General features: G+C 39.4%; 3 protein-coding genes across 3 annotated transcripts in view; 1 reads left to right on the forward strand and 2 right to left on the reverse strand.

The window, feature by feature from the left end:
- Positions 1-11,322: 11,322 nt before the first annotated feature.
- Positions 11,323-67,950, reverse strand: LOC114654771 (fructose-1,6-bisphosphatase isozyme 2). The gene is made up of 7 exons (XM_028805547.2): positions 67,687-67,950; positions 56,237-56,399; positions 54,371-54,463; positions 50,501-50,641; positions 43,712-43,849; positions 15,947-16,066; positions 11,323-11,751 (listed from the first exon to the last, which is right to left on the reverse strand). Exons 1-7 carry the CDS (start codon positions 67,854-67,856, stop codon positions 11,557-11,559), a joined length of 1,020 nt encoding a protein of 339 aa, XP_028661380.1. The 5' UTR covers positions 67,857-67,950; the 3' UTR covers positions 11,323-11,556.
- A 6,846-nt stretch (positions 67,951-74,796) lies between these two features.
- LOC114654773 (fructose-1,6-bisphosphatase 1-like) lies at positions 74,797-94,659 on the reverse strand. Its single transcript, XM_028805549.2, has 7 exons — positions 94,379-94,659; positions 87,495-87,657; positions 86,209-86,301; positions 84,685-84,825; positions 79,914-80,051; positions 77,241-77,360; positions 74,797-75,199 (listed from the first exon to the last, which is right to left on the reverse strand). The coding sequence occupies exons 1-7, from the start codon at positions 94,546-94,548 to the stop codon at positions 75,008-75,010; spliced, it is 1,017 nt and encodes a 338-aa protein (XP_028661382.1). The 5' UTR covers positions 94,549-94,659; the 3' UTR covers positions 74,797-75,007.
- A 36,893-nt stretch (positions 94,660-131,552) lies between these two features.
- Positions 131,553-144,179, forward strand: part of kank1a (KN motif and ankyrin repeat domains 1a) — a 196,545-nt gene continuing 183,918 nt past the window's right edge. The window contains 1 exon segment of the mRNA XM_051929544.1: positions 131,553-131,783. The gene's annotated coding sequence lies outside the window, so the exon portion shown is untranslated.

The raw sequence follows: 144,179 nt of genomic DNA on the forward strand, positions 1-144,179 counted from the left end.
GACCCTGAGCAAGTCACTTCACTCGCCTGTGCTGGAAAAAAAAAAATGTAATCAGTTGTATCTCAGATGTTGTCAATCTCTTTGTATAAATACGTCGGCCAAATAAAATAGATGTAAAAAGGCAATTATCTGGATACTTTTCATGTTACAATATTAGTTATATACGCACTCTACGAAAGAAAGCAAACGATAACATGATTTATTTAAATTTGGTGCAGTTTTATATAGGGCCCTTCCTGTATCTGTCGTGCTCTCCCCCAGAATGCCCTCGACCCCCACACGTCCTATCTCCACATGAGTGCTGGTCAAAGCGCATTTGGAGTCGTACACTCTTAAAAATGATTATTTAATGGCACTACATGGTTCTTTACTGGGTTGTGTGGTTCCCTGTTGAATTTTTGGTTGACAGAGCATTATTTTATCAGCAGAAGTTAGAGCACGGAGTGTACCGTATAGTTATATTTTCCAGGTGTCACGCACGTATGGGCCACTGCCGTTTGCAGGTATAGGCTGCTCGGGCAAGGGCCAGTGGCACTCTCTAGACGTGATGACACATTGCTGCAGCCTACTGTAGAGATTCCTGCCTTTGTTTTGTTTAGACAAATTTGTCCTGACCGGACAGGAGCACAATGAAATGTCAATGTTGCACGCCTCGGCATCACCTGCGTTGTTGGCAAAATGCACAGCACAATCTGTGTGTTGTTTCATACATTAGTGCAGGCAGCGTGCCAGGCATCTCGTGTGACATGCGGCCTCTTTGCTACCTGTGCACCGTGCGCGCCACAGTAAGGCAAAGCCGCTTCAATTTCTAGAGTCAGGAGTCACCCCCTGGTGTTCTCATGTGACGCGCAGCTTGCCAGACGAGCTCACAGCTAGGTTCCAGTGCCACCCTCCCGTCCCCTTCTCCGGTGCCGCAGGGTGAGTTACGGCCGACCCTGGTGCAGTCCAGACTCCAGTGAGGGACTGAGTCCAGGCAGCATCCTCCTGTCATCGTCGGTGCCCACTTGGCATGTTCCTCATGTTGGGAGATGCTAAAGTGAGAGAAGGAGCCTGAGGAGAGGCAGTCTTGGGGGCATGAGCGCTGGCACTGCAGTAGGGACACTGGCTACTACACCACCAGGGATGTTTAAACAATACGTACATTCCCCGAGGACATTAGGGAGGGACACCTGTAGCACTATAAGCTATTTACACGAAAAGTGGTTCTGTTTTGTTATTTTATGGTTCTGTGTAAGTTTTGTATGTTTTGGTAATACACAATTTACATGCAGTAGTTCTATTATCATTATTTTATTATTATATTTACCTTTATTATTATTATAATTTTTTTTATATTTTATTAATTTTTATTGTAATCATTCCATACAAATGGATCAATTTATAACCAAACAAATTAAAAACAAATCAAACCCCACCCCTGAGAAGGAGAGCTTAACTAAAGGAGAATTGCTTAGGGCTTTTTAATAAGACAACATTAAGCAAAGGAAAGGGAGAAATAAATATATATGTAAATAAGAGATGGAGAAGGGAGTTAAATGCGGTAATGGTTATTTCTCTTATTCTAAAATAGTATTGATCAGATCCTGCCAGGTTTTGAAAAAATTTTGTACAGATCCTCTAACTGAGAATTTGATTTTTTCCAATTTCAAACAATATAAAACATCGGTTTCCCACTGACTTATCAGGGGAGAGTTAGGATTCTTCCAATTTAACAGAATGAGTCTGTTAAATTAACCTTTATTAATTTTTAACAAAATAAGTGATTAACCTGCGTTAGTAGCATATTGTGTGTGTCTGTGTCTGTGAAGGGTGGCGCACCAAATACGTTAGAAATGGCCCTGCATATAAAGTGGGTTCTTTGTGCTTTGAAATCGTTCTTGACATGTGGACAAGTCAGATATGTTTATTGTATAGTAGTACTAGGGTGTTGTACCGTGTTGGCCATTGTATGAATGTAGAGAAAAGCCAAGCAAAATGACACCTTTTATTGGCTAACTAAAAAGATTACAATATGCAAGCTTTCGAGGCAACTCAGGCCCCTTCTTCAGGCAAGATGTAAAGTAGGATACTAACAGATCAAGAAAACTTGAACTTAATCTGTGTTATTGCAGATAGCAAGAGCCCATCTAAAGTCATAAACCCATTAGTATTTCACAAATCTGTTATCAATTTATGGAACCAGTTATGGATCTTAATAAATAAAGGTTCTTCCTGGAACCTTCATTTGATGGTCGTTTTGGGAACTAAAAATTGTTCCCCTTATGGCATTGCTCAGATGAATCAGTTTTGGCACCTTTATTTTTAAGAGTGTGCCTTCTTAGAATAGCAAACTGTCTGTCAAGATGAGGAACGAAGGAGTGCTACAAGTGGGGACATCCTTTTTCTAATTGTTCTAATGTCAGTGATAGTTTTAGTCATCGTTTTCATAAAAATGAAAACAATGCTTTTTAGAGGTTATCTTCTATTCAGTAATATAGTGGGCACTGGACGTTAAGAAAAAGTAACAGAACTCAATGTAACAAAGAATAATGTAAAATAATGTAATGTAACATAACACATTTGCCTCTGGGATCACCAATGTCTACCTAACCTAACGAAAAACCAACATGACATAACAAAACAAATTAATATAAGCATAACACATAAATAAATAAATAAAATTCTATCTATCTATCTATCTATCTATCTATCTATCTATCTATCTATCTATCTATCTATCTATCTATCTATCTATCTATCATAATGTAACATAACAAAGCCATGAGTCATAACATTACCCATCAAATTTCTACTCCCCCATGATTTCATAACAGCAAAATCTAACTCCCGCCAAATGTAGTTCAGCGCTGCGTATTAAAGTCTAATATATCTTTACAATGTGAGAAGGCGACAAGGCAGACTGTAGAAGCGCCATGAGGATGGGGTCTGGCTGGCATTTGAGCCCAACACCTAGAAGGCAGCAGTGATGACCACTTCACCATTGTTGTACTCCCACCTAACACAAATAAATAAAATACACCTTCATGTGTTCAAGGCACTGGAAAAAGAGCTTTGCTGCAATTAATAAGTGAGTCTTTTTTATACTGGACAGTGCAAAACATAATGCATGCATTTCATAAACTGCAAGTCAAACCTAATGTGCGTTTGTAAAACCCAAACTGCTAAACCATATCAGACAGTAGTGACAGGAATGACTGTCTTCATCTAGGTTTTCATGTGCAATTTGTTGCTCCAGTAGACTGTTCTTTTTTGATTTCCATTTTTTCTTGATAGGGTAGGAAAAAAGCATTAGAACTTACAGGAATTAAATTGGTTGGTCAGGATAGAAGACAAAGGATAGAGAAGAGGTTAGGAGCACACGCTGATACAGCGTATTGCCGCACCCACCACATGACAAACTAACTCATGATCACAGGTTAGGGCCCGAGTGCAGCCATGCAAGGGGGTGACGCATCAGAACCAGTTCAGATGGAATGGAACAGTGTGAGGTTTTTTTTTAATGGTGGCTGGAGTGCCAATTCTGCCACCAACACCCATGTTTTTCCCCTGTAGAGTGCAGTCAAATGGATACGCTAGTACATCATGACCCCATACTGGTCCATAGTCTGCAATGTAGTCATAGCGATCCCAGTTTGATTTTGGCTTATGATTGTGTTTGCCACAATGTATTAAATTACTTTAAAATCAGTCCTTTGAACCCAGGAGGATTGTGTCTTTGTTTACATTGTTCTTTCATTCTTTACACAGTAGTTGAGTGCACTTGTTTTCTTATATCACAGAGAAAGATCAGATCTGGTAATAAGAGGAAAAACAACATCTGGAGAAGCCCCTGTCTGCCCACTCACCTTTTCACTTGAAACCCGACCATTTTTGTTCTTCTTGTATAATGAGATATCAGAACTCAAGAACTCATACCTGCATCAACTGATTTCATATTTCAAAATGTAAGAGTCTAAGACCTTATTCTGCACACAGCAAATGAGTTCCAAATTCACAAAATGCGTTTCCAAATCTGATGACTTTCCTGTCGGTTTTGGACCCCCTTCTTATGTTTTATGCTGTTGATTGCATTTTTTTTTCTAATGGCTACATGACAAACTAACAAATTCTGATAATCTCTTTCTCATTCACACAGCATGTATGAAGATGTCCAAATGTGAAGCCCCTTTGGTTGGTTGGTGCCCTAGTTATGTTTAAAGTTGAAATCATCCATCTGACTTGCATATAATCAGTAACTAGCCATTTTATTTGTTAATGGTTAAGAGAGAAAAACAAGCGCAGCACTTTTTTTTTCATTTTCATATTTATAGTGCAATTTGAGAGCAAACTGTTGTGTATGGGGAAGCTTGTCAAATGTGATGTCTGTCTTGTGTGAGAAACCTGCACCAACAATGGCAACGATGGCTGACAATGTAAGGTAATAATTATTGTGAAAAAAGTTAAATGGTATTTTTTAAGATGACATGAAACGCCATGTGTACAACAGACGTGTAACCTGAAAAATGAGCAGATCAGACATTCCAACAGTCACCCTGTCATTTTAAATGTCGATTTTTTTAAAATATTGGAACATGTGTTCCATTCATCTGGGAACTGTTTCAGTGCCGAGATGAACAATATGAATTTAGAAAACTAACGTGTTGAAAACGAGCTGGTTTTATTAAACGCAAAGGCGTACCTGCCTGATCACTCATCTACTTCCTGCGTACCCTACTTTAAGGACGGCCCCATGATTTGCGCGGCCTCGGCACCAGTTTATTCGCCGTTCACGCTCACGTGCTCAACTCCGCCTCTGTAAGCTTGCGCCTTTAAACACGTGGAAAATGCGTGTGCGCGCGCGAACATCTCCATCGCTAAGAGGGGATCAGATCATAGGAACAAATCTTTAACTGGCCATGGCATGGTTGCAATGATCCCTAGAAACGTCCGAGCTCAGGTGCGTCGTTAAACTTCATTGATTTCTGAATCTCATTGAAATCTTCACTAGTTTGGAACGGAAAGTCGAATTGATTTATCCAGCATTCCGCCAGCCTGTAATAGGTGAAAACAAACAGTTAATGGATTAGTAGCAGAACTAGAAATGTCACTTTTACATATTACAGAAACATTCTTACTTGCATGTGGTTAAAAAAGTAACTGTGTAATGATGGTACTACAGACACATATGCTCATGACTGCATGAACCAAATGGTGTTAATACCAAAAATACTTTATGTTTTCTGTAGTGCTTAAATCATGAAATAAGTGACATTCTAGAGGAGTGACTGTGTAATTAAGCTTTAATTCTGTACTTCCTTTAGACTTACAGTATTTGTACACTTCTGACTAAAAGATGATGCAATAGCACCGAAATGTAACATATGATGTCTTAACCAACAATGAGTCAGAAAGGCTGACTTACAAATTTCATTCAGTATTCTAAAGGTTTACCCCAGTCCAATATAAGTCAGGTTTACAGGAAGTCAAAGACTTTCTAACAATATTGGTTACTAGACAAGAATCCTGCAGTGTCAGTTTATCCCAGGGAACACACAAATACACATATATAACCTATGCAGGACCAATTTAGCCTGACTTGGATTAATTAAATTTGAATGAATGAACGGCTGTTTGTAATGTAATCGTTGTGTCGAGTGACTACCAGAAGCAGCAGACAAACTTGTGCAGAGCAGGGGTTGTCGGATTGGATGGAGTGGCACAGATTCTGAGCACTTACCTGCCAGCATTTTGGAGGCACTAAAATTCATTTTCCTCAGTGCACAGCCACCTGCAAGTCTTGAGAAAGACCCTGGCATGGTTTGGTTCACAGGTTTGAGGAAGTGAGATAGATGGTTTTGGTTTTAACCCCAAGTGAGTGGTGTGAGACAAAACCACTGGTGTGAATGAGTGGGCAGTAGCAAGTCAGATGAGAGTGTGTGGAGTTACTTGGAAGAAGCTGTGGGAGATATGGACAGTAGTAGTGGAATCAGAAGGCAGCCAGGGAAGGAGACGTAGGTTTAAGCGCTATGTGAGTTATGAATCCATTCCCCCATTTCCCACCACCCCAGATAATTACGGTACATATAGGAACTGTGCTTCAGGCCAGGATCTACACTTTAGCAGGCATTCAAAAGTGTTACATGTTACACAGTTCAAACGTTATAGCCTTAAAACCAGTAGCAGTCTTTATTGAAAAGTATCAGTGTAAAGCATGTCTTGAGGATGTTCTCCATTTACAAACAGTCACACGCAAGGAGGTGGTGAGCACTTCTTGAGGTTTTTATGTTCAGCTACTCAGAGACTATGCAGAATCACAAGGAATGTTTCCTATCCCCCTCCGATAAGAACTGTATGAGCCAAAAGAATCCCAAACTGTCTAATCTGTTGTGGCCCAGTTTTGTTCATCACCATTCCTGGCTGATGTAATTTTCTGCTCCATGCTAAATAAGACTGGTCAGAGGTACTCTTTGTCGAGCACAGTGAAAAAATCTTCACCATGACTTTCCACAAACCTTTTGACACTGTTCTGAAGAAGTGCTGGCACAGATTAATTTCTTTAATTACTTTTTCTGTAAAAGGCTTGGCATGAGTCTTCCTCTTTAGCTCCACAATGATTGTTATCCCCATACCCAATGTGTTATTAGCCAGGCAGATGTAATTCTTACACATAATGCATTATTGCCTTTTGTGCCAGCAGGATTGGGGATCCCTCATCTCTACAGTCTGTTACTGTTTTGTGGACACAATTTCTACTGCAGCATTGTGCACCCCTCAGATATTCTCTACATACAAAGGTCACACTCGCCACCTGCACACCCACCTTTACATTTATTATGCATCCACTTCCTCCATCCATTGGACTGAGTTTCTCCCACCACCTTTACCAGAATTTCCACATGGTTATGCACCTGTCTCTTCCGCCCTTCTTTCCCCTGCACTTTCATCACATTTATCTTTACTGTTTTTACCTAGAAGCCCTTCACTTTCAAATTAGCTTTACACTTTAGTGTCTTCTTAAATTCTTCTTCACCTTTTTACCATCAATATGATTTCACTGGTAAACACACATTTCTCTATCATTATTGCTAAAAGCAGTAGACTCGGAATGCATCACAAGTGTAGCCAACGTTCACTTCAAAACTCTCACTGTCCCCATCTGCTGTCCTGGTCAAAGTTCTTGATTCCTCATATGTTGATATCAGAGGAGACACTAACTGTTCATCCACCCCAAGTATTCTCAATCCCCCAACTCACCTCCTCCTGGGGCATCTTCTCAAATGCCTTCTGCATATCTACAAATGCGTAATGTGGCCTCTTTTTCCTTTCACATCATGCTTTTTCTGCATTGCCTAACAAAGATCACATCTGTTGTTCCCTTCCCAAGCATGAAACCAAATTGTATTTTCACCAAGTTTTACTTAATACCCATGTCTCTTATCCATGTCCATTAATTCACCTTTTTCTGTTATAGTGCTCTCAGGTGTCTCTGACAATTCAAGCTGTTTTAAGAATATGGCAGGAAGAATTGCTGGGTGGCAGTCTAGTCCAAGTCAAGTCAAATTTATTTATACAGCACTTCTACAACAATTAAAAGTTGACAAAAGTGCTTTACAACAATAAAAGTAACAACAGATAAGGGGAAAAAACGAGTAAAAACATAATACATTAGAATAAAATGTTAAAAGCAATATACAGCTAAGAGCAACACCTGACAGTTACCAACCTTAAACATACATGTATATTTAGAGAATAAAATAAGAGTTAAACTACAAAATTAAACTAAACTGTCAGTGCGACCTAAAATCAAGTTTTTAATTGTGACCTTAAATAATCAGTCATGGGAGCTGGTCTTATTTCAAGTGACGCGCCATTCCAGAGCCAATGACCCACTACAGCGAAAGCGCGCTCATCCCTCAGCATGAAGTGTGTGTCTGGACAGACACTAGTAACTGATTAGAGGATCTGAGAGTCCTGCTGGATGAGATGGGGGAAGAGGAGACCAGCAGGGTAGGTGGGAGCAGACCCATGTAAGGTATTGGACACAAACAGTACAACCTTAAAATCCATCCTGTATTTCACAAGAAGCCAATGAAGAGAAGCTAACGTGGGTCAAGTGTCATGTCTTTTTTTAGTAAAGTGTAAGACTCTGGCAGCAGAATTTTTAATTAGTTTTAGTTGGAACATGGGTGAGTGACAGTCAACAGTGTAAAGGAAACTGTAGTATTACAGAATTAGAGTAAAGTAAACAGGATAAAACAAAAGAATAAAAGTAAAAAATAAAGTTTTTGTTGATCATTAAGACAGAAATGGTTTAACTTTAGTGAAGGCCCTAAGCTGGGAAAAAAAGAACTGCTTTTGAAATTTATGTTTAAATCAAATTTGAAATCGGAGCCAAAGATTGTGCCAAGGTTTCCATCACAAGGTCTACAACCTCCACATACACATGTACTTTGCGTTCATCCAGAATGAGTGTGTCTGTCTTTTGTAAACTTCAGACACCATATAAACCGCACATCTACAGTAATGAACCTGGAAACCCCTGGATCTGTGAGGTAGTGACACTAAGCACTGCACCTCCTTGCCAACCATCAAGCCCATACAAAACACGTTGAGGGACAAAAATCAGCGAACCATAAAAGCTGTTTGCAACGCAAGTGTTACTATACTTCTTTTATTTGAATCCATTTATGGATTTTAGGCGAGTGGTTGTTTTTGTAGTTGTTTGTTATTTTTTGGGCTTTTGCAAAAATCTAAATTACTACAGTTACCATATAAACATCTATCTGTCTAGCTGTCTGTCTGCCTGTCTCTCTCTCTCTCACTAATGTCAGGATTTATGTTATATAGTGCCTTACATTATTTGTCTGTTTTGTCTAATGCCAGTCTCTACTTTATATAGTGCCTTAATCTGTCAATCTGTCTGTCTATCAATATATCTATCGATCTATCACTAGATCGATAGCACTAAGTTGTGCTTTGGTTAAAAAGCTTAAATAAGGAGTACTTGATGTGTTGCAGTATATTAATCTATCTATTAATTCAAATCAAAATATCAATATTTTGAATATTACTGTTACTTTATTGGAGTGCTAGACATGAGAGAAGTATTACACTCCATTGATGAAAACTGCTGTTGACGTTATTAATTGCCATTCATACACAGTGACTGTTAGTGCTGCCATAAATTTCCAAATGCTTTTCGTACAAATTCCCTTTGGCCACTGTGTTTGTGGAGTCAGCATTTTCTCTCTGTTTCCTCTCATATGTTTCCTTTGTGTACTCTGGTTTCCTCCCCACTAAATTGTCTTTATGTGAGTGTGTCCTGTGATGCACTGGGGTCTTATCTAAACCTGGGTGTGCCAATGCTGCCAACATAACATCTGTCACCACCCTTGCATTAGCAGAATAGGAGTTCAGAAAGTGAATGGAGTGACTGGCGTTAGTTAAGTAGTTTCTGTCAATGCTGATAACCTCTGGTAATTAATCTGATAATCACCCATTCGAAAATATCAATTGATTTCAGACATTTCTGACATTTCACTGTCATCCTGTGCTCATTAATAAAGATCAGTACAGTGTCCAAGTGACGTTCTGTTAACAATGACTTGTTTTTGCAATTGGCCCTACTTTGACAATGATTGTGTGTACAGTTTGTGATTTTCTGCTGGGTGGTACAGTTCCACACAGTAAAAAAAAGATTTAGAGGGCTAAAAGAAATGGCTACAGTGGACAACAATAACTCCTGCAAAATGTAAGCTTGTGAGCTGCAGGTTACTTAACAACTCTGCCCATCCTCCACCCCCTATTTAAAGTTTCACCGGAGATGGGCACATTCTTGTGTGAACTGGTCTTAACCAGTTTTGGTCTGAGGAGAGAATGTCCTTTATGAATAAACTGCCTGTTGTGTGTTTACAAGCTACATGTTTGTGTGTAGGATTTCCTACACAACAAATAAAGTCAAACTCAGGAGGATGCTTATCTGAAAATGTGTGTATGTGTGTGCACCAGTGGGTTTTATTTATTGGCCTCACAAGAAAACTCAATTTATATAGAAATAAAGAAATAAAACATTTCAGAACTGTGTTTTCAAATCCTGCAGTGGGTGATTGCCTGTGCAACAATACATATAGATCACCCCTGATTTGTGTATATTTGGTTAACACATATAAGAAAATGATTGGGAGTAGGAAACAAGTTTTTAATCAGTCTGGCAAGCACCTAACCTCCTTTTTGTATAGCGCCTTTCTTTGTTATGTAGCACATTTGGGAAACAGAGGAAGAAACTAAATGAAGCGAAAGTCGCAGACCTAACAGAACTACACAGGAGATTTGACATGTCATAGTTAGTCTAAGAGGGTTTGATGCTGAACTTTTCAGTTTGTACTTGGTTGTTACACAATGGTTTAAGGAACCGTCATACAACATTACATAGCATAATATTCTCAGACCTGAGCAGTAGGAGCCTAGTCTTACATCATTGGGGGCAAGGCAGGAGGAGCCAGGGGGCCAGCTGTCCCAGACTTTTGTGTGAGTGTTGTTTGATTGGATGTTCAGAATGTGATCCTTCAAAGATGGCCCCACCTGCTTATCCATCCATCAGTTTTTAAAACCGCTTGATAAAATTAAGATCACAGGGAGGACAGAATCTATCTTATCTTGAGTGCAGGCATGGCAGAAAAATAATTCTGGATGGAAAGTGTCAGGACTTTGAGTGACCTGTTTTGTTTATGCAACATTTGATTAGTTTTGAATGTTGTTGTTTATGAGTACTAATATGTTGTTTGCAGAAATGTCTGCATTGCAGGCCATTTGTATTCTGGCAGGTGTCTTGTCATATTATCCCTATTTATGATGGAGTCATCATTTTTAGGAAGAAAAAAAAACCTGACTGATTATTGTAGCCTAAACATACAGTAAAAATCAGGGTTGCTGCCCTCTTTTTGGGTGGTCTCTGTTTATAATATTTCATAACTTTTGTGTGGAATTTTTCAACGTGTCACTTCTGAGGTATGTGTCCACTCTTCACTCACCATATTCTGGGTCACATCTGTTGAGTACTGCAGTGAGCAGAACCTTAAGAAGAATGTATAATATTTACTAACATGTTTGTCTTCACAGTGTGTGGTTAGGAGAATAATTCACTGTATTTTTTAAATTAGGTGCAAATGATGCTGCTCTGTAACTTAACTGTCCCACATGATGATGCTGCACACCCCTGACAATGTCTGATAATTCTGACATGTGTTCCACTTGATAATTTCTTGTATAAGCTTATTCCACCATAGTGCTCCACTGCAGATCACATATTGAAGAAGGCCTAAAGATTACAAAGACTAATCGGCATACCTTCAGTAACTTTCAAGAAGTTCAGGTTTCTATTTGACATTTTATATGAACAACAAACTAAATAGCATTATGGCTTATAACAAAAAATAGAGTTTATTAAGAATTCCTCAGACAATGTATTCAGCACAAACACTTTCTGAAGGATATTATTATCAAAGAATAGGGGAGAACTGCTTAATAGGGTAGCAGTCTCTATTGACCCTCTACAGTGACAGAGGATTGCCAGCCACATCAGCCGCTTTTCTGGTGCTTTTGTACAAAGCTGAGATATTCCTCCACATCATCTTTGGAGCCCAATACTAGTGGAACTCTCTGGTGGATCGACTCAGGTTTCACATCCAGCACACACTGTGTCCCTGTTGTTGCCATTCCTCCAGCCTGCTCCACAAGAAACGCAATAGGGTTGCATTCATACAGGAGCCTAAGCTGCAAAACAAAAAAAGAAAGAAAGAAAATCAGTCCTAGACAACCTATAGTTTGTATAATGCCGTTAATCGCTCACACCATCACAAGTTTACAGTATGGTACAAATTATAAAATTAATCATTACATGCTACTGTACATCAACACAACTAAATAGAAAAACAACAAAAATATAGATTCAGATATTCTAGGTGGTGTTTGGAAGTGTATTTCACTAACAATTATCATCAAGCGAAGCTTTACAAGTCAGGTACAGCTAACTACGGTAGGTAGGTATGTAGGTAGACAGACAGACAGACAGTAATATCTCTATCTATCTATCTAAACGGGGATATTTGCCTTTTTACAGAAGCTCTTTAAATAAATCAATAAATAAGTAAGTAAGTAAATAAATATACTGTACACTCACACACTTTGGCCTGAACAAAAAAAGAATATTAAAAAGAAAGAAAACTTCTGTCTTGCCTGTCACAGTCACAGTGAGGGATTATGCAGGTGTATTGCTGTTAGTATAAAGGAGTGCCCATAGTGTTTCCTAACACACAGTTTTCTGTTCCAACCCAAATTCTTAATGAAGAGACAACTATTGGTACTGAAGCACTTATTGCTCCACCAACATTTTTATGCTTCAGTTTAGTTGTCTTGTTTATTAAAATTCCCCACCCTTAATTGCTTATTTTAATCTTATAAAGCTGCTTTCACTGTTTAATTGCTCCTTATTAGCAATAAGATGCAAATAACTTGTTTCTTGTTTCTGTTTGCACCTGTCTGTATTCATCATGATCAATCTGATTTAGTAAAATATACATCCATCCATCTGTCTTCATAACCCACTTATCCTGGGCAAGGTGGACCTTATCCGAACAATCATAGAACACAAGGCAGAAACAACACCTGGATAAGACGCCAATCCATCACAGAGTGAACACACATTAGAGCCAGATTAACAATGCCAATCCATCTAACTCTACATGTGTTTCACCTTTGGGATGAAACCAGAACACCCAGCAGAAACCCATGTAGTTACAGGGAGAATATGCAGACTCTGCACAGGCAACACCCAGTAGGTGAACTCCAGCCTCTTTACTATGTGGCAGCAGTGTCACCACTGTGCCGCACATTTATTTACAATTTATCTCTATTATAAAGAAAATCTTGGAAGGAGACAAGACGTGATTTTCTCAGAGAGACACTTATATGTCCCACGAGATGAGTCCATGCCTGGGGCCGGAAATAAAGGACAAAGAGTAGATGACAAAGTAGAACGTTGTAAAGAATTCAAAAATGTTGGAGTGGTACACATGCAGAGCAGGTTAGAGATAATGGAAGTACGAAAATTCTAAAGTCTCAAAAAAAGTATAGTAAAGATTGCATTAGCGCAAACAAACGTAAATGATTACTCGACGAAATAATGGAACAGTGAAAAGAGATCGAATATATATTTTGTATTTAAACTTTAAGTCAAAGACTTGTAGATCATCTAATTTGTGTTGCCAGTGAGAATTAAAAGATTCCAAAAACGTTGGCGCGGTATGAACTCCTGTGAGACAGAGTCTTTTAACATGAGATTCTTTCAAGTCATGCCATACTTGCAACTATTTTCAAACAAGACCACGGTCAATTAACCTCAGTCGTGTGAATGCTTTTGGCAGACATACTTTCTGAGCTCTCAGCTCTTATAAATTTTATCAGGACGATAATTTTATGTGCTCTAGGTGACACGTCAACAAATACCCGAAGAAGAAAGAGCATGGACAAACATTCAAAAAAGTCGTTTTATGTATTAGAGAGAAAGAAATGATATTCACTCACAGGCAGTTATACTTTGTGTTGTCATGATGGAAGTCCAAACAAGGAATCAAAATTCAATGCTATCTTGAAGAAAAGTTAATTCCAAATAATGTTTTTACTAAAGTTTTAAAGTAAAAGTGAAAATAATGCATAAGTAACAATTCCCATGAAAATAACAATCTCTTTAAATTGCATATCTGGCTAACCAAACCCGTGGGTGGGTGAACGAAGCGAGCAGGGAGCGGAGCCCCCTAGTTCTAAAGTAAACGACAGAGTTACTAATAGACTTAAGGCTACAAATCATTTGGCTGATATCCTTGGAAAAAAAATCTACGATATAAGAATGATCTAACGTGGCAGATTGAAAACACTAACAAACCATATAATAAATTGGCATGGATTGATTTCAAATTAAGCAATCGGGTTCAACAAAAATATGCAACGACTGTGACCCTCCAGGACTAACAATGCAAACCCCTGCTCTATAAAACCAATGCATATCAGTGATTAATTCTGCAAGATCATAGAGATTTTACATTTTAAAAGGTTTGTGCTGTTGTTGTTGCACAACTTTCCATGAACTAACTGCATCAGTCAAAACATATCTAGTACTGGATATAAGCAATAAAGCATCATGGATTAGTTTATGTTGCCATCTCCCCCATATAATCTTGCTTTTACTTCACCTCTGGCTTTACCTTCTTTGCTTTTTTTGTTATTCCACTGTCCATTATTCCTTGTATTGGCATTCTATTGGTTCATGGCTCTTAGGTGCTGAGGTCAATCAAGCTGCAGTCACCAGAGCAGAAAATAAGAGTCGGAGCGACTGCAGCTTATTGTTGTGGCATTGGTTTGCTGTCTTTTGTAAAGTGCTTGTTATCATTTGATTAGAGTTCCATGGATATGTAATTTGTATTGGTCTTGTGTGAGATTTTTGAACACTTCACTGAGCTGAAGGTCTCGGCTCCCAAATAACTCAGTATCTTGATTAATTAAAGTAATTGCGCTATGTTATTTTTGATTTATGTGTCTTCTTCAGTATTTTGATTACTGTATATGGATTTTATGCTTGTTAATTTATCATTTTTGTGTATGGTTAATTAGTTTGCAACCTTGTTTTAGTTTTGAATTCATTATTGTTGCTTTTTTGTTTTTCTTTTTTCATTTTATTAGCTCTGTTCTTAGTTATTTTTGTTTAGCCTTTATTGTTCTTGCCTTGTTTAATTCAATTATTCTTTCAGTAAAAGAAGGACATTTATAATTGTTGAAATTTGTAGGGAGGGTTTTATTAGATTTTGTCCTTCTTGTTTTAGAAAAACAAAACACCCCAAGTACAGTATATTCAGCAACAATTAACATTTTATAGTTGCTCACAACTATTTATGAACACAGCCTACAGCAAAATCTCATATTGGCTGTTGAGTATATTAAAAGGTTTCACCAACAATGTAAAATTCAAAAAGAAATAAAACTGTAGATGTAAAAGCAAACTTAATGATCCTATATAGGTTTATCTACAGAAGGACACACAAAAGTGACGAGTAACTCCAGAGCTGTGGCCTCCAAATGAGTGCCTTGAATATTTAAGGCTAACCACATCAGCTAATTCGCACATGACACAATAACGCAAAGTTACTTTATATATCCAAGTGGTAGTTCAGTAATAATCATAAGGTGTATGCACAAGCATTTACAAAATGAGGCCTGGGTGAGCCATTAAGGCTTGCACCTAACTTTAGGCAAATTCATCCATATTCTTACATAAATATATCAAGCCAATTAGCTCAACACACATAACTTTGAGAAGCAACAGGAAAGTGGAGCACCTGGAGAAAAATCATACAGGATCAATGACAATGTGCAAACTACACACAGTAAGTACCTAGTCTGGGAATTAAACCTGGGTCTCTTGAACCATTTTATACCAGAACTAACTCCTTTACAACCTTGTCACTTCCAGCTTGATTCATCTGTGTATTAATGTCAAACAGATCCATCCAAACAATTTTTAGACCCACTCTATCCAGTTGAGGGTTTTAAGGTGCAGAACAAGGCACAAATGTAGCCTGGGTGGGGTGCAGCTCAATTGCAGGGCACACACATATGCACCTGTATTTATCAATCAAATTATCTCACATGTCTTTTGAGATGTAGCTGGTTTTGGGGGTGGGGGGGGGGGAGCACACCGAGAAAGCCCCAAGCAGATATCTGAAAAGAGCATGCAGACTAAATACAGAGAGTGAGCAGACCACAATTTAAATACAGACTTGTAGAGCTGGGAGATAGAAGTGTTAACTGCTGTGCTGTTATGTCACAATAGGTCAGAATATTTAAGTTGAAATACTTCTCAGACCTTTTATTTATATGGTCAGCAGAGTGACAAACACATAGTGAAATTTCAGCCTACCTTTCCTTTTGGACTTTTTGAATTAGCTGGGTACAAAAAGATCCCACCATAGGCCAGGGTCCGATGCACATCAGCTACCATGGAGCCTACATATCTTGAACTGTATGGAGCACTTCCATCCTGAAAATAAATAGATTTACAGTTGGTAGTTCATTATACAAGTCATTTTGTATTTGCTTCCACATGAAACAAGCATTTGTTGAGCATAGTATTAGTCAAAATCTATAACCGAATGACTTTAATTTATGAAGAAATCTTTGAAATGAGTGAAAATCTGAAAATAATAACATAGATTGGATGAAATTTAGTGAACATAAAGTAATAACTACGAGAGACCTAAAAATCCTGGAATTGTTTAAAAAAAAACTTTGTTATACAACTCACAGTAATTAAGTTTTAGTTACTGTCAAAATACTTTCTTTGAGTTACAAATGCAAAATAGTCCAGTGCTTCTTCCATTCCTAGAAACATTTCCTGTACTCATCTTTTATTACTGTGTCTAGAACATCCTGTAATTTTTTTCCTGGATTTCTTTTATGGTAACAAATAGTCTTTCCTTTAGTCTTAATTTTAATTTTGGGAATATAAAAGTCACAGAGAGTGAGATTTGGTCAATTTGAAATTGCAAAGCAACAACCACTTTGTTTTTGGCTAAAAACTCTTTGGCTGACAAAGCGGTGTGTGCAGGTGCTCAGTCGTGGTCTAAAATGCTGTGCACCACGGAGATGCTTCAGCATTTCAGTCTAATGCTGTTGATTAGCAGTCTTTCCACGAGGAACCGCTTTACTAACAAATTCATCCATTTGCAAAATTGCAGTCATCACTGTTCTGATTTTTGATATGATCATGCACAATATCACATGGTGCCACTCAGCAGACTAATTAACAAGACTGTAGGCATAGAAGTCCCAGTCGCTAACTACACCCTTACTTCAGTGCTATTGACTGATTCTGGGAATTCTTGGGTTTGCCCTTGTATATTTAAGAAATAAGTCCCTATATAAATCATAGTGTAAAGGTATTGAAACCCACATTAACACCTTTCTCAATAAATTACAACTGCTGCAGCCTGACATGTACCTTATTCGCGACCTGAAAAAAAACTGAGGCTCATCAAAAATTCAAGATATTATCACTACTTTACAAAGTGGAAAAGCTGTGGGTCCAGATGGTTATCAATGGTGCATCTTTTAGGCCAGTCTCATACTGAATAATGATGTCAAGATATTAGCAAAAGATTAAGCATTTGCAAATTAGAAAACACTTCATTTAAAAACATTACGAGATCAAACAAGGTTCATTAAAGGTAGAAAACTATTATCGTACAGTTCACCAATTGTTTCATGTGTTATACACTCTACTGAGCAAGTAAGGTTCTGGAAGTCTTATTGTTTCTAGATGTACAAAAAGTATTCAGTAGAGCAGAATGGAGATATCTCTTTACCACAATGTGCATATCTAGGTTTGGACCAGTTATTTTTGCTTGAATCAAATTATTTTACTCTAGTCCAGAAGCATCTGTATGGATGAACAATATAAATTCAGAATACTGTACTTCATATCAGAATAATGAATCCAACAAGGCTGTCCGCTATCACCAAAGCTCTTTGCTATTGTAATTAAACTACTGGCCATTTGTCTCCAGAAACACATGGAACTTATAAGGCAAGTAACAGAACAAAAAATATTGCTTTTCATTACTGACCCAAATTTATCTTATTAAATGTACTGGGTGAATTTTACAAGATATTTGGGTTTAAAAGTAATTTTGCTTTTTTTTTTTTTTTTTTTTTAATCTTGCTTTTTCAGTTAACTCACTAATGTACCATATTAGTGTTGTGCCTTCGAAAACTAGCTGAAAGAAAGAAAACAAGACATAGTCAAGAAAGAAAGCTAGGGTCATAACTGTGAGAACCAAAAGAATGAAAAAGTTAAAACCAAAAATTAAAGTTGAAAATACAAAGTGAGGGATCGAAACCAGGGAGATTTTTTTTTAAGGCAATTCATAAACAACGGCTAATGTTAATAACATTCTTGAATGAGTAAAGGAGGTTAATTAGTCAGTCATTTTCCAACCCGCCATATTCTAACACAGGGTCACTGGAGTCTGCTGAAGCCAATCCCAGCCAGCACAGGGCACAAGGCAGGAACCAATCCCGGGCAGGGCGTTAGCCCACCGCAGGGAGGTTAATTACTAACCTTTTAACTCATTGCTGTACCTGTGTTATAACATAAAGGGTCACCTTTGAGGACATGACCCCTAAAAACCAGGAGCTGAGTCCTTACAATGAGTTCACAAAATGGCATCATGCCAAACCAAAACAAAACAACATAAGAAATGGTACAAAGTAAAATTACAAAACGCTTGATTTCTGGAGAGGGTAACTGAGAGTACCTCAATTAACTACTGCATAGCTTCTATTTAATTTGTAAAGTTTTTTTCAGGCAGAGCATTATTGTGGATTGTATACTAAATGACTCGTTACATTTGTGAAGCAATTGTATGTTTGTTTTGTTTTTTTGGTTGCCATTTTGGCTTTCAGGTGATATTGTAAGAAGAACTACTTTTCCTCAGTGCAGTTCCCAGTATTAAACCTTGTTCATTCATAGATCTAGTGCTCCCTGCTAGACACAGGCAGAATTTTTTTCTATAATACTTAATTGCGCAACAACAAAATGAATTCCAAGAAGTCCTACCTAAACATTACAATGTACTGAAGAACCAGACAACTAGATCTAGGCCAAAGGTAAAGAACTCTGGCATAAAGATATCTTTATAATTTCCCTCAGGTGAGTGCAGATCCATTAGTTGCTTGTCATGTGTGGCCAGATGAGATTCTCAGAACGAGAATACATCTCTGGGAACAACTCATTAAATTCTTGGTTATGCCCACATGGGTTCTTTCAAAAATGTTACCCCCTTCCTCCAATCCATGCACTGTAAATGTTCAGGTTACAAGCAAATGAAGTAAACTGTTGATGGTTGCCTTAACAAATTAAATAATGTTTGCCAACACTAATATAAAAATATAAAAATGGATAGCTTAAGAATAACATTCAATTCAGTATTGTGGCCTGCATACATTCTGGAGTGGCATGTTTGGCATTTACAATTTGATGGTAATGTTAGCTTACTTTAATTTTTTGTTTAGAAGTGCAATCGAACTTGGATGATGTGGAGCCTCATCCATAGTTCTTCCGGTATCAGTGTCATCAGGTAAATTAACTGTTATGGGTGTACTGACTACAGAAATCTGAATCATCTGTGGCTTTTTGTTATCAACAGCATAAAGGCCTTGATTAATGAAATTCTCTTCACCTCCTTTTAAGTGAGTGTGATGGCACATCATTTAGCTTGAAAGTACATCTTTTCATAGATGTAACAGCTAATTCTTCCAATTTCACACTAACTGTATTGTGTAAACTATGAACAAAAAAGACCACAAACAGCCAGCGGCAATGAATTGTTCATTTGACCCATTTGCTCAGTGATGTCTTAGAATGACGAGAGTGTAATCTGGTTTTGCAGAATAGTGTGCCCTTGCAACAAGTAAGGTTTATTTTTAACGTATATAAGGTGTTCTCCACATACATTGCACACATTTACTGTATATATTTGACAGGGATGTTTTTGGGAGACTACCATAGAGGGTTATCCATTGTAACAACAGGCTTGCTATTGATCAGATGGCGTTGATGAAAGCACCGTTGCTCTTTGCTGTTTAAATCACCTCACACACCTTGAGGTGTTCCTTTATAAGGTTTAGAAATTCTAATCTCAGTGAACCATCTAATTGTTTCCTACTATATTTAATCCAAATTCATTCACGGTTGTCTCCACCTGCTCTGCGAAACTGTTTGGCTACAAACCCCGAGGGCCATGTACCAGGTGAAGCCCCACCACATTTTCTGAACTAAATAGAAAATAATTAACAAAATTGCTAAAGGGAACAGGAATGCAACAAAGAAGGTAAAAAAGGCCAAACCAGCAATAGAGTCACAAAGAACATATGACAATAGGCAGTGCTTGGACTAGGATTTGACCTTAGAACTTTGAAGTTCTAGAGTTGCATCAGAGCGCTCCACCAGGTATGAATGTACGGGGAATTTCAATTGATTTAAACTTGCTGGACAATTATATGCATTTTGACAAACCTGGAAAGACGTATTTTATAATTTTGTACTGAGACATGGGCATTTAGATTTTTTTTATATCGAAGGACCAGTGTGTTTCCCTTTAGTGGTGGGTTTCTGTCATTAAGGAAATGCATTATTAAAAGTAATGTAGCATGAAGTGGGCTTTGTATCTGTTGATTATTTTTGACAAAACTTACTAATTACCTACACTTTCTACCACACCCGCTGGAATACCTGTGTATAAAAAAGGACTTCCATCTGGCTTAAGAGTTAGAATGAATAAACTTCCCATTACTGTATTCTCCATACAACGGTCATTACCAGTGGTTTTGCATACTTACAAACTTTTTTTTATCAATGCTACATTAAATGGGGACACCATCAGTCGCTTTCTCTCCCATCACTTTACTTTATTATGTACTAGGGGGCTCCGCCCCCTGCTCGCTTCGCTCGCCAACCCCTGGTGTTGGGAATGACAAAGAGCGTGATGTATGAATGAGATATAGAATAGTGTGAAGGTGTAGATGATGCAAATAGAAAGCAAACAATAAAGTGTGTGGCACAGTGTAAAGGTTTATTGGAAAATTTCTTTGTACACGCCGTTTAAGTGTAAAAGGTAATTCCAGGTCAGAACTTGTAATGTCAATGAAGATGGTTATTGTTGTGATCAGAGTCAAGTTTGTCAGAGCTTAGAAAGAGTTGTGTCTCTCCAGGAAAGTAATGGAATGACTTGGGTATTTATGTTTTCCACATTAATATTTTTTGGACATAATATAGTGCGTTGTGTTAAAAGGGGCATTTGGTCTAATGAGATTGCTGTTCCAAATCTGTCTGTAACTAAGTCGTCGCAGATAAAGGCTTGAGGAATTGTAATAATATGTGGGTGAAGTCCATCTGTATTGGTGAGTGTACCATCTCCCAGTTGTAATAAGCAATTGTTATGATCTGGTTCTGGACATCGTATCTTTTTTACTAACTGTATCTTTTGAAAGCAATGCCAATTGTCTGCGTATTTTAAGGTGCACTGAACAATAGCTGAGCGCATGGCATGTGGAAGAATAGCTAAGCACTGTCTAAAATGTCCTCCTAATAAAAGTACCTTTCCTCCAAAGTGAATATTATTATTCATAAACGTTTGTAGAAGTTTATGAATGGTGTTGAGTAAGTGACTGGATGCCATTGTACATTCATCAATAATTAACATTTTTGCAAGACGGATGTCACGTGCAGTGCCACCGTTAATGTTCATAGTGGATACCGATTTGTAGGATCTAATGCAGTTGATAAAGATTTCACTTTCAGGTACATCGTTAGTTAGAAGCTTCTGTAGATATTCAGGATATGAATGTAAAGGAGGCAGTCTAATTTGACCCTTTTGACAACAACGTGTAAATGTATTACTTGTATTGCCAGTTGTTTCTTCAGGGAAGTGAATTGAATGACAATGATTGCAAATGACATTCATTAATCCGAATGAATTTTCTTGGTGTATGTTTTGCTTGTGCCGTTTGAGAGGCGCGTTGTTGCATGTGTAGTATTTGGGACGTGTTGTTTTGGAGCTGTAATCGATTTGCCTGTGCTGTGTGAGAAGCCCGTTGTAGCCTTCCTTGCCGTTAACGTATGTCTGAGACGGGAGGTGTTTCGTTTTGAATCCGTGCCTGTTGCGATGCAGCACTTTGATTGATAGATTGCGTCATGTGGATCTAGGATGTAGATTTGTGCATATTTGCGTTGTTGATTTGTTTCAGGGTGCACTGTTCCAATGCGATGCAGTATTTGTGCACATATGGGAAAGCAGTATGGGCCATTGCCTTTTGGTGGCCTGATATTTACTCCGGTAGATGCAAAAGCAAATGAACTATTGTAGGATCTAATGCAGTTCATAAAGTTTTTACTTTTAGGTACATCGTTAGTTAGAAGCTTTAGTTGAGCTTTGCGTTTTTGGAGCCGAGACATTTTTTCTTTTAGAAATATGGATAAGTAATAAGGAGTATTGCACTCACTGTTAATATGGAGCCTTTTCTGCGGTTGAACGGTTAATAGTGTCTTATTGTAATGAGATCCACCTATGCTGCATAGTGTGAATTGTGTTTGGTACCGTTATCCGAGCGGTATCGTTTTGTACCTGTGATCGTGAATTCATGACTTGTTTGTTCTTGAGCGTGAGAAATATGGATAAGTAATAAGGAGGATCGCACTCACTGTTAATATGGAGCCTTTTCTGCGGTTGAACGGTTAATAGTGCCTCATTGTAATGAGATCTACCTATGCTGCATATTGTGAACGTGTTGAGATGACGTATGTTTAATACGGACGGTTCATTTAGAAATGGGGCTTTGTGTGTCATTTGTTATTTATGTTACTGTGGTCGTGGGTCTGAATCGTCGTTTTTGTGTACGTTTCGTGTGCTATGTCCGTAGTCTGTCCCGTTTCGTGTCCAATGGGCTTTGTGTGGCGCTCGTGGCTTCTTTTTTTTTGTGTGCTTGTGGCTTGTTGAATCCTCCTCTTTGTGTGCGTTCCGTTTCGTGTGCAATGGGATTAAATCCTCCTCTTTGGGATTAATAAAGTATCTATCTATCTATCTATCTATCTATCTATCTATCTATCTATCTATCTATCTATCTATCTATCTATCTATCTATCTATCTATCTATCTATCTATCTATCTATCTATCTATCTATCTATCTATCTATCTATCTATCTATCTATCTTTGTCTGTGTCCCGTCCGTTGCTTGTGTGTGTGTGTGTGGGGGGGGGGGGGGGTTTGCGTGCCCTTTTTTTTGTGTGCCAGGGGCTTGTTGAATCATCCTCTTTGTGTGTGTCCCGTCCGTTGCTTGTGTGTGTGTGTGGGGGGGGGGGGGGGTTGGTGTTTTGCTCGTGCGGCGCTGTGTGCGTCGCCTGCGTTTCACTCCTTTTTTCTGTGGTCTTGTCCGCCTCTCGCGGCGCCTCATTTCTTGGGGCGCCTGCGCAGTACGTTTTTTTGCGGCTACGGCCCATGGCCGGATGTCCCTGCGTCCATCCGGTTTAGCATTCTCGGTTAGTAATATGGATTACGAGACTAGGCCAAGACTCTAAACTGGTAGCAGCAATGGCCTAAAAAAGCATTTGCATGGAACGTTCTGTCTGTCTTCCCATACTGGGGTAAGAATACAAACAGAATGTAAAGTTATATAACACGATGTGTGGAGTACAAGTCTAAAGAGGTTATGCTCAAGCTTTATAACGCACTGGTGAGGCCTCCTCTGGAGTACTGTGTGCAGTTTTGGTCTCTAGGCTACAAAAAGGACATAGCAGTGCTAGAAAAAGCCAGGGAAGAGCGAGTAGGGCTGATTCCAGGGCTACAGGGGATAAATTGTGAAGAAAGATTAAAAGAGCTGAGCCTTTACAGGTTAAACAAAAGAAGATTAAGAGGAGACATGATTGAAGTGTTTAAAATTATGAAGTGAATTAGTACATTGGATCAGTTGGAAACTTGTTAAGAGTAAGTTTTGCACAAACATTAGGAAGTTTTTCTTTTCACAGAGAACCATAGACACATGGAATAAGCATTCAAGTAGTGGGGTAGACAGTGGGACTTTAGGGACTTTCAAAACTATAGATAGATAGATAGATAGATAGATAGATAGATAGATAGATAGATAGATAGATAGATAGATAGATAGATAGATACCTATAGTCTATATATAGACTTGATGGTTTTTTTTTTGAAGAATTAAGTCAATTGTACTGGTGAGTTTTTTTGGGAGGAATGGCCTGTTCTCATATAGAGTCTTATAATGTTCTAATTAGTTTATTTTGCAGACCAAGTAACAAATCAATAGTGACCTTTCGTCTCTTTGGCTAGTCTGACCAGAAACCCACGTGAATGCACTGACATTGGGAGGTACAGTGCCTCAACCTGGAGCTCTGAATAGTCCAAGAGCATGTGAATAAAACATTATACACAGGACAGCTTTACCACAAATGCCTAAATGTTCTGGCCTAAAAATGGGATTTGACGTTTTCACCAGATGAATGGACACTAACATTAGACATGCTAACTGCCTGGCTCAGGGACATCAGTGCTTGGTGTTTTCCTTATGCTGATAAGTCAGTTACTCCTTGTTGGATTTCTCAACAAAATGGAGTCTTGTGCTGTGGATCCTGCCAGAAAGTCTCCTCATCCTGTAATATTGTGTTTATGGAATTAAGCTTCACATCTCCAATGCACTGAGAAATTCATCCTTTCATCCATGAGACATCGCCATGCCCATCTTGAAAATGCTCTACTATGGCTGGTTCAATTTTTTTTCTGGTTGATAGCCATTTAAATGTTTCACCTGCACAAACCAGTGATGACTTATATCAAACTTAAAACCCACACTTTAACTAAATGCCAAGATAGCTCAACTGTATGTCCAATGTTTGCGTGAAGCCTCAAAATGAATTGTTTTATCTCTGCATACTTCAAAATGTGTGCTGATTTTATTAAAATATAAATTAAGCACACATGACATTTTACATGACGAAGAGAGCAACTTCACACTTTAATAACAATCGTGCAGTGTATTTGATGCTTATTGTGGTAGATAGTGATGTTGTCCGAATAATATTGAAATCTAATCGGTAGCTTGCAATGGGTCTTCAATAATAAATCTACGTCAACAGTGCACATCTTTTTAAATTGTTTATGCTCGTTCTTCACGCACTGATGCATATTTCTGAAGAATGAGAGTTGACACGCCAGGCACCTAATTAAAAATTAAACAAAGCAAGAAATGTATTCCTTTGTGTTCTAATGCCAGTACAGTGTGTCAACAAGTCAAAATCTATTTGAAAGCAGAAATCAACACTGCTGCCAGTGTATCACCGGGCACAATCACTGACATCCCTACTTTCACTCAACCCAGCAGCACAGATGTCATTCATCACCAAGGCTATGCAGGTACATTTTAGGTAACTATTTTGGTGGAGACACAGTGTATATGTAGGCAGCCTAGAAAGCTACCTGAAGTGTGCGCCCATCTGACAGGTCCAGACTCATCTGATTTCAAAACTCTATCCTAATATCTAGGCAGTATGGTGGCACAGTAGATGGCATTGCCTCAATAGTGATCCAACATCCATGGTTTGATAGCCCTGCCTGAACATTACCTTTGTGAGGTTTACATGTTCTCCCTGTGTCAGTGTGGGTTTGATTCTGAGGTCTGCAGAGACATGCTCATTAGCTTTAACTCCAATACCAAATTGTCCTTGTATCGGTTGTGTGTATAAATGAACCCTGTGATGAACTGGTACCCTGTCCAGGTTTATTTCCAGCCTTGTGCCCAGTGCTACCATGAATAGCGATGACTGCCTACAACCCTGCACTGTATTAAGCAGGTTTGCGAATGCTTTTGTCACTTTTTAAAACTGTCTCCTAGGATATCGAGCAGCCTCTGCTGTTAACAACAATATGAGAAGAATTTTGTATGCACAGATCGTGGACCCTGAGTGCCCTCTAGTGACAGAAATGGATTCCCTTCAAGAAGCCAAGCAGGATGAACCCTCTGTAACCTTTTAGCTCTGACCAAAGTGAATTGCTGGAATGTGACAAGAGCAATTTACACAGCAAGCAAATGTTAAATCAACAAGGTATTTAATGGAATGTTCAAAATATGGGCGAGAAAAAAAAAAATGAGTTTGTAAAAATAAAAATGCTGTGATAGACAGACAAGCACCGTTTCAGATTTAGGAATGCATAAAGACAAGCTTCTTGATGAAGCAAAGCGACTGGAGTGTAGCAGAAAGCAGCCAGCTGGGCCAAGGTGTTCCTACTGTACCAGTTACTGAAACAGGCTTTTATAGGAGATAATCAATTCATTAGTGACCTGTCCTAATTATCTTAGCAATTCAGAGCGCCTTTCACAAGGCAAAGCAGTGGCCTTTGTATGTCATTTAGAGAAGATCTCATTTTTATTAGGCTTTCCTCATTTCACTAAACATCCACTTTCTAAGCCTGCTCATTCCATTAGAGGGTGGCAGGGAGCCAACAGTAGTTACTGCAGTCCATTACGAGAAACCAAACAAGTGAAAAATATTTATTATTACAGTTTTCCTTAGCTAATGATTTTAACAGTGTTTTAACAAATGAGAGGAATCAATTTAGTCCTTCAAGACTATTTGGTTAGCTAGCTAGACTATCTCATTATCTCATCTGGAAACATTTGAAAAGCTGTCAAAGGTTTCACTTTCTTTACATGATTCAGAAGTTTGCATAGTCCCATTAAGTTTTGAGTGAAAAATTGCTTTCTGGATTTGATCTTAAATGTGCTTCCATCCTAACTGAGAAAACAATGCATGTAATGCACTGGAGACTTTCATATAGAAGGTGGTCCACTGCCTTTACTTCATCAGATACCTAAGAAACCTCTGGGTGTCTCCATCTATGCCCACCTCCCTCTACAGGCACATAGTGAAGTCCATCCTCACTGACTGCATAACATCCTGGTATGACACCTGCTCAGCTCACGACTGCAAGGCATCCCAGCAGCTGGTGAAGGCAGCACAGAATATTACTGGCACACATAACACACACTGCATTAGAAACTCAAAGAGTACCATTAAAGATCTCAGCTATCCTGGAGAGTCACAGGATAATCAACACTGGCACCACAAGATTCAGGGACAAAATTCACACTGGCAAGGAAAGTTTTCTTTCACACTGGCAACTGCATGAGAGGTCTGATTCCTGCTTGCAGCTATGCTGAAGGCCTGTGCGTTGGAGCTGGGCAGTCCTCTACAGCGCATCTTCAACCTGAGCCTGGAACAGGGGAGAGTCCCGAGGCTTTGGAAAACATCTTGCATCACCCCATTCCCAAAGGTATCACGTCCTAGTGAGCTGAACGACCTCCGGCCTGTTGCTCTGACGTCACATGTGATGAAGACCACGGAGCGGCTGCTACTTCACCACCTGAGGCTACAGGTCCGCCACGCCCTCGACCCTCTGCAGTTCGCATACCAGGAGAAGGTGGGAGCGGAGGATGCCATCATCTATATGCTACACCGATCCCTCTCCCACTTGGACAGAGGCAGTGGTGCTGTAAGAATTATGTTTCTGGACTTCTCTAGCGCCTTCAACACCATCCAATCTCTGCTCCTTAGGGACAAGCTGACAGAGATGGGAGTAGATTCATACCTAGTGGCATGGATCGTGGACTATCTTACAGACAGACCTCAGTATGTGTGTCTCGGGAACTGCAGGTCTGACATTGTGGTCAGCAACACAGGAGCGCCGCAGGGGACTGTACTTTCTCCGGTCCTGTTCAGCTTATATACATTGGACTTCCAATACAACTCAGAGTCCTGCCACGTGCAAAAGTTCGCTGACGACACTGCTATCGTGGGCTGCATCAGGAGTGGGCAGGAGGAGGAGTATAGGAACCTAATCAAGGACTTTGTTAAATGGTGCGACTCAAACCACTTACACCTGAACACCAGCAAAACCAAGGAGCTGATGGTGGATTTTAGGAGGCCCAGGCCTCTCATGGACCCTGTGATCATCAAAGGTGACTGTGGGCAGAGGGTACAGACCTATAAATACCTGGGAGTGCAGCTGGATGATAAATTGGACTGGACTGCCAATACTGATGCTCTGTGTAAGAAAGGACAGAGCCGACTATATTTCCTTAGAAGGCTGGCGTCCTTCAATATCTGCAATAAGATGCTGCAGATGTTCTATCAGACGGTTGTGGCGAGCGCCTTCTTCTATGCGGTGGTGTGCTGGGGAGGCAGCATAGAGAAGAGAGATGCCTCACGCCTGGTCAAACTGGTAAGGAAGGCAGGCTGTATTGTAGGCATGGAGCTGGACAGTTTGACATCTGTGGCGGAGCGATGGGCACTCAGCAGGCTACTATCAATCAGAGAGAATCGACTGCATCCACTGAACAGTATCATCTCCAGACAGAGGAGCAGCTTCAGGGACAGACTGCTGTCACTGTTCTGCTCCACTGACAGACTGAGGAGATCGTTCCTCTCCCACATTATGCGACTCTTCAATTCCACCCAGGGGGGGTAAACGTTAATATTATACAAAGTTATTGTCTGTATGTTATACCTGCATTGTTATCACTCTTTAATTTAATATTGTTCTTTATCAGTATGCTCCGGCCGGAGTATGTGAATTTCAACTTGGGATTAATAAAGTCTGTCTGTCCGTCCGTCGCTGCTATATTTAATGTATGCTATTGCATTCAGTGTCTACGTTTATTGTGTTCTTTGTTCTGTGCTTGCAGTCATTTTTCTTTGTTGGTGTTATGCTACTATCACTAGGCTTTGAGAGACATGCAATTCACATTGTATTGTGTACACATGACAAGAAACCTGAACTTTACCTGCAAATTCTTGCTCCTGGTATACCACAAAAGGATTTGGGCCAGTAATTCACACAGGAGTGAGACATGGGGATAGCATTGTGCTTCTGTCCCTCTGAGTTGCATAGCTGCAGTGCATTACAAAGGAACCTAAGCTTTAAGATTGAAATTGATAATCCAAATGACAAGCAAAGAATACATAAGTGCAGCTACTGTTGTCATGTGTCATTTCCAAGGCCACCAAGCAATTCAATCTGGCGGTCATTTCGTTAAATTAATTTCTGTTACCTGCTGCATCCTGGTTTGGCTGGCATTTATATTCAGTTTAAGGAAGAGCATAATGAAATGCTGTCAGAAAAAATATTCATATAGAAAACCGCTTAGCTAATCTGTCCCTGCTGTTGCCCATGATCCTTGAGAATAGACAAAGACAGTGCCTTAGTGACCTGTCAATGAATACTGTATCTTCCAGGCTTCAAGAAAAAGCTTGCAGATTATAAGACTGTTTCAATATTTCAGTAAAAGAAGCACAGGCAGGTTAAGTGTGTCAGAGTGAGCCAGAGCTGATGTTCTGATTTAAATTCTATACTTTAACTTCATGAATAACTAAGTGCAGCGATTTGGTATAATGCCAAGTTTTGACCTTGTGATTGTTATGATTATTTTTTATTCTCAGGTATTCATTTTTCCGTTTTTTTTTCCTATGTGACTGTCAGATTGTATTTGAAATGCATAAGGCTGAACACAAGCATGAATGTCAAACACAGGCAGGCATGAGTTTTCTAATATACAGTGGTGTGAAAAACTATTTGCCCCCTTCCTGATTTCTTATTCTTTTGCATGTTTGTCACACAAAATGTTTCTGATCATCAAACACATTTAACCATTAGTCAAATATAACACAAGTAAACACAAAATGCAGTTTGTAAATGGTGTTTTTTATTATTTAGGGAGAAAAAAAAATCCAAACCTACATGGCCCTGTGTGAAAAAGTAATTGCCCCCTGAACCTAATAACTGGTTGTGCCACCCTTAGCAGCAATAACTGCAATCAAGCGTTTGCGATAACTTGCAATGAGTCTTTTACAGCGCTCTGGAGGAATTTTGGCCCACTCATCTTTGCAAAATTGTTGTAATTCAGCTTTATTTGAGGGTTTTCTAGCATGAACCGCCTTTTTAAGGTCATGCCATAGCATCTCAATTGGATTCAGGTCAGGACTTTGGCTAGGCCACTCCAAAGTCTTCATTTTGTTTTTCTTCAGCCATTCAGAGGTGGATTTGCTGGTGTGTTTTGGGTCATTGTCCTGTTGCAGGACCCAAGATCGCTTCAGCTTGAGTTGACGAACAGATGGCCGGACATTCTCCTTCAGGATTTTTTGGTAGACAGTAGAATTCATGGTTCCATCTATCACAGCAAGCCTTCCAGGTCCTGAAGCAGCAAAACAACCCCAGACCATCACACTACCACCACCATATTTTACTGTTGGTATGATATTCTTTTTCTGAAATGCTGTGTTCCTTTTACGCCAGATGTAACGGGACATTTGCCTTCCAAAAAGTTCAACTTTTGACTCATCAGCCCACAAGGTATTTTCCCAAAAGTCTTGGCAATCATTGAGATGTTTCTTAGCAAAATTGAGACGAGCTCTAATGTTCTTTTTGCTTAACAGTGGTTTGCGTCTTGGAAATCTGCCATGCAGGCCGTTTTTGCCCAGTCTCTTTCTTATGGTGGAGTCGTGAACACTGACCTTAATTTAGGCAAGTGAGGCCTGCAGTTCTTTAGACATTGTCCTGGGGTCTTTTGTGACCTCTCGGATGAGTCGTCTCTGCACTCTTGGGGTAATTTTGGTCGGCCGGCCACTCCTGGGAAGGTTCACCACTGTTCCATGTTTTTGCCATTTGTGGATAATGGCTCTCACTGTGGTTCGCTGGAGTCCCAAAGCTTTAGAAATGGCTTTATAACCTTTACCAGACTGATAGATCTCAATTACTTCTGTTCTCATTTGTTCCTGAATTTCTTTGGATCTTGGCATGATGTCTAGCTTTTGAGGTGCTTTTGGTCTACTTCTCTGTGTCAGGCAGCTCCTATTTAAGTGATTTCTTGATTGAAACAGGTGTGGCAGTAATCAGGCCTGGGGGTGGCTACGGAAATTGAACTCAGGTGTGATACACCACAGTTAGGTTATTGTTTAACAAGGGGGCAATTACTTTTTCACACAGGGCCATGTAGGTTTGGATTTTTTTTCTCCCTAAATAATAAAAACCATCATTTAAAAACTGCATTTTGTGTTTACTTGTGTTATATTTGACTAATGGTTAAATGTGTTTGATGATCAGAAACATTTTGTGTGACAAACATGCAAAAGAATAAGAAATCAGGAAGGGGGCAAATAGTTTTTCACACCACTGTAAAAGGCTACCCAAATAAATAATTTATAGCCTACAGGAATTTTTGTGCATTGCTTCTTCAAAAGAGGAAAAGGAAAAAAAAAAAAGAGTAATATTCTCATGCTATAAATTGTGCCTTCATTTTTCAGACCAAGGATTATAAGAATCAAAAACAAAGATTAGATTGGTTTTGGATAAAAAAAAAAAAAAAAAAACTGCATAAGACAGAGTTTCAAAAGCAGTGTATGAATTTAGAAAGGACTGACGTGTACTTTCTACCAAATACCAAGCCGGCTTAGTCCTGCTGAGAACTATGGGGGTTCAGAATCAGACTCGGGTTACATTCAATGGCCATTTTACAGCTGCTAATTACCCTAAAAGCCATGTCACAGTAGATGACTTTTCCAGCAATTTTGAATAATAACCTTCATTTACATAATCTTAGGGAGTCAGAGTCAGTCGGTGGCACGCAGTTGTGTAACGTGACATAACCAGCGACTCCCTCCAACTAGTCCAAAACTTACTCTGACAAGATCAAGCAGGTTTGGATTTGTCCTCAGTCACAGGAGCGGGCACTTTGTGCGTAGGAGCGGACAACCAATGAATACTCATCGGGAAGTACAATACATATCATGCAGCGGTAAGGAATACGGAACATGAAAGTTTTGGACTTCACAAACAGAAGACAAGCTTGTCTGTCCAATATCTCGTGTTTTACGTACCACAGCAGGATGGGGAAAAAAGGGAAGAGATTGGAGGTGAAGTCACCATACCTGTTAACTCTTTGTGCAGCGTCTTCTATGTCAGACAGCAACTTATTGGGTGTCACAAAAAAACGGGTGAGCACAACTGAGCTGGAAGTCACTAAATGTGACATACCCTGAGATTTTCACTTTTGTAAATTGACACGGCCTTTCAATGAGATCAGCCATCAGTCTGCAAGTCTGACGTCCCCAGTGACTAAAAGGTGCATATTTCAACATGAGCTTTAGGGTCAGCTTTTTAACCCCAGAGTTAGTGATAATCACTCAAACTCCACCATAATTTAATAATTTACCATTTTCAAACTCCACCCAATTAATTTGCAATCTCCCAGAGATTCAACATGTGCTGGCAACATCAGACACAAGACAGAAACCACAGTAAAACAGGATGCCAGTTCAATGACAGGGTATTATTATAATAATAATTATTATTATTATTATTATTATTAATAGCATCTATATAGCACTTTTCTCCCTACTCAAAGCACTTCACATAGACAGACTAGAACTATTTCAATAATCAATGACAATCAATAAAACAACTTGGAGTATGCAACAGCAGCCATTATTGTACCAGTACACTCCCCATACATTACCTATTAGGTGGTGAAGAGATGAGAGAGAGACAATTTAAATGATCAGGGATCTTTAATGACCACAGAGAGTCAGGACCTTGGTTATACATCTCCTCCAAAAGACGGCACCATATTTACAGCACAGTGTCCCCGTCACTGTGGCAGTGGGATTCACAATCACACCATAGGGTATGCAACCCCTGCAGCTATCACCAACACCTTTTTCAGTAGCAACCCAAGCTTTTCCTAGATGGTCTCCAATCCTACTAACATGCTTAGTGTTAGGTGGATGACCTGTTCTGAAGAACAGATGTTATGGCTGCTTGAGTGATCATCTATGTAGTTACAATGAGAATGTGAAAACTGTAGACTGTGACCAGGCCGAGATTCAAACTCAATCTCATGTGGATGTGAGGCAGCTATGCTAACTATTGGGCTACCATATTGCATTTGTATTGTATGTGTTACTTATTCTAGTATGATGGTATTATACAAGCAGCATATACGTCTTATTATTATGCATATAACAAATACTTAGTTTTGTTTCCATGATTTGAGACATACGTTATCAAGACCTTTTAAGCCTATATTTTATGATTGCAAGAAGATGGACCCCATGCTCTCATCTCTGGACACAAAGCAGGAAATACCCCTGCCAGTCCATCACGAGATCCACCCATGCACACACGTGTTACTCGCTCACAGTTAAGCCCATTTATGAATGAACCCAACATGCACTTCTTTGGGATTTTGGAGGAAATCTATGCGAACACAGGTGAGCAATTCAATTCCAAACAGACAGTGTATGGACTGGCATGCTGCATGTATGCAATATACAGTGTCTACAAAAAGTATTCACCACCTTGGGAGTTTTCACATTTTATTGTTATATAACACTGAATCCCACCCAGTGGTTTTAATTATTTTCTTCCCCCAACAGAAAAAGACTCTTTAATGTCAAAGTGAAGACAGATCTCTGCAAAGTGGTTAATATTAATTACAAAAATAAAACACAAAATAATTGATTACATCAGTATTCACCTAAATCATCACTGGTGCAGCCAATTGGTTTTAGAAGTCACAAAATGAGTTTGATGGAGATCACCTTTCTGGATTTTTCAATTGATTTACGTGTAAATGCACCTTATCTGGAAGGTCCAACTTGTCATGAGTCAATATAGTGCCTTAACCTACACAATGAAGACAAAAAATACTCCAAGAAAGTTGGTGAAGAAATGATTGAAAACCACAAGTCAAAGGATGGCGATAAGAAGATATCCAAGTCACTGAGTATCCCTCAGAGTCCAGTTAAATCAATCCTGAAGAACTGAAGAGTATGGCGCAGCTGAAAATCTGCCTACAGCAGGCCATCTGCAAAAACTAAATGTTCAAGCAATAATCATTTTATGGCTTTCTCTTTTTGTTTGATATTAAACATCACATAACTCTCACACTACTTATAGCTACTGCTTGTTAGCTGAAATGGATTTTGGCTAAGCCCCTGAAAGGAATTCGTACTAGATTAGGATACCATGTTGATGCTTGCTAGAGTCTGATTCAGTTTTATCCTGCTGTTAGTCTTTGATTATCAGTCTGTTATACTTGAAGCTGAAAGGGCTTAGTAATCTGACACTGGTGAAATTAAATCAATGCCAGTCCTCACTTCTGAAGGATAAGGTTGAAAAGTCAATTGTTTCTATTGATAAACAATTATATGTAATAAATACTTTGATGAACAGGTTTCCATTGGTGTGACTCTCATCCCAGCATTAAAGCAACCTTCTATCCATTTACTGAACCACTTAATCCAATTCTAGGGCTTTTGTATATCTCGGTGGATTAAGTGTTATTCAGGAATCATTCCTGGATCAAGAACTAGTCAATAACAGGATGTTATTCGTGGACATCAGGCTGATTTATAGTTGACAACTAACTGGACACAGCTGACTTTGTGTTATGGAAGGAAACTAGAGTGCCTGAAGACAAACCCTTGTACTGTATATACAAAGAGAGTGTGGGAATATCACAGTGACTGGGCTGGAGTCATGAGACAGCAGTGTTAATCGTTGTACCGCTACATCACAATCATCAATGCAGCCAGTGCAAAAGCAAGAAGATACAAGAAGCTCTTAGCACAGTCCATTATGTATATAAACACTAGCCATCCACCATGGCTCCACCAGTGTAGTAGTGAAACAGGACAGCGAGGAGGGCCCTGCCCAGCTCCCCACTCCTGACGTCATGCCTTCCTCCTCCCCTTAGGCTGCAGCCTTTGTCTCGGATTAGTGTGAATATATCACACCTGCAAGCAAACTATGATTCTTAGCACAATGAGAGAGGTCGCAAAATCAACTGGAATGTTCACGGAAGTTATCGTTAAAAACCCGATCAAAATCCATTAAGTAGTTCTCTCGTTAGCTAGCTAAGCGGAGGTAAGAAATGCCCTGAGGCTGGCGCGTGAGTAAGGAGGGCCTGCCTCCACTTCCCTCGGCCCGCTGCATGTCTCTCAGATTCATGCAAATAAATCGGTACTGCAAGCGAACTATGATACATAGCGCAATGAGAGAAGTCACACAATCAACCAGAATTTTCAGGCAAATTATGGAGAAAAATCCTGATCTAAATCCATTAAGTAGTTCTCTCGTGAAAAGTAGACAGACAGACAGACGTTGGATTTTATACAGTATATACTGTATAGAGAGATGTGTATGATGTTCTGTTTTCACGCTCCATTGTGTCCATATTAAGTTAGCAATATCCTGTCCTCATATGTTGCCTCTGACTCATTCAAGGACAAATCATTGCGCATAACAACATTCCTAAATAGTCCATTTTTCTAATCTCAATCTGACTAAATATGCTGCATTGAAAATCTCATTGTACTTTGTAAAAGTACTTTGGAAAGAGGCACTTAAAAATTTGCTTTTGAAAGGGTTCACAGGTCACAGTCAAGAGCTGATGTCAGCATAAGATTCTTTGAGGAAGGGTGCTGAATTGAATTTCAATAGTTACTCAGCTATGGGGAGCTCGTAATGCAACACAAAACCTTGTTAATCCAGGTGGTATTGCAGAACCGTCAGAGCCCGAATACCTGTGTCTATGTTTTAGGACAAAATGCACACCAGCAGTGCTAAAGCAACTTTAAGTATAAAATATGGCACTGTCTTCTTTTTGTTTGCAGGAAGCATTATTTTACTTGTGTTCTCATAAGAGTCGTTGAAGAATACGTGCATGAAATCACAGAGGAAAGAAAAAAAAGAGCATCTAATGAAGCAATTCAAATGCAATGAAAGTAGACACAATGAATAAAAAGGCTTCTCGGTGCAGGAAAGAAACCCAGACACCACAGGCTGTAAAACCAGAGCTGTCAAACTCAGATTTGAATTAAAATGGAGGACTTGAAAAAGAGTTGGCAGCATCTGCTGCTGCATAAGAAAAAGAAGGAACTGCAGGCAAAACAGTATAAAGCATGGGGCACGACATGTTGTATTGTTTCTGCATTTTAGTTCAAAGTCTTTTTTTGTCCTAATTATTACACCATCATTGTTATGGTAGATGTAAAAACTACTGAGTCTGTTAACATGACAGAGGGTGTTTTTAATTATTTGATTCCTCCTCCTCCTCTTTCTTCTTCTTCTTCTTTATCCTTAGCTAGAGTCTGGCCAAGTTTGGCCTTAAAGCCAGTATGCTGCTGAAGGTGCAATTTACATGCAGACTTCTTGAATCACTTTCATCATGGAAGGGCAGCCTTGCGCTGTTTGTTTTGCTCTTCTAGGCTGAGTCCATGGTTGCGTAGGTTGTCCTTGGTGTGTTTGTTCCAGGTTTGCTTTGCTAATCTTCCATTATACCGACTGTTTCCTCCAAAGTAGTCTGTGGAAATTGATGTTTGCCCATTCTGCAAACATAGCCAAACCAGCATAGCTGCCACTCTTATATTTGGAAAGGTCATAATTTGGTCATTACCTCACCTTGTGTTTACCATGTCTGTAATTCCTCAGGTAGCATACGGTCAATGGTAAAAAAAAAAAAAAAAATCAATAATAATAAAATCCATAAGCAGTGGCAAACCGCCTACATCAGGGCCACTGAATTCACCAGACCCATAAGCATAAACCAACAGAATATCCCAGAAGGACCTGGGTGGCCAGTTCATTTAACTCACCTAAATTAACTTTCAATGATGTTTTTTTTAAATAATCTTGTTGTATGTTGTGGTCTCTACGGTGCCCAACAACACCCCAGACACAATGGCACAGACAAGTTACAGGTTCATAATTTATTAGTTTTTTTTTTTATAACATAAGTACCTTTCCAAAGGCTTCTTTTCCAGTTGACCAGAACAAACAAATCCTTTCCTTTTCCTTCTTTCTCCTTTTACTCTTTACATATTCACTCTTCCTAGACAAGTGTTGCTGTTCTCCACTTCCAACTTGCTCGGCCAAGAAGAGGGCTCTCTCTTTTAACGCCCAACCTGAGAGCACTTTTAGTGCTCAATCTGTCTTAATAATATTTCTTTTCATTTTTATAGCGCTTTTCTCACTACTCCAAGTGCTCTTCGTGCAGGGAGGTTCCGGTAAGCAAACCTACAATCTCCTTACTGCAAAGCAGCAGAACTACCACTGTGCCACCTACATGGATAACTTTTCCAGGAAGGAGCTCCGGATCCAGTAAAAAGCAGTTAATTCCCAAAAATTCCCGTTGACGGCTGTCACAGAAATTTACAGGGCAAGCCTATGGGATCACAACTCCCATGCTGCCCTGCAGGCATCAATACCAGGGCCCGCCAGAAGGGATGCTGCCACTCAGTGTATGGAGGGAATGATCTGCCCACTGTCCTGTATTTCTGGCCTCCTGACCAGGAAAGTGCCTGCCAACCACCCAGGTTGGTTTGCTTCTCCACCCAACGATTCCCTCTGTGGTTGTAGTTCACCTGCTCTGATGCTCCTGCTGCCGTAGTGTCCTTCCATGCCCACTTCCTGGCACAGAGGGAGGAAGATTTCAGCTCGCTTCCTGACCATCACTTATTTTGTCTTCCAGGCCATTTAAGGGAATAGGGTCCATCCTGGTCAGGACACCTGTCGGTCCGTCACTATGTAAATTATGTAATGCACTATTTAAAAACATTAGAAAGTCAACTTCTCTGTGCAATTTTTTTAAACTATCGGTCATGGGCGGGCGGCACGGTGGCACAGTGGGTAGCGCTGCTGCCCCGCAGTTGGGAGACCTGGGGACCTGGGTTCGCTTCCCGGGTCCTCCCTGCGTGGAGTTTGCATGTTCTCCCCGTGTCTGTGTGGGTTTCCTCCGGGCGCTCCGGTTTCCTCCCACAGTCCAAAGACATGCAGGTTAGGTGGATTGGCGATTCTACATTGGCCCTAGTGTGTGCTTGGTGTGTGGGTGTGTTTGTGTGTGTCCTGCGGTGGGTTGGCACCCTGCCCGGGATTGGTTCCTGCCTTGTGCCCTGTGTTGGCTGGGATTGGCTCCAGCAGACCCCCCGTGACCCTGTGTTTGGATTCAGCGGGTTGGAAAATGGATGGATGGATGGTCATGGGCAACATGCAGTATACTTATTTAGCCATGTGAATGGATTATTAAATCGATCTACTTCAATTTTAAACAAACATGCAACTTTAGTAAATAGAGTGTTAGCTGTGCACTTGTAATGCATAACATTTTTTTCATATGAACAGGTAAATATATTGCATAATTGTAAATAGCACTTGAAGTAACATAACTAAAATCTGATGGGGTTGGTCATTGCACATCTGGTCTGGCCCAGACTCTTATGTATTGTTGGTATTGAATTGTCTTAATTATTTATAGGTGTTTAGATAGTCCATTTGGATTTGGCTTCCAGTGCTTCATATTCCTTTTCATCCACTACAAAAAAAAGGTATGAATAATTGATGCTAATAATTATGAAGGCATTTGTTGTTACTATTGTTCAACGTTGTAATTGTCATTGTTATTATTTATTTATTTTGTAAATGTTCATTTTTCTTCTGTTAATTTATGGCTACTTTTGTATTTAATGTTTCTATATTTGTGAATATATTTGTGACATCTCTTAGTACAGTACTTGTTGTGTTTTACTTTACTATTAGTATCTCTTTGCAATCTTTATATTTTCTTAAGAGTTTATTTTTTGAAAAGGATGGGCAGCTATTGTGGTTGTCTTTCCTGCCATTTTTCTGTCCATCCAATGCTCTAAGTACACCTCTTCATATGTTCTGGAATAGTCCCCCAATATTTATTTTCTTGTCCACTTATTTTTCTTTTCCTCTCGCCGGGTACTACTGCCATAACATCAGCAATTGCCTCTTGATGGAAATGCACAGATTTCCTCTTCCCTTTACCTTGTGGAAATCTTGATTCTTTAATTTAGTTTTCAATGATCTTTCAGCCAACAATTCATTCTGGCCCCAAAACTGAGAGTTGGCAGACTTTGGTGCAGCTGGCCAGGAGCAGGATGGTCCACAGTCGGCATTGTGATCTTGATCTTTGATTTTCCATTTTCCACTTTACTGTGTTCATTCTTTTTACTCGCATATCTTTCTCCCCAGCCCCCCAACAGGGCCTGACATATGCATTGCATGCCTTTCCTCAGATTGTTCAGGCATTTCTGTCTCTGAAACCCATCATGATATCCTTTAGTAGGTTGGACTGAGATGAATGGAGTTGAGTTGAGTTGAGTTGAGTTGAGTTGAGTTGAGTTGAGTTGGATTGGATTGGGGTAGGGGACTGTGTCACTGGGAGACGGGCTTTTTATTTGTACAACAATAGACTGCTGCATTTCGTTCTTCACGGGTGCTTGATTTTAAAAAAGTCACAAAAATAGATAAATCAGGGCTGTGACCTGAGTTTATATTAAAATAAATTTAGCTGATCTAAAAAAGTTTAGCCAGGGCAGGCTAAGAACACCGAATTTCTAAAATGACTTAGAGGTTGTGGTGAATGAATTTATGAACACATTACCACATTGATGAGTGTACTCCTGTAACATAATAATATATACCTGTACAGAAAGAAATTATAAATTTCACTATTATGTCAATTAAATCCACTTTTTTCATAAGTGATTTTCTTACAAGCAGTTTAGTGTGCAAACAAGTAACTAAACTACAGCTGTCTAAAGCATTACATTTTCAAAAGCTTAACTAATTATTGTTAGGCTCCAGCCCCACTATCCTGAATTGGAATACATGAAAGTGATGACTTGAGGTCATTCTGTGCACTGGGGTTACGGTAATCATAATGTAAGCTATGGCAGGTATGAGACCAAGTTAACATACAGTATATAAGCTGTCCTTCTATCTCATCACAGGCATCTTACTGAGGTGATCAACACATTAGGGCGCCACTGTCTAGTTGTTGAAACAGCTTCTCTATGGTGTCGGTGACAAGGCAGTTTTTGGTAAGGATGAGGCTTGCCAGAAGATACGCGAGGTGGAGCAGGACAACAGTGTATTATTGTAAAGCTGGCCATGTGCTTGTCAGGCTGCCTTTCTGAGATTATATGTAACATGAGCTGAAAGGGCAAATTTATCATGCAAATATGAGCATTTTTATTCTTGCTTTTATAACAAAAGCTGAAACTAGTAATGCAGGCTTTTCTTTCTAGCCAACTTTTGATGCATTAGCAAAATCAGAAATAATCTGCAGCAGTGTTATCTAGAGGGCTAGTAGCTAATATGCTCTTTATTTTATGATGCTTTATTATACAGACATCTCTGGTGAGATCCTGCCTTTTACTCCAAGGTATCATGACCCACTCCCTAGAATCATGAAATGCAGTAAGTTCCTCTGTGCCCTCTTTTATTCAGAGAAAAAGCTTTCGTCTCTTGATTCATTTGTGATTTCAGCAGATGTCAAATTAATCTCTATTTCAAAAACTGCCATATAGCAAACACCATCTGAAAGTGCTTTGTGAGTACAGGACATCAGGATATTTTTTTAAGAATGGAATTTAAAGTTTGGGCTCAGACAGTTAGTTTGTTAGTATGGTAAATATCATCCAGTGGTTTTAAAGTGGGCAACTTTAACATCTGATACATTAGCGAGCAGGGCACACTGCTTTTCTGAGATTTCACTTTGAGACCAGACATTTCAAACAGTGTCAAAGGTTACAGTACATTTAGATTAAAATATAAAAGAACAACAACAACTGAGAACAGCTAGATAATGTTCATGTAGCAATGGAAAGCCCAGCAGTGTTTTTTGAAAAACATCAAAAATCTTCACATTCATTGAAATTTCAGGTTGTTTTGGTGTAAAGGCTATAATGGAAACCTATCCAGTCAGACCTATATACTGTATATATATATATATATATATATATATATATATATATATATATTTATATATAATCTTCATTTGGATCTTGATCTTTGTTTGTCCGTGAATTCCACGCATGCGTAGACCACCTTCCAGTTTAGTACGTTGTTGTTACTCATGGATGTCAACAATGTGCCAGAATAACGAAAGGGGTGGTGGACAGTGTTACGCTGGTTAGCTCCTGAGGCCTGGTTAGAGAATGAGATTGCCGAAGATAAAATGTACATGCCTACGTAACATATGAATGAAAGAAAGACAGTGGGTAAAATGAATGACAATGTAACAGCACGTTCCGGAAATTATTATTGTTACGTTGTAGCCGGCGAGTGCTGCGCGTCTCACAGTTGTACCGTGGCTTGCTCACATGTCAGTGAAGTGATCCCTATTTATGCTTTAAAGAGCCTGGATACCTATGTGTCCCCCTTTTATAACCATTGCTCCGTGTATATTGCCTTACTCTTTGGATTGCCACAAAGCAACCTGCAAGATTGGAGAAAGGTTGAGAAGAGATCGTGAGAGGAAACGACAGCGTCGTGAAAACGAGACGGACTGTGAACGGAGAGAAGCAGAAATGCTCCTACACCACCACATAATTACTATTCGGACAGTGATTCCGAGTAGGCCGTTTCTATCGAATCAATGTCCAAGGGTTTTCTTTTGTAATTTTGCTTCCCTTATAAAAAAATCATAATGCTGTGTGACGAAGGGCGCAGTTCACAACTGGCAGCCGCGTTTAAACAGGGAGCCCTTCACAGACAACTTTAACACGCGCAACGTAGTTGGGCGCACATGGCTAGTATATATATATATATATATATATATATATATATATATATATATATATATATATATATATATATATATATATATATAATATACATCTTTTATAGGATATTATATCCAACAGAATTTAAGGGAAAACCAAAAAGGGTGATTTTTAGGAGAAAATGACTAAGAACAAACACTTTGCCTTGGCTTAAATTTGCACACCCTTTCTAATGGGGGCTTATGGTACTTTTGATTTTCATTGTAGGAACTGTTCAAAAGAACTGGAGTTTTTTTGTGTAGGCCTTCACCATTTTGTCAAGTGCTATTCCCACATCTATCTACAATATAATAAAACACTAAGATCTGTGTGTCCAGTCCTTCTGAGCAATCTGATTGGTTAGTTTGGCTTTGGTGTGATTAGTCAGTTTGGCTATGGTGATGTGACGAAAGAGGAGTGTGAGACACACGAGGAGAAGTCAAGGTACATGAGACATGCTGAGAGAGTCACCTTCAAAGACGGCAAGTATAAAACTGGACAGGAGGTGAGAAAATAATGTGAGAGTCTGAGAAGCAGGCTTTATGGGAACTAGCTCGAAAAAGTTTAAGAGCCACTTAAGAGACGTGTGAAAATACAGAGGCAAGGTGCTGAAGGAACATGTAGGGCAAGAGCTAGCAAATATTTTTAAATTATTCTATTACCTGTCTTGCGACAGGTACCATGGCTAGTTACATTTAAACAATAAACTATCACAAAAATCTGCAGGAATAAATCAATTGGAAGTCAGTGCCATTGGCTGGTTGCTTGGCCAGTTTGGCTCCTTAGCACAGCCTCCCCTTGCATGTGTCCTTCTAGTTGTCACAGGTTCAACTATCAACTGATTTGTGTTGGTGGAACAGTGGAACTTTCCAGATAAATTTGTCTATACTGTAGTGGTGTTCATTGTCTGTGCCCGTAATATTCAAAAAACTGCTTTATTTCTTCATCAGTGTGCCTGATCTTTGATAGACACACTAGGGTTTGTCTGTTCTAGTCAAATGTGTCTTTAAATCTGATCTAAATCAACCTTGGTCTCTAGAGGTTTAGTATTCCCACTAGTATTAATAAGGCCAGTTCCAGAGGCTCAACCGAACATGCATAGTATTCTTGTCGGCATAATAGCAGGCGTGTTGGTAAATGTTGTATTTCTTGAAGCCAGAATAAAATAGAGAGTAACTCAATCCTGGTTATTATAAGGAGGTTAGAAAATGGGTGGATACACGAGGTACTGTATATAATATAATATGTCACACTATTAGGAAAAACTGACCTTTTGAAATAAATATTACTATCTAGATTCCACCTTACCATACTCACAATGCTGGGAGGGTATATCCATTGTAGCTATTAATACATGTACCAGCCATCCATTTTCTGCCACTTTTCTGGGTTTAGGTCATATGGGCAGCAGTCTAAGCAATAACACCAAAATATCCATTTCCTTGCCACCTCCTCCAAATCCTCTGCGAGACAGAAACACCTCCCCAGGGTGGCGTACTGGAGGCATCCTAATCAGATGCTCGAGCCACATCAACCGGCTCCTTTCAATGCAGAAGAGCTCTACTTTTAGCTCCTGCCAAATGTCTGCGCTCCTCAACCTGTCTTTAAGGCTGAGCCCAGACACCCTGTGAAGGAAACTCATTTCTGCCACTTGTGTCCACAGTCTAGTTCTATTGGTCAGTACCCACGGCTTGTGACCACAGGTGAGGATAGGAATGGAGATCGACTGATAAATCGAGAGCTTCACCTTTTTGCTTGGCTCTCTCTTCATCACTATGGCCCAGTACAACATCTATGTCACTATGGACACTGCTCCGATCTAGCTGGTTTCCTGTTCCCTTCTTCCCTCACTTGTGAACCTTATTGTGGAAGAGGGGTTTGTGTGTTCTAGTGGTCCTAGGAGGCAATTGAGGTTCAGGTACTCCTTATGAAAAGTCAAATCAAAGACCTAGTAACCTTGCCTGTACAAAGGGAAACCAGGTCAGTGCACTTGAGCCAGAGCTCATCGGCGAGCACATGGTGGTCAAGCTATTACCTATAGGGCCCAAAGGAGTAACATGGATCCATCCTCAAGTAGGCCCACCACCTGCATGAGGAGCCATAAGGTGCATTGTGCTCTGGGAGACAGTAGAAGGCAGAACCGATCCCTGGCTATCGAAACTGACTCTAGGGACATGGAATACACTTGTACATATTCTATAAATCACAGTGATGTGCACTCAGTTCTGAAAATCATAACAGATAGATGGATAAACAGATAAACAAGCCATATTTGAAGGAGTGTCATATACTGAAACTTGAAATCCCCCGCCCTCAGACTCGAATTTGAAAAGCAATAGCACACATTGCAGACTGTCAATAACATAATTTTTGTTTATGCCGTTCATTAAAACACAGCCAACAAAGCAGCAGATGACAGTAAACTTTTCAGTACCTCTGGGAATTTCTTCTTCTGCAAGTATTCTGTTACGGCAGGATCAAAATACTTGGCATAGCCTTCATTGGTACTGTAGATCTTTCCCTTCTTCTTAAGTTTCATGTCTTTTTCGACTAAGATGAACTCACCGACAGCCTAAACATAAACAAAAGAATAAAAGTGTTTAATGTGAAAGAGAAACAAAGCTTGTGCAAATAAATGAAGTTCAAAAAAGGCTACACACTAGACAAGGAGGAATTGGATAACATAACCTTTTTAAGAGAGAATAGGCATGGCTGAAGTGGTCCTTTTACTGATTCTAGGCTTTCTTATCATGTATGAAAAAGCATATTGGCAATGTGGGGACCAGTGTCACCTGCCATTGTCATTTTGCAAGTTGGTAGTTATTTTCCTTCCCCTGCAAGCACACAGTGAATATTACATAATAAATCTAAGTGATATAATGTAATCAGTCTTTTCTCTTTGTCTGATAGGAAATTTCGGCTTGTACTTGCATAATTATTATGCATGACAACTAGATAACGGCATTCCTTCTTACATAATTCTTAATCTCTTGGTACATATTGTCTCTCATTTCTCTTATACTAAAACTACATTCCAAAATCCATAATTTAAGGCCAAAAATGGTTAATGTATTGAACACATTGTTTAGTTGCGTTATTCAGGCAGCAGATTAGATAACTTTAATCCATTCCATAGTTATGTATTTTTATGATTTAAATAAGCTGCTCGTCAGTGTATAGATTGTACTGAACTTGTTTAATCTGCATTTCACAATATTTTTACTTTACTTTTTATTACTTTTATTATCTCCCATTGCATTAGCTAACACTGCCCAGACATAATTGACACATTTCAAATGTCAGTTTTTCCATTCACATATTCATTTTCCACGTGTGCCCTATCAACTACAGAAAAGTGAAATACCAGTGCCTGCTCTGGCAGCATTGAACAAAGGCAGAACCAGCCCAGTATGAGAAGCCAATTGATGAAATGGCACAATCGTGCACACTCCCATATGTTAACGGCAAAGTGAATGTATTATTGTTATATTGTTATTTTACAGCACTGCTGACATTACTGCTGCATGTATGAGACTGCTAATATACAGGGAGATTCTAATGTGCGGGGCCCCGAGTTATGATGTGTTACTCATGTCATAATGAAGCGATAGAAACTAAATAAATACAGTGCATACCTTGATAGATGTGTAAACGATCCAAACACATTCAGTTTTAGAAATGGTCCCTGTACTAAATTTAGAGGGGAACTGCCAATGCATTAACTTTGTGAACACAGGAGCTCATTGTAGGTGCCAGTCCGGTAGACAGAAGTCGAAGTTCTGCAGAAGAGCGCCATGCCTCACTTGCTCGTACATTTAACCTGGAATACTGTGATCTTCATTTCATTTGGATTGCTTCATTATTAAGACAGTAATATATCATAATGTGGGGCTCTGCCCATTAGAAGCACCCTGTATAATATTGGTTTTGCCTGCCAGCAGTGGTGGACAATTTGCTGTTTACTGCGGAGCTGCTCAGTCAAGGGAGAGTAGCAGAGTCTGAACTTTTACATTTAAACAGTTCTGTAAATGCACAATGTATAAATAACAAGTCCTGCAAAGGGCTTATTTATTACTAACAGATTCATCTACTTTTCTAAAGCTGTGTCTACTGTATCAGAAAGATATTCACTGTTTCAATGAACTTCAAATAGTATATTGCAATGTCATCATTAATAAAAAGAATCATAACCAAATTTTACTGCATGATACATAGTTTTAGAAGCAGTGCACTAATTTAGAAAGGACTGACATGTGTGCTTTCTACCAAATACCAAGCCTACTTAGTCCAGCTGAAAGGTATGGGGGTCCAGAATCAGCCAAGGGGCACATCCACCCAGCCATTTTAGAGTTGCTGTTTACCCTAAAGGTCATATCACATTTGACAGCTTTTCCAGTGATTTTCAGTCACAGCCTTCATTCACAAAATCATAGTGCGTCGGAGGCAGTCACTTGTGAAGTCAGTTGTGTAATGTGACATGCCCAGTAACTCACTCCAGTCATTCCACAGCTCACGGCGACAAATCAAGCAGGTTGAAACAGGTTTGATTTTGTCTTTAGTCAAGTTAAGCTCTGTGTGTCTGAGATTTGACCCATTCATTGATTGCAATAATGAGGAATAAAGAATGATGGGGTTTTCGATTTCACAAATAGAAGAGGATCTTGTCTGTCTGATGTTTTCTGTTTTGCACAGCACAAGTGGATAAAAAAAACAACAAAAGAGCAAGATTGAAGCTGAACTTACTATACCTGTTAACCCTCCGTCCAGTGCTAACTCTGTCAGGCAGCACATTATTGGCTGTCACAAAAAGAAGCGAGCACGATTGTGCTGGAAGATTGGCACGCCGTCGCTAAGTGTGACATGGCAAGTGATTGTCAGTCGTGTAAACTGACATGGTCCAGTGATGACTTCAGTCAGCAACGATGACACACCCAACAACTAGAAGACACATAATGTGACGTCAGCCTAACAGATGTCTTTGGGTGGTGGAAAGAAAAATGATACCCAGTGAAAACACAACACGACTCTGGGAGAACTCCACATATGGTGCCCTCCACCTGGAATTAAAAACTAGTAATCCAGAGATGTGAGGCAGCCAGATGCTGCAAAGAAGGTTGCCAACATTAGCTTCTTTAAGATGCTATTTTGTGTTGAGTGAAATAAAATCAGAAACCTACGAATCACCCTGTAAAATGTTTAAAAGCTGCTTCAAAACAAAAAGTGAATATAATTCGAGATCTACAGAGACACTTAATAAAACTAAACAAAAGAAAAAGATAAACAATGAAACCTACAGGGGATAAAAAGAAACAACATTGTGTCTGTATATATAACTATAATACTATCTGACACTGTATTTTTTTTTTATTTTACAAATCCTGAAATTTTCTAATGTAACTAAAATATTTTTGGTGAAAAATAACATCATGCCGGTATTAAGACACATTCTTTTGTAAACCGTTTGAGATTTGCAAAAGTCTTCTTTTGCAAAGGTCCTGCTTACTTGTCTGAACTTATCATGACTTACAAACCAGAGCATACATTAAGATCTCAAGATGCCGGTCTGCTTATGATTCCAAGGATTAATAAAATAACAGTGGGAGGTCAAGCTTTTAGTTACAGGGCCCCTAAACTGTGGAATGGTCTGCCTGCTACTATAAGAGATGCCCCTTCAGTCTCAGCTTTTAAATCCCGGCTGAAGACTTCAATTTAGCACACCATGACTAGAGCTGCTTATTAACTGTACAGACTGCATCTCTGCTGTTACTCATTAGCACTAAAACATAAGTAACATCCATCCATCCATCCATTTTCTAACCCACTGAATCCGAACACAGGGTCACGGGGGTCTGCTGGAGCCAATCCCAGCCAACACAGGGCACAAGACAGGAAACAACCCTGGGCAGGGTGCCAACCCACCGCAGACATAAGTAACATGATAGTTACAATTTGTTATTAACCCTCACCTATTCTGTTTCTCTTCTCGGTACTCAAATGTGGCACTTGGTGCCACGGCCCACCTGCCAAGTTGTTTTGCCTGCCTAAGGTAAAGTCATCCCTGATGGAGGATCGCAGGAATCGTGGGGTAGAGGGGTCCTTTCATTGGATTGGCTGGCCCAGCGCTGACTCAGCTGTGGAATGGCCAAATGGGGGAGGCAGCTTGATGGCTGAGGTCTCCAGGATTCTAAACAAATCCAAATCATATTATGTGATATCATCTACTGTTATATTCTGCTCCGTACTTGTAAAATTTTTATTTTTATACTGTATTGAGGATTTGTTGTGTTCTGTGTATTGTATTGTATTGTATTGATCCCCTTCTTTTTAACACCCACTGCACGCCCATCCTACCTGGAAAGGGGTCTCTTTTTGAACTGCCTTTGCCAAGGTTTCTTCCATTTTTTTTCCCTAATAGGGTTTTTTTTGGGAGTTTTTCCTTGTCTTCTTAGAGAGTCAAGGCTGGGGTGCTGTCAAGAGGCAGGGCCTGTTAAAGCCCATTGTGGCACTTCTTGTGTGATTTTGGGCTATACAAAAATAAATTGTGTTGTATTGTATTGTTCAGTTATTTCTTGATTGCCATTGCCTGTCAAGCTAAGAAATTTTAAACATCCAAACCATATAACGATCAGTTCAATAAAGTTTACTATTATAATGTAGACATATGAATGAGTCAAGTCCTAAATGGCAACTCATAAAAGCTGCTAATTCAACGGCTTGTGTGTTTTCTGCTGATTACGAACTACTGTATTAACAACAAAAAAAACTCAACAAGAGCCCTTGGCTAAAACTGACTGCGGACAGTGAAACCTCACACTATCATACTGGATGTCTGACAAGCACTAATTGGCTAAAGTTATTAATTGCATGTTGCACTAAAAAGACAGCAAAGTTTATTGCATTCTGAAATTAAAGCTTACATCCTAATGTGCTGCTCAGTAAAATATGTCGTGTTTTACTTTATGGAATGAGATTATTGATCAATGATCTTTCTACACCAATGGTTCTTAAAATGAATTTATCCCATTTTGAGATAAAACTCTTCAAATGATTCTTTTTATTGTTTGTAGACAATCTTCAACAAGGTGATTGTCTTAAGAATAAAACTTTCATATGATTAGACAAAGTACATTTAGTGGCCAATGACTAGGAACACCTGCCTTCTGCCATTTAGGAAGCCATTTTTCCCCAGAACAGCATGAATTCTTAGAGACATGGATTTAGATGTTGGAAGCATAATACAATGCCAGCAGATTTATTGTCCACAGTCATACTGCAAACTTTGCTTTCCACCTCATTCCAGAGGTGCCCGATTGAATTAAGATCTGGGGAATATGCAAACCATTGGAATGAACTGACATCAATGTCATGTTCGTTGGACTAGCTTGACGTGATATTTGCTTTGTGATATGATAAATGATCCCACTAGAAGTATTCATGCTGTGAAAGAGTGGGCTAATACCATTAAGGGAGACACCTGCTCATCAAAAAAATGGTTAGGCAGGTGGTGTCTTTCAGATCACTCCAGTTTGATATTAAGAGACCTAATGAGTGCCAAGACAGCATTACACTATCACCACCACTCTGTACTTTCGACGCTAAGCAGAATGGATTCATTCTGTTTGTACCAAATTCTGATCCTGTCATCCCAATAGAAATTCAAATGTAAATCCACCTATTCTAGTCTTCAGTTGACCAGTTTTGGTGATCATATGTTCACTGTGGCCTCATCTTTCTCTTCATAACTGATCGAAGTGTAACCATGAAAGTGTTCTTTTGTTGTAGAATTTAATTTCACAGTCTAACATGTTAAGTGTTCTGTGGTAAACTACTGTGATTTGAGCATTTGAGGCCTTCTGGTTACACTGAACAGATCTGGTTATTTTGCTCTGACCTCTCTTACAGTATGTCTTTGCTCATAGACTGGGCGGTCTCGTGGCCTGGAACCCCTGCAGATTTTATTTTTTTCTCCAGCTGTCTGGAGTTTTTTTTTTTTCTTTTTTCTGTCCCCCCTGGCCATTGGACCTTACTCTTTTTCTATGTTAACTAATGTTGTCTTATTTTAATTCCTTATTTTGTCTTTTACTTTTCTTTTCTTCATTATGTAAAGCACTGTGAGCTACTTTTTTGTATGAAAATGTGCTATATAAATAAATGCTGTTGTTGTTGACACCAAAGTGCATCAAAATCCCAGAAAAGGGCAGCAGTTTCTGAGATGCTAGAATCACCGCGTCAGGTACCAAGCATGCCAGACCATACCAGACTATGCATTTTGTTCATTCTAATTTCTGTTAAAACTACAGTTAAACTTCTTGACCATGTCTGCATGCTACGTATATATTTTGAGCTGCAGTCACAGGGTTACAATAACAAGAAGGATTATCTAATAAACTGACCAGTAAGTGTATGTTATTTCACTAAAGAAATATCAATATATGAATAGGAAACATTTTAACTTTATGCACTAATCCTAATCCAGACCTAAATTAATGAAAATACAACATGTTTTTTGTAGGTTGTGGTGGAAAACCGTGGCCCTTGCCCAACCAGGACGCCTGTGAACCAGAAGGACCGGGGAAAAAGCAGACACAGGACAGTACCTCCCTCAGGCCGCTAGATGGCAGTCCCCCTGGATGGCTGTGGCACCAAGGATTCCCGCAGGGCACGCTGGGAGTTGGAGTTCGCTGCAGCCCTGTTGATTTCCGTCGGGGCCACCAGGGGGCGCTGCGGAGACTGGGGAGCCCTATTATGTCAGACTATTGCCACACCTGGGAGTACTTCTGGAACATGCTAATGGGCCACCTGGAGCCCTCCTGGGTGTGGCTTAAAAGGAGCAAGCTGCCACTACTCCGAGAGCCAGAGTCAGGAGGAAGGGTGACGAAGATTGCCTAGAGGAGTGGAGGCGAAATAAGAGAGAAAGGAGAAGAGGAAAGAAGAAAGTGTGCTTTTGTGTTCTTGTGTTTGAACTATGCGGTGCAGGTGGGAAATGAGGGAAAGTGTTTCCCACAGGAAAAAATAAAAAGCATGTGTGCTGAACTTGTGTCGAGTTTGGCTGGCAGGAGTGCATGACCTCTGCAGGCCACAAGGTAAACAGAAATGTGACAGTTGTATTTGCTTGCTTTTTATATGAGAATTATGTAAGTATGTTTGTACCAGGTCACCACAGGTGGATCAGTTGGTGGAAATTGTATGGAACTATAAATGAGTGTAAGTTGCAATTACTCACTGGATCCAACATAAAGCAGTTGACTCCTTGTCCAGTGCTCAGCGCAACTAATGTGGCACTGCCATACAGGGCATAGCCAGCAGCCACGATGTTTCTTCCAGGCTGTAGGGCGTCTTTCTCTGAGGCCTCATCTTCTGTCACCTGAGGAGAGATCAGGCTGTTTAGTCACAATATCTAGCCTCTTATTTCATGACTTTAAGTCTAAACCTGCAATCAGAGCAGGTCTGAACTTAACTTATTGACAACTGCAACCGTGTTATTGTCAGCAGCAGCTCTCTGTTATACATACTAGTAGTTCTTATGGGGGATTGATATATTTTTTGTGATTCTGTAAAATTTTAATTTCTCCTTGGGGACAAATAGAGTATATTCTAAACTAAACTAACCTTATTTACCCATTTGTTGAACCTGTTGGATCATCAATCATTTCAGTTGGTCTGTCTATATATGAAATCAAAGAATCAATCAATCAGCAGAGACAGTGCTATAACTAGGTCTTCCTCTCCATCACATTTCACACTCATTTGTGTAAACTGTTTACAAAGTGCTCAGTTTGTGCACACATGTTAAGAATTTACATATGAAGTACAAGAAAAATAAAAGAATTTACCCTGGTTCAGAAATTATTATTGGATGAGGAATTTGAACAGTAAAATGTAACTTAACAAATGTTATATTTTTTCTGCCTATTGGTATATACGTAGGGGTTTTGTACTATATACTGTGTGTGTGTATATATTATATAATATATGTTTATATGTTTTAGGCAAGCAGAAAATGTTTCACTTCAGTTGGCCCAGGCATTTTATAATGAGACAAACTAACTTGGAAAAGTTTTATTTCTTCAAATAGGCTAGACTCTTTGTAATTTTTTAAGCTTAATGAACAGCATTGTATCCTCAGTCAGTGTAAAGATAAGACAGCTTCCAGTTAATGCAAATTAGAATTCAGGCTGCAATATACAAGTACAGTATGTCTGGTACCCCTTCCAGGGTTGCTGCTTACTTTGCTATGGAGATAATCTCATTCACACTGTAAGCTTTATTTGTTATGAGTGGGTTCAAAACATAGAGGGCTCAATTTCCTCAGCTTTTAAAAAATCCATCCATCCATCCATTTTCCAACCCGCTGAATCCAAACACAGGGTCACGGGGGGTCTGCTGGAGCCAATCCCAGCCAACACAGGGCACAAGGCAGGAACCAATCCTGGGTAGGTTGCCAACCCACCGCAGGACACACACAAACACACCCACACACCAAGCACACACTAGGGCCAATTTAGAATCGCCAATCCACCTAACCTGCATGTCTTTGGACTGTGGGAGGAAACCGGAGTGCCCGGAGGAAACCCACGCAGACACAGGGAGAACATGCAAACTCCACGCAGGGAGGACCCGGGAAGCGAACCCAGGTCCCCAGGTCTCCCAACTGCGAGGCAGCAGCGCTCCCCACTGCACCACCGTGCCGCCCCTTTAAAAAAATTTTTTTTTTTAATCTCCCTACAGACCGATTTGTCATTTTCTAGAAAATTGGCTTTGGTGAGGCGGAGCATTGCTTGGCAATGGCAGCAAGGGGTAGATGGCAGAAACCATCTCCGGATGTGGAGCTGGTGCATCAAAGGGCACACTTAGCCTGTTCACTGGGTACTCACTCATACTAGTCGGTCGATGCACGCTCGGGGTAACATGCAAACACAATGCAGACCCTAAACCCCAATGAGCTGTGAGGAAGGAACGCAAACTGTGCCGCCTACATACTTAAAAGGGCCTGAATGTTCTTCAGATGCCATAGGGGAACCATTTTTGTTTCCCAAAAGACCCATCCACATGAAAGTTCCAAAAAAGAACATTTTATTTATATAAAAACCTGTAATGGGCACCATACAGTAAATAACCATTAATAGCTGGTAACAGATTTGTGAAATGCCAATGGCTCATGATTTTAAAAGGACTCATGCTGCATACAATAACACAGGCTAAGTTCAATTTTCTTAACTTGTTAGTGTCCTGCTAGTAGTCTAACAAAACATTAAAAATTTGTTTTTTTTTTCATTTTGTACATTTTAGGAAACATTTCAAAACACAGAGAATCAACTTCATAAGCATAGAACTATGTTCAGAATGAGATGAGAACTCTACGGGGAACCACACAACCCAACAAATAACTGTAAAATGGCATTAAATAACCAGTATCTTTAAGAGTGCATGGAGGAATGTTATGGACCAAATAAGTTAAATAAATAATTATGCAAATAATTTTTTTGTGAAAGGTGGCAAAAATAAATAAGAACATATTGGTAGGTGAGCATTAATAATTGCTGTTAATGTGACATGAATTTGTTTTTTTTTTTCTGCTTATATCTTCATGTATTTAATTGTTTCTTCATTTATTTATTTCAGTGGCACCACGCACAGCATGAAATGCGTCTTGAAATGAAAACTGTGATTTTTCACCTGTCAAAGTCGAGAGGGTGGGCTCCGGTGAGTACCTTTTTGTGTACTGGTGAATCGTCGGTAGTGTACATGTAAATCTTTGCCCTTCAAGTGCCACATTTATGGGCATACAGTTTAGATATGGACTCCAAGAGAGGATGATAAATTCAGAACTTCTTGAATTAAAGTAGAGTTTCACCAGAAAATGGATGTATGTACTTATAAAGCGACTTTGGATCCTACTCGCCATCAGAGGTATAGTGCCATTTCTTAATTCTTAACACACACCTCAGTTGTGGACAATGAAAATGAAGCTCAGAGGTTGGCCTCAGTCAGTGTATGAGATACTAGAATACCAAGGGAGATGAGTTAAAAGGACTCGAGCACTGAACCTTCTCTTCTTGTTTCTTCAGTATCTTCACCATGCACTGACGCTGCTATACGTCTTTTTAAGCTGTCGATTGCTTGAAGCTATCCTAAGGAATTGTTGAAATGCGGCCAATAGAAAGATGAATGCACCTGAGGACAATACAAGTCCATGGCTGTTCTGCCCTGCACATCGTACACCTCACACGCTTCAGGAGAACTGGTTGGGGATTCCTAATTATTCAGAGTTTATGCTTTAAAATGAATCGAAGTGTCTGGGAAGTACGGACCAAAGGCCGGTCCAACCTAGTTAATGTAGTGCGAGCTCCCGATTCGTTGTGACCAAAGTACGTGCAGCTCTCCGTTTTGAGTCTTATATAACCTATTGTAACGGCCGGCATTGTCACTCTGGGGGTGGGCGTGTTCAGGACAGGTGATTGACAGCAGGGTATTCAGAGGTGTGCAGAGCCCCTGGACTTTCTCGTTACAGCTTTCTAGTCAGAGGAGGCCAGTGGAGACTCCCTTTGCATTATAAATGCAGTCTTGCAGATTATAACTGGGGAAAGGGACACGACAGGAACACCTTGAGATGTCTAGTGAAGTGACTTATTTTTACAGAGCGTTTCATTCTGCAAGACGACTGTTGTAAATTATTTGTTGTGGAATAAACGTGCCAGTTATTGGGCTTAATTTCCATTCCATGCGTGTCTCGGTCTTTCCATCTCGGTTTTCGTTACAATATGCAGAAGATATGCATTCTTGAACCCGCGTCGGCTGTATTATATTTCACCTTATTCATGTGAAATGTAAGCTTGTTTAAGCAAGGCCAAGCGAAATCAACCGACTCCCAGAAATGAAAAGACTCTGATCATGGAATTCAATCCCCAAACCTGCCGAAACAAAGCCACGCACTACACAAGTATTTGACAGTTATATTATTAGTCGTAGTGAAATGAAAACAATACAGTAGATGTTATCTGATCCGCATCTCAAGAAACTGTAGACAGGCTAAGTTATGCCCCAGAGTCATTACTAATTAAACGACGTGGCCATCATCAGACGAAGCGCTTACCTTCCTGTAAATGGCGAAGATCGTCCCAATTGGGGCCAGGCAGTCGATATTGGAGGAGCCGTCCAGCGGGTCGAAGCAGACGATGTATTTACCCTGCAGGAGAGAAGGAAAGGAACTCATTAGCGGTTAACCTGCTGCAGAGGAAGCTTTCAAAAGTGTGGCTTAACTTGTTACATTATTATGTTCAAACTAATTAGTAATCGATTAAAATGTGAAAACGTGCTTAAGAGCTAAATATTTAATGCAGATTTCAATCAATATTGCTATTTTTACACCGCGCTTTGCAAAGCCCAACAGAATAAAAAGCAACACGCCACAATAGGGGTCCCCCCTGACAGTTCGACTTAGTATGTATTTAAAGTGAAGGTAGGTGGTCTTGTCCCATCTTAAGAGCACCCGAGCGACTGAACAAGACGCCCGACGTGTGTGTGCTTGTGAATGTGCTGAGCGTCTTGGAAAGCAACTTGGCAATGAAAGATACTGTGTCGATGGATTTAAGAACATATAATTTACTGTATAAAGAACATAGTGCTAATGGGGCAAGTTGCAATTATAGTAAAGGCTTGACGATGTAAGTTTTGCTGATTTCTTTTTTGATATTATATAGCCAGTAGACCGAAAAACAAAATTCATTCTTTAAAAACTGACATAACGTCGCAATAATTGCACGTTGAGTTTACTTCTTAAATCCAAAGCTACATATCCTGTAAACGTCTGAGTATAAAGGAATCTATTATTTTCTTAGAATGTAACATGTCATCTTTTCACTTTCTTTATTGTTCAAATGGTCCACCCGCCACAGGTAAAGCACAGAGCGCACTGCTACATTATTTAATCACTTGTGTGGGAGTTATGTATCAAGCAGTCTTTTATTATATTCAGAACCTACTGCGCATGCGTCACAGTGGGTCCCGCCGCCTCGCTCATCCTACGTCCTGAGTTTGAATCCCGCACCCAGCCGTGTTGTCCCTGTGGAGTCTGTACGTTCTCCTCGTGTTTACCTCCTACACCTCTAAAAAATTGCAGGTGAAATAACTGCCATTTGTATAGTTTTGAGTTTGAGTGTCTGAGGTTCTTTCCTGTTATTTGTATTGTCAGAAATGGGCTTCGGCCCCCGGTTTCTCAGCATTGGATTTGGTACACTTTTTTTCCAAGATTTTCTGTGGGAATATGCACATTAAGTTAACTGATGACCACCCTGTGTGTGCCGACTAGAATTGGCCCTGCCTTGCACCCAGGTGCTGCCAAGAAGCGGTCCAGCACTCTGAAAATTGATAAATCATTCATTATAAACTGTTCAAAACAAAATGCTTGAATTAGGTGGAAGTGCGTTTCAGGATAACACCTCCGAAAACTTTCATGTTGTCTGAGGACAAAAGTCAAACGTTACGCAGAGGCTAGAATCCGCGAAAGAAACTGGGAATCGACCGAGAACAAACGATTTGTAAGCAATTGGGAATTGAAAATATTATGGTGTAATAAATAAAACACTGCCTGTTTCGGACTATAATGCTCCACTGAGGGTCGCCAGCGATTTGGAGTCAAATTACACAATATGTTTTCACAGTAAGCGGTTAACACCACTTATTCTGCCAAATACTTCTTAGGACGGAGCTCATTTAGATCATCTGCTGCACTAGCTAATAGTCTCAACGTAAAAAGTAAAGGCAAAAGCGCCAACTGTAACGTGTTATAACCGTCCCCCTCGTATTTTTTTTTTAATTTTTATTATTCTTTTAATTTGGTCAGTTCTGGTTTTATAAGAGAGACTTTTAAAGCAGGTGAATAATTGGACGGCACTGACAATAACGTTCGTTGTATGATATTACAGCACCACCTGCTGGCCAATTTTTTCAATTGTCTTACTCTTTTCTCTTTGGGGGTGATGATCGCCTCTTCATTCTCCTCCGTGACGAGAACACAAGTGCTGTAAGATGACTGGAGCATGTTAATGACCATTTCATTGGATAGGACATCCAGTTTTTTCACCTGATCCCCTGTAACATTTACAGTCCCAGCAATCCCATACCTAAAGGAGGCAAACAAAAAAATTAATTCAAGCAAACCAAGCTTTCTTTCGTTAATTTGTTTGCATTTGTCATTATTATGATAAAGAATAATCATCATGTTTTCCTTGACTTGACTCCTCTTTCTTTTATTCTTAGTGCTTCAGTGGATTAGTGTTAGTAAATATTTCTGTAAACAGTTTACTCAAACCTGTTGTTCTGGGTGATGTGAGGCCAATCAGTTAATGGTTTTTAATGAGGAAAAAGTCTTAAACATTATTTCTCAAGTATATATCAACTGGATTGTGTAACTACAGGGGGATAACACTGCTCTTGGTGCCAGGTAAGGTACTTGCTAGGGCCATCCTCAATAGGATCCGTGACCACTTGTTCACCTACCAGTGACTGGAGCAGTCTGGTTTTACGTATAAGAAGTCCACCATCAACCGCATCCTGGCACTGAGGGTTCTCATGGAGCACAAATGTAAATATCAGTAGAGTTTCTTTTCAGCCTTTGTCGATTTTCATCAAGTGTTTGACTCAGTTGATCAAGCTGCCCTGTGGGACATCCTGACATTTTGTGGAATTCCCCCAAAGTTGCTGAATATCATGGCCGGCCTGTACACTGGTACTGTGAGTGCTATGCAGAGTGGAGGCAGAACCTCTGTGTTTTTCCCAGTTGATTCTGGGGTTCGTCATTGGCGTGTTCTTGCTCCTCCTACCCTGTTCAATGCTTGCATGGACTTAATTTTGTTCAAGGTCGTGGGGTCCAGCAGTTGTGGGGCATCTGTTGGTGAAGAGAGATCCACTGATCTTGACGTTGCCAATGATGCTGTGATCTTTGTGGAGTCAATGGAGCCTCTGATTGGGGCTCTCGAAAGACTGAGTCAAGAGTCTGAGTATCTGGGCTTGCAAGTTCCCTGGATAAAAATCAATATCCAGGCCCTTAATGATCTATTGGGCACAGCCATAAGCAGTATGTCTGTCTGTGGAGAGAATATTGTCCTCATCAAGAGGTTTACTTATCTCGGCAGCGACATTCATGTCTCTGGTGACTGTTCCATGAAGTAGATGGATTAGGAGAACATGGGGGGTCATGAGGTAACTGCAAAAGTGTTTGTGGCGCTCCCGATATCTTTGCAAAAGGACAAAGGTCCAAGTCTGTAGAGTCCTGGTGCTTCCTGTTTTACTATATGGTTGCTAGACATGGATGCTATCCAGTGACCTGAGAACAAATACTGGACTCCTTCGGTACTGTGTCTCTTCGGCAGGGCCGGATTTATATGAAAAGAGGCCCTAGGCTATTCCACTTATGAGGCCCTTTCACCTTCCATTTTTAAGTTTGTAAATTACATGAGAGATAATAAAATTTTGCTAACAATTTGAATGTAGGCCCCTCTTGATCTTGAGGCCCTAGGCTGAAGCCTAGTTAGCCTATAGGAAAATCCGACCCTGCTCTTCGGTGAATCCTTGGGTTCCGCTGGTTTGACTTTGTTTCGAACGAGTGGTTGCTCACAGAGTCCCAAATGAGACACGTTACCTGCATTGTGAGGGAGTGTCAGTTATAGCACTATGGCCATGTGGTGCCATTCCTCAAGGGTGATGTGGCATGCAGAAGACCCAAGTGGTTGGACCAGGCTAAGGAGACACCCACATAACACCTGACCTAACCTAAGCACTTTGAGCTACATTATTTGTATGAAAATGTGCTATATAAATAAATGTTGTTGTTGTTGTAACCTGACCTGAACCTCCTTTTACTTGTACTCCACACATGGTGCTATATAAACTAACATTTTATTAGCCTTCTTGATCACTTTGCTATCATTAACTGATGGAATTCTGCTGGTTCAACTTTATTGATTATATAAGAACGTTGAATACTGGACCTGAATTAGGCCAGTATGTAACCTTCTCTGTTCAAGAATAAAAGAGTCCAGTTGCCTTATTCTGTCTGAGCAGGACATGCTTTTTAGTTATTCAATGGCTTTCTAGCATGTCTTGATTAAAGAGTAATCTGGCCATCCTTCCAACATAACTCAAAGGAGTCCAGTTACAGTGAGACAAGGGGTCTATATTAATGCTAATATTACATGACTACAGTAACTAAGGCTTTTTTAAAACTCATTGGATGCAAATGAACTTGTCGCTTACTCCTGCATATATTATAGTTTTTACTTTGTAGTCAGTTTGTTTTGTTTTTTGTTGATTTATTTTCTCCATGATTGCCTACTCTCATCCTGTTTCTTACAACAGTCACCACCTTCAGCTTTAAACAGTGTTGGTTCAACACAATACTTTTATTCACATAACTGGAGAGCACACTTGTGTGCCTTTGTACTATTCTAAATTGAGCTATAATTCTGATCATTTTGCAGAACACAATAAAGTTATCAGTTGTTCAAATATTTTAGTCCAGTTTAACTATGTTATGCGAGTCCCTGCCCTAGGCAAATGTATTGCAATCTGAATTAGAAAAACGTCAGTACCAACTATACTCTTAAAAATAATGGTTCTTCAATAATAGCCCTTTATGGTTCTTTTGCTGGGTTTTGTGGTTCCTCATAGAACCATTACTTGACAAAACACCATTTTGTAAATTATCTGTAGCTCTCAAACCATTTGAACTATTGACCTGAAATTTGGTACATATATACTACGTGACGTCTACTATCTGCTTTCAGTGTGGTGATTGACCTCCAAAGTTATTCCTCTTTTTATTTTTATTTTATTTTATTGTAGAATCAACTCTCGGCAGCGGTCAGCAGGGCGGCCGTGGGATGCATGCGTATGGGCGCCGTTCTCATCCTTACCACCTTCGCCGTCACTTCCCGTACCTCTTCATATCTTAAATCATTCTTGAGGCAAATTGAAAACTTAAGTGTCAACTTAAGTGAAAAATTAAAGAAGACATACTAAGTAATTGCATTGCAAACACTGACTTAATCAGTTTTAACACGAAAAGATGCAGATGAATGAAGAGAAGAAGCGAGCCACTAGGGTGGAGAAAAGAAGAACTGCTCACGAAGCAGCAAGCGCATCAACCTCTGAGCAAACGAATGCTAAACATACAGAGAAAGAGGATGAAAACTATAAATGCTCAAGTCAAGTGTATTCACTGCACGTTATCGTGCAGTGTGCCGTTACTTTTTTGAATATAATTGTTCTGTAATGGAGACAGAAATATGGAGAAGAGGAGTATGATTCGTTTAAAATAAGCCACACACCAGGCCAGGACCATTACTGTCCAGCCCAAGCCAGTCTGTCCTCCAACCACTACCTTCAGGCTATGGCCTACACAGGCCCAAAAATAGAGACCTGGCCTTAGATGTTCAGAATTTGCATTACAGTTCCAAAGTTAACAAAAATGTTTTGCATGGGAGAAAAACCATAAAAGCTCTTCCTTGTAATGTATAGACTAGTGCGTCTTAACCACTGAGTCAGCTAACAAGTCGATGTCTTTGGATCGCCAGACCAAGTGTTAAAAAAAAAACATTTCAGCAGCTAAGTAGATCGGTCATGCTGGCCTCCTCGCCGTCCATTTGCTACACACAAACCATACTATATGTTATCATCACACTCATTATACCATTGTGTACCACATTGCTGCATTTTAAATTTTTTCATTGAAAAATGTTTCTTGGGGCTGTCGTTGGCCAAAGGCAGATAAAACTGAGTTCCAAACTGAAATCTTTATACAAATAAAGATTTTTGTAACCAAACAAAAAAATATCATAAAATACTCAATAGGGCAAAACTAGCAATAATATATAAAAAACTTGAAAAGTATTAATTCATAAAAGAGAAAATGAATTCAGTATAAGATTGGGGAAAAAAATCCGTGGCTGTAATATAACAGTAATATTTTATATTAATATTGTTTTTATAATTAAATGTTTACATTGTGCAGTTTTTAACATACTTTAATACTTCTGATGTTCTTTAATTGTATGATGTCCAGTCAAAAGTGCCTGCTAGTTTCAAATGTGCTTCAGGTTTTTGGGATTCAAATTAACCACCTAACAAAACAAGGAATCAAAAAGTCTAAATATTATTAAGAAGTTGCAGAGGAAGCAGCAGAATGTGTATTGCTATGTTAAGTTATTTGAACAAAGTGGAAGTCCTTAGCTGATGAGATAAACAAGTTGTGTTTGCACTCAACTGTTACTTAGTAAGCACAAAATATGACTCTGATCAAGATTGTACCACTAATTACAGTGTTCTCACATAATAAGCAGATGACCACTGTACGAGGTGAGACACAAAAATAACCGGACTGGGCTTGGGGCTTTCCTGGAAAACCGTCTGGAGGTCGGCCGGATGTGAATCATAGAATTGTATCCCTTCCTACACACACTCTCAAACCGCCGACCGGCTAGGTATATCCTGTGAATAGCCCAGTCAGTATTTGCACAACAATCGCTACACGAGTTGCCATGACAATGTCAGGTGAAAAAATCGGACAGCGAATCAACATCAAATTTATCACGAATTTTCTCTTTTTCTGTAAAGCAGTTTTTGATTGACAAAAACATTCCTGTCCTCGATCATCCTCCCTATTCTCCTGATTTAGCTCCCCGTGATTTTTACTTGTTCCCGAAAATCAAAAGTGACCTGAAGGGAACACATTTTTCTTCAATGGATGAAGTGAAGAGCCTCAAGCAAGAAGACTTCCAGCAGTGTTTTAATCAATGGAAGACACGTATGGAGCGGTGTAGAGATCGAGAGGGGCAGTATATAGAAGGTGACAATGTTTAGAATGCTGTAATTCATCAATAAATATATATTTTTTACCAATCCAGTTATTTTTGTGTCTCGCCTCGTATTAAAATGTGCTTAATGTGCCAACAAAGTAACAGCATTAGTTCATTGCCATTCTGCAGTGATCCTGTTCATCCAGTTGCTTATGTCACGCAGTGTGGCTTTGTCCAACTTGAATCCAACATGGCCTCGGAGACATACCTATTTTTTCAAGACTGAGAGCTTGATTTATTTACTGAATAATAATAGCAAGGGAATAACATTACTGTAATAGTAAACAAACCGATATGCAACATAACAGATTACAAAAAAATGGCTATTAACTTTTAAGTGGCCCTAACTTTCACAGGTATCCTGACTATCTGGCAAAACAACTGGCCTGCCTTATTTTCTTGTTCTCTCTTCTTCTCATGTGCAGGTTGCATTACTTCCATGGTTGTTCCTGGTTGATCTGTCCTGGCCACTTGTCACTAGGTTATCAGCAGCTTCTGTCTGGTAGTCCCTGGTGCCACTTGGTTGTTTAGCCTCCAATATGTGCTAAGATCCCCAAATAATAGTTAGTGTCTATCAGAGCTGTGTGGTATACCGATACTAAAAAAGTACCAAACTACTACAATTTTAAAATGGCACTCTACTAGCATTTTGAACAAACTCGGTAATTTTACTACATCAAAAATGTGACTACATTTGCTTTAAAAAAGACAAGGAGAGCATAAACATGGCAGCCAAAGTGGGATATGGCAATATTTTGCTATTAAAGCAAATGGAAAAGCTGAACCCGAAGATACTGCAGCACTAGTTTTATTGTCTCACCAAAGGCGGCAAAGCATCAGATCTTGCTAAGCATTTATCTTTTGCTCAACCCAGTGTCTTACAGAGGCTCAGAACCTGACATGTATTTACAGTAAAAATGAGGAAAGTTCACATTTATCTGTTTCAGTGGGTTAACAAGTGCAGCATTCTCAAAAAGTGCGAGTTCACAAAGACCGCTTTCCCAAGATTGTTTGATGAACAGACACACACACAGAACAAGTTCAAGCCTAATTATTGTGATTCTGCAGAGTGTGGTGCAAAGTGTCATATTACACTAAAATAGCGTTAATCTGCAATGGAGTTTAATTGATGCGCATGTCACTAATATATTTTTAGCCCCCAAGGACATTTTGAAGTGTGTTTTCTTCCAGGTTAAAGTTTCAAGTGTCAGGAAAGACTTTTTCTTTGAAACATTTTATATGTTTTAATATTTCAGATACTGAATATATTACAGTGCCGGGCTGGTAATCCAGAGGGCCGTGTAGCTGCGTAGTTGCTTTCTAAAAGAGAGGTGGGTTATGCAAATGAAGCATCGCTGTTCACTCTGGGGGGCACAGAGGAAAAAAGTGGAAGGAGCACAAGAGTCCATGGTCTTTTGGTGGAAGGTGCACAGCAGTCGGAAAACGTTTGACGGAGAGAATAAGAATTTGCTAAAATGCAAAACTGGCATAGCAAGAGCAGAAGAGTGTGGTGTGCGATAACAACATGTGCAAGTACAAGAGAAGAGAAAATGAGAAGGAGCAACATGCTTCAGGGCCTTGCCACAATGAAGTGGGAGATGAACTTACAGGAGAGTCAGTCAGGTTGGGAAGCAATTAAAAAGAAAAAGATGTTCTTATGGTCTTAACACAGGAGAGTTTTAGGGGATAGGGGAGTTATCTGTTATTTACTACAGCATCATTTTGGTATTGGTACAGAAGTCGACATTTTATATCAGTCCAACACTGCTGCCTATTCAGCTTCCAGTTCTTGAGCTCTGAGTTTAAATTCTGGCTCCATCATCCCTGAGTACCAGCTTATTCACGCCAATTACTGGGGATCTTCCTAAAAAATTCCAATACAGAGTACTCCAAAGCAAACTTCCAGCAACCTTCATTCCATTAATTAAGTTGTAATAAAGTGGAGTGTGTGGCCGCCTGCTGTTCATGCCAAGGATCTACTAATTCAGGGTATCCACAATGACAGTTCTGGAGGAGCGCAGTGGCTTTCGTTCCAGCCAGTGTCCTAATTAGAACTCAGTCCTTGCTGATAATGAAAGCTGGTGTTTAACTCTATGCCTTGTTAGTGCCGTCATTCATCAAAGACAACTTTTAGTCCTTTGTAGATCAGAGGTCCTCAATTACAGTCCCGGAGGTCCGCTATGGCTGCAGATTTTCACTTTAATCAATTTCTTAATTAGAACCCTGTATTTACTACTAAAGCAATACGTTTTACTTTTAGTTCTTTTTCCTGTTACTATTCAGAACCCTTAATTGCCTATTTTAGATTTCAGCAGCTGCATTTACGTTTTAATTGTTGCCTGTTTTCTTAATCAGACATTAGCTAATAATGAAATGCAGATAATCAAAAATCCAGCAGCTCTCCAGCTCACGTGCTTTCCATGAAGTATCTGTGATAAAAAATGTTTAGAAATGAATGAGATGGGAATTGGAAGCACCATTAAGTTTAAATCTATTCTGGTCCACAAAACACATAGATAATGTTCTCACAGAAGGAAACTCTACAGTGCAATTAAACTTACTCTTGGATGAATGCAAGCACTAACAAGCTAAATAGTGTAATACCAAGTTTCATTATCAGCATTAGACTGCTTTCTAATTAGGCAACTAGTTGGAATAAAACCCTGCAGCCACTGCGGCCCTCCAGGGGCCTCATGCATAACGCCGGGCGTAGAATTCACACTATAACATGACGTAAGCACAAAAGCCGAAATGTGCTTAAGCACAGAAAAATCCAAATGCAGGAATCTGTGCGTACGCAAACTTCCACATTCTTCCGCTACATAAATCTCGATCAGCGTGAAAAGTAACGCTCGTGCACACGCCTGCTGCCCAACCCCAACTCCTCCCAGAATTACGCCTCTTTGAATATGCAAAGCAATATAAATAGCCCTTAAGCTCAGCGTTCTGTGAAAAGGCAATGGCAAAAGCAAGAGGGAAAATGGAAGAATTTCAGCGAATACCAAGTGGAGGCAAGGAAAAATGTACTATTTGTTGGTTTAAACAGTGATATAAACAACAAAAGGAAGTTAATCGACTGACATAGCGTGTCGGAGAAACTCGAAAGCTCAAGTTCACAAAGTCGCACAGTGCCCGAAATAAAAAAGAAGTCAGATATCAAAGTCGCCGTGAAAAGGCGAGACATAGCCCACCATCTGAGTGTCATATGAAAGCTTATTAGGGTACAGAGAAAAAAAAGGCACACACTGGGGAAAAAGCACGAAATGTCAACTTCAATCTCGAAATTTCCACTTTAATCACGTAGTTTATTTTGTCATTAAAGTAGAACATCATAAACTTTATCTTAAAATCGTTTACTTAACCAGTTTCTCAAATCACATCGTAATTAAAGTAGCACGTTAAATGCTTTGTCTTGTATGTGTTCTTCTATGTGCTCTATGTATGTGAATCACTATGTGCTTCTTAAACCGGCTTTCTCTTCCTCCGACAGGACACAGAATCCATTACATTCGTGATATTACAACTCTCTGAATAATTAAAATACTGAGATGTATACGCGATATCATTTTCATGATGATAGGAGTTAAAGCACGTTATTAAACATGGGAACATAGTGGCGCAGTGATTGTGCGCGACCTTTGATGAAATAATTTATTGCAGCAGTACTCAGGGACAGCTCTAGGCTTGTGGCGGTCCTGGGCAGAGAAAGAATCAGTGGCCCTTTTGCCCGCCAATGTCAATATGGTATGTTATGCACAGCGGATGGCCATGTCCGTTGCGGACACTGCATAGCGGCCTAGTGCTCATGACACGAGCGTTTAACTTTTGCCAAAATTTTCCGCTGCGTTTTTAGCTGTGTCGTTATTTTCTCTTTCTGTTTTATATTCAATATATATTGGTGTGGCGGCCCCTGGGATTTGGCGGCCCTGTGCAGGTGCACAGTTTGCACATGCCTAAGACCGCCCCTGCAGTACTGTCTCTTTCAAACGTACTAACCTCCAATTCCTGTCCTTCCTTTTCTTTCTCCAAGTAATCGATTGCCACACAATCGGCTCTGTAATAGACGTTAAGCCATCTGTAAGCTTATAACGCCGATTCTTCAAAACTTTTAAGGAACATTGAAATATCTTCGTAGTACATGTTTAATTATTCTATCGTTCACGCCTGTCCCAGTGAAGCATACAGTGCTTTTATCTGTATAATATAATAAACATATTTTGCTGGATTTCATCTTAAAAATGATATCGTCATCATATGTAAATACACGCTTTATAAAGTGGCTCAGGTTGTGCATTATTATAACTGTAGTGCAGGTTTACAGTGAGATGATTGTACTTATAAGTCCAAACAGTTCTACAAGGAGCAGTTGATGGACTGATTGAATGCGTTTAGAGCTCTTGGGATGAAACTCTTTCTGAACCGAGAGGTCCATACAGGAAAGGTTTGAAGCGTTTGCCGTGTGAGAAGCAGTTCAAATAGGAAGCATGGCTGAGGCAGCGTGTGCTTGTTGTTGTATACCGATAATTCTCTTTCAAATCAGCTGCTCTGAGTGGTGCAGTGAGAGTAATATGGAAGAAGACGATCTGCTGTGGCAACCCCTAACGGGAGCAGTTGAAAGAAGAAGGTGCAGTGAGAGTAACAACGTTAAAGCAGTTATGGTATTTGGAATAGTTTGACCATTCCGTGGACCATTATATTGTTACTGGTTAATTACAATCAGATGCATTAAACTAATAAACAATATGCGGTTAATTTCAGTGTATTTATAAAGCCGCGTCTGGGACGTGGATCTGAAAAAGAATGATAAACCACACAGGAACAGTAGCAGTACTTTGACGCTGGGTGCCACCAGTCTGCAAAACCGAGCAGAGAACTTGCGTACGACAGGGTATGAGGTACCATGGAAATGTGGCTTTACGCCAAGTTTAGGTTTTATACATCGCTATTTGAACGTGGAAACGTTCTTACGCAACATTTCTGTGCGTACGCACTGTTTATACATGAGGCCCCAGGACTGTGATTGAGGACCCCTGTACTAACTAGTGAAAACCAAAGCCAAATGTGTCTCCTTGCCGTGTGTCACCATATCGGCCAGTTCCCAGTAATCTTTCTTCAAGTCCATGATCTATGGCCTACCCCATTTGAAGTGTGCCTGTCTGCTGATCAAGCTGATAACTGAAAAGCTCCATGGTTTTAATGAAAACACACCAAAGTAAATGGTGCAGCAGCCAGCCGTAGGAGTCTCCTGTCCATTTACTAGGCTTCTGGAAAGTGATGTTGTGGCACTGCACCATTCAGGGCAGTTACAAGTAGTGTCCAAGGCAAGGCAAAGTTCACACTTTTGTGGTATGCCTTCATTCGGGTCAGTTACCAGAGACCACCATTTCCTAGCTTGATATCTCATTGTTGCATACTAAAGAGTTATTTCCTCCTGGTATGCCTGGTCTGCTGTACGTTTTCTTGTTCTTGCACTGCATTGTCACAACGTACTTACACTTAAAGTGACTTGATAACTATTCTATGGGTACAACATAACACACTTAAGATATGCATGATTCTGCTTGACATTTTTTCTTTTAGGTGTAAATTATTAGAAAACATTGCATAATAAATCCAAAGGCTTCTGTAAACATTAATTTAAGTCAAGCAGATATAAAAACAGATGGCAAGCTGTGCAAGCTTTAGGGACACCTGTCTCTACTATTACAATCTGAGATGGCCTGCACAAGTCTACTGTTGCAGGATTTTTAAATAACTAATCAAAATTAGAAATTAACAATTTATTTTACGTATGGCTTAGCTCATCAGCTTGAGCTTGTACTTGAACTTAGGATGGAAAAGTAGGTGAGGATCTATCTTGGCAATCAAACTGCGGAAATGCGCAATGCATCCCACATTTTAAATTCACTCGTCTAATGAACATCAGCAACTGTCACAGTAATCACTGTGGGCCTCGAGTGGAATTTCTGAGGGGACAGCTACCTCATTGTTCAAGGAAATTGCCAGAGTGTTATAATTTGTGGGCGAGGTGAATAACATTAATGTGCCAGATGCATCACATTTCACTGTACGGCAAATAAATGTCAGCAAGCAAATTGCAGTTCGAATACTTATAAAGATCTCTCCAGATATCACACTCAGTCTCTAGGAATTATTATTATGCTAGCTAAAGCAGAAATGCAAAATAGTTTAACATAACATTTTCTAAGCTGCTCCATTCAATTCAGCGTGACGGGGCCTGGCAGCGGAGAGCAGCCCCAGATGGGGAGCTGGTCCATTGTAGCGCCTTTCATCTCCAGAGCCTCTTTAGCATCTCCAGTTTAACTAACATGCATATCTTTGGCAGGAGAAAGTCAGAACACCCAAAGAAAAAGCCAATGCAGCTACAAAGAGAACATGCAAACTGGCGTTCAAGCCCTGGACACTTTGTCCATGAGAAAGCAGCACAAAGCACTGCACCATCATGCAGCCTAATGCAAAACTATTTTTAGAGAAACCTCCATATATTTCCAATTATTCATACACTCATTGCTTGTGTGATAAGACAACAACTTACAAGTGTGCCAGGCCGGCTTTCCTGACTGCTGAAGAAATGGCCTTGATTGCTGTCAGCATGGAGTTGATCAGCTGTGTTAGCTCCCCTGTTCCCTTTGCTTTCCTCCCCTGTTCCATGACAAAGCGGGTCAGGGTGATCACATCTGTGTCAAACGGGGACTGATCAGACATTTTGAAGGTACGCTTATTTCCTCTTTCAGCAGGGAGAAGTCAAACTGCAAGCAGCGAGGATGGTAGCTCTGGTTCAATGGCACTACAGCCTCACTTAACTAAGTACTACTGGGGCACTAGGCCAAGATATTTTTAAAACCCGAAAGCTGCTTGAGTTAAGTCACTGAAATGCTTTTGCTGTCAGTAACCTGACACCTGTTAAGTCTGTGTAGCTTAGCTTTCTTAGATGGTTGCCAGCAATGAACATATAATCCACACTAATCGATGAGTATTGAATTATTTATTATTATTTACCAAAATTTGTAGACTTTCGCAGAGCCTAATGTTCTCCCTGCTATCATGGCACAGCCGAGAGGAGTACGTTATTATTTTGATCAGATATCCTGTTTCCTCTTTTACATTTGGCTTTCTCTTGTGCCCATGACCTTCATATAAATGACTTGCATGAAATGGAGGCTCATCTAATGGGAAAGGTCAAGAAGAACATGAGCTGACTGAAAGGTTACGCTATTTATACCTGGATAACCAGACCACTGAATACAAGGAATAACTACTGTGTTTACATAAACATGTCTACTTTGTAATGAAATAGCTATTACTTGGTTATGAAGAAAAATGAATAGAAAAGGATTTCCAAGTCAGATAGAATAAACGAGTACACAAGATTCCTGATTCGGGAGTTTTTTTATTAGACAAGGAATATGCAGTACGTGCAGAACTGACAAAAGGCTTAGACACCCAAGGCGTTATTTCTAAAGCTAATTTTCTGGGCAGTAAGTGTGTATTTGTGTGTAAAACAGTGAATACCTTTAAATAAATTCAAATAAACACTGATACAATAATAAAGAACAAGGATTTTATGTGTTTTTCAAAAAACCATACAGCATCAATATCCCAGGAGATGATTAGTACAATACAGGTCTATGATTTTTATAGATTGATAGTCTGTCAAAGTGTATCAGCTTAGCCATTCATAAACCTCTCCTCGATTCACTCCAGTCATTCCACTTATTTGTTAAATTCCGCCAACAGCACCCCTGATTCAAATTATGAAGTCCTGATTAGCTGAACCAGGTGGGCTAGTGGGGCCGTCTAACAAATAATTGGGTGTATTGGATGGTAACCGTAAATGCCGGGTTGCCTTGAGAAGACGTTTGGAAATGGCTTGGGAAAAGCTTTGACAAGGCTATAATCGGCCAGCAGTAGCACACCAAAGTGGACTTTCAAGATGTGGTGTTCAAACTGTTGTCAAGTATGTTAGCATTTCACAGGGTTTTGGGTCCAAACTGGGTGTGACATAGTCTTTAACACAATTTCAATTTGCCCTAGAATGGAGGAGACTTCTCCAGAAGACTACTGAGATGCCACTTTCTGTCTTCACTCATCAGCCCTAACTGTTCTGCTTCTTTCAATACGAATTCCATCACCACAGGAGGTCTAATGTCACACTAGACCAGACATTTAACCACAAAGAATCTTCTCCCATAAGAAAGCCTTGCTACTCTTTACTGTCGCTAGCAACACTTATGTGCATTGATTACTACATTTTGAGTTCATTCCACTCTTGAACATTAAACAGGGTAACCTTTGGTGCCCCAACCCTTTATATGTTTCTGTTCTTCATTTCACACTGCCTTAAAGAAAACTGAAGAAACTGGGAAAAGAGAAGACAGGAAACACAGTAGAAGACACTAAAAGTTGTGTGCATCTGATTAACAGGGCTGAAAAGTCGCTGAAGGGACTGAAGAAACCCCAGTGAAGTGGTGAGAAATGTCTAGTGCAGACCTCTGAAGCCCTGTGATTCAATCTTCTCAAATTGCATGCTTATGTCACATTATTTACACATCAGAAACTCTGAAAATTGGCTGGATGTGACCAGCACCACTACACAACAGAGTCGTAGTCCAAGAGACAGTCCTTCTACATGACATGCCCACTTGTGATGCCCTGGTTGCCCAAAACAGGCATTATCCAGTTGATTCTGGGACATTGATAGTTATGTACCAAGGATTTACTGACCAATGGGGACACATAGCGACAAGCAGTTGGTGCATCAAAGTGCTTAGTGCTTTTATTTTCAAATAAAGTGTTGTGCAGTCTTCAATAAATAAATACTCCTCAATAAAAACAAGTGCTTTGTGGAGGTTAAAATGCAAATAAATATTTTTTAAAATAGGTTAAAATCAGGTTAAAAGCAGTCAGGATCTGTCCTTGTAAAGAATCACGAGCCTCAGTGCATTCATCCAAAAACAATGTCTCCTCTGCTCACCCTTTAAGGTCACCTCAGCAAGACGAGATGTCCCTTGATAGGCAGAGTCAACTCTTGAACTTGATCGTGTCCTTGCTGCCATCCCTCAGCCTCTGTGAAGACCCCTTAAACCCTGCTTCTTCTCCAAACACCATCCTTTAGCCTTCAGTTGAAGCCCACTCAGAGCTGTTGGTTGCTTCCGCTACTGTGGACGATTAGTAGGAGCAACCTTACCCCAAAGAGCCACTTCTCTGCTCAACCTGCCTCCTCCATATAGCAGCAATGGTTCAACCACAATCCTCCTGATTTCTTCGGTCTCTTTTCCTTTTTCTCAATCTCATTCTTGACCATGGGGCTCCTTTATTCTCCTGTGGATGCTGTGTGCTGATTGCAGTCCCATGAGTGCCATGGTGGAACAGCAGACCTAGCTAAACAATCTGCTAGCCTCCACACTGAACACTCCCATGGCTACACCCATGATGCACAAGATGCACTAAAGATGAACTAAAAACCTGCACATGATCATGGATCCTTAACATGCATCATCACACCACTAAAACTACATGCCTTCTTGATAGTCATCATTACTCAGGAGTAATATAATCCTCCCACATCCCTAATCTTAACCATAGTTTAAGTACTTTTTTATGAGAATGAAACACAAGGTACACCTTCTATGATGCAAATGATGAACACCACTGACATGTAATAGAAAGGTCGCTAAACATCATCGGATGTGTTCAATTTGGTTGGCTCCTCAATGGAGTGGTGTGCCGGAGGTCTGCAGCCAGACTCAATTGCATCTGACACAAAATCACATGCTTCGAATGGGCAAAGAAATCTTCAAAAAAATGGTGTTGTAGCGCATGTTGCAGTTAATAAATCATTCTTAAAGAAAGATAAGCAGAAGAGACAACATTATGCAAAGCACCATTAAGCATGGAGAAATAATCAGTGGCAGAAAGTCTTATGGGGTTATAAGTCCACGGTTTTGGTTCACAAAGATGCCAGTATGTCTGAAGAAGAATTGAGAAGTACACTGTATGGTCAAAGTATCTGGACACTCCTCCAATTTATTGAGTTCAACTGTTTCAGCCGCACTCATTGTTAACAGGTGCATAAAATTAAGCAGATAGCCACGTAACTCCATTGACAAACACTGGAAGAAGAAGGGGTCATGCTGAAAAGCTCAGTGACTTTAAATGTGGCACTGTCATATGATGCCACCTTTGCCACAGGTCAGTACGTGAAATTTCTGCTCTACTAAATCTTTTTTGTTAACTGTAAGCGTGATTATTGTGAAGTGGGAGCATCTAGGAGCAACAACAGCTCAGCTACGAAGTGGTGGAGCACTCCAAAATCTTGTGGAAAGCCTTCTGAGAAAAGTGGAGGCATTTACAGGGGCAGGGTAGGCACCTCCATATGAATGCCCATGGTTTTGGAATGGAATGTCCCAAAAACTTATATACTGTAGGTGTAATGGTCAGGTGTCCGCAGAGCATCTATGAACTGGTTAAGGAATGTGGAAGGAAGTCAAAGATTCAGCCATACTAACTGTCTGAGCAGAGATTATTAATAAAATAATGAAATTTCATTTAGGTAAAGAATGTGACTGGCTGAAATTAAACCAGGAGTCAAGGCAGCAATGTTGTATGTTGGCTGTAACATTTATAAATATTAGTTTCAATTAATTCTACCACATCATATGTAAAAGCAAATACATAAAGTGTTCTTTGATATTCTGAATTTTGGTGATGGGGTTCTGAAAATTTAATCTACTACTGATCTGACAATCTTCATCCCACTATTGTGTCACAAAAAAGATTGCTTTAGTTATATGTTCTGTTCTTTAGAAAAAAATGAAATGTCTTGCGTGACATTTCAGCCTCCCTTAATGCACAGGTTATCAAAATGGACTTGTTGCCTGCACATTCTCTTACTCTTACTGATCTGGGAACATCTCAGTGAGGCTGTAGTGACATTATGGTCATTGATTAAAGGACCAAAACAATAGCTGAAGTAACATTGCCCTGTATACTAAGTTTGAACACTTGTTCTAGATGTTTAATTTGTTGTTACGAATAATTATTTTTGTTCAAAACAGAGACTCAGGTATGCTGGACAGCTGAGGAGGGAGGTAGAGGTGTGAACAAACTGGCCAGTCATGTTGCTGAAGAAGACTTGGTGTTGTTTTGGAAGACCCAACTGTTGATCCTGTATATGGCTCATTCATCCATTAGCTTTCCAGAAGAAGTGGATACACAGAATTACCTCATTTTCTGTTAAGGTTTTGCTACATTTTTAAACTGTACTTAAGTGGGCATGATTGTTTGATAATATGCACTCATTAAGATAAGCATCAATCAATCAATCATCTGATTCGAAGGGTCCGCTAATTCATATATCATCTGTCTGGACTGCTCTTTTCTTTAACAGACCTGAATGGTTAGTGAAGTCACTTCAATTGATGTCATTTTTATTTTGCTTATCCTGATGAAAGACAATGTAGCAATATGCTGAGCTGGATAGTCTAAACTAGGGGTCTCCAACTCCAGTCCTGGACAGCTACTGTGGCTGCAAGTTTTCATTCTCTTTTCTTAATTAGTGACCAGTTTTTGATGCTGATTAACTATTTCCCTTTATTTTAATTGACTCTTCTTGAGACTCTGACTGCTGAATTGATTCTTTTTTCCTTAAATGGCACGTAAACATAAATTTGATGTGAAGTGAGCCAACAGATGACCAACTACGTTGGGGCCTCAAACTCCAACCAACTTCAGTTCATTCAGTTTCTTAATTTGAAGCCAATTCTCTTTGCTAATTAAACCCTGTGCAAGCTTTCGAGGCAACTCAGGCCCCTTCTTCAGGCAAGATGTAAACTTGCCTGAAGAAGGGGCCTGAGTTGCCTCGAAAGCTTGCATATTGTAATCTTTCTAGTTAGCCAATAAAAGGTGTCATTTTGCTTGGCTTTTCTCTACATTCATAATGGCTAACACGGTACAACACCCTAGTACTACTAATTAAACCCGTTATTTAATTCCATGGTGCTCATTCTGCTATGACAGACATTTCCAAAACTGTGATTTTCTTTTTTAAGAGAAATGTCAAAATGTTTTGTGGACCTGAGCAGATCAGCATTACTAAGGCCTTCACCTTTCTGTATTTTCAGTTATTGTGTGATGGACGCTGGTTGTTGTTTATGTGTTGGTACATTTTGTGTCTTAATATTGTTTGGTTGCTAATTAAGGAAAAAATAAATAATTAAGGGGCCTGAGTCTTCAGTTGTGCATCAATTAAAATTAAGGCAAAGAGTTAATTAGCAGCAAAATCTGCTCACTAATTAAGAAAAGGGTTAGAATGAAAACCGGCAGCCACAGTAGCTCTCCAGGACTGGAGTTGGAGACCCCTGGTCTAGGCCATCCTATCCTCAGAATCTTCTTACAGCCTATCTCGGAGAACTCTCAGATGCTCCGAGGGAAGTCAAGACATATAATCATTTCTGCGTTTTCTGAGTCTGCCCCTCTTTTTCCTCCCAGTGGGCTGTGCCTTTGACACGTCCTGACCAAACCATCTTGACCGTTTCCACTTGATAAAGAGAAATAGTCTTACTTGGTAGTAATCACCCCTAAGGACTGTGACCTTGACATGGGGAGGTAAGCCTAAATGCCTTTTTGACTCTAATAGTTTTGATGTTTGGAAATACGTGTTCCTAATAGGGTTACCCATGACATGGAGCCACCATGTAGACTCGCCATCGATGAGCTGTAGGACGAGAATCAGTTCAAATACCAGTCAGTCAGCCAAGAGTCAGACTGGGCCTACTTGATTTTTAAGCAGTTATTTACCTGATTTTTATTTCCTTTCTACTAAATTATATTATCTAAAGAAGTTGGAATACTAAATGGAGTAGCCTTTTTATGAAGTACAATTTTTCTAAAACTCAAAGATTATCTCTTCATCAAGTTGAAAAGCTTGGTAGCCTGGAAGACTAAAGCAGCTGTTTCTCTGGATCCAGAAAATCAAATTCAGTTGCTTGAGGCTTCAGTAGCAGATCAGTGGGGAGCTTTACGTCCTGTAGACTCTTTGGAAGTAGCCGTGGTGAAGGATTAAATATCTTGGCTGACAAGGCATCCATTCCTGGAGATGTGGAATGAACATAGGTGGGTGAATATGAACCTCTTTCTTGATTATTGATTACATTCTCTATTATTACTGAGCATCCTTAAAATTTTCCATTCAATTACGTTTTCTAAAGTACTTGCCTTTGAATGTCACTGTGTAATTTACTCCACGTATCTCTTTGCAGTTTGTCTTGGGTGCTTTTCATAAACAAAAATTGTTTTGTTGTATTCTAAGGAAAAATACACATTTTATTTAAATACACCCTAGCAAAAAATTGATCTTAAAATATTTTGGATTTGAAGGGAGCAAAGTGATTAACTTCAAAAATACAGTAATCTCTCCGTTCTAGTATAAAAGGCAATGCACCAAATATTCATTGAGCAACAAAGTTTTCTTAATAGAACTGAATTGTAAAGTTTGTCTTTACAATTGTACAGCATATCAAGAAGTGAAATACAGTAGATGTGATTTTAGTGGACCATTATAATTTATGCAAAATTTCAAACCTAAGGTTTAATGCAGTGCTGAAATTTAACATTTAATGCAGTAATGCGGGTCTGTTGCAGCCAGTTTGGGATATAAAAATTAACTTTTTATTAAAGTAATGTTTGTTCACAAATTGGATGGAGAGTTAAGAGTTGTTCATGTTTGGTCAGCACTCCAAAGTCTCCACACCCTAATCCCCCCCCCCAGCCCCCCGTTTCTTTGGTGTGTTTAATGCAGGTCTCCGTCTCCACAGCCCATCTTTCCAGTCCTCATTTGTTTGTCTGCAATTGCTGGTTTATTTGCTTGCATGCTTTTTGAATATGCTGATGTATTCCTGCACATCGTCGGGTGACCCCAGAACCACAGGCACTCGCTGGTGAATTGATTCTGGCTGGATGTCGAGCACGTTTTCACTTCCTGTTGTGGCCATTCCTCCAGCTTGTTCCATAATGTAGGCCATGGGATTACACTCATACAGGAGTCTCAACTTTGAGAGAAAACAGATAAATATACATAATTATGTGACAGTTTTTCACTAGTTTAGACGAGTCATTCATATACCAGCATCAAGAAAATGTCTGAAGCATACCACAAAATATATTTAAGCAAGCTGTTTGACCCATGGTAATTTATAGTTTGGTACAAATGCCAAGAAGCTATACTACAGCTCCATGTCAGGTTCCATTCTTCACACTAACAAATAACAAAATTAACAAATATTTTTAGATTATGCTTTACTGCATTCTTCATTACCAGCTGCATAAAAAAAATCTGTCAATCACTGAGTGCTAGCTATACGTTTATGGAGAAATGCTGAATGTTCTCACAGCACCACTGCCTGGTAATGTTTGGGATTCTGAGCACAAAATACTGCAGTATCACAGAAAAAGGGCCAAATGGAAAGTGTAGAAAGTGTTGGTCTTCCGCAGTTTGGGCTTACCAGAAAGGTCTTCACTAACCACCATGGCCTAAGGAGAGCTAACCTGCTTCCCTGGATTCTGTGAATGGACACTCTGCCTCCTGCTCTAGCTCCAAGGTATCTGGCAGAAACTGGCTGTTTATATTCATTCTTCGCATTATTTTCAGGGTCAAGGATCATGTTGGATGACTAAAAATGGATGTAATACAAGTGCCTTCTCATCGGTCTATGGTGGATTCACTGCATTTAAGTGGTACATTTGATTAAATGCAAGTTTAAAACATACAGTATTTTCACTGTTGCCTCTCAAATATAATTCTGTTTTTATTCTTTTTTCTTCTTAAGTCTATAGCTGGTTGTTTCAACCATTTTTTTCCCCTTTTCAAAAGGACAGTGGGAAATATTTAGGATCAATATAAGGTTTAATGCAAGTAGAGTTTATGGAGAATATACTCACTCAGAGCTTTCACTTGTGCAAGAAGTGTTAAATATAATTACACTGTTTGTTTTAGTCACATTGAACAAGACTTTATGAATGTAAAGATTATAAAAGTGTCCATTATATTGTCATTTTTCTCAGTTATTATTGGGCATTTGTCTAATGGTATGTGTAGCATACATTAAGCCTCTCTTGTTTAGTTTTAATAATGCATTCTCCTATATAATAGACATATACTGGTAAATTCTTTGTTCCACAAAATATCCCGACTAAAGGGTGCTTATTCATATGAACTCACTCGGGCGAAGGAAAAAGTTGAATCCAGGGAACTTGTATGCCTAACTGTTTTTTCCTACACTCTTAAGATTGTCGACCCTGAGGAAGAACTCTGACCCCAGGTTGTTTCTCCAATCCTTGCAATGCAGATAAATTACTCACAAATAAATTGCTAAATAGCTCATGGGTTTATCTGCTTTGTCTTTCAAAACAATAATATCTGATTAATATTAACTGGTTGGGATTTAACAAAAATACTGTGACTGTTAGAGGCTTTGAGTAAAAACCTCAAATGTTAAACTGCTAACTCAACAGCTACGTCACTGAGCAAATCCTCCCGCCCACGAGATAATGAAAAGAGAATCACCATTTCCCAAAACAGTCTGTAAAACACTTTAATGTTAATGTATGTAATTAACCAAATGCCAAAAAGTAACACTAATGCAGTTCTTTATTGCAACAGTTATTAAAAATGAAAAGGAATCCCACAATAAATTACGTTTAAAGAACTGGAGTTCAATGAAGAGATTTCATATGAAAGAAAGCATTATAACATGAAAACTATTTACAATTTCCCAACAAATTCTTTTCCAAAATAATTTTTTCAGTTAAGAGATTCAAGAAGCTGGATCCTGTTCAAAATCAGTAAGCAAGGCAAGAGTCAGCCCTGGCTGGAATGTTAGTTCATTACAGGGGCACAAACAAACATACCAGGCCAGTTTAGAGAGGTAAATCAGTCCGACTGCCATGGTTTTGTATTGTGTGGACCAAAGCAAAAACTTTAGAAGTGAACTCTGCAAGAACTCCAAGTGAACCCCAACCCAAAATTGAATTTAAAACCCAAAGTGCTATTAGGTAGCAAAGAATTAAAAATAATTAAATGAAAACCCTCACCTTTCCTTTAGGACTTTTTGCATTGGCAGGGTATAAAAAGATACCTCCATAGACTAATGTTCGATGGACGTCAGCAACCATGGATCCTACATACCTTCCACCATAGGGTGAAGAGCCATCCTGATAAAATAATGGAATAGTATAAAAGTATATTCATTGTCATGTACCATGTACAATCTACCTATAGGTTCTGAAAATGTGTAAAATTATGAAGACACTTAATCAAGTTCTGGGTGCTAGAGCCAATAACAAAAGCAATGGATGGAAGACAGGAAAGAAATCTCATACTTCTTGCAGGCCAGCACTTTATCAAACACATTTTTTTCTGATGTGAAAGAAAACCAGAGAAGCTATTTAGACAGAATAACCATTATAATGAGTGAAAACTAAACCACAATCAGCGGAGCTGTAAGGTGGACCTACAAATAAACCGTGTCATGCCTCATATAATCTCATTCTTCCATTCAACCACTCACTCATTTACTGAACCCGACTACACCAGTTTTACGGTTTTGTGGCACCAGAGAGAATTCTTAAGGCATAATACAGGAATCGCTGCAGAAAAACGCACATGTCCAAAGGTCACTCATATCTGTATATAAGGACTCTACTTTTCTACTATTTATCTGTTTTATGTAAGTGCGTATGGATTTATTTTTGTATGTAATTATTATTCTCGTTTTTTATTTCTTCTAACTATTTTGTTGCCATCTTGCAAAGCACTTTGACTTTTAGCCTCTGATAATGTGCTATTTAAATAAATGTTGCTATTGTTAGAGGCTAATTAATTAACACATTCTGGATGCCTTTTAGTATGGGAGGTATTTTCTGCAAAAAAAAAAATTCATCTCTCTTTTGCAATTTCATTTTCAAAGTCTACATGCAAAAATGCTGCAAGAAATTAAAAATAAAATAACAGCTTATACAAATTCATTTTCAGTTTGAATAGCAATGAAGCTGCAAGAAAGTAAAACACTGTAAGGCACTGGTGTCACCTGCCGCTCATTGACTGCTCATTTATCAGTTATCAACATGCAAGTAGCATCGGCGGGGCTTTGCACCTCAATTTCCCACAATTCTTTGTCCTACGGACAGTTTGATTGATAGACTACTTCTCATTTTGACTCACGTTATTTTGATACTTTCACCTTCATACTGCGAGCTACACAGCAAAACCATTACACAAAATCCAAAGACCATGCATAATTGTAGTTCTGAAGTAATTAAGTGTTCTATTTAATTACAATATTTAACATGACAGAAATTAGCCTCAATTATGTCATAATTTACATTTATTTACACTGTAGTGAAAATGGGATGCTTTGTATTTTTGTAGTATTATAATTTACCCCTCTACAGCAAAGTTCCCCAACCCTTTTTCTGTGGTGCCACACTTTCTATAACCCAAAACATCCAAAGCACACCACTATTTTACTCACCACAAACTCTTTATATCTCATATATGTACTCAACTGTCCAAAGGGGCAGAACTACTAGAGAAATCAGTAAAAAATAAAAAAGCAGCTCAAAGATCAGCGTTCACAGACACAGCCAGCACTTAGTGAACACTTTTGTGGCCTCTCCCAGCTGCTTCATCCCTCTGCCCACCTTGGTCTGCTTCAGAGGAAACTTGTACAGTATGCCCACTATCCACTGGCCCTGTGACACTTGCTGGAAGCCACACACTCAAGCAGATGGATTCTAGCAGCCAGGAGACACCTCCAATGCACTGTAAGTGCTGTGTCTGCAACATAGTGATTGCGGAGCTGCTTTTATGCCAGCTTCTCCAGGTAGTCCTTTCCCCCTCAGAAAGGTCTCGACCTCCTGTGGAACGTGTCCCTCTCAGGTTCAGACCCAAGTGCGCTACAGTGTTATTTCCATGGTGCACCACAGTACTGTGGCTCACTGGTTGAAAAACACTGCTCTACAGTTTTCACCTCCTCCTCCATCCCACTTCCCTGTAGCTGATCGATAACTTGATTGGAAACTTTATTGTTACAACATTTTAAAATAAGGTGATACGGCAGGGATTTTATTCACTATGAAAACCTTCCATAAACTGTATTTTTTGTTTAATTAATGCTTCTTTTTCCATCACTTGTAAGATCTTTTTTAATCCACCTCATTAGGAAATCTGAGCAATGAATATGAACTTTATTATCTATCAATTAATTGCATGTTTATAAACAAAAATAATTAAATTTTAAAAAATTGGCACACATTTTCTGACCATTCTAGAAAGTATTGAACATTAATTCAAAAAATATAATTCCAAAATTTGCTTGAATAGGTGCAAAAATATTTTTGAATTGTACTATTTTTATATTGTTGTTTCATATTATACTTGCATGTGTATGTGATCAGATAATTGCTTCTATGAAAGGCACTGTTATTATATTAGTAAAACAGAGTATCTTCACTCTGTTAATCTGAGACTGGATTTAACAATTGTGTCACATAATAGGGATTATTTCATTAAGAGACTCACCACTCTGGTAACTGGGATTATGTGAAAACATTCAAATAATTTAAAAACTGGAAGAAAACAAATATATCCAGCAGGGCTGGATCTGAAAAGATTAATTAAATACAAGTTACTAATTCTGTAACAAAAACTTTAACAGAAAAACAACACAAAACAGTTTTGTCTCATTTCCTTATTAGTCACAGTACCTCAGGAAACTTCTTCTTTTGCAAATACTCCGTTACGGCTGGATCAAAGTATTTGGCATAACCTTCATTAAGACTGTAAATATTTCCTTTCTTCTTGATTCTCACATTTCTGTCCACAAGAATGAACTCTCCAATAGCCTAAAGAAAAAAAAAATCGAATTCATTTATAGAACATGATATATTCATTACAGTGTCATAGAGAGACGAGGCCTCCTGCCAGGGCTTGGCCCAATACCAAAATCGGATCAGGAACACATGCCAGTCCATTACAGGGCATGTTTGTGCACACATTTATACCAAGTCAACAACTAAATGTTATATGCACGTCTGGTGGAAGGCACAGAACTGGCAGAATACTCAAAGAAAAATGAGGAGAATGTTCATACTTGACACAATGACTGGGACAGAAATTGGAGTTTCAGGAATTCAGTCCAGGATGCAAGCGTTGGGACAGAAAGTCATTGTACCATCCCTAAATAACTCATCTTTACATAATTACTACAGAGTAAACAAATTAATACATACAGTACAGTAATCCCTCCTCCATCGCGGGGGTTGCGTTCCAGAGCCACCCGCAAAATAAGAAAATCCGCGAAGTAGAAACCATATGTTTATATGGTTATTTTTATATTGTCATGCTTGGGTCACAGATTTGCGCAGAAACACAGGAGGTTGTAGAGAGACAGGAACGTTATTCAAACACTGCAAACAAACATTTGTCTCTTTTTCAAAAGTTTAAACTGCGCTCCATGACAAGACAGAGATGACAGTTCTGTCTCACAATTAAAAGAATGCAAACATATCTTCCTCTTCAAAGGAGTGCGCGTCAGGAGCACAGACTGTCATAAAGACAGAGGAAAGCAAACAAATCAATAGGGCTGTTTGGCTTTTAAGTATGCGAAGCACCGCGGCACAAAGCTGTTGAAGGCGGCAGCTCACACCCCCTCCGTCAAGAGCACAGAAAGAGAAAGAGAGACAGGGAAAAACAAGCAAGCAAAAATCAATACGTGCCCTTCGAGCTTTAAAGTATGCGAAGCACCGTGCAGCATGTCGCTTCAGGAAGCAGCTGCACAGAAGGTAGCAACGTGAAGATAATCTTTCAGCATATTTAGACGAGCGTCCGTATCGTCTAGGTGTGCGAACAGCCCCCCTGCTCAATCCCCCTACGTCAGTATCACAGAAAGTCAGCGCAAGAGTGAGAGAAAAGTAAGTTGGGTAGCTTCTCAGCCATCTGCCAATAGCGTCCCTTGTATGAAATCAACTGGGCAAACCAACTGAGGAAGCATGTACCAGAAATTAAAAGACCCATTGTCCGCAGAAATCCGCGATATATATTTAAATATGCTTACATATAAAATCTGCGATGGAGTGAAGCCGCGAAAGGCGAAGCGCGATATAGCGAGGGATTACTGTATATACAATTATTGGAAAAGGAAATTCTAAACTGAACTGTGCATCATTATTCATAAAAAGAAATACATTTACATCTAATTTATCTTAACGTTAGCAAAATATTATTCTAACCGAGTGAACATTTACACAGCAATGGCCATAGTTTGTTTTAAATGCAGAATTCACTGCGTTATCTTTTACATAGTAGATATTTACGAGTATGCATGCATACACTAATGGCAGTACATTAGGTTCTTCTTAATCTAACATAGCATAAACAAACATTTGGCTGCATCTCCCCAATAATTTGGATAAAGTCATTATATATAGTGACTTATACACACACATACACAAGTAATACATTACTTATTTTACTGACATTTGATTTAAAGTAAAAAAAAAAAAAAAAAAATAGTAAACACCACTTTGACAGCAAAGAAATTAAAACAAATGTAATTTTTAAGAAAATATTAATGTATAGTTATGATATATTTCATGAATTTAGAAAAAAAAAAAAGCGCGTAAATGTAGCATTTGCAAACATTTGGTCACCCTTTGAGTTGTGAGGTCTTTTTAGGTCGTAAGTCAAATACAGTCTTTAGGAATTTTCAGTTGATTCTTTAACTCTTCAAACAGTATGCCACACTCAACAACCATGGGATCTTCTAAGCTGGGAATCTTAAAAATTAAACTAATTGATGCCTAGTAAGCAGGAAAAGGACATCAAAAGATATCAAGGCACTACCAGCTACCAATTTCCACAGTTTGAAATGCCATTAAAAAAAATGACGGTTTAGGGAAACTGTGGAGGTCAAGACAAGATCAAGAAAATGGACAGAGCAGCAGGAAGGCAAAGTAAACCCCCCTCAGGACTGTAATGGACCTGCTCATAAAGGAGAGGTGGTGCACTGCTCTACTGTACAGCATTACTGTCATGGACAGTGCCTTCATGGAGGAGCCATCAGATGGAAACATTAAAGTCGATCACATCATCACAAAACACAACATCTGTGTAAGATACAGGCATTTCAGAACCAAGTGCTGTGCACAGATGAAGTGAAAATCAAAGTCTTTGGCCACCTCCACAAAAGGTTTGTTTGAAGAAAAAAAAAGGAACACCTTGACAACTCTTAAGTACGAGGTGGACTTATTACACTTTAGCATTTTGTGGCAGCTAATGGCAAAGGAAACATTGTGCAAATACAACAAAGAATGGATTTCACTAAATATCAACAAATCCTTGAGGACAATGTCAGACAGTCACAAAACTGAAGCTGAAAAAAAAAATGATGGGTTCTAATACAAGACAACAATCAAAAACATATTTCAAAATCTGCTAAAAATACATCAACATACAACGTGAAGACTTGAACATTATTATGATTGAAAATCTGTGGGTAGACCTTAAATATCGGGAGTATGCAAGATAGCCCATTAATATCTCACAGCTAGAAAGTCATCTGCAAGAAAGGATGGGAAACAATTTCCAAAGCAAGAATATTAAGACTCATAGCTGGCCATAAAAATGTTTGCAATCTGCGATTTTTGCCATAGGTGCTGTTACTAACTATTGACATAGTAAGGTAGGGTAGCCAAACTTTTGCAAATGCCACATTTACTCTTTAGTTTTTTTTTATATTTTTTGGTTAATCAAACAAACTAAAATAATGATATCTTTAGAAAAATTTTAATGAAGAGTTAAGATTAGATATCATAGTTGTACTTACTATTTTTTAATTAAAATGTCAACAAAATATGTAATTTGACGAGGGCTGTCCAAACATCTGGATGAACCATGTATATAGATAGCATACTTTATTAATCCCAAGGGGAAATTCACAAGCTGCTGGAAAGGCTGCCACTCGCGACGGCGCCCGAGTCATCAAAAAAAAGTATATAGTGAAACACCAGGGGGCACAACAGGTGCCCAAACACCCAACACAACTCTCACAGACACAAGTGCCGCAAAATAAAAGGCTTTAATTCAGTGGGAAATGTTTTTCACCCATTTCCCCACGAACATCAATTACAGTACAGCCCAAAATAAAGCAGTTCTTCTTCTCTTAAAATTTTCCTTCCTTCCTGGCTCCTCCACTGACAAGCTTCGTCCCTCTTCCTCCCAACTCTGGCTTGTCTCTTAAAGGCTGCTGGCTCCTTTTTAAGCTGAACCCAGGAGCATTCCGGGTGGCTTGTTAGGTAGGTCTGGAATTACTCCCAGGTGTGGCAGAAGCCCAAGCAGGGTTCTGCAGCTCCCACAGCTCCCCATTACCAGCTTCCACTGAACCCAACAGAGCTCAGCTGTCGGATAGTAAGCCCTGTGGGAATCAAAGGCGCCATTGCAACTCAGGAAGGCTGCCAGGTAGCAGTTTGTGGGACATGGTGCAATTCAAAAGGCAACTCCCCCTGTCCTTCCTTTAAGGAGGTGTCTCAGCCGGGTAAAGATACCAGCCTTCCCTCACAATATATTGTATATATAATATATATATATTGTGATATTTGCCCGGAGACCACATCTTTATACAAAACAGGTTTCTTTATTTTCTTCCAGTTAACACAACACAACTCAGTCCCGCACAACACGCAATGCCTCTAGCCCCAGTCACCTTTCTCCTGGGCCTTTCTCTCTCTTAACGTCCCTGGGCCACCTGTCCTCTCTCTCTCCAGGAGCTTCTTCCTCCTCCTGCTCCCGACTCCAGCTCACTGATAGGAGGGAGGCGACCCCATTTATCCTCACCCGGATGAGCTCCAGATGGTCTACCTGACGTCACATCCTGGTGTGGCGGAAGCGTCAGGAGAGGACCCAGAAGCACTCCGGGTGACCCTGGAAGGATTGTCCTCCATGGGTGTGGCGGAAGTAAATAAGTCCCGGGCTCCATGAGGCTCGGGGCGCCCCCTGGTGGTGGATACGGGCCTCAACGGACTTGAGCCTCCCTGCTCCCCTTCCGTGGCCTTCTTCTGCTCCAGGGCGGTTGCCCCCTCGTGGCCCGGAGGAAAAATATGCCACCTCTTGATCCCTCCAGGCGTCCCGGCCAGGTCTGACTCCCAGCCATGTACGACAATATATTATATATATATATATATATATATATGTGTGTGTGTGTGTGTGTGAGTGTGTATTGCAAGATATTCTTCTTTTAATAACGCAACATTTCATTTTGTCTTCATGCTGTACTTCATTCTTCTCTTACAAAATTTATAATTATTTTATAGCGTGCTAGGCTCAGAAGTAGAAGGTTGCTTAATAAGAATGAGTTGTATATTATTGAATTCATTATATAGTACAATACCCCAATACAATATATAACAGAGTGGAATAGAACAGAATGAGCAAACAGCTCTATGCTCCACTGTAAGACCAACTCACACATACTCAACTTACCGGGTCCAGCATGAAGCAGTCGACACCATTGCCTGTGGCTAACACCAACATTGTGGCACTGCCATACAGAGTATAGCCTGCAGCTACAATGCGACGACCAGGCTGTAAAGCATCTTTCTCACTTGGTTCTGAATCACTGGTCTGCAATCATACAGAATGAGATGCTTTGGATTAAGGTGCAGCAAAGATATTTACATACTTCATTAAACTTGGAGGACATGTAGCCTTATCAAGCAAACTTTTTCTAGACATTACTGTAGAGTTACTCAGTATGCTTCAGTGCACTGGCTTAACTTGCTTTTTAAAAAAAAGTCAATAAAAAATAAATATACAGTTCACTGCATTCACTCCTTTTCCTCACATATATTAAGATGATGGCATTTTTTCTTGCATTTGTATTCTTATGGCATAAGGTATATAATATGTTTCCCATTTCATGCTAATTTTTAAAAGACGGCTATCCTCTTATAGCATGTAAATGATAATAAAAGATCTTTTAATACAAATAAATAAATCAATAATGTTTTTAGGAAACACTCTTAATAGTCTTAGGAAAAATAAAATGAGTTCGGTATTGTATATTGTATGGATGACCTAATGAATTGCTGTAAAGTTTTCAAATAGGTCAGTAAGAAGATAGAGATTAACCTTGTGGACTATGTGATCCACAGGGAGAACTCTTCAACAATCCTCTGTTCAAGAACAGCAACTAGGCAAGCTCAGAGTCCAGTGAGGTAAAAAGCTTCAATACGGCAATTTTAGGTACGCACATAATGACACAATGGAAGGTGGGGACCAGGAGTGTGCTACTTGTGGACCTAATTGTATAGTGGTGTCCTCACTGACACTCATTTTACACCTCACCTGTCCTCAAGAGTAAACTTCTTGTGCTACCACATCTACGTCTAACCTACTTTCCTCCTCTTTAGCCTTCTATCCCTCTTCACCATGCAAGTTCTTGCCTCTGTTCCATTCCTGAATTCATGTTCTACATGAATTAGTGTTGGAGGTTCCTTTAAGGCATGACCTGGGAGTACTTATGGTTGTTTGGAAACACTCCCTAGTAAGGAAAATCCCCATAAAAGTATTCCAGCTGAATCCTGGAAGCTGATCCTGTACTGAGAAGCTCCAGAAACTTCTACTAACAAAGTTGCCTGATCGGACTGCAGCTCTCGGGTAAGCCTTCAGAAGTCTGAACGAGAGCAGCTTTTAAAAAAGCTGCTACCATCTGGCAAGCTGGGGACTGTAATAACCTTAGTTTTAGCCTTCAGCTGACCTTCCTTTTCTCTGGCATCCTGTACCGGGCTTGAATCAATCTATGCATACTAATTTAGGTTTGTGTGCACAATAGTCTAGCCTGAAAGCTTCAGCAACAACACCACCAAACGTCACACAGGGGAGTCCTCCCTACCATTATGATGCAAGCCAATCTACGTTAAAAGCAAGTTTGCATTATTTCCTGTCTCCCCCTTTGTGTTTTATTTAAACATTCATGGCCAAGGTTTTCTACTTATTTATTCTCACCTTTCTGTAGATGGCAAAAATGCTACCAATGGACGCAAGGCAATCAATGTTTGAAGAGCCATCCAGGGGGTCAAAGCAGACAACATATTTGCCCTGAGAAAAAGAAAATATGAAGCAGGCTTTAATAAAAATTATATATATTATATATTTTATATATATGAAGTACTTGGGGTTGCTGACCAAAATTCTGAGCGAAATGACTTTAGCGCCTTTCGTGGCAATCTCTACTACAAAGCATTTTAGAAACCAATTAACATTAAGCTACAAGGGAACAATGCATTACATCTATACTGTAAGAATAGTCATCTAAACTGAACAGTGCATCAAAGACCAAGCATAGACAAAGGAAAGAGGGATTAAAAGTGACATACAGTGTGGAAGAGAAGAATGTCCGCTTCAGGAGGTGCTGGAGAAGAGAAGAGTCTTTAGCCTGTATTTAAATGTGGAAAGTGGGGGGGTTTTGAAAGACAGACAGACAGAAAGACAGATAAGAGAAAAAAGTCAGCTTAGGCCCAGATGTTTAAAAATAGATAATTATGAAATATACTTAAGTATGAATTTACGAGTGTCTGACTAAAAAAAACAGGATCGATGCACTTTTGTATTTTTCCTTCATGTGCAACAAATGTATATCTATATATTATATATATTTAACTGCCTTATGTTATTTTTCTGTCCTTTATTGAAAAGTATATCTCTTGGCAAAATACATAAGATGAAAGCAAACATGTTTAAAGAGAAGCCTCCCTAACTATCAGGAGTAGTCATGAGATTTAAATTTCTGAAATCTACAGTGTGAACAGTAAGCTATACATAGATATGGATATAGATACAGTGGATACCCCTTATTACCTTTAAATGCTTTCATAAAATTAATGAATACACTCCTGTGGATTATAATCTACATATGTCAACAGTATACACCTTTCCTAAATTTGTATCAAATTAAAAAATGGATCTTCTGGTTGTTTAGTCATTATAAAACAGGAGCAAACACAAGCAGAACAATTAAAGCAGAGGTTTACCTAAAGGCACAAACAGGCTTGTGACAAAGAAATTGCTTGAAAAGGAAAACCAGGACAATGATTCCCTGAAACCTAATTTGGGAGCTCCTCGTACAGTAGGCTGATTCAGTGGATTTCACTTGACAAGTGTAGTGCAATTACTGGTCAAAAGATAACAGAGGTACTGGTACTTCAAATTTACAAAGAGGCTCTTGCTATATTAAAAAACAAGCAGTATATTCATGGAGAGCACAGAGCACAAAAGACACTGGAAACACCAACCCTCTTTTCAGCCTCTACAATAATGGCATCTTTGTTTTCCTCAGAGACTAGAACACAGGTGGTGAAAGACGACTTCAGCATGTTAATGACTAGGTCATTTGACAGGACGTCGAGCTTCTTCACCTGATCTCCAGTCACATTGGTGCTGCCTGCAATGCCATATCTGCACATTGTAAAGAAGAAAAGCATGATATGCTTAAATGTCTTTATGTAGTTATAGACAAACACTTTATCAATTAATTAATTTATACTAAGAATTACAATCATTTTAAGTATACTAAGAAGGTACAAATACATATAACAAGAATTATCTGAGCAAATTAACAAATAATAGATTTTCACTAAGTGTAAACTGATTGGAATGGCACTTACTTATCAGTTACAATTACAAAGTACAGGATGTCAGCCATTGGCAGAATATAATGGCACAGTATATTGCACATGGCATCAACGTCTATTAGGATGTCTGCTAGACCAGCCCAGTACTGCTCAGCACAAAGAATATCATGACCTCAGCTGAGGGTGACTCAATATACAGCCTGATGGTAGAAACGACCTTCCAAGATTACAAAAAGTATTATATAAGATACTTGGGGCAACTCACAAAAACAATATAAAAGACAGTGAAAGAGCAAAAAAAGTGTACCGCACTTACAAATCCCAAGAAATATCTCCTACACCAACTCAGCATGAAATATGAGTTTTACCAACATTTCATCCTGCCAATAAAAATGCAATCAGACAATTCATAGTTTTTAAAATTCAAACAAATTACTTGCTCAGGCTAAGGGTGAACCAACCTCAGTGAACAGTGTTGGTACCTACCAAAAGATGGTAGATGGACACTCCACTCACCCTTGCTAGTTCCATTTGATCTTTTGTGCTCCTCAACAAATGTACTTTCAAAGCAGAGAACATGTTCTTAAATCCATTTTGTACCACTTGTTAATAGGTTTACATTAGTCAGGGCTTATTTATATTCCCCTCAATTGGGAGCTTCACATACCAGGAGTTAAAATAGATAGCATTATAGTTCATTTTTTCCTTAAAAACATTGTGTGCACATTTTTGTTCTGCCGACACAAAACAAAATGGGGTGGGTAGGAATCCAGCTATCTCGTATTAGCTGTAAGCCCTAACTATGTAGTTTATACTGTAGTGATGGTTGAGAAAAAATTTCAATCTAATGTTTTCATGCAGAACAAGAGAAAAATGAGTCTTCCCTGTTTAACTTATATGCAGAGTTTTCCAGGAATCAGTTTTAATAATATTTTATCAAAAAATGCAGACATTTTGAGTATACAGATGTATAACAAACAGCTGGATCATGAAACAAAAGTTAATTGAGGAGTTTTTTTTCCTCATTGTTTGCCAGTGGACAGAATGGGTCACCATTACATTCCAATTATAGTACAACTGTTTTCTTTCGTTCTGCATGAAAATGTGAGTTAAATTTTTTTTCTCATCCTTCACTACAAACTACATGAGGTAAGTGAAATATAAAAGAAAATAATTTTTGGGTGAAATATTCCTTTAGAGAGCTTTGTCTACTGAGATTGCATTTGTTTCCCCAACTCCAAAGTCATTTTGTTAGTGTGAATGGCAAATATAAACTCACTCCATGTGAATGTGTACATCATGACTGCCCTGTGTTGGATGGTAGTGTCAACCTTGATTGGTTTGTGCTATGGCTATTTGTGACTTAACCTGTAAAAGTCCATTTCACAAAGTGAATTTAAAAAGAATACACTATCCATCCATTATCCAACCCGCTATATCCTAACTACAGGGTCACGGGGGTTCTGCTGGAGCCAATCCCAGCCAACACAGGGCTCAAGGCAGGAAACAAACCCTGGGCAGGGCGCCAGCCCACCGCAGAAGATTACACTACTAATTACCAAAAACAGTGCAGCCGATTTTAGCTCTTGACAGACTCTGCTTAATGCCTTGTCACACACAGCTAAGGGTTTAATTGAGGGCGGAGAACAAGTAGCGGGGTTGACGAAGTCCATTAACCCATCTCCTTCCTCTTCTACAGATCACTTGAACACAAACCTGCCTAAAACCCCTCCAAGTTCCGGCACTCCCTCCTAGCCACGCCTCCTATTGACCTCACTTCCGCCTTGAGCACCCACAGACCCGCCTCTTCCTCCCCGTGACTATAAAAGACTAGCTACTTCCCTTTTTTTTTGTCCCTATTTGGATGTTGAACCAGACAGTTCTCTGGTGTTGTTATTTTGTTTGCCTGGCAGTATGTATAATATACACGGTGGATTCCCCAACCCTTTTTCTGCCTTCGTTTGTCTTTTACAGGCTATATGTAAAAGTTATGGTTACGGAGGAATATCCATCCATCCATCCTCCAACCCGCTGAATCCGAACACAGGGTCACGGGGGTCTGCTGGGGCCAATCCCAGCCAACACAGGGCACAAGGCAGGAACCAATCCTGGGCAGGGTGCCAACCCACCGCAGACGGAGGAATATTTCAGACAAAATGAAATTGATAAATAAATACACAAATAAAAGTACTGTGAAATGTGACAATACATAAACAACAACATGAATGAGAATATAAAGCATCAAATGTGTCACAAAATATATTTGTCTCTTAATTCTTTGATTACTGATTTCAGTGATACTACACAAAACAGGAAATAAGCCTGGATGTGAAAGCTGTCAATTTCACTTGTCAAAGTTGAGAGGGAGGACTCTAGTGTGTACTGTTTTTTGTTTGGTGAATTGTTTTACTGTGTGGACGTCTGCACTTTCCTTGACTTGATAATCCTGTGGCTCATGCAAATGCTCAAATTTGTAACTGTGCGTGTCAGGTAAGAGTGCAAGATGCAATAAAGAGATACCCAAAATTACCATACGATGCAGCTAATTTAATTAAGAAACTCCAAACTCATAATTAGAAGTTTGCATCTGAAGCATCTGCCATAAATGTGGTACTTGATGGTACAGTGATCCCTCGCTATATCGCGCTTCGGCTTTCGCGGCTTCACTCTATCGCGGATTTTATATGTAAGCATATTTAAATATATATCGCAGATTTTTTGCTAGTTCGCGGATTTCTGCAGACAATGGGTCTTTTAATTTCTGGTACATGCTTCCTCAGTTGGTTTGCCCAGTTGATTTCATACAAGGGACGCTATTGGCAGATGGCTGAGAAGCTAGATTGCTTACTTTTCTCTCTCTCTTGCGCTGACTATCTGTGATCCTGACGTATGGGGATTGAGCAGGGGGGCTTTTCGCACACCTAGACGATACGGACGCTCGTCTAAAAATGCTGAAAGATTATCTTCACGTTGGCTACCTTCTGTGCAGCTGCTTCGTGAAGTGACATGCTGCACGGTGCTTCGCATACTTTGCACGTATTGATTTTTTTTATCTGTCTCTCTCTCTCTGCTCCTGACGGAGGGGGTGTGAGCTGCTGCCTTCAACAGCTTTGTGCCGCGGTGCTTCGCATACTTAAAAGCCAAACAGCCCTATTGATTTGTTTGCTCCTTTGAAGAGGAAGATATGTTTGCATTCTTTTAATTGTGAGACTGAACTGTCATCTCTGTCTTGTCATGGAGCACAGTTTAAACTTTTGAAAAAGAGACAAATGTTTGTTTGCAGTGTTTGAATAACGTTCCTGTCTCTCTACAACCTGCTGTGTTTCTGCGCAAATCTGTGACCCAAGCATGACAATATAAAAATAACCATATAAACATATGGTTTCTACTTCGCGGATGGCTCTGGAACGCAACCCCCGCGATGGAGGAGGGATTACTGAATTAAGATTTACGTCTGCTCTACTCACAATTCCCCCATCAAAAAACAAGACTTGCTAAAGCCCATCTTCTCAACTTTCAAGAGTGAAAGTAACTTTTCATTTCAGGGCTTATTTCATGTTTTGTAAGGCCGGGTTTATACTTCACGCAACGCATGCTGCAGCAGACGCTCCTGCTACGCAAGCGTTTTACTGTTTATACTTGCGGGCATACTTTACAGAAATCTGGAGGAATCCACCAGGTGGCAGTGTGAGATATTATCACGGTGAGAACAGGTTTGGCTTTGCTGTGTTGTGAATTGCCTGGAACACCCATTAAATTCCGATGACACCTTTCCGCAATATCTCTGAAAAGGATGTTTAATGATTAAATTCATCAATCCAGGGATTTGTCCATTCCAGCAAGCACTGGGCACAAGGCTGAAACAATCCCTGGACGGGCATCAGCTCATCGCAAGGTGAATACCAGCACTCACATACACTAGCGTCATTTTAGTGTCACCAAATCCTTGCAAACCGGAGCACACTGTGGAAACCTAGCAGGAAAACATGCAAACTCCAGGCAGAGAATACCAGCGACATGACTCCCTGCGAGACAGCAGTGCTACTGCTCTGCAACCATGTCACCCCATGTGTGTAATTATTAACAGTATTCATTATTTAAACGAAATTAACGATTTATCTGTAAAATGTAACATACATACTTTAATGCATTTCATCATGAAAGTGATATCAAGTATAAATCTTAGGATTCTAAATGTGCAGAGTTGGAATATCATACATTTGATGTGTTCTGTGTGGCGATCTATTGCTGTTTGGTGCTGCTGTCAGGTCCGGAGGACGCCCTAGAAAAAAAAAAAAAAGACGGCACAGAAGACGGTATGTGAGACTTTTAAACTGTATCATGTCATTACGATCAGGAATATTGTGACGCTTGAATATAAAAGCACCACAAATGCATTTGTATGTCGCCGTTTTGCTTCACCACATCAAACCACTCATCAAACATCGAAGCGTGCACATCGATCTCGTAGGATCTGTAAAGTGGCTTTCTGTCACATGTAGAATAGTAACCAGAGACTCTGAAGTCACATTCCAACTTTTAGCACACTGCGCCCCCGACATTTTGCTGGTACCGCAACTCGTGCACGCGTTAATTTCTGAGGACCTGCGCAGAGGACACATCAAATGAACGCTGGGAACGCTTGGCAGCCATGATGCGTTCTGAGAGTGAAGTATGAACGAGCCCTTAGGCGTCACTGAAACAAACAAATGAAAAAATAATTGAATAGATAAAGAAATAAGTAACAAAATATTTTTCGTGAGATAATTATTTATACTCACATTTCATGTTATTTATTGCAACATTTTACAGTATTTATTAATTTTGTCCGAAATATTCCTCCATTGGTGGTGAGAAAACTTGGTGTGACGTAGACATTAAGGATTTAACAAACATATACTTCACAGCTAGATGAAACTGTTCAATGTTCAGTAATAAATTGGTTGTATAGCTGAAATAAATGTACCGCACAATCTTTTGATTTTCCTCTTCAACTTTATTCTCCTTCTCCAGTGCCCTCTGCCTCCTGACTGATTACATCAATATCCCCCAATATTGCAAAAATAAATACATAGTTATGATAAAACAAGAATATCAGTTTTAAATAAACAACTATTCCTCACTGGAATATTAAGTGCGTAGTAAAAGCAAATTAATTCAAGCATTTTTAGGTAAGCACCCCTCAGAAGCCTCCTGACCTTCAACATAAACGATTCAACCCCCGTTAACAATGCAAATAAAAGATATTTAGGTCGATTTTGTGTAGGGTATTGTTGGTTGAGTAACGTTCACTGCCCAACTCTATAAATGTAAAAGTGCGAAACTTTATTAAATTCAACAAACCAGGCAAAGAATGGCCAGGCCAGCCAGCCCCAGCTGAAACACGCAATTATTACCCAGTACGCCTGTACTTGGAGGAGGTGGTGGTATGGGGGCGTGGCTTCAATCCTCAATTTGCATGATGTGCTTCCTGCTCTGATTCCCCGCCCCCTTTCACAGCTTAGGAGAACGAAAGTAGGATACGGAGGGGTGGGCCGTCTATTGATCTACGCAACATGTAACTAAGCCAATTATTAATACTGAAGGCTGGACACAGGAAGTGCGGGACAGATTGCTTCGTAAACATAACCGATACCTATTCAGCGTTGGGTGGGCATTTTTATTAAGTATGAGAAATGATTTATATTCTCCTCTAGAAACTGCGCAGTTGCACATGACTCGTACAAAACAGTGCCATGCACATGTGACATTTTAAAAAAATATTTTCACAAATTAGGCAGCTATTGTAATACTCTTGACAGTCGCATGGTTTTAAACCTAAATTCAGACATGATAGCAGTGGCTTCTCACCAGCACGCGTTAATTTTTAACTAGAGGCAAATAGTTAAACAAGAATTGCAGGGCCAGCCGTCGTGGCCGCACTACTCTAAGCAAACATCTGGAAAGCCAAGTTTGATCTGCTTCATTACCGCTGCACTTTGCACACGTCAAAGGTGGTCATTAACACTGTCGCCAAGGTAAATATTTTTTGCTAAATCATGCAAACGGCGCGGATGTATTCGTAACTCGCTTACTTTCTGCAAGTGTGGTGGTCGAATCAAACTGCTGAGTAAGAACAACGAGTGCGATATGTATTTCGAAATGTGCCTTTAGATTATACATTAAGCACCCCTTTCCCTTTTGTCGTTATCCCTTCGATGACAGTAATGGCCCAATAAATCTACACATGTTGAAACCTAGCACTGAGTCGTGAATTCTGTTTTAAGTTTAAATATGAAAAGAGCATATGGAATTTAGTCTTCACTTTTTTAATAAAAGCATGCTGCTGGATTGCTTATTATTGAGTATAAATCTCCGAACCACGCGGTGTGCAGTAAACTCAAATCCCTGCCACAATTCAGAGTATTTTCCTGCTTTCAATGACGATGCATTGTATAGATACACAGAAACCGCCCCCTGTTACGAAGCCTGAAGAAATCTGCCACGCAAGCCCCAGATACGCAGCACCTTAGTGACCCTTCCACCTCTCCAACATTAATACCTACAGGTTGGCAATGCCAGCTTTCCGGACGGCTGACGAAATGGCTTTGATGGCTGTGCAGAGCGAATTGAGAAGCGTTGTTAGCTCCCCCGTGCCTTTGGCTTTCCTGCCCTCCTCCAGCACAAATCTGGTCAGGGTAATGACGTTGGTGTCAAACGCAGCTGTGTCCGACATTCTGGTGGTGGCGACTGCAGCAACCTACGACCCCCGATCTGCCTGTCTGTACCGGATGAAACAAAGAAAGCAGTCCAAGCAAGACAGACGCTCAATTTAAAAACGAGAAGAATCTTTCAGCAGTTAAGGGAAGGGGGTGTGTTAGCATATGCAACCAATCTGCAGCCAAAGGGTGCACAAATGGGAGGGGACCACGTTTCGCAAAAGCTACTGGGGCAAAGTTCAAAGTTGGAGAAAACACCCTCAAGCTCGTCGTGTCAGCTAGCACGCAAAAAAAGTTAAGTGCAAATACCGATAGATGATCACTATTCGACAAAGCCCAGACTTCGGGGAAAGGGGGCGCAAAACATGCTATCAGAGCCACACGGACGGAAAATGAGATCTTTATGTTTTTAGCTTCAGATTTTGAATAATCAACATTAAAGGGGAGCACACTCGTTAATATGCCTGCCCTGCTGCACCAGAACACATTAGAATCCTGAACTTGCGGTGTGTGGTTTGCCAGTTTTCCCAGTATTTAGTATTAGTTTTTGTTTCCTGGCAGAACAGGCCATCTTTCAGTTTCTCAAAGACATACAACTTGCTGCCAAAAACTTTACAAAACAGGTTTAGTGATGAATGTGTGGATTGGAACAAACTGAAAGATACACAGATTAATTGCGACAGCAAGTAAAAGATGAGATGAGCGATAACTATCTTTTGAGTACAGAAAACAAATGTTATTCATTAGTGTGAATGATTCCGGTAACAACAAGGTTCTGTTACTTTTTAACCCATTAGACCCTAATGATTATAATTTTACTGAATCAGCATATAATTTAGGCATTAACTTTGACTTGAATCAGTTTTATAGGACACATTGCCTCACAATCCAAAATCTGTTTTTTCCAGCTAAAACATAGGCTAAAATGAAGACTTCTTATTTGAGATACAAAGAAGAAAATTGATGCAAATATTTCTGGTGGTATTGACTATTATGTTATATGCATGTTGCTCAAATACAGTCACTGAGCAAAGTTATCAGGAACACCTGTACTCTACTGATCCCTTCTTCTTCTTCCCACCCATGCTAAACAGCATATTGGGTGACCTATTAATTCTTGTAGTTATTTAATCAGCCAGTCATGTGGCAGCAGTTTGGTGCATAAAATCATGCAAATTCAGGTCAGGAGCTTCAGTTAATGTTCACATCAAACACCCGAATGGAGGAAAATATCCAATCTCTGATTATGACTTTGACATGATTGTATGTTTCCAGAAGGGCTGTTTTGAGTTTTTCTATAACTTCTGATCTCCTGGGATTTACAGGCATATCAGTTTCTACTGTAGAGGTTGTGCAGAATGGTGCAAAAAACAAAAAAGCATAAAATAAGCAGTAGCTCTGTGGATGGAAACACCTTGTTGATGAGGGAGGTCAGAGGAGAATGCCAGACTGGCTCGAGCTGACGGAATGGCTATGGTTACTCAGATAATCATTCTGTACAACTGTGGTGAAGAGAAGAGCATCTCTCAGAATGCACGAGACGTCAAAACTTGAGAAGAATGAGCTACTACAACAGCAGAAAACCATGTCGGGTTCCATTCTTGTCAGCTAAGAACAAAAATCTGAGGCTGCAGTGGACATAGGCTCACCACAGCTGGATTATTGAAGGCTGAAAAGCATAGCCTGGTTTGAAGAACCTCAATCTCTGCTGACGCACACATGTGGTAGGGTCAGAAGTTGGTGCCCACAGCATGAATCCATGCACCCAGCCTACCTTGTGTCAACAGTCTAGGCCAATGGTAGTGGTGTAATGGTGTGGAGTACGTTTTCCTGGCACGCTTTGGCCCTGTTAATTCCACTCAATCATCTCTTGAAGGCCATGGTCTGTCTGAGTATTGTTGCTGACCATGTGTATCTCTTCATGGCTACAACTTACCCATCTTGTAATGGCTTCTTCCAGCATGGTAATGCACCCTGTCACAAAGCAAACATCATCTCAAAATGGTTTAATGAACCATTTTAATGTTTAATTCTAGATGAAATGAATCTAACAGAACACCTTTGGGATGTGGTAGAACAGGAGATTCACAACGTGAATGTGCAGCTGACAAATCTGCAAAAGTCATATGATGTAATCATGTCAACATGGATCAGAATCTCAGAGGAATGTTTCCAACATCTTGCAGAATTCAAGCCATGAAGAATTGAGACTGTTTTGAGCATAAAAGGAGACCCTACCCAGTATTAGTATAGTGGTCCTAATAATCAGCTCAGCGAGTGAATGTTCTGTTTGTAGTTTTCTGTTAATTCAAAATGCTGCTGCAAGACTTATTACTAGAAGTAGAAAGTAGGACCACATAACTACTATCCTTATGCCTTTATGCCAACATCCAGTTAGGTTTAAGGCCATCTTTAAAACACTTCTTTTAAAGCTGGTGCTGTACTACGTGTCTTTCATAATGATTTTAAAAGGAGATGGCTCCTTTTATGATGGACCTGCGGGTACTTCCAATGTCACAAAATAGTATGGCGGAAGCACTTCTGGGTCATGACGAAGCTCTTCAAATTAGGGAGACCTTTTCTCAGCAGTGCCCTCTGGCACCACCCAGGGATGCCCTTCCAAATTAGATGTCCCATGGAACCCTGCAGGAGTCCAAACTGGGACCATGCCAGAGTAGAACTAGCACCTTTTGCCCTAGGGGATAAACTGTCCCCGAGAAGCAGTCTCCCTCAGTCCCATACGTTATCTAACAGCCCCAACTGGAATAGGAACCTAGCGCCATCTCCGCCAAGTTGCCCCTCCACTTATGCTGTCCATCCACTATGGCATCCCAGCCTGGTAAGGTGCTAGGTCCCTTTCCATATATATATATATATATGACAGTAAACTATTTCAACCATTCTATGATCTGCTTCTCACAACTGAGGGCATCGTGGCGGATGTTAGCCGATTTGCTGACCAACCTACAAGCGTTACCTGGTAGGTAACCACCCATACAATCAGATTGTGATTCAGACTACGAATGCCGTGAATATATATATATATATATATATATATATATATATATATATATATATATATATATATATGTATGTATATATATATATATATATATATATATATATATATATATATATATATATATGTTGTGAAGGACAGCCGGGTCCCATGCCCGGCAGGGACGCCCCTGCTGCATCTATTCCGGGGGAGCCACCATGGGCAGCTCAGTACCTCCCCCGGGACACTTGGTGGCAGCCTCCCTGGTGGATGATGATTCCCCAACCGGGCGCAAGGCTCCATGGGAGATGGAGTCCTCCACAGCCTGGTTGGGGGCTTGGATGGCCACCAGGGGGAGCTGCATGGACTTTCCAGCCCAGCTGGTTGACTCATCAGCCTCACCCGGAGGGTCAATTAGGACCAGGTAATCAAGCACCTGGTACGCCTCCGGGTGGGGTATAACAAAGGCCAGCCACCACCACTCGAGAGAGCCAGAGTTGGGAGGAAGGAGGACGAAGCTTGTGGTGGAGTGGTGGGCGAGAAGAAGTGTGGTTTGTTGTGCTATATATTGAAGTGCTTTTGGGACTGTGTTGGGCCTGTGGGACACGGGGAAGGTGTGCCCCACGGCTGAAGAAATAATAAAGAGCGTTTTATTTAAGTACGTGCCTCTGCCTGAGTCTGTGCCGGGTCGGGCGCTATATAGCGCCTTTTACAATGTATATATATGTATGTATATATATATATATATATATGTATATATATATATATATATATATATATATATATATATATATATAAATATATATATATATATATGTATATATACTGTATGTGTATATATATATATATATATATATATATATATATGAATGACAATAAAACCTGCTTTTGGGTACTTGCAAGAACTGTATGCGCAGTATACCATCTCGGAAAATCAAAAGCAGACATATCTGCAGACAAGGCTGGGTCAAAATAATGCCTTGTTTTATAATAAAAAGCAGGGAATTAAACTGTAAAATTAACAAGTATTAAAAAAGTGGGGATTCTAATAATGGTAGAAGTAACAAACTTAAATTTAATTAATAAATATACCCAAATGCATAAAATACAAAGAAAAATACATAAAAATACATAACCAGTACAAAGTTATCAGAAATATAAATATAAAAAATAGTAAATTATATACAGTATATTAAAAATAAATAGGACAATAGTAGGAAGTGTACAAACGTTAAATGGCAACACAAATATTGAAGTTGAAAGTATTCATTTTAATACTTTCTTATTTATTATGATGTTAGAGAGTGGCGGCATATTGCAAGTTGCTGACATAAAGGTAAGAATTCCATTGTAGTTTGTACACATCACTGCTCCTGCTAGTACTACCATTGTGGTGTGCTTCATATTGATAGGCACTGAAGTATTTTTGTGTCACCCTCTGTGATTCATCTGACACCCTTAAATTTGACATCCTGTCTGACTAGAACTTGTGTTCAGTCCTGTTCCATTGATAGAAAATATTACTGTGGGAGGTCAAGTCTTCAGTCACAGAGCCCCAAACCTGTGGAATGATCGGCTTATGTAAGGAAGGCCTCATTGTAGACAGGTTTTATAACCAGGCACATCACTCATTTCTTCAGCTACAGATCTGCTCTTCATACTATGACTTAGTTAGTTATTTGCTTAAAAAAATGAAATCTTAGCTACCATGCAGAACTGTCACTAACTCTACTCTACTTGTTTTCTGATCTCTGTTTCCTGCTGTGTGATGCTGCTGTATTACCAAGCCATTCCTGCCCATGGAAAGTAACAAAAGAGACAAAGGACTTGGTCTTCTCCATATCTGATTATTCAACATGTGCTTATGAAGTTGCAGATGGCTGATTAGCCTCCTGTAGGTTTTCAGAATTATAGTCTACTCTATATATATAAAATCCTAAGCCTAAAAGTGCAACAATTTTGTGCAACGATTTTATGTGACGTTTTTATGTCACGCTTTAAATCAGGCTTATTTTAAAACCAACATATGTATGTTTGGTATCATTCTTTTCAGAATTTATCAAACTTTAATTTGATGTTGTTAGATTTTCAGATTCTTATTCTGTTTTTAAAATACATAATATAAAAAAAATCAAAAACTCACATCCCGCAATACAAGGCTTTGTGCCAAGAGATTTAACCACGCCCGGGGCTGGAAATAAAAGACAAAGAGTGGGACAGATGCTGTACAGACTTTTAAATGTTCGAATTGCCATGCGAGATGCAGATCACACGGCAAGCCAGCAGCTGATTGAACAAAGAGGAGGTAAAAAAACTGTATTTGTTTCCCATTGTATCACCGTTTAAGAGGGGGTTTCAGTGGAGCGACTGCGTCTCCTTGGGCTGCGTTCAGCCCCCCCTCTTCACAACGTGAATGGCAGAGACGTGAAGTGGCTGGCGCATAGCACAGGCCGGGGGGGTTGGTGAACAAATCAAGCAGGGGGGAACTCCCTAGTATGATATAATTTGTTACGACAGTCCGTGGACCCCTGAGAAATGTATTTTTTCCAGGAATGCTGTTGACAGGAGTTTTCATTTTCTTCTCCTCTGTTATCTCCTGACCATATCTCAGTTTTAATAGTTATGAAATGTATATTATCATGATTTCAGGTAATCATTGAAATTCTTGTGTTTTACTATGCACTTTACTGCAAATTGTGTCTTTATACAGTATGTGTAAATAATGTGTTGTACTTATGCATTTACATTATAGTTGCAAATACTGTATGTGCAAGCCCTCTATCAGCAGCCTAACTGGGCATATTCAGATAAAGTCAGAAATGAGAACTGATCTGGGTTTATCAGATCCGGGCAAAAAAATTTTGATTCGTCAGATAAAAAATAAGTCATATTCTTATACATAATGAGTCTAGGAACAGTCCAGTGGTCCAAATTAATTACGGATCATACAGCAAGGCACATACACAGGGAGTTGTACAAAGCTTTGGATCAATTCCTTGGGTCGATGTTTAATACTTAATGTCATTCCAAATGCCTGTTTTGAAAGACGTAAGTTGAAGTTGGAATGAAAATAAGAACATCTCCCCTTTTTCGGCTCTGATGTACTACAGCAAACCTCATGTTTCAAATTCTTGTCAGCAATGCAGAAATTTTGCATATATACTCTATTTCATACTGTAGATACATGAAACATTAAAATAATCTTCCAGCACTAATCTAAAGCAGTATTAACAAAGATCAAAGTACTCTGCACTGCTGGTGTGCCCTACTGATAACTTATCTATTCTTATTTAATCTTTTATAGATTTTTTTCTTTAGAAAAGTAAACCACAAGACTTTCAATAATTTTATTTTTCCTAGTTTATATTTCCACCTACTTGAACACATAGGAAAATGCAAAAATTAGAAAATCAGAAAACACTCAAGATGAGCAATATAAAAAATGTCAAAAATGATGGTGAGAGGTACAGAGAGTGTGAATGACAATAAAAGTTACAAGAAAGGTAAGGGTTTCACTATTTAGTTAATTTAAGGATAACGACAAAGAAAACAACTTAGAGGAGACCTGACTAATTCAAACTTTGCAGAACAGCAGTAATCTAACAAACAGCTTGCTCAATTTCATGCGTTTGTTTAGCTCATCCTAAATACTGGATTTCAAATAAAACCAAGACCCTTTTTATAACTCCTTTCATTCTGTTTGTATTTTCTAAATTTATTGTAACATTTTAATCAGTACCGCTTACATATTACTGCTATCTGTCTGTGCATTAACTAAAATGTACCTGAGTGCTCATGGTAGTCTAGCGGCACAGTCGTTCAGTAGCCGCCTTGCTGCTCCAGAGTTCTGGGTGCACATCCCGCCCAGGAAGTGTCTGTGATGAACTTTTATGTTTTCCCCGTATCTATGTGAGTTTTTCACCGGATACTTATTTTTTCCTCCCACGTCCCAAGGACATGCATGTTAGGTTAATTTGTAAATCTAAATTTGCCTGGAATACAGTATGTGAATTAATTATAAGGACAAGGAAATGCACAAGTAAAATCCATCAGTTCTACATTGCCAATTGAAACTGTAGACTGGATAGCAATTAATAGGTACATCCTGCACCTTAATGTGGTCTCTTTGTTTTGAGGAATGACCCTTGGACTCTATATGGTGTCAGACTAGTGACCTGACTGCTGTCAGCATAATGATTATTTGAATAGAAAATCTGACTCTGTTTTCTTAAAAAAAGAGGAATCAAAATCAAAAGGCAGGCCTTGGTTCAAGATTTACAGATTAGCCTATTTATGGGTTTTCCATCAATAATTAAAAATAAATTGTTTTGTGAGTTTTGCAACTTACTGCAGAAAACTGCAGACAGCACGTGTAGGCTAGAAAATGTAAGGAAAGCTAATAAGGTCTAGTAAGTCATAAATACATAAAATATCCATCCATTATCCAACCCACTACAGTATATCCTAACTACAGGGTCACGGAGGTCTGCTGGAGCCAATCCCAGCCCACCGCAGGGCACACAAACACACACACACACTAGGGATAATTTAGAATCACCAATGCACCTAACCTGCATGTCTTTGGACTGTGGGAGGAAACCCACGCAGACACGGGGAGAACATGCAAACTCCATGCAGGGAGGACACGGGAAGCGAACCCGGGTCTCCTAACTGTGAGGCAGCAGCGCTACCCACTGCGCCACTGTGCCGCCTACATAAAATATATGTAATATTAATAATTTTTATCATTTACTACCATAACTATATTCACAAATTTATGTGTAAGTTCAATTTTGTAAAAAGTTACCGTTCACTAAAGAACTGCGCACTTTGTCTGGAGGACGCTACACATCTTTGCTTCTGTAGCCAGTTTCTGTCCTCACACACGTGATCAGCTTGTGTACTGATCGTTATATCTCACATCTTGCAACTTTTTAAATCTTATTTAGTGTGTAGCGTGCGGCTGGGACGCCCCCACGCTGGGAGGACCGGGGGAGCAAGTGTGGCAAGAGCATTACCTCCCTGGGTTGCAGCGGTGCCTCAAACTCCCGCAGGGCTTCATGGGAGTTGGAGTTTGGTGCAGCCATGTTGGGATCTGCAGGTGCCACCAGGGGATGCTGCAGCAGCAGTTGCTGAGCCCTTACGGGCAGTTCTAATGCTGCACCCGGAAGTGCTGCCGGAAACGAGTAATCAAGCACCTGGAGCACTTCTGGGTGCCTTATAAAAGGAGCCAGCAGCCTCTGCGCGGGGAGCCAGAGTCAGGAAGAGGAAGACGAAGCTTGACCAGAGGAGTGGAGGAGAAGGAAAAGAGTGGAGGAAGAGTAATGTTTGTGTGCTGTGCTTTGGACAGTGTTGTGCCTGTGGGAAACAGGGAAGGTGTTTCCCATGAGAAAACGAAAAAATAAAACCTGTGTGCCTTAAACTTGTGTCCCACTCTTGTCTGTGTCAGGGTGGGCCACAAGTGCAATAAGCTTAGAATATAATCATGGGTCCAAAATGTAGCATTTTGGTGGTTCTGAAAGTGTGCCAAATAGACAAAAGAAAGTGATGACCCAACAAGAAAAAGTTGCATTATTGGATACTTTTCATTCGGTGAAGTCAACCACTGTAGTTGCTCGCCATTACGGAATTAACGAGTCAACATAATGAGGCATTAACTGTATGTTAGCCTACGTTGTTGAAAGTATTTGCAGATTTTCACATTTGCAGGGGTCCTGCTCCCCTAACCTCTGAGAATCACAAAGGCCTTCTGTACTTCTTTATATCCCCTGCCCAGTCACATGTGGCATAATATACTGTAGGGACATCACTAGAAATGAAGCAAACAGAAGTAAAGGCATGATGATCAAATTAAAGGTATACATTTTATCTAATGCATTGGGAAGAAGTCTGAATATGAAGCATAGAAAAATGCATTGTTAAACAATGAAGAGTACTGCATACAACACCATTGTGAATCTACATAGAATAGGACAGCCTTCAGAAGTAAGTGTCTGGGCCAGGCAGGGCACCAGTCAGGGAAGTCACAAAGTGCCACGTCATGCCTCTAAATCATTTGCAGCCTTCCACAGCTACAAGTGCATGTAAAAAAAATTCCTGAGTGTGTAACAAATACGGCCTTTAAGAGAGAGTAGCAAAATGAAAGCCATTGTTTTCAAAAGTTCACAGCAAATATCAAAGTTTTCCAGAAGGCAAGTGTGAGGGAAGAGGGCTATGAGATGATGTGGAAGTTGAATAGTTAGCTTGATAAGACAAAACTTTAATATCTAGGCCTCTATTCTAAGCACTCCATTTGGGTCAGCATAACATCACACTTTGCTGTGAGTTTGCCACGCCTTATGTAAAGCATGGTGGTGGTAGCTTTATTCTGTAAGATACCATTTTCTAAGCCTGCTTAATCCTGGGGATGCAGGATGCTGTAAGGTATTTTACTTTATTAAGTACTTTTAAACAGTATAGTATATTAAAAAATATTCAACCAAACAACCATTTTTCAACCCGCTGAATCCGAACATAGGGTCACGGGGGTCTGCTGGAGCCAATCCCAGCCAACACAGGGCACAAGGCAGGAACCAATCCCGGGCAGGGTGCCAACCCACCGCAGAAAAAATGTTCAATAACGGTGAATTCATTTTACAATCACTGTGTTAACACACTGAGTGTCATCACATGTCTCACACTCCTCGTGACAATACTACTACTAACAGAGCTATCATGAGGTATGTTTCTAGGGCTTGCTGTTTGGGCTCATTGTATTGATAGATCCATCCATCCATCCATCCATCCATTTTCCAACCCACTGAATCCGAACACAGGGTCACAGGGGTCTGCTGGAGCCAATCCCAGCCAACACAAGGCACAAGGCAGGAACCAATCCCAGGCAGGGTGCCAACCCACCGCAGGACACACACAAACACACCCACACACCAAGCACACACTAGGGCCAATATAGAATCGCCAATCCACCTAACCTGCATGTCTTTGGACTGTGGGAGGAAACCGGAGCGCCCGGATGAAACCCACGCAGACACGGGGAGAACATGCAAACTCCACGCAGGGAGGACCCAGGAAGCGAACCCAGGTCCCCAGGTCTCCCAACTGCGAGGCAGCAGCGCTACCCACTGCGCCACCGTGCCGCTATTGATAGATCATAAATAATATAAAAATAATACAAAGCACTGAAATGTTCCTCAGGCCCTTCCAAATAACAATATGGAAGTATGAAACTGCACTGTGAAAATGTGCAACATCTGCATCCACCATAATACAGTCTGATACAATTGTTTCTATTTTTCATTATACATATATGCATTATAGAAACACCTGCAAAACTAGAGATTAATAAATGATATCAAATCAAATCAAAATTTTTAAATTAGCAGGGTGTCAAAACAAGTGGGGATTAGAGAGGGGTTTACACTGGATATAATAAGTTTCCATACCTGTTCCCAGGACAGAGGAAGTTTCATCCAACAATTCTTCACATCGTGTTTTCTCCGTCCAGACTCTGGCACTTCCGCTCCAAGTCATCATACGGTAAAAGACATCTTTGACTTCAGCTGTTGTCACCTGGATTAGAGAACATATCTCTGTTGTTACTCATATGCTGCACTGCTGAGAGGACATCTCATCTCTATTCTACTTACTTGCTTTCAAATTCCTGCTATTAAGCTTGTTTTTCCTTGCTGGGACCTCAACTCTCATTTAACTTTTGTCTCCCTTCTTACCATGGTGTATTCATCAGGATTTCTGAGGAAATGACTGACTAAACTAACTTGCAACAGTTGTAGATTCCATCCATACGTTGTCAGAGCAGGTACAATAATTACACGTCTGTTATGATTTTCCCGGGTCCATGTTTTTCTTTTTTTTCCCCCTGTTTTTATTTATGTGTTTGTTTATGTGCATTATTTATTTTTGAAATGACTCTTCATTAATTTTGTTTACTTCTGCTCACTCCTAGTTTGAGATGTTGAAACCGTCTCATGTCTGTGATTGTCACAGAGAGCAAACCCCAACGTTTAGTGAATTACGTCATCAGCGCAATGGTTTAATGATCAGCACAACAAAACCATAATTATAAGTGTATGGCCATTTCCAAATAGACCTTTACACATTCTCTTTCTTAAAAAATACATTCTAAAGATCCCATGGATTCTGACTTTCACTTTACGTTTTTTCTATTACAATTTTGGGTTATGTTTTGGGTTTGACGATCTTTCAAATAGTCTTCTGGTTATGATTCCTTGCTTGTTGTGTGACTCTTCTCCTGGTAACCCCATTAATTTTGGTTGCATTTCATTTTCAACTTTAGCAGAAGTCCAGGTTGTGAACCATCAGACTATGTTCCCTGAGTGGAAGTCCACCATATATCCAAAGAAGCCAGCAGCGATGTCGGGAAAGCATCAAGGCTTGACTTACATTTAGGCCTGCCCCAGGTACTGAAGAATGACATTGAAGCCTATTTACTGTTTTTTTTAGCAGAGACATACATGTTACCTGCGGTGGGCTGGCGCTCTTCCCGGAATTTATTCCTGCCTTGAGCCTCGTGCTGGCTGGGATTGGCTCCAGAAGACCCCCGTGACCCTGTGTTAGGATATAGCGGGCTGGACAATGACTGACTGAAAGATACATGCTAGCGCTGACCATGATGTAAATGGACCAATATGTTTGGCATTTTCTTAACAAGGGAAATATTAAAGGCTGTTTATGAACTTATTGAACATGTCACAGCAGAGTACAACATGCAAGATCTTAGCCCAATTTGGAACTGGCCCAGAACTGCAAACAAAGAATTGCCAGATTGGAGTTTTGACCTGGTATGGTCTGACCAGGCTCAGATGGCCAGGTGGTGCAAGCCTATTGAAAACTTGAGTGACCGTGTAGTTAAAATTGTAACTTCTGACAATGTTGCTCATAGTATGCTGAACTGTCTTAACAGATTGGTAGAGGCTGCCATGGCATTGCTATCAACAAGGTGATTCACAAGAGGTTATAATGCTATGATCAAGGCACCAGAAGTGACAACAACTGGCATGTCAGTTAGACATGCAAGTAAGAATTTCACTGAACTCTGACTGTGTACAATTAATTTGAATACTTCTGGGTGGACAAAATTATTACCATATATACTTGCATATACATTGGGTCTTGAAACCTAAAAAATCGATCATAAAATGGTACCCCGACTTATACTGCCGTTCAAAAATACGACACTTACATTTTTTTTACATCTTCTTTCTTCCTCCAATATCGCATCAGTTTCTCTGACAAAGTGGATTTTGTTGCAGCAGCGCAGTTTCTAATTTCTTTTGCCACTTCAACGACTTTTAATTTAAAACCAACTTCATATTTTCTTCTGATCGAACGCTCCATCGTAGATAAGGGATGCTCTTATGATAAAGGTGTATGAGGGTGTGTATGCGGCACAGTGGCGCAGTGGTAGCGCTGCTGCCTCGCAGTTAGGAGACCCGGGTTTGCTTCCCGGGTCCTCTCTGTACATGGAAAGCGCTTTGAGTAGTAAGAAAAGCGCTATATAAATGTAAAGAAATATTATTATTATTATTATACAAAAAACACAAAACAGTGCAAACGTCGCTCTGGAATAGTTTGGTTATTAACGTGTGATCACGTAGGCACAATACATAGAAAAAAAAGGCAGCGTTCTCCGTGGCTACTCTCTAAAGTGGACGTTAGCATATCATAATCCCTTAGACCATTAGCGTGAGTTTTCCACATTCGACTTATATGACCAACATTATAAAATACCGGAAATTATACGGTAAAATCAAGCCCCGACTTCTCCGCAGGAGAACTTAAACGTGAGTATATATGGTACTAAGATATCACTATCTTTGTGAGGTTTGAAAACATCCAGAATAATAATACATTTTATTTATATAGCACCTCTCCCATGCTCAAAGCACTTTACAATAAATCAAAAATGAACAACCAGAAAAAAAACAGAAAAAAAGTTAAAGTACACAACAATGGATCTTAAAATACCACCATAAAACACTAAACAGAAGATAAATATAGGAAAGGCAAAGCTTTGAATTAGAATAAGAGGCAATAGATTAGAGTAAATATATAAAATACTACAAGAAACCCCAAAACAAACAGAATAAGTTGTGATACAAACGCATATCATCTTGAGCATCTATGCAGAGGGGGTAAACTGAAAGAAGGGCAGGGTAAGTTAAATGGCTCTTTGAGCAAATGAAATTGAAGTTGCCTTTTAAAAGAATGAATTGAGTTTGCTGATCTCATTAATTTAATGAGGTGAGCTGAAGGCTCTGTCACCTATTGAACAGGGACGGGCTAGTCTAAGGCACAATGAGATCACCAGAATCAGCAGAATGTAGTGGGTGAACAGGAGCATAGTGATGGAGTAGGTTACCAATGTAGTATGGTGAAAGGCCATTTAAAGTTTTATAGACTAGTGATAGAATATTATATTCAATCCTGTAGGACAGCGGAGCAGGATGGGTGTTATGTCCTCGCTGTGGCGGGTCTGTGTAAGGACTGTGCAAGAAGAATTTTGAACCAACTGAAGCTCTGATAACAGATTAAGGTAGGGAGTCACACTAGTCAATGTGGGATGTAATTAAAGTGTTAACAAGTTTGTCAGCATCAGAAAAGTATAAGATTGAGAAAACATGGGACATGTTATGGATGTGGAAGTAAGAACATTTCCTAATGTGATTTATATAGCTAAAATAAGAAAGGAAGGAATCAAAAATGACAGATTTTGCAGAAGTAGAAAATAGATATAATGATATTTACTTTCATCTGTATTACAGAATAAGATACAATGATATCATCACAAAGAGTTATTGAAGAGGAGTTCATTTTCTTAATAAGCATGACTTTGGTTTTGTTGCAGTTTAATTTTAAAGAGTTAATCTCCATCCAGGTTTTAATTTCACTTAAGCAATTTGTAAGCTAAGAAAATTCTGATGAACATCCAAATTTAACAATGAAATAGATCTGGGTGACATTCGTATAAAAATAATAACCCAGTCCAAAGCTATGAATAATACGGCCAAGGGGAAGCATGCAAATAGCAGAGGGCAGATGACAGAGCTTTGAGGAACTCTGATTATGTTTGGCACCAAGCTGGACTTGCTATAGCCAAGACTGACAAACTCTTGCTTCTCAGTCAGGTAGGACCTAAACCACTGGCGGACAGTGCCAAAGATACCTGGAATTTTCTCCATTCTGGACAGTAGAACATCATGATTGATTGTATCAAATGCTGCATTAAGATCTAACAGAATTAATATACCGATTTGCCCAGAGTCTGCTGCCATAGGCAGATCATTTATTAGCCAAAGGTTGTTATTACTAAAATAACTGGTGATTTCAATTTGTCCCAGTAAAAGCAAGTATGAGTGTGTGCTCTTGATGGACTGGTTCCTACCTAGTGTCCAAAATTGCACAGACAGACTCTGGTTCCCTTACTATAACTCCACTTTAATAGGATAACAGGATAATTGGATGTTTTTGTCGGAAAAAGAAAGTAAACTTCTAGAAATTTGTCAGACTTGTATAAATCATTACAATGAAAGTTGAAAGGTAGATGCACATTTTTTAAGGTCGAGGAGGCTGATCAGTGCTAAAGTCTACATTTACCATTTACTTACTAGTTGGGGAAAATGTATTAACAGGATCAGGGTTTAACAAAGTTCAGTAGCTGCTGGATTAGGATTTCAAAACACCATATTTAATGGTGGGGATTCAAACTGCTGAAAAAAGGGTTTCCTAATCAGCAGCTGTCTGCACTTTGACTGCGTGCACTCCATGTTATCTTCATGAGTTAAACAACAAGAGGCAGCAATGCCAATAAGCTAACAGCCTGTCATAAAATCAATCAAATGTTTTCTTAATGGAGAGCATATTCACACATACTGCATATTCTGTGGAAATACAGTATTGCTAGATACAACATTTGCTGAGAATTATAGAAAATTTTCAAAGCAAATACATAGTAGATCAGAGGTGTTTCATACTTAAAAGTTTCACATAGTAATGGCATTCAACATAGTCCACATTCTGAACTTCTGTTCAAATCCTGTACACAGGAGTTATCAATGTGGAGTTTGCACATTCTTCCTGTATCTGTATAGGTTTTTCTCAACTGTAGACACAATATGGTGTGGACAAACCCAGAATGAACACAAGGAGATACTTTGTATCAAATTAAACAGACCAAACAAAAACTTGGCTGCCCCAGGGGGGGCCTAACTAGTGCAGGCTTTGCACCCATGTCTGTGTGGTGAGGTGTCTTACACACGTGGCTGCCTAATCACAGAATTGAAGCCACCTTTACTACACCTCTCATACACTTCTTTTTGTCAGACTGTCATCTATACCTTTTACCAGTTGAACCCTTGTCCTAATCATCACCCAACTCTAAGTTAACCTGTTGGGTGAATGAAAGGAGCTTTTAAACTCCAACTGGGATCTCCTTCCAGAAATAACATCTAGTGTCAGGACTAGCCTCTGTAAATCCTGTTGCCATCCCTCTTGCGCTGCCCCTAGGTGTCCTGGGTTTTTCTTGCAATCCTGGACCCCCAAGTCTCCCCCTTCCATTCTAAGCGAGTGTGTCACTCATAACATACTGAGGCACACTGCTGCCACCTGTAATTCTGGGAGAACTTGTACTTCATATGTTAATGTCTCCCGGTATCCTTCGGTTCCTATTACCCTGGAAGTGCCTACACCCATATTTCAACAAGCCCTTGGTGGACAGTATGTTCTTGGCATGGCTACTACTGCTGCCCCTGCTAGGACTATTTTTATTATTGTCAGGGCCTTGTAGGACAATAACTCTGTAATATTGTGCCCCTTTCAGTCTGTGGTACTGGTCTTGACCTGGCACCCTTCTGCAATGCTTAGCAAATAACGCAAAATAAAAAATGATATTCTTGATATCATGACTGGTCCAACATATTAAACTGTTTCCAACCTTTACACCTCTATCATCTTACAAACAAGAGAAAATAAGTCTAATGCCCATTTAAGATGACGGGAACCCCTTAGCATGGTAAGGTGAGAGCTTAGTGTGCTCCAGTTCCTGCATTTCCCATGTTCCTGAAGTTCAGCTATCCTAGTTTCACACACCTCTCTCCTTTGGACAAATACTGGCCTCTGGTGGCCATTATACTGATTATTATAACTGCAGGTTTCTTCTCCACCTTGTGTCCTTTGGAAAGAATAAGTCCAAAGATCAGCTAATAAACTGAGCCGTCAGCTTGTGACAGTGATATGCCATCCCTTCATGGTGACATTATGTTCCTATACATGAACGTAGCAGCTTGTGGCACTACAACTGATACACAATAAGACACTTATTTGTAGTGTAGGGTATAAGATAAATATAAATTCCATCTTGCTAACTCTTGGTGCCCCATATTAGTAATTATAAAATGCAGCCCAAGATATGAAAACAATGATCAAAAGGCACCAATAATTCATAACAAGCTTGACTCTTTTAGTCACCATAAAAAGAAAAGCAGGGCACTTTGTACTGTAGTACCTGGTGTCTTTTACTGTGACATAAGATAGGTGTAGGTTTATTATTTCATAAGTCAGATTTGATAGACCTTTAAAATGTGTCATTTTATTGCGGTTAATGACAACTTTTCTGTTAATGGTATGGTGGCCCAATGGTTAGCTCTTGAACCTAACAGGTACAGGCACCAGGAGCTACACTCCTTGCAAATCTTCAATTAAAAATGCCTCTTTCCACATCCCCAAAGCATGGTGTTAATTGTGATAACGAACAAGTGTGCCTTGCAAAGGTCAGGTGCCCAGTCCATGTTTGAGTAAATTCTTGCATCCTAAAATTGGAGAAGACCTATTAGAAAATGGATGAATGTGAATGTCATGCTTCACCTGATACAATCAAAGGAAAATGTTTCATTTTTTAGTGGCCACAAGATGTCTCTCATACTGTACTTTCTGCATCAGATTTTTTTTGTTTTTCCATATTGTAATATATTGTAACATTTTGCTTTTTATTTAAAGTCTTACTTTCTGTAAGAAAAAAATATATATATGTCCTTGAATTCTGCTACAGACATGAGTGTTGATTTGGTTAAACTGTTATGTATCAATCATCAAATTTAAATCGTAATTACCAATGCAACTGCCAGTCAAGTATACTTTGGTTGGGAAGGTAAATTTAAGGGGAGAGTACAAGAACACACAAGGGGAAATGGGGCAAGGGAGTAGGTTAGTACAGGTTAAAGAGCTACTCCAAGAGTCCAAAAACCTCCCTGCTCACCCCACACTTCAGCTAAAACTCTGTTGGGGATGGATTCATTAAGTCTCCCTTCTTGTTTAAAGTAAAGGCAAGAAATGAACCAGGTAACATTAGCATTTATCAAATGCTGCTTTATCTTACACACATGATTTACAGTAGGTGCAGTGCTGCTCTCTTCTAAACTTTCTGACATACAGTCGCTATTATTTGTAATTTGGAGGGTGAGGGTCTATTGCCAGCTGTCATGGACTGGGAGTTCCAAATATGTCCACTAGAGGGAGAAATCCCATCAAAAACCCTGACTTGATACACAAAGGGTCAAGTAGAATCTTTACAAAATAAAAAAAGCTTTATTTCCACAAACAGCCTGAAGGCACAAAAGAAAGCTCTGTGGAACACAAAAGGCAAAATGGAATTGCCTATAACACAAAGGCAAATCAATGCAAATGCATCCCAATGCAGATATCTAGAAGAAAAGTAAAAAAAATTGAGTCAAATTCCAGAAAATTCGCAAAAGGCACAAGAACTCACCAACTCCAGAATGTGGTCACAATGAACCACCAGGAACTGTGGAAGACTATCTGGATTTAGGGGGCAAAGGGCAGTTCCTAGTAGTGACAGTGCGAGTCAGCTCCATACTCCCCATTGCTTTAGGTAGCCTCTCGAATCTGCTACTGCCAATAACGTACCCGAGGGATGAGCCAGCGGATGAGGACACAACACACAAACATAGCAAGGGGTAGGTGTGAAGTGTTTACTGCTTTATTAAAACAATCAATTCTAGTGTAAAAAACAGTGCAGTGCTCCAACAATCAATAAATAAACAATCCATAAAAACTGTGAAGGTGAATGTTAAATACGGCTCCAATAAATAATCTGATAAAAACAATGAAGTTAAAACCAGAGACAGTTCTTGAAGACAATGAGGCCCAAGGCTTCCTTATCAAATCTGGGGTCTCCTCCCCTTATCCTGTCTGGACCTCACAGAAGGAGGAGACACCCGTTGACGGGTGCAGTCAACCTTCAAATCCCAGCTCAGGTGCCCATTGCCTGGCCTTTGGCAATCCTGGGGCACCACACTGAGCCACACATGTCTGCCACCACTAGTCCCTCTGCATCCGCAAGAGCACTGCATTTCTGGTCACTCCTACTCCCAGGTAAGCACTCAGTAGGAGTGCCCCTTACACAGCCTCCTACAGCCCCCAGACTCACACCGGACCACCTGCCACACTCAGTTCAGCACGGGCGCCTTCTCTCTCTCTCTCTGCCTCCTTTTTTATCCTCCTTCGTGTTTCCCTTCTCCCTTTTCTCTTGTTGGCCAGTCTATTGTCTCTCCCCTTTCTCTGTGCCGGCTCCCCCTTAAATGGGTGGGTGCACCATCAAAATCGCGCACCACAGAAAGCCGGTGAGGGGACAGACTGCATCCTTATGTGCAGGTGTGTCGCGGCCCAGTTACCTCACCAACCTCCTGCAACTGCGTGAGCACGCACACCCACAGAGATCGAGCTGGCTATTCAATTATATATTTAAGAATGGGCCACTTAAAGGTTAAGCCGTGGACTCGCTATATCACATACCCCCACCCTTTAAGTCTCTACTTGCACGAGAAGACTCCATGCCTCAACCAACACAGTAAATGCAACTGGTGGCCTGGGTCTGCAGCTTGGCCCTGTCACTGCACTAAAACAATAAAAGCGGTAAAATAAGCCCCATTCATAAAACAAAATCCAAGCCCCCTTGTAAAACAGGACATTAAAAGAGTAAGAACTTTTAAAACAGACAATAAAACCATCAATAAATATATGGCCATTAAAAAGTTCAGCTGCAGTGGGCTGGCACCCTGCCTGGGGTTTGTTTCCTGCCTTGCACCCTGTGTTGGCTGGGATTGGCTACAGCAGACCCCCGTGACCCTGTAGTTAGGATACAGCAGGTTGGATAATGGATGGATGGATGGATAAAAAGTTCAGTTCTTAAAAGTGCTCTTCTGGCTTGGGTCCAAGGGTTCTTTTGAAAGTCATTATGTTCAGCTACAAGTTCACAATGCAAAAAAAGATTCCTACCACTTGGTAAGTACTTTTCAGCCTACTTGGAAATATGTTAGGATATTCATTAGGTATGCCACATGACATCAAGAGACATAGACAAGCCTTAGTCAAACACTAAGAAATGCAGGAACAGTAGGTAGTAAGAGTGCAGATGAAGGGATTCTCATCCTACAAATTTCAATCCCAACATAGCAAACAAATTTCATATCAATTGCCATGGCAGGATACAGTGTCACAGTCAGAACTTCTTATGACAGCACCTCACCTCCTACAAAGCAGTTAATGGCCTGTACACCATGGCAGAGCTTTGGTAAGCTCTGAGTCTCCATCCACACTAGTAGTGGTGCCAAAGCAAACAGCAGGCTACCTTCAAGTATCATCTTCTTCTAATTAAACCATTTCAGATTATTTCCTTTCAAAATAATATGGTGAAAGGTCATTCACCATAACATAAATAATACCAGACATGTTGTTACTGTATATTAGCATCTAAAGAGATGGTTTTTAACAGTATAAATGTTACAAAAGACTTTTATTAAGCCCACTCAGAATGCAGTTCCAAATTAATATATGAAAATATAAATAATATTACCATTTTTTAGAACAGTAGCTAACCTGACAATCTGCCATGTGTGAGTTCTCCTGATGATTTTAAAGGCTCCTTTCATAATAATGAAATTGCTCAGTCTGTTATTCTGTACCATCAGTTCCAAGATCTGGTGTTAGTAGATCAAACTACGTCACTCCAACAACACACCGCTTTAGTGAGTGTTTGTTAATGACAAAGCAGGTAATTCTATGACAGTGATAAAAGAACTTATTCCTTAGATCCTGTTCAAACTAGATTAAAAAAAAAAACTCAATTGCCTTGCTAACAAAACGCATACAATTTGACCTCCAAAGCCATGCTCAGAAGTCAACCATTTGTCCTTGGAATAGTTATAGCGTACTGTTTTGTGTTGGATTTCTACTGTTTTTATATGGCATATTGTCCACATCAGTGGCTCATTTTACTTCTGGTGCAGTTTAGACAAAACATTTCTATAAAGTATGTGCTTGTGGTATATATTTTGTAAGCTAGTATTAGGGTATTTATTGCTATTGTACTTAGAGGCATTCATTTTGTTATTTTAAATTATTTCATGTAAAGATTATGCCAGTGATCTGATGATATGGCAGTTTTTAATATCATTAACATAGAGAAATATATTGGACTGTCAATTGCTGTTCCTTGGTGGTTTATTTCCTATTTATTAAGCCATTTATATATGGACAGAAGTCTGACAACAGTACTCTGTTATTCTTGCATGAAATTAGATATGGTGTCCTTCATGGTTTAGTAATGGAGCCACTGTTATTGTCTCCTTCAGTGTTACAATTAGGACATACTCTCCAGAAATATTTTTTTTTCTTTCTCAGTTAGCTGTATTATCAGAAAACCAAGTATATTTCTACTACCATAATATTATGTAAGTCTTCCAATAAGGTATTCAAGTAAAAGACTGATTACTACTCACCTTTAAAGTCTTATTTTGGTGAAAACTGCAAACACTAACACAGTCTTGTGAAAATTAAACTCAGGGTTAAAACTGTAATTTTACTTAATCAGCTTCAAATTTACATTTTATCTTCGACATCTATCTATCTATTAATCTAAACATTACTGCAATACCTAAGATCTTATATTTATGTGTTCAAAACTGTGACAGTTTCTCACAATACAAGCTACAACAAAGTTAATGCATGCATTCCATGTGAAAATGACTACTGAAATGCTTTAATTGTTGGCTGTTCAAATGCATGCATATCAAACATACAGTTGCATCAAAATGCAGAATATGGAAGTACTATATTATAATTCCCTTTCTTATCCTCTTTAATAAAATCCCTGTGTGCGTCCAGGTGTCCGTGTGTGGGTGTCTTCTGGTGAAGTGCGCATGCGCGGGGCACGGTGCGATGCGTGACAAGAGAAAGTTAGAGGCGTTTTACGGAAATACAAACCAGTATTACTGCGAGAGGAAATTAAAGGTACACAATACAGTGACGCATATTACAGCCACATACAAGCCAGTATTACTGTCAGAGGAGATTAAAGGCATATTACCGACGCGCACGCCTGTATTACCGCCAGAGAAAATTAAAGGTATATTACGGATGTACAAGACGGTATCCTTCAATAAGGGCGCGCACAAAAAGGCGAGCCTCAAAAGGGCGACCTCAATTGGGCGCAGCGAATAAAGGCGCGCGTAAATAAAGATCTGCACCTTTGTTGCTCTTCACATATTCCAGAGCCATTTGAACTAAATTATCTACGAACACCTTTATTCGCCGCGCTCAATTGAGGTCGCCCTTTTGAAGTCCGCCTTTTTGTGCGCGCCCTTATTGAAGGATGCCTGTGCGCACCCTTATTGAATAGAGCCGTACAAGACAGTATTACTGTCACAGAAAATTAAAGACACACAATACACGGCGGCAGCCCACGAAGAACGGTCAGCTCAGCAAGTAAACATCAACAAAAGAAAGGCTGAAAGAAAGAAAAATACGACCAACAAAAAGAATAAGGTCAAAGTCCCTTGCCATTTAATATAGACTGTTCCTACTAATTTTTATGCACTACTGTTCAAGCGCCCGTTATTGTAACGGGCTAAATGACTAGTGAATTTATATTTGCACAAGTTATGGGAGCTTCTATTAGCTAGATGTTTTTGAGTGGTAGTTCAACAGCACAGTTGTTGCTCTTGATAGTTATGTCAGCGTAGCTGTGGCCTACTACTATGCAGTGCTGAAAGCTTTTTAAAATGTGGATTGTGAGTGTTCTCCATCTGATTACTACACGACAAACAATCTGTCTGCCAGCTTTAAATTGCATTCCATGCACTTGTGATGCTATCACGGACACCACTATCAGTTATTTAGGGTATGTACTCAGAGTGCTTATATACAGTCCATGCTTTATTTTTCTGTGACAATATCATTCTTGTGATACTGTGATTGTGCTCTTAATCTGTCTTCTGAGATGATGATATTTAAGAATAAAAATTAATAAAATATGGAAACTATGATGGTGCATAATTCAATAAATATTGATTTATTAATTCATTCTTTCAATTTCTGTACCATGGTGAGAACCTCAGAGGCAATAAGCTGAGGAGGACAAACCAGATTTCTTTCTCTTGGAAACATTCACCAGGTCCAGCTGGTGGATTCCTACTCACAAGGAAGTAGAAAGTTCTGGGATGTCTGTGTCCTGGATCTGCTGTGAGTCTTTTTTAGTAGTGTCTTATTAAAAATTGTAAACAAAACTCTTGACATTTGAGAGAAGATAATTAGTATATAATAGACGCCTATAAATAAATAGGCATGACTGGTATAGCTACTTTAGGTATAAAATAAATAAGATGAGCGGGGATGGTTCCAGTTTTGGCAGCACATTCAGCATAAATGTGAACAGGTAAATCAGGTGGAGCAATCTGAAATTGGGTGTAGTCAAAGTTTATACAAGTGAGACACACTAAATGCATTGAAAGAGCAAATGGGGAGAGGTTTAAATTAACTAAACATACTAGTGAACTGGACCTGTGGTGTATTTGTGAGGTCTTTGCTGTATATGTTGTTTCCTGTAGGCTCTCAGTGATAGTATTAGGGTAAAATAGACTTAAAACTTGGTAGGACAAGCAGTTCCTATAAATCATTTTAGCATTGAGGAACTGCAAGAACAGCAATAATTCACTGTCTTCCATCCTTATTGTGTAACTGATTTTATTGTACATTCAGACGTAGTCATTAGTGCAACTAGTGATGTGAAAAATATTAGGGGATTGAAACAAGCAACACTTCAAGCCTACAGTAATGTTTCGGTCAAAAGGTGAATAAAGGAAAGCCTCAGTGCAGGATCAAGGCAATAAAGGAGTTAATACACTTTGCTAATTAGACATTATTAATTTGTGTATAGAGATTTTTAATGTATTAGACTATTTATTTCTCCTTGATGTATGCATATTATTATGACTTCAAATTTGTGTTTTACAGCATTCTGGGGTAGGGATTAGTCTCATTCACTCACAGTTCCAGGGATCTTATTTAATTTCCCATTACCTGTGTGGAACATGCACATTCTTTTTATGTCCAAATACGTTTCTCAAGGAAATTCTAGGTTTCTTCTAAAGACATGAATGTTAGGTCAATTGGTAAAATTATGCTGGTGGCAGGATCGTGCGTTTGTCTAATTTCATATTTGGCATGCTGTATATATATATATATATATATATATATATATATATATATATATATCAGAATGAGGGCGAAACACGTGTCATGTACTCTTTGCATTTATTTGACAGTAAAACTATTTCAACCATTCTATGATCTGCTCCTCACAAACTGAGGGCACCGTGGCGGATGTTAGCAGATTGCTGGCCAACCACAAGCGTTACCTGGTAGGTAACCACCCATACAATCAGATTGTGACACAGACTACGAATGCTGTGAATATATATATATATATATATATATATATATATGTATATATATGTATGTATACACGCACACACACATACATATTGTGAACAAAAGTCCACAAAGGTGAATTAAGGGTTGGCATCCCAAGGATTAATGACCAGATTGAAAAGTTCAAAAAACAGAAACAACAATCAAAATTCTGGCATGTTCTAGCAAAGGTTAAGTTAGTACTGCCCTAAGGTAAGATCTGCTTGGTAGAAAGTCCTCCAATGAACACCGAGTACTTTAAATGCTGTCATGGGTGGAAGGGGCGGGGCTAGTGACATCACATGTGAAGTGATAGCAGGCATCTTCCAGTTGCTTGTCCTCTACTCAAAGACCAGAAACTGAACAGTTTAACAATTATGCCTCCCCCTCAGTCTTCCCCACTTATTTCTCTGAACACGATTCCATGAGACACTTGAAATGCTTGTGTGTATGACAATATATACAGTTACCTATATCAAACCTTTTCAGTTTCCAAATACTACTTTTATCTTACATATTTAACCATGAATCTTAAATAATATTTGAAAAAAAAGCCATAGGCTAAATGAGTCATGCTATAAAAGTAACTTAATCATTCTATTCAAATGTTTTCTTCTTTTTTCAGAATTATAGAGTGCTATTTAATAGTTTTATTTGCAATGAGAAGTGAAGCAAAATAACACCTTTCATTGGCTAACAACATGCAATAATAATAATAATATGCAATAACAATATGCAAGCTTTCAAGGCAGCTCAGGCCCCTTCTGTGATACAGTTACCTATCTATCTACTTATGTGTGTATATATATATATATATATATATATATATATATATATATATATATATATATATATATATATATATATATATATATATTCACGGCATTCGTAGTCTGTGTCACAATCTGATTGTATGGGTGGTATATATATATATATATTGTGAGGTGTGAAGCTGATTGCACCCCCAGAAGTTACAGACGCCCCTGGGAAAACCCCTAAGAAACATGGACAGATTACCTTCACATTCCTCCTTTCCCTTCTAGCCGGCTCTGTCGCGTAATATGCCTCTTGCGCGGTGCTCCATCTTCTTAAAAAGCCTGCACGGACTTCTCTCAGTTTGTTAAATTGATTGCTTGCTTCTCCTTATCTCTCTCTCAGACATTCTCTGCTCCTGGCGGAACTGTCATCTCTGACTTGTCATGGAGCACGTTTAAACTTTAAAAAAAAAAGACAAATGTTTGTTTGCAGTGCTTTGACTAAAGTTCCTTTTTTTCTACAACCTCCTGTGTCTCTGTGCAAATCTGTGACCCAAGCGTGACAAGTGGTACCAGGAGTGGTTGCACAGATGGATGCACAGTTGGAAGCCGAATACATTTTTCAACTCGCCCAAAATGTTCCGCTCCCTTACGATCCAGAAGATGATTTACCTCCCGAGCGTCCTCCAAGTGTCCGACCTCCAAATGTCCGACGAAGAGATACTCCAGTCACACAACAGTATGTTCTGCCGCCTCCAAGAGCTACTCCAGTCCCTCAACAGTATGTTCCGCCTCCTCCACCGCCTTCTCCGCAAGATGATAGACGAGTTGTTCCTCTGCCTCCGCTTCCGGACAATGCCAAGAATGTGCTGAATAAGATGGGTCCGTCTGATGACCCAGAGATGTTTCTTTTGGCTTTTGAGCAAGTGGCGACTTTGTTGGGATGGGACAAATGTCATTGGGCTGTTATCGTCACCCCATTTTTATCTGGTGATGCCCTTCTTTCATTACGAAATGTACCTGCCGATGTCAGTCGGACCTTGGCCGTGTTGTCTAGGCCCCCCAGAGAACTTTGGGGGAACGGTGTATCTTCTGTCCCACCGCTCTCCTGTCCTCCGGGGACAACTTCGCCACACGTGGCCCGGCCGACGGCAGTTGTAGCACCGACGATGCCCTCCTGGTTGTCTTCCTCTACGAGACCAGAAACATCTCAGAAATTCCGTCAGCTTTGTCTCCGCCCCTTTCTCTGCTAAGGAGGGTTTTACGGCCGCCCTGCTGCTCTCAACTTGTATCTCCACCTTGTCAGGAGACCCGCGTTTTACTTTGTGGATCTCCTGCTTACTCTGGGGCTTGGGCACAGCTGGGGACTCTCTACTGGAAAAAGAGAGCCCCTTTGCTGTCTGCATACCCTTTAATTTATGTTTTTTAGGAGGCGGCGTCATCAGCACCGTATCGCTCCGGGTAACAGTACTTTCCAACTGAACCGGTGCGATCGGCGCTTTGCCCGCCCCTCCGGTTACCAGCGACACCTCGCTCAACACACAGGCCGGGGTCTGGAGGCTCGATTCACTCCGGAAGGCCGCGTCACACGCTTGCACCGGCTCGTTCGTTCCTCCCCCCGACCACTCGGTTATCATGCCACGCTCCACTGTCAGGCACACAACGCTTTGGCACCCACTACTTATTAACCGCGGGGCCGGATCGCACAGTGTCCCTTTATTATATCCGGTACGGCTTAGGCTTACCTGTACCGCTGAATCCACCAAGACTGGGGCTTCTCGGCCTAATCGCCGAAGGTATTCTTGTAGTCCTTTTAGCGGCGCCTCGGCTGTAGCTCCCAGCTCCTCGACATGTTCCTTCAGCTCCTTTAAAGCTGAAAGAAAGTATTCACGGGCTCAAGCAACTTCTCGAGATCCCGCATGTCCATAATGTTATTTAATTCGGCCGGAGATAAGTCTGCTTCCGCCTTCGCCTTACCTGCCGGCCTGGAGCCAATGAGCACGTCTACTCCTTGCACGTGTTCTGTCGGGTCACGCAAAGGCTCCTGGGACTCGGAGTCTTTAGAGGGACGGCTGGCTACTCCGAGCCGACTGTGATCTGCCTTTTCTAAATGAACGGCAGACCATTCAGCCACATCCCGCCCCTCTTTACCTTTCTTTACGTTCGGCGCTGCCTCACTCGCCTCCCCCTTCCCCTTCAGGGAGTTCGGATTCGTCAGGGAAAAACCGACCTCACTGATGGACCGCAGTTGACCTTCTTTGTCCCGGCATCCATCGCGCGGGGTCACGCGACGTGTGTCGGCGAATAGACAGGTCCCTTCCTGGTCAGGTGACTTCGTATTGTGATTACGTCTGCCCCAGCCTGCACCAGGATGGTCCACGTGATAGGCCTCCACGAATAGGCTCCTCAGTTGTACATCTACAGACTCCTTGTCTTCGCGGCCATCTTGCCAAGGTATCTGATATGTGTCTTTCTCATACGTTATCCCGAATCGCTCGGCTTCTGCAAAAGAAGAAAACACAGTTCCTTGCGCCTCGGGTTTTGTCGCGAAACATACCTCCGACATACAATGGGTTGTTTAGGCTCCAGTACAGTCATTTGTTCATTGCTCTGTTGTTGACTTAGCCACCATTCTCTCACTGCGTCGATCTCAGCTCTGGTTTCCGCAGGACCCGTCAGGTAAGACCACAGCATTGCTGCGTCCTCCGGTGGCCACATTTCTGCGAGGTTCTGTATCATCTGGGCTCGCCCATTCTTCCTTCTGGACTTTTTCCCCATCTCGAACCAGTACGAGACGAGACTCATCACCGTTGCAGCGCTCTCTATAGTGGGTGGTGTTTGCACCTTCGTGTGTTGAAGCGGGACCTTCTTAGGGTCGTCTGCATACACAATATTTGATTGAATTACAGGTTCCCTGCCAACAGACGGCCAAAGAATCCTGCCGACTACGCCAGTGTTGCCGTAGAGGTCTCGATCCACCTCTTGAACCCTCAGGTACCACTCCAAACACCAGGTAAAAGTACAAGACTCTTTTATTTTCTTATTATACAGTGCACAAAGCACCCTCCACTCCACACTACTCATATAACTATAAAAACACTAATCACAAACCAATCCTCCACTCCCAGACACTTCGCCACCCTACCTCCCAGCTCAGCTTAGTGTACTGGGCTTTCCCAGAGTCCTTTTATACACCCTGACCCGGAGGTATTCCTGCCCAACAGTCCACAATTCCTTATTCCTTCCGGGTCAGGGTAAACAGTCCTTATCTTCACCCCGGAAGCACGTCATTTCTTCCTGTCCCGGGATTATGACGCACTTCCGGGTTATACGGCATATATGAGACCCCAGGCCTCCCGACAGCGACTCCCAGTGGTCCCAAAGGTATCCAGCAGGGCGGTGCATAAAAACCACATAGTCCATGAGGCCCTGCTGGAATTCGGGGCCCGTCCATGCTGTCGGGAGAGCTCCTCCTGGCGGCCTGGGGGTGAGAGCCGGAATAGGAAGCCGGCAATCCATCACAATAGATAGATAGATAGATATACAGTAGCTATAGATATACAGGTTGGCAATTTGAGCACTTATGAGACTGCACCTGTGACATTCTTTTTACTTAATAAGGCATTGTAATAATCATAACCTGCATGTGTTTTTTCATATGCACAACTGTAAACCTACTTTTGCCCACCCTTGTGTGTGTATATATGTATAATGCTTTACAATATATTCAGTTGAATTGAACTGAAAAGAAATGCAGGCTGTTAAATAGCTAAAAAAATAAATAAACAAATAAACATGGAAAACTTTTCTCTATTTTTCTTCATTTAATGAAATTATGCAATGCAAATAATTACTTCTCTGAAGACCTTCTCAATTGAAATGTGGTAAATCAAGCAGGCATCATCAAGCCTTATATAGAATTAAACTGGAACAAGCATTAACATTTTCAGAATAGTTATTTAATTTTTGAGATATGCTTGGAAGGTTTGACATCTGAGAAACTTCCCTGTGCTATCACCATTGTAGTGTCGTTGACTTTGATATAGCTCAGACTACCAAAAGAAATCTACAAAAATGTTCTTATCACTTGTAGCAAGATATAAGAAGACCTCTAGACTCTCTCAAATAGCTCTTTCAGCAGCAGGTCCCTGGGGTCCAACAAAAGGCCATGTAGCCCACTGCTAGATCTTTTAAACCTCATGACTGAAGTGCAGGCTAAATTATCTCGCTAAACTTTTCTAAGAATACCATTACTTGGTTTATTAATAAACATCTGATGTTTTAACAGGAAAAAAACCTTTAGATCTGTTGCTTACCAAGTACCAGTTGTAAACTTGCCCATTTCTGGTAGTCTCCTAATTACTGCTAAGTTTAGAAAAAGTGTTTAAGTATGGAAATGTTTAGATCTGGTTATGATGGCAGTATACCATTGTCAGCTATAGAGGTTATACATTCTCAAACCATTAACTTTGGGTTGTCTCCAGATACTCTGATTTTCTTTAAAAATCACAAAGATTTGCAGGTTAATTTAACTTTCAACATTAAATTGGTTCTCTATTAGTGAGTATGGAAGTGTACTCCTAATGGACAGACTCCCCATCGAGGCCTGGTTGCTGATACACTTTCGTTGATGCTCTGGCTCCCTGTGAACATTAATGGAATAAGCTGGTCCAGAAAATGCATGGTTGACCAAGTGCTGGAGCAGAAGATTAGAAATTAAACAGGGGGGTAGAAATGGTAAATTGGAAAATAACAACATAAACTCAATTTGGCTCCATTTTATTAAGCCTAATGAAAGAAAATGATTTTTTTATCCCTAGTTATAGTACTTGTCTTAGTGATAAGTCTCTTTAAAGCTGTTCCCCATCCCCCCAGGTTAAGCCAGCCTCTGATTGTGTTAGAGATCAATTCTTAACAGGATGCACTATTCAAGACAGAAGACAAAAATCATGGGATTCAAAGATTACACAGTTCAATGGCAGAAACAAATCCTATTAGACTTAATTTAACTTATTTTGTTGTAGGCTAGGATTTTAGAAGACATAAGGGTACAAAGAAGCAGGTGTGAGTGCATTGTTTTGTCTTAAAAATAAAGACCAAAAAAAAAACTTTCACTTAGGCACCAAACTCAAAGAAAACTGTTTCCAATATATTTACCAGCATTAAACACACTTCCCCTTTCCAGAAACTTGTTATTTAGCATAGCTCTTTAATGGTAGACTGGAAGTACTCCAGTTAAGTGCAACTTTTTCCTCTCCACGTCTCCAATTTACTTATATGTTATAAGCCAAAACAGCAGTCTCTCTGTCCACACTTTCAGTATATGGACTACCAGCATGGAATGGATTTATTCCCCGAACAAAGTGGACAATCTCTGACTATACATTTTACATGGATTCTCTCAGTTATTGACCTGTGCATCATTCACAGTACAGTATCTATGTGGATTCCTTTCAGTTGTGCCTCACTCGTACAGAGAGCTGCACCTGCTGGAACCTTCTCTGTCTAACATGGACTTTTCTGTACCAGTTCTGTAACAGGTATAGCCTATACCAAATCAGATCATTCATTTGAAGCGTAAGTATTATCCTCTGTGGTCAGGGAGGTGCAACTACAAAATGACAGTAAACATGATAAATAAAAGGACTGTGCGGTCCTTCTCCAAAGTAACAGGACATCTAGACATAGTGATGAAAACATATGTATCCAAATAATACACCAACAGTGAAACTCACTAAACCCAATGTGAAAAGATCTATCTGCAAGGTATTTGAATGTTTATCCAATGGATTACTTTTGTGCAGTAAAAGAGCTATGGAAAAGATGGCTAAGCAAGCTTGTGGGCTTGTAATAAATATGGTTTTAGAGACCTGAGTTGGGAGATAGCAGAAACTGACGCAATTAAGCTAAAAGACAGGTTCAAACTGGTCAAGCTTTTGATAAATTGCTGAAGTGGATATCTGGAAACAGATTGCAGAACCAACATAATCATTAGTATATCCTTTATCGAGGTCTGGAACCAGTTTTAAATAACAGAAAAAATAAAGTCTGTTTCATCCAACCAATAAAGATGTTAGCAAAATTAGCCTCCATCTTAAAAGGGGAAAGATATCACAATGAAAACCATTTCACAAAGTGAACCTGTTTTCTTACAAGAATTGTAAGGTGTTTATCAAATCCAACCAAATTAAACCACATTTATTTAACTTGGTTTACACATTCATCCAACACTAAATGGCCAACTAACATTCTTTCTGTGGCCGTGTTTCTCAAACCCCACCATTCTGTTTTCTTGATATATATTCTCTGCTTGCCTTACTTTACTAACAAACATGACATGGCCTGAAACAACTTTCTTTTCAGTGTAAAATTAACTTGTATTTGCAATTTTGGGTTATACATTAACAATGTTTAAACTCCACCTAATGCCTCAAGGTCAGTGGTTCTCAAGCTCAGTCCTAGGGACTTAAATAAGCAAGCAGTTAAATGCCAGTTTTCTGTTTTGAAGTCAATGTTAAAATTAAAAAAATAAGTTTGGTAGTTTTTATTTTTTTATTAGAATGTTGTCAAGCATCTATGCATGTTAATTGGGGGCATTTTAGAGTTTGTGTTTTGTACGCTTGGTTTAATATTTTAATTTTAATTTCCCAGGTGTTCTGGTTATTTAATCCATGATACAGGTATACCTTAAAAAAACTGGATTATCTCAAGTGGTTTTTATATTTTCAGACACTGACTTCAAAAATGAAACCCATTTTACTCCATCACGTAGCATTTTTTCACAAAACACAGTTTTTAGCTGCCAATTACAGGTTTCTTTGTTGTTTTTGCACTGCAATTATATAGCAATAGTTTATTTTAATAATTTTAATGTACACTTTTCTAATATTAAAATCTATGTTTAAAGCAAAAGTTATTTTATTCAATATGAAGGTCATAATATAGCTTAAAGTTCTGCATATCTTACATATTTCTGATGCAGAATATGATGGTGTGATGAATGACCTGTAACAGGGTGCTTGGATATAATTCAAAGAACTAATTTCTAGATTTTTAGGTACCAAAACTGATCCAAATTTTAATAAAATTGTAAAAAATTTATTAGTTAAGTCTAAGGAATAGGGTTACAACATGAATTTCAAACTTCACTTTTTGGGTTTTACATTTGGAATATTTCCCTGAAAACTTTGGAGTAGTGAGTGAACAACAGAGTGAAAAAGATTCCATCAGGATATCAAGGACAAGGAAAGAAGGTAGCAGGGACGTTGTGATGTCATTCTGATGGCAGACTACTGTCTGATCTTGCACCCTCAGGGAATCACGTTACATGGCCATAATGCTGTAAGTAACGCTCCCTCACAATGCAACTAATGCTCCTTATTCAGGACTCCTTGAGTAACCGCTTGTTCAACACAAAGTCGAACCAGAGGTACCCAAGGATTTTCCAAAGAGACACAATACTGAAAGAGACCAGTCTCTTCATAGGAAAAGTCACCAGAGACATGAATGTCACTGCTGATGTAAGTAAACCTCTTGACAAGGTTAACAATCTCTCCGCAGATAGACACACTGCTGATGGCTGTGCCCAAGAGGTCATTAAAGGCCTGGATCTTGTTTTTTATCCAGGACACTTGCAAGCCCAGACACTCAGACTCCTCACTCAGTCTCTCGAGAGCACTGATCTGAGACTTCATTGACTCTGTGACTACTGTATCGTCAGCAAAGTCAAGATCAGTGAATCTCTCTTCATCAACAGATGCCCCACAGCTGCTGGACCCCACGACCCTGCCCAACACCCAGTCCATGCAATCACTGAACAGAGTAGGAACATGTGATAGTGTGGGTCAATGCCATACTACCTGTTGCGTCCCAGGAGCCTCTTGAACCCGATACCTCCGATGACGTACCTGAGGGATGAGCCAGCAGATAAGGACACCACTCAAAACAAGGGGTGGGTGCAAAAGTGCTCCAGAGATTTTATTAAAACAAGTCACAATCACATGCAGTGCAAAAATTCAATAAACAATCCATAAAACAAAGTGATGGTGGAAGTTAAAATCAAACAAAGGCAGAAAACTGTCTTTTAAACTCTGGTCCCCTGTACCTCCCTTTGATACTGACATCTCCTCTGTTCATCCCGCTCAGGGCCTCACAGCAGAGGAGACACCCTCCCAACAAACACAGCCAACCTTCCATAGGTCCAGGTCCCTGCTGTTCCATGGTTGCAACAGGGATCCCCATCTGAACCCAAGGTTTGGGTACCCAAAGGCCATAGCGCTCACTATAGGGCTCTAAGTCCGACCCCCACTGCCTTTCAGCGCCACATCACTCTGGCTCTCTAAACCACTCAGTCGGAGCAATCACTTCCTCAGCTCCTGAGCACTGGCTGCATGCTACCCTGAAGGGGCTCTCCATCCCGGCACTCTCCTGTCTTCCTGCCTGCTTCTCTCTCTACTCTTTAACCTCAGTTCTTCCAATTGGTCTTCCTTTTTTTCTTCTCTCGATCTGTTTTCCTTTTCTCATGCTGGGTCATCCTCATATGCCACCATGGGCGCAGCATCCCATTCACACACTGCATAAAGCCGATAAAGCAATTGAGACAGATTGCTCCCTCACGTGCAGGTGTGTCTTGCTCCAATTACTCCACCAACCCCCTGTAATTGCATGAGCATGCACACCCACAGAGATCGAGCCGGCCAATTAATAATTTGTTTATTAAATATCAGCCCCTTTTTTCTAAGCCTGGCCAAGCCCAGAATCAACTGGGAAAAACACAGAGGTTATGCCTTCACTGTGCACAGTACTCTCAGTACCAGTGTACAGGCCTGCTATTATATCCAGCAACTTCGGGGGGATCCCATGACGTCTGAGCATGTCCCACATGGCAAAACACTTTAAGAAAATCAACTAAGGTTGCAAAAAAACTTGCCGATATTCATGTTTGCACTTAATCGATGATAGACTTATTAGGCATAAAAACCAGACTGCTCCAGTCACTGGTAGGTGAACAAGTAATCACAGATTCAATTTAGGATGACCCCAGCAAGGATCTTACCTGACACCGAGAGCAGTGTTATCCCATGTAGTTGTTGCAATACAGGCAATCACCTCTTCCTTTCCAGATAAAGATGACAACTCCCATTTTCCAGTCAGTTGGGATTTTGCCTGTCTCCCAAATGGAAGCAAAGATTGCTTGCAATGCCAGGAGGACAGCCTTTTCACCAGGCTGGAGAGGTTCACACCAGATACCACAGATCCTTGCAGACTTCCCTACCCTCAGCTGGTTCACCACCTGTGCAATCTCAGTAAGACTGGGTGGTTCAAAGCAAATTGGAGATTCAGCCTCATAACCGTGGATCCAGAGATGCCCAATGTCCTAGCAGGAGGATAAGCTTTAAACAGCTGCTCAAAGTGCCAACCCAGTGGGTCACAACTGCAGTGTCATCCGTAAGGTCCACTCCATCACCCGCCATTACTGTGACTCTCCAAGGAATAGCTTTGGATGTGCACAATGCCTTGATTCCTCTGTAAGCAGGATGTGGCTCACTAGACCATACATGGTGTGTCACATGATCACAGATTCCTCTAACAAATGCCTCCTTAATATACCTTCTGAGCCCTTGCAGCCGTTCTTCTCAGTGCATGGTAGAGACCAGAATTACCATCAAGCCATGCGCTGCGACTCCTCTCGATGATAATCCAGGGTGCCCTGCCAGATGAAATTCTTCCTTCTGGGAACACTGGCAAAACCAACACAACCCTCAGCAATATTCAGAGTCTTGTGACTGAAGGTCTCCCACCTCAGATTAGGATCAGCAGTTGCACACAAGACTGCAATATCCTCACAAAAACTGTGTGCAAACTCATTAGAAACAGCCTGATCTGGTACCAGGATCAAGCGATCTGCAGTCCCTGACCTTTTGCAAAGTCAAAGAACATAGAGCCACTTCCACCATGGTCTCCAGACCCATGGGGAACGACACAATCCTCATAGCCAGTCCTGTCAGAGCCAGCTGTCGCACTGAACTCACCCATGACCAGAGGAGTGTCACCTCACAGGCATACATCAACCACAGGGCGCAGTTGCAAATAAAATGTCTCCCTCACAGAGACATCACTCACCGAAGTCAGAGCATACACAGAGACAACAGACAAGGCACCTGGAGAGTGCCTTAATCTGAGCCTCACAATATCCTCATTGATAGAAGTAACATCAGACACCATCAGAAAGAACTGATCTGACACAGCAACAGCTACTCCCTGAGTATAAAATACATCAGAGTGACCACAGCAATAAAAGCTGTACCCACCTACAGAGATCTGGCCAAACCCAAGTCTGCACACCTCGCAGAGTACCACCACTGAAATGTGGATTTTATGAAGCTCCTCTGACTGCGGAGGAAGATGATCATCATACAAGAGAAAGACAAGATGTTCCTTCCGCCTACCCAGATGAGCCAACTAAAAATGGGACCAGAGTGCTGCCGTGCAGTGGGGATTGCCTCAGCACCAGACCAGTTCCGATCCTCAACAGGATTGACCCAATTGGCTCTCCTGCGGTTATAACTCTTCTGGGAATGAGGCTCCGAAGGGCTTTTCACCATCCCCTACATAATGCGAGCAACCTTCCTGTGGGCGACTGTAGCACAGCTACTTCTGGCTGCCCTCACATCATTCAAGTCAATGCTACACACTGGTGGTGGACGAAGTCATTCCCCACTGTCTATGTAAAGCACTTTCAGCAGGTTAGTAAAGCATTATATACATGTAATTAATTCTTATTAATAATTATAAAAAAATAGCAAATTGCTAGGAAAATAAAAAAACACAGCTTAACTTTTTAAGATGCAACAAAAATAAGAAATGTAATGATTTATTTCATGAGGCAGAAATTCATTTTAAACAAGAACAGTTTTGTTAGATATCTTAAATACTAAAATGTGTACTTCAATTTAAAAATGTAAAGTCCAAATATTGATTGTAATAAAAATTTGTAATTTTTTCCTCCTCTGCTAGAGGTCCTTTGAGGGCTAGGAATCAAAAATAACATTTGTAATCAATGGCCATAAAATAGTCTAAAGGGATACCCCACATGCGTACATTTGAAATTTGTCACCTTTAATCTTTCTTGGAGTTACTGTTAGGGGTATATGACCATCTGGTAAGAATTAAAGATTAAAAATATTATCTTATTCGTGACCCACGACCTTGACAAAGCATTGGAGTGATTGACATCCATACTCACTAACAGAGATCCAAGTTTTGTGAAACGAGGTAACTTTGACCTGCTTGTATCCCAATAGGGGATGAACCCCAGGGGATGGTTGATGTGGCATGCACAACCTATCCTATCCTTGTAATCATGTATGCCACAGCCGTCTATTGTTTTACTCTATCATAACGCGCACCTTTCTGCACAAAATTAGGTCCAAAAGTAGCCTAACAAATGGGAGCCAAAACTGGGGGGGAGGGGGGGGGGGGGGGGGGGGGGGCGGGTTTCCCATAAACTCGAAGTCTTGCATAACTGGACATAAAGAACGGTAATGTGTGGGGGTGTTTTCTCGTACCGGTGAGTCAATCGGCGCCGGACAAAAAGAAAAGTGATTTAAAAGCGTTCAGAAGTAATTCTTTACTTCTAGGAAAAACGATTACTTTCCTAGAACACATACCCAATAATAATTACAAATGAATATCATATCGTAAAATTATTACCGCAGCATTATTAAATATGCTTTATCAAAGTACGGGGTGCGAAGGAGCACGAGTCTCTCTTGGTGGCCCTGGATACGAGGCACGAAACAGCTTTTAATTGGAAACCATTCCGTCGCAGGCACCACTAATACTCCTAAAGATAAAGTTTTAAACAAAAAATATATTATACAAGTGTGTCATATAAAGATTATTGCTTAAGAAAGCATTTAATATACGTAATCAAGATTACCACGATCTACTCCTTTCCGTTTCACAGATCGCTTGCAATTAAAAAAGTCCACTTCGCGCTCGATAATGAGGTGCTCGTGAGTACAACACGGCTCAATAATATTCTCTATTCGCTCACGTATTTTGTATCTCAGTCTTACCCAAATATACAATGACTGGCAGGCCTATACCTCTTTAATTAAAAAAACTCACTCTTTTAAAGCTAGCGAATTATTTTCAAATACAGATACTCGGTTAAAAACCGTTTATGTACTGGTTGACTTCGATAAACTCGTCGACATTATAAAGTGCCCATTGTTTCAAAGACATTCTTTATTCCTTGCGCCATTAGCAGGTCCTTCGCAGTCTACAATCCATGAAAAGCTTTTCTCGCTGTTGTATGTGATTGACCGCCCTGTCCTTTTGTTGTCCGGAAGCATCGACGTTTGGGGCCTCGGACAAGGACACCTGTACGAGGCACAGGGCGGGAGTGGCGTCACGCGCACACACCCCTCATATGTTACTATTTGCGCATGCGTCCAGTTCACTGCACAGTACAGAGCGCACTTAAAGGGGGACGTGCGGGTAAACGAAGTTTTCTCTTGTTTGTCATTTCTTTTACTTTTTGGACTGTGTTCGACGTGAAAAGTCGAGTATCGCCGTACCCTGTATTTTCGTTATCTCATTCCTTTGCTTCTTATTTCGGATTGGGAACGGCATTCAACAACATTGTTCTTCTTTTTGGGAAACTTCACTGATATACGGGGACTTGCTGGAAAAAGTGAGTACACTTTTGTATATTCGGCAAACAAAGTGTAAATGTTAGAAATACAGATAGTGTGAGCATTCTGTTCAGGGTGGATTCGGTTCAGTAGACAGGAAAGTCTTTATATCGAGAAGTATGAACAATATAACTGACCGGGATCCAAGAACGTAATGTAAAATGTGTGCGTTTTGTGTCTGAAGCGGCAGATTGGAAGCGCTGGGCAAGTGCCATCTGATATGGGGATGGGATGTAAGGGGATCTGGGTTATTTTGTGACTGGTATCGTGCTGCCCTCTCCACACCTGTTTGCTCATTTGCACATGAATTAGCGGTCATGTGCCCTTTATTCTTATATTTTAAAGTAAAGTTTTGCTTATTAACATTGTAACAGGAGTAACCTCAGTACCCCCCCCCCCCTTCAGGGGTCTTATTTAGTGTTTTTTTCCCCACTCTGAGATCCAGGCTGTTGAAATGGTGATAAAAGAAGGAGACGAAAGACGGAATGTTGCAGACAGTTGGTGATCTTTAGGCTCTTTGGAGGCAAAGTTTACACCGACTTCGGATGTGTTTGTGGTTTGCACATGTGGCCTTAATCTGTCACCTTACTGCAATTTGGAAACATCAAACAGGAGGGTACGGAAGGCGACTGCCTTTTGAGCTACGAAAGCAATTGATTTTTGCAACTGTGATTTTTAAAATCTACAGGGCTGTTTAAGTTCATTTACACTTGGGCATATGCACATTATGTCAACTTGACGTTAATTTTCCACGTCAGTTTTGTAACACCTATAGGCGTCTGATTTTAATTATTTTTTCCATAACATCAAAAGGAAAATGAATACAGTCATCTTAGAAACCTGTTATTTTCGTCTTAACTGTAGTCCTTGATGTGCCACATCGGTTCACTTTTAATGATTGGCCTTTAATGAATGTTGCTGGAGGGATGGGTGCTGGCAGACGTTTATACATCGATGATTTGCGAATGCACTATTGCTACTTTTTCTTGTTTTGCGGTAGCTACTGTTTCCGCTGTGGTTATGTTGGCTTGATTATCAAAAACAGCTGCGGCGCCTTTATAAGTCTGAAGCGTTTGCTTTTTCTGAAGGACCACGAGAAAGCTGCATAATCACTTTAATGGCTTGTTCTTTCGCTGATTGTGCTAATGTGGTTTTATAGTTTCACTGCGCCGTTTAAAAATTCTTATGATTACCAAACCAAATGATTATTTTTCCCGTTTTCTTGCAGTTTGAATACAATTGTAGCAACACATGCAGTACAGTGTTTTATCTCAAGACGTGTTTGCATAATTTTGCAAATTTTCTTCCAGTATTTTATACATAAAACACAAGATTTACCCAGAGTACCCAATAATACAATTTAACAAACACACAGTATGATTTTGGAAAATACATTTTATCCTAGAACACTTCTAAGACTGGGAAACAACACATAAAAAGGCACATTCAGAAAGATTTGGCTCATTTCAAATCGGTTGACCACCTATCCAGCGCGTTTTAGGCTGTAGGAGTCGCCTGTTGTAAATTTTATAGTTTGTTGGCATTTTTAGCAAGAATACTAAATTATTATGAAGCATATTCTCTCAATGTACCAATAAATATACAAACTGAAAATAGTTATCACCATGTTTACAATGTAACATAAACTGTAGAAAACAATAATCGGCACTTTATAGTAGTGTGAATACAAACAGTCCCATTCATAATGGATAGCGTTCATTGTTCAATTATGATAACGTACTGCTCGAGGTAAAAAGTGCTTGTGAGCTTAGTAGTTTATTCTCTGACAATGCAGTATAGTCTGATAGGCTACAAAGGAGAAAGAAATATCTATAAAATTCAGTGTACTGTTATCTTAACAGGAATACATGATGTGTAATTTAGAAACTGTCTTTATTGTCAATATTAGAAGTGTACTAACTGCATCATGGAGATCAGTGTAAAGCATGTATTGATAACTGGGATATAGTCCAGCTCAAAATATGAACAGAAAAGCCATGGTCGTAAAACAAATGCTGTACTCTATGTCCCATACTTCTGGTGTGTGTGTGTGTGTGTGTGTGTGTCAAACTCCCCCTTCTTGTGAAATTTAGGAGTATAGTTTTAATCCGCAATGTTTCAATTTAATTAGTACTATTCATGAAATTGTAGTATTTGAAATAAGTGTTGTCTCCTATCAATTTTAAATGAAATTTTCTGACCCTGTTTCACTTAGTTTTAATGAATTGTTTTAATGATAAACTTCAGTTTGTCATTTATGATAGAGTACTGAAAGTTCAGTGTTAAGGAGTTCATGATTGACAATAGCCAGCTGGAAAAGAAAAGCACAACACGATAGGAAAGTCGAAAGGAAGTTGTTAAGCCACTGATGGTAGTTGTACTGGTCCATGTTTATGTGCAGATCATTTTCAGTGCCTGTATTTTAATCTAACTATTGCTTGAGTTTTTTGCTATTATAATTGGTCATTATTAAGTAATTATTTTTTATGTGTGTATCCTTAAATATTGTCTTAAGTTATTTGGTAGTTTCATTTGAAATTGGTAATACCTAGCACCACTGTGTGAGACAAATTCAATTGTTCATGGAGCACTGAAAGCTGGTGATACACATCTTGCTTCTGGAAATGAGAATTTGGAAATAAATTACTTTCTGTGGAGAACTAAGCCTTTTCTTTGCATGTGAAAGAGGAGTTGTCTAACGCTTGTCAATACACTTGAACCTAAATGATACTAGCTGAGAAAACAAATTTAAAAAGTCGTTACTAAAATAAACAGTGTAATTATTAGGTCACACTTTTCTTGTTTACCCATTTTAGTATATTCATTATATTTTGTTGCACGTTTTCAGATGATTTTTGACTAAGCCAAAATCATTCAGGAGTTTTCAAGTGCAAAAGTTCTTAAGAAAATAAATCTTGGACATTTTTTTTTCTTTTTGTAAGCAGAGCCATCTATATTTAGAAAAGTTCTTGTTTAACATCCTGAAATGACCCTTAATGTAGATGTAACACAATTGTTACTTGGCAACTTAAATAGAATAATATTATTTTATTGGGGAATACATACTGTGAATTTATCAGTACTATATATCAGAAACTTGTATAAAATACTGACAATACATTTAAATGTGGGTTTATGTCTTAGAAATGAAGGGTGGTATGCTTTGCTTTGATCACAATCGATAGTTTAATTATAGTTTTTTTCCACTTAAGCCAGTGAAATACTAGGTATTTTAGAGTACATAATTTAGATTAGTAGTATTAATGCAATTTGCTTACAAATTGTGTGGACTTGCTTGGCATAACTTAACATGAATGAAGGACTGTTATAATTCCCCTGAATAATTCTAAAATCTTTTAATACATAACACTTTTATCTTTAGTTACATGTAAAAAAAATAATTGACTGACAAATGTTATGTTATCGATTTCTGTGTAGATGAAAGCCTTTTTTTTTTTTTTTTTTTTTGTACATTTGTTTTGCTTTGCCCTAATTATGATGTTAGTTACCTAGAAATGTTACTTTTTTTTTGTTGTTTCTGTAATGTTCTTAATTTTGCTTTAGTTTAATTGCAATATAAAAATTACTGTTAAATACTGTCAGATAATGTTTATTTGCCCCAAGTCTTTACATTTGTACCATTAATTTGACACTTGTCATTGCTCTGTTTTTTGCAGTATATGTTTAAGTTTTTTTTTTTTTTTTTTGTTTTTTTTTTTATAATTAAGTTGGATGTGGTTTCTGAATTCAAGTTTTCCTGTATATTGAAATATTTTTTTCAGTTTTTGAAATATTCTGTTTAAGTCTAGTAGCTATTTTTCACAAAGTAACTTTTTTTTTTTTTTTTTTGTAGTTATTTACAAGCCACTCTGGAAGTCTTTATGTAAACCAGCCACTCGTGTTAAATAAAATCTTCTAATTAGTTGAAGCACATTTTAAATGTATAAAATTTTAAAATCTCCATGCTGGTATAAATACTATGTGTCACACCAGTTTAAAAAGTGTACTATAGTTTCATTTAACCTTGCTTTTACTATGTGACAACAAGATAGCTTGTCTTTTTAAAGGTCGTCAAGATTGCAATTTTGAGTTAAGGGCAGGTGCTGTTTATTGTTTGACCTTAAAGCACAAAATGAAAGTATGCTTACTCAAGGTGTTTTGGATTCTTTCTTGTAGACTTGATTGATTCTACTTGAAGGGCAGTTTAGTGGGATGGATCTTAAATTAGTTTTATTTTCCATTTGTGGTTAACATGAGAAAGGTAGGAGGCTCAATAAGGTTATTTTATAATCTAAAAAAGTTCTCAAGTTAAAGACTTTTAAAAGGTATGTGTGAGTGGTAGTTTTATATTTTTACTTTCTCAAATTGTAGGTGACCCTGGGCAGTATAAGCAGAATCTCCCACAAATATGGAAGAAAGTAAATGCCTTTTAGGTATGAGCATACTTTAGTTCTTGAGAAATTCCTAGAAAAGAAATTCAGATCATATACAGACTGTTCACACTGTATATTGAAGTGTTGTGAAAGCATGTTTAACAATGGCAAATTTTAACACAAATTTTAACATTGTGCTTTAACATGACAAGCAATTAGAATGTGAGAAATCCTTATGGTTCAGTAATAATGTAAACCAAAAATAGTCTGGACTGTGGACAATCATGTATTGTCTTGAATCATGTATCTTATCATCACCTTATCCAATTTGCATAATTCAAGTTCAGGATTGTGCTGTGGAAACACAGCATATGACAGGTCTGGTGCAAGGTGCCAATATGGCATTGTACTCCTATTAAAATCTTTTAGCAAAAAATGCTGATATCAATAAATAATGCAATACACAAGCTATACAGATTGACTAGCTATGGAAGCATTATGGAATCATATCTCCACAAGTGACTTTTTCCCTTTTTTATCTAATATTTGCACTTCTGTTCATGTTCTGCTGACTTATAGGTGCATGTTTAGTCAGAGAGAAAAAGAAAGGGGCTTTGGGCAGGGATAGGTAGGATGTTTCTAGGTCATTATTGATTATGTGGTAGTGCAAAACTTGAATAATAGTTACCCTTTATGGATAGATAGTGAAATTCTCCTGTCCATAACTTTGGTTTTCACATGTTGCAAAACTGCAATCAGCCTACTTTTATTTACTATTTTAAGGCAGAACTATGTTGTTGCTCCAAATGGTGTTTCTTAAAATGAACCCTCGAAGAGACTAATTTATTTCCAAAATCCCAAATCTAGGAAATGGCACTGTCCTTAAAACTCGCTCTAGTAAAAAGGAACCCCACCCCCTAAGGTACCCAAAGGGTCAAAATTTAGGAACCCATAGTAGTCTGTTGTTTGTTCTTGACAAAGTTGGATACGTGTTCAAAATGTAGCATATAAAGCAAATTTACACTATATTAAACATAGACATTTTCAGAAGTTTTTTAAAATCTGCATAATTTTGTAAGATTGAATTTAATACAGCTACACAGATTAAGCACTTTGAAACTCTTTTTATACTGGCATTCATTATGGTAGTGTGGATTGTTTAGCTTGGGCTATTTTTTCAAATGTATAGGCCAAAGTTTGTGCTGTGCTGTAGTTAGAAGTGGAGTTGTGGCATATTCAAATGTTATATGATGATTAGTATGTTAATATTCATGCAGAATACTTACATTTTTGTGTATAATTAATGTGTGATTATAGTTTAGCTTTAAAGAATTCGGTGTGAATGTCTTAGTTCTATAAACCGCTTTAACTGCATGATTTGGGAGCTTGTCATGTAAAATCAGTCATTATCCTACATAAAATAAAGGCCTTGAATCCATCCATGTTCTTACTTGCTTAGTCATTTGAGGGCCACTCGTGGTAGACAGTGCCTATAATATTACATATTTAAAAAAAAAAAAAAGCAAAAACACAGTATTTTATACTTTGCGTAATTGAAAAATTATTTCAAATTGCTGAATTTTTAATTCTGCATGCAAATTTCGAAACATTTGCTTCATTAATGTTTCATAACAGAAAATACTGCACATTTCAACATAAACTAGACAAATTTGAAGTGTAGGAAAAAAAATCCAGTTTCCCTCCTCCAGTATCAATTATGTTTAGGAAAACAGTAAAAAATATTTATTTTTAAGCAAAAAATTAGATATCAGGTGTACATTGTAAATTAGAAAGTTACTCATGAAGGTAAATACTATTATTCAAAGTTCAAAATGTTATAGTTTGAAAGATTTGGAGTTAAATGTTTTATTAATTAGATAGTAAACTCTTTCTTATAAAAGGCTATATATTGATATTCATTGCCTGCTATAAACTGGCTTAATAAAAAAAAGTCAGTTTGATTGTAACCTGCCCTTGTTCAGCTGCAACTAGTAGACAAGTAAATTTAAATCCTTGCACTGAACAAAACATTGAGTAATGTAATACATATTGGAAGTGAAAGCAAGGTAATATTTAAAAATCCTTTAAGCATATTTTTAATATTATTTACTACAAATGGGTCCTTATTAGATGAAAAGAAACTGAGGGTGGGGGCATTGGTAATATTAAGAAAATCATTTTAGAATGTGCAAAACAACGGGCGTAAGTGACTTTTTAAATATTGCACTGGATCAAGCTCCAGATGTTCCTGCGTATGGTAAGCAAGCATATTTTGAACAGCTACCTTTCCCCCAGGAAATGCCCAGCCAGTGATTATTGACCTTGTATTAAAGGAGCTGACACTCCTTGTGCAGAAAAGAAATGTAAAAATTGTATAACTATCCTTTGAGAACTGCCGAATGTCAAGTAAAGTTCTAACACTGGAGGAACATGCAATTGGAGTAGGCTAAGTTATGCAGACACTGGAAGCAGTAGGCTTGGAAGAAATATTGTATGGTCTGTGCCAATTCCTTTTGCTGCATGCCGATGGAGACACCTTGATATGGAGAAAATGCAACGAGTCCTTAGATCCATGCTGTTGGGTGTCAACAGTGTAATGGGGATAGTGGGTGAAAATTATTTGAGTTTTCATTGTTGTGCACATTAAATAGTCCAGAAGAAGGTCTGAATACCAAGGGATTTTGGAGCATTTTACCTGCTTTTTCAGCAGGATAGTGATTCAGGGGTGTTTCAAGTAACATGTCATGAAGTCTTCTTAATTTGCCTTACATGTCAGTATATGCCATTTTAGTTGCTCCCGTGCAAGTATTCTGAGTGAGATTTAACATATTTTGATGTTCCAGTAATTAAGGAACAAATCATACATGAGATGGGGTAATATAGGTCAGTATTCCTGTGCCACACTTTGACAACCTTATTGTGTCATTAACAACTAATGTTGATGATTTTGTGTTCAAATGTGACTAACTCTTACTTTATTCTTATAACATCATTTGCATGATTTTTCGTTTGGAGATACTAATGCTAAAAATATTAATACAAACATGACTGTACCTACTAAAGTCATCACTCTATGTACGGTATGTTGGAGGTATTGTAATATTAGTTAAAACCCCTAATTTTTTGTTTTTTGTTGAACAGTAAAGCAGTTAGTTGTAATGCAGACTTTATCATCACTACTGAGCAATGCTCAAGGTGCACTGAAGAGTATTTTTCACCCACCCCTTTAGTAATGGCATCTTTATACAATAAATGAAGGCTGACTGTAGATTGCAGGCTGGTAAATAATGTATGTAGTTCATAAAGAACGTGTAGTCAAACCATCCTAATTCAAAAGCACTGTTTGCATCTGCTGCAAACCTCAACTGATAGCAAGTGGTTGCTTGTAAATCAAGTTGACAATGGCATTCTGAATGAAAATGAAACGTTTATACTGCAAAAGACAGTAGATGCCCAGTTGAACTTAAGTTTTGTTAAATACTCTGCATATTCACTCATTTCTGCTTGAGAATGCATTTTGCATAACAATGGCTGAGATTGGGGGTATGTGTATGCTATTCAAGATATAATCTAAAGTCTTGGTGACGACAGTGAACCATAAATTATAGCTTTGTAGGTTGATCAAATGCTTTTAAGTTTTGGTGGTCCTGTTAATAAAGCTTTTGGTAAGTATTCAGTTTTGTAGGCGAGGCTTTTTATACTTGGGTATTGCCCTTTTTTTGTAGAGCTTCATCGGGGAATATGCTTTTAGAAGATGGTAATACTGAAGTTAGACTGGTTTTTCCATTTTTCAATCAACTGTACAGGCTAGTGTTAGTCCATTTATTAAATGCGAATGGCAATCTAGACTTTGCAATAAGCAGAATCCATCACAATATATATTATGGCATCCCAGATGGGACACTCTGCCTGCTTCAAGGCAGGGACCCATCATTAAATAACATGTAAAAGTTAGCCCGGCCACAGACAGACACAATACCAATGTTCAGAATACACGGATTTATTTACAATATTTACAGTCAGTTCCACGCACTCACACACTGCTCCTCAGTCACTATCTCTCTTCGGCTGCCTCCACTCCTCTCTTGCAAGCACCGTCTTCCTCCTCCCGACTCCGGCTTCTCGAAGGGAGTGAGGTGGCCCCTTTTATCATGCCCCGGATGTGCTCCAGGTGTTTGATGGTGTTCCGGCAGCACTTCCTGGTGTGGCGGAAGTGCTGTCCTCCAGGGCTCCGCAACCATCCAGGCAGCCCCTTGTCTGGGCCACGGACCCCAACCGGGTTGAGCTTCCAAGCTCTGTATCCGTGGCCCTTGATGGAAACCAGGGGAGACTGCCCCTTTCCCGGTCCTTCCCTGGTCCAGGTGTCCCGGTGGGGCAAGGTCCCTGGCCGTCTGCCACAATGTGTTTAGTCATATTACAGATATTTGTCAATTATTTTGTGTCTAGTCATGCATATTGTTTATCAAGAGTAAACTCCAGTTGTCAATTTTGTGTATTAACTCATTACCAAAATTAAAAGTACTGCTCTCAGGATCAAGTTAATCACAACTCTTGAACTCTGTACAGCCATGTGATCTTCTTTTTAAATTCTAATGTGTGTTTTGTGATTGTCTCTTGAATAAATGTTTTTTGGTTTGGTCAATCTCCAAGCAGTTAGCAGCAGGAAAAAAATCTGCAAGAATTCCAGGCAGGACATCATGTGGATTTTTCACAGTAGTATTTTTCTTTTTATACCATCTTTTAAAACATTTGCCCCGACAAGTCGCAAGCAGTTTTTCTGAAGCAATCATTCTATTAATTTTGACAAATATTAAAAGTAATTGATTTCCCTCCCTCACATATTAAAAAATGTATTAGTCATTTGTGAATCAGTTTTTTATAGTATTAGTGACCAAGTCTATCATTTATTGTATATTGTGCCTTTCAAATGGAAAATTTGTTTTAAATATTAACAATATATGTAATAATAATAATAAATAATAATAACATAATAACAATGTAAATTAAAGGTGCCCTCAATCATGCACATTTTCATTAACCATTTTGCTGCCACTATGTTCAGTTGTTTGTGAAGATAGCAAATGAGTTTCATTTGTATGGGTTATAGATATCTGATTTTCATTTTTGTACTTTCCTAAGTATAGCTTAGCTTTCCATGATCATTTTTTCTATAATGCATTTCTAGTTAAAATAACATTGGCTTACGTTTAATAATGCACACTGTACATGGTATTGTTGTAAACATAATTAAATCAATACTGATTGCAGACTGCACTTCTCTGTGGATGCAATTAATTTATCAGAGAAACAATCAGATATCTACTAATGACCCTAATTTAATTGGTGAATTTAATTTATTTGAATGAATACTGAAAAAGGGAGAAGGAATAGTAATGTTTATTGAAATTAAATGGTGAAATTTCTGAAATTCATAAAATAATTGAGGTTGAATTTACTCTAGAAATAAAATTATATCCTTATTTATTCAAGGGAAAACTCCAAGTGCTTGTCTTCTGTCTCTCTCTCTTTCTTTCACTTTTTTAGCCAAATGCAAGTGCCTTCTGTGAAAGAATCTAAACACAATGAGGTCTCATTGGTTGATGAAACTAGAAAATTCTACTTTGAACTTGTACAAGTTACTTCATTTTTAATGTGTGCATACTCGGAAAGCCTTTGCAAATGTTGCAGTCATGTAGTAAGGGAAATGTACATAAAAATTTTTACAGATAAAGTCTGGAAGTATGTGGTTAAATGTTCTATGAATATGTATGTTTTAATGTTTGTTACTTGTATTACATTTTAGGTCTCTTGTCTAGAACTGAAACGTTTTTGCATGGTCACATATACTGTACTTTACATGACTCAAAGTAAGTTTAACTAACTTAATCAGGTTAAATTCTGAATGCAGATTTTTGATAGCCACTAATTTTTAGTTTATTCAAAATGCATATTCTGAAGCTGGCATTTTAAAGTCCTTTCATTTCTCCTCATATATAGAATATTTAAGATACTATGCTCAATGTCCATCATTAAATAGAAACAATTATTTCCTGCAGTGACTATATTAAATTCAATGGGGAAAGGTTTCAAAGTGGTGGCCCTTTGTCCTCCATGTTTACAGCAAGATTTAGTCTTCACAGAATCTGTCATTATCATTGTCCTTACTTTTCTGCCTTTTGACAGGTTCTTGTCTTGAAATGCCAACTCCAGCTTTTACTATCATGCACCATCCTTTTCTCATTATGCGACTTTTCGTTTTCTTGTAATATTGTCCAGTAGCATCATTCACAGGTTAATTATAAAGAGTAAGACTGAGCAACCCATGGAAAGGATAGGAGTTTTACCGAACAGTCAGCCTGGGTTCAGAATAGGGAGGTAATGTTTTACCAACATCCTGTATTTCTTAGGAAGCAACAAAAGGATCTGATCAAAATGAAATATATGCTATTATTTATCTTGACTTTCAGAAAGTATTTGAGTGCCACATGAGAGATTGGGCCTCAACCTAAAAGAAGTGGGAGTTCACGCTGTCCTTTGTAGAATGGTGCAAAATTGGCTTGGGCACAGGAGGCAGAGGGTTATAATGTGAAGATCCCTATCAGAATTGGCTGAAGCTAAGAATGGAGTTTTACATTCAGTGCTAGGGCAGCTGCTATTTGTAATATATAAATCTGGATAGAAACAGAAGTGACAAGCTTTCAGTGGTTTTCAGTTTTCTATTTAGTTCCATGGTTAGGTTGAAATTTCTTTTGTTGGATGCATCTTTTATCATTAAATTCCTCTTTTTCACAATAACAACCTTCTGTTATTGTGCAATCAATATATACTGGGTTTAAAGTAACACATGTTTTGCTCTGCTTTTCCGTTACATTTCTAATCTTTCTAATCTGTATGACATGCATCATCTTTGCATTGATTTTCATTGTAGAGGTCTCAACTGTGGTGCTGAGAAGAATCCAGTATAGTTTGTAGCCTCTCCCCCCAAACACCTTTTTTTTTTTTTTTGCTTACTATCATCACTTGATCATCAGTGAGTTTAATACTTTTTAATATCATTTGTCCTCCAACCTTTATTTCTATAGTCCTATTCTGTAGTGCTTCTCTCTCGATTGCTTCCTCATAAATGTCAAACTTGCCAAATTCCTTTTTCAATGATATAAGTATCTGTTTATTCACATCTCACCCTTACTGTTCCCCCATGCACAGTGCTGATAGCAGTTTTTGATCTTTCCATTGTATTCCTATATACTGTCACTTATCAGTTTGATCCAATTTCTTCTGTGAAAAGTCTTCTTGTAATCCACAAAACAGACGGACACCTGACCCATTGAATAACATTGGTATATCCTTTTTTTTGTTACTGTTCGACTTCTGAATCTTAATTGGTCTCTGATGTATTCTTCCACCTTGGTCTATTTAGGTGTTTGTTTCATTCAATGGAGAATCTGAAGTATTAGATCTCAAGGTGATCTTGTGTTGGTCCTCACACTTCACCTTGTTTTTTGTTTCTTTTCTTTTGTAAAGGTGTTATGATGCTATCCAAAATGTCAGTTGGCTGTACTCATTTCCCATGTATGGTCTTACAAATGTTCATTCATCAGTTTTGTCCTACTATTGCTGTAATGTCAGCGTTTTGAGTGGAGACAGATTTTATACAGTTTTATTTAATCTCTGTACTAGGCTGCGCTATGCCACACACTCTGATATGTGTTACGGCAGTGTTTACCAGTAAATTTGTTTCTTTTTCCTTAACGCTTTAGTTTCCTAAGTCTTATAATCACTGAACACAAAGGAACTAATCCTGAATGGATGCTAATTTATTGCAGGATAGACACATACTACTTAATTCTGGACAAGGTTTCAAGTTGGCAGATAAACTAATGTTGACAGAACAAAATATTGAAGGAAACCAGAGAATCTATTAAAAGTTTGGAACTTCAAAAAGAAAAAGAGTATGCTGTACATACTTTGGTTTTGCTATTGCTTTTAACTAAGTTCTTTTATGAAACAGGCTAAAATCAT

This window comes from Erpetoichthys calabaricus, chromosome 7 (genome assembly GCF_900747795.2).
Source record: "Erpetoichthys calabaricus chromosome 7, fErpCal1.3, whole genome shotgun sequence".
In the NCBI taxonomy this organism is placed as follows: Eukaryota; Metazoa; Chordata; class Cladistia; order Polypteriformes; family Polypteridae; genus Erpetoichthys; species Erpetoichthys calabaricus.

Bases quoted from the DNA above. Each gene is read 5' to 3' on its own strand.
- LOC114654773 (XM_028805549.2), bottom strand. From the start codon at position 94,548: ATGTCGGACACAGCTGCGTTTGACACCAACGTCATTACCCTGACCAGA. The intron at 84,826-86,208 runs GTGAGAATAAAT...GTATGATTGCAG, and splicing joins TTTTTGCCATCTACAGAAAG to ACCAGTGATTCAGAACCAAG. The intron at 75,200-77,240 runs GTGAGGGTTTTC...TTTCTCTCAAAG, and splicing joins CAAAAAGTCCTAAAGGAAAG to TTGAGACTCCTGTATGAGTG.
- LOC114654771 (XM_028805547.2), bottom strand. From the start codon at position 67,856: ATGTCTGATCAGTCCCCGTTTGACACAGATGTGATCACCCTGACCCGC. The intron at 50,642-54,370 runs GTAAGCGCTTCG...ATCTCTCCTCAG, and splicing joins TCTTCGCCATTTACAGGAAG to GTGACAGAAGATGAGGCCTC. The intron at 16,067-43,711 runs GTACTGAAAAGT...ATTTATTTTCAG, and splicing joins AGAAGAAGAAATTCCCAGAG to GATGGAAGTGCTCCATACAG.